This window comes from Myodes glareolus, chromosome 19 (genome assembly GCF_982192425.1).
Source record: "Myodes glareolus chromosome 19, mMyoGla1.1, whole genome shotgun sequence".
Lineage (NCBI taxonomy): Eukaryota > Metazoa > Chordata > Mammalia > Rodentia > Cricetidae > Myodes > Myodes glareolus.
Window position 1 is genome coordinate 42,508,268 of NC_142044.1, and position 138,358 is coordinate 42,646,625.

Here is a 138,358-nt window from a genome sequence, read left to right on the forward strand (position 1 = left end):
AGAGTCTGGCTTGAGAAGCTTGTCTGGGGGCACATGCCTTCCATTCCAGCACTCGGGAGGCTGCCATGATGGCTAGCACATAAGAGGGCTTGCCACCACACTGGACAGCCTGAATTATCTCAGAGACCTGTGTGGTGGAAGAAGAGGACCGACTCTCACAAGCTGTCCTCTGACCTCCGCTTGTCTGCTCTGACAGACGCATGCTCCCCTCTCAGAATAAACAAATAAATGCACATAGACACAGATAAGGGCTTGAGCTCTTCTATGACATGGCTGAGTTCAAATCTTAGCTTTAACACTTTGGAATCACAAGGTGGGATGAGTGTTTCTGGGCCCAGTTTCCTCTCATGCAGGACTGAGGGATTAGGATAATTTTCAATAAGTATGTGAAGTGTTAAGAAGATTAACTGATATAATGTGCACTAAGCCTTTAGATTAGTGTCAATCAGAAACAATCGGTGCTGATGACTGGCTGAGTTAATCATTTTAATTCCTTACCAGTGTGATGTGGGATGCCCCCTGTATGCTGTGAACTTTGGAAGTTGCTTACAATGCACTTCCTGTTTTCTTAGGTAATATTATATCCTTCTGGGGTCTTAGATGGAGTTAAAGACAGATAGTTATAGCTTCCTTAGTTATGATAAAAGACCAAGTTTAATATGAAACTTTAGACTCATAAAGAAGTATTGTAACTGTAATTCTTACTTGATACTTGTTTTATTATATGTAATTTTGCTATGTTAAAGTTAAAACCTTCTGGGGGCTGGAGAGATGGCTCAGCGGTTAAGAGCACTGCCTGCTCTTCCAATGGTCCTGAGTTCAATTCCCAGCAACCACATGGTGGCTCACAGCCATCTGTAATGAGGTCTGGTGCCCTCTTCTCTTCTGCAGGCATACACACAGACAGAATATTGTGTATATATAATAAATAAATAAATATTTTTTTTAAAAAAAAAAAGTTAAAACCTTCTTTTTATTTAGACAGAAAAGGGGAGATGATGTGGGATCCCCTCTGTATGCTATGAATATGTTTTATTACCATTGGTTAATAAGGAAACTGCTTGGGGGCTGGAGAGATGGCTCAGTAGTTAAGAGCTTTGCCTGCTCTTCCAAAGGTCTGAGTTCAATTCCCAGCAACCACATGGTGGCTCACAACCATCTGCAGTGAGATTTGGTGCCCTCTTCTGGCCTACAGGGATACATGCAGGCAGAATACTGTATACATAATAATAATAATAATAATAATAATAATAATAATAATAACTTAAAAGAAGACCCTGACCCTGGACAAGTGACTTCCTAATCCTGCAATCTCTCATTCAGGGCTGGTACTTGGCATACAAAGGTGCAGCTACTAGCTGCTGCCTGCTGCCCATCCTGTCACACCATGCATCATGCACCAGTACCATGTGCTGAGCTGAGTAATATGGTGGCTGACATAACAGTTTGGCTCACACAGTCAGAGAATGCTGCAAGTGCACAGCCACAGACGCTTACAAAGTCAGGTCCAGACCGAGGAAACCTCTACACAGATAGAGTTTGCTTAAAAATGTGCACAGATGCTAGAGAAAAGAAAAGGAAAGAAAAGAAGTATAAAAAGCCATGGAAGATTAGTAGTTTAAAGAATAATAAAGTCTTTAAAGAGAGAGTAAAGTAATTTTTAAAAAGCCACATAAAGATGGGAAATATACAGACTGTCTGGATCCTGTACAGTGTTTAAAAAAAAAAAAGAAACTGCTTTGGCCTATGGCAGGGCATAATATAGCCAGGCTGGAAGAGATATAGAGAGAAAATAGGCAGAGTCAAGGAGACACCATGCAGTTGCTGAAGGAGGAAGATGCCAGAACCTTACTGGTAGTCTATAACCTTGTGGTGACACTCAGATTAATTGAAATGGGTTAATTTAAGATGTAAGAGCTAGCTAGAAATATGGATGAACCATTGGCCAAACAGTGCTGGAATTAATAGTTTCTGTGTGATTATTCGGATCTGGGTGGCCGAGAACAAACGAGCAGTCTCCGTTTACACCAGCGCATCTTGAAGGTTTCCTCCTGTGAGCCTCAAACTGACTTTATGTGAACGAAACATCAGGTTGCCAAGGATGGTAGAGGTAGAGAGGGCTGGAGGCAGGCAGGTGGATGACAAGAGAAACCTGTATCCTCAGCTGTGTCCCTCCCCTTGTGGCTGATCTCCTTTAGGATCCGGGACTACTCTAAAAGGTCCCTAGCTATATATCACTTGTCCCCTGAAGGCCCTTAACACTGACCTGGGATGGATACATCCTAGCTATTTCTGGAAGCATCTGTATCAGTCAGTCATTTGTTACTGTAACAAATACCAAGATAGGCAAGTTATAAAGAGGAAAGGATCCTTTTGGCTCACGGTTTTGAAGGTTCCAGTCCACGAAGCCTGGCCCTGTTGTTTTGGGCCTGTGCCTACATTTCCTGATGGCAGTGTGCAGATAAGACACACCTCTCACCTTATGACCAGAAAGCAAGAATGGGAGAGAATGATGGATGGTCCAGGGACCCTTTTAACACCACTCCCCACAAGGATATACTTCCAGTAACCCAAAGACCAGTAGTACCAAGGTGGAAACCGAACCTCTTCTCCATGGGCTTCTGGAGGGACATTTCAGAGCCAACCCATGGCAGCAGGAAAGGTTGTCACAGGTCACTTGTATTTTAGATGGGTCAGTCTAACTGCTGACAGGAGACAGGTCTGAGGCCTGGGTTCCTGGGGAGCAGCTGGGAAGTCATGCTAATTCAAGGAAATATTGATGGGAGTGAATTCAAATGCTGCCGGCCACGGGGCAGAAGGGAGGCGAAGCAAGAGAGAGAGAGTGTCAGAGGTCAGGTGGAACCAGGTGTGTATGTTGACACGCTGCTGAAGAGCAAGGAGTAGGGTGTCACAGCCACTGTGGGAGCCGGCAGGAGTTGTTTCCAAGAGCAGAGATGCTAAGACGTGAGTGGGTACCAGAATCTGCTGGAGAACTCACTAAAATAGATGCCACTGGGTCCTGAGAGAGAGCACCAGTCACCCGAGCTGCAGTGGGGTCTGTGAGTTTGCATTTCTTTTTAAAAAGGTTTTATTTGTTTGTGTGTGTGGGTGTGTGGGTGTGTGAAAGAGAGAGACAGAGACAGAGACAGAGAAACTGTGTGAGTGTGCCTGCGAGTGTGTGTCTATGCACTTGCAGAGGTCAGCATCAGATTCCTTGGTGCTGGAGTTACATGATGTTGCTCACCAAGCAAGTACTGGGATACAAACTCTGTTCCCAAGGATGACTCAGCAAGCATTCTTAGCCCCTGAGTCACCCCTCAAGCCCCAGAGAATTGATATTACCCGTGCACTCCCAAGTAATCTCCGGCTACACTCAGAAGAAGTAGTAGTTCTAGAAAGGCATAGTTAGGTTTGCCATAGCTTCTGGGTTGGGTTTAGGTAAGACTGCCTGAGGAGGCAGAAGAAAGTATTTAAGGAGAGCTACAAGGAGAGACTGTGAGCCCTTGTGCAGGGCAGAAGTGACCCCCTCTTCTCTGTCATACTCACCCTGCTTGAGAATGCCAGGGGCTAACAGACCATGGATGGTCACATGTCTTACACTTACGGTGTGAGCTCTTCCAGATGAAGACGGTGAAAAGGCGTGCCAGTGTCAGCTGTTCCTAAGAGGAGCAGGTAATGTCAGGTGTGGCAGCCCACACCTGTAAACCTGGTACGAGATAGGCTGAGGAATGAGATCAGGCTACAAAGCAAATTTAAGGCCAGCCTGGGATATGTGAGATTTTTGTCTCTTCTTACCTCCTGCCTATCACCCCTCCCGCATAAGGAAAACAAGAAGGAAAAAGAAAAGGACTGGGGATGTAGCTCAGCTGGGAAAGTGCTTGACTAGAAAGCACAAAGTCCTGGGTTCTGTTCCTAACTCTGCATAAGCCAAGTGTGCCTGCAAGCCCAGCACTGAAGAGGCAGAGACTGGAGTTCAGGACCATCCTCTAGTGCATAGCAAATTCAAGGCCAGCTCAGGCTACATAGAAACCTGTTTTTGTTTTTTAATGAAGGAAAGATTCCAGACACTCAGGGGAGAGGGTGTTATTTAGGGAGAGGGAGTTGGGAGTGGCTAGGAAGCCATAGGGAAACTGGAAACTCTGCAGGGCTTGCCTTAGAAACTGTCCCCACTAAGACGGGTGTGGGGAGGGAGCTATACAGCAGCTTTCAGATGTCATTACTGAGTGCCAGCTACCCAACAGGCAAGGTGTTAATTCCTTGCTTGTGGAACAGGCAGGCAGCAGTCTCTAGAGGGGGCAGGGAGGGAGTGTTTCCTGACCAGGGAGCCTGCTGCTGTGAAATTGTGGTTTTTGGGTTGGAGGTCTGTCCTGGTTTGCTTTCTGTTGCTGTGATATTCTGACCAAAAGCAAGTTGGGGAGGAGAAAGTTGCTTTATTTGGCTTACACTTCTAGGTCATAATCCATCACGGAGGGAAGTCAGGGAAGGGACTCAGAGCAGAAACCACAGAGAAGGACTGTTTTCTGGTTCACTCCCAAGCTCATGCATGGTGAGAGAGTGTTCTTATACAACCTAGGCCCAGGAGAGTAGGGATAGTGTCACCCACAGTAGGCTGGACCTTCTCATATCAACTATCAGTCAAGATAATTCCTCTCAGATATGGACACAGCAATTTGGTCTGGGCAGTTGATGCTCACTCTTCCAAGGTCCATTAAGTTGACATTAAAATCTAACCAGCATAGGGCTATAAAGAAGGAGATACCTTTAACCCAGGAGAAATCCCCCAGCCCAGGAGATACCTCCAACCCAGGAGACAGCTCCAGTCTAGGAGACACCCTCAACCCAGGAGACACCTCAACCAAGGGAAGGTTTACAAAGCTGCCACATAACATCAGATAAAAGCTGGATACAGCAGCTGAGAAGACCCTCACTAGAGGGTCCCGTGTCACCTCCCCCTCCCTTTAGAATGCACCGGCCTTACGTAGCAGTGGCTCCTAGCAGTGTGTTCTCTGTGGTCGGTGAACTGACAAATGTAGACTGTGCATTTAAGTTAGAACCCATGGCTAATCTTTTAGATGGCAGGGTTTCAAACTCTTTTAGATCCCGACTTTCAATCTGGGGGTGGCGGTTCCACCTGCGATCCTTTCCCATGGGAGGCTGAGACAGTAGGATTGCTCCAAGTTCGAGATGAGCCTAGGCTACAGAGTGAGGCCTTGCCTCCACCACTCCCCACTTAAATACATAAAAATACCTTACTTTCAGCTGTTCCTGCAAATTCTGCGTTGGCAGTATTGATCCAGCCTTTTGCACCAGGATGCCATGTCCCACCCCCCACGCTCAGTCCTGCTCCCAACTACAGTTCCGGACCCTGCCTAGGCCTACGAGGAGAGATACCAGGCTGCCTCCCTGTCATGGTGCCCAAGGCTTTGCTTGTCCCTCAGTATCACCTTCCCTTGTACCCCCTGCACCTGCCCAGGGCAAGAACCTTCCGTCTTGAATGGGAACTGTCATTCCTCTGTCCCCCTCAGGGAACCCCTGTCATTGCAACCTTCCAGAAACAAGGACTCATAGCTCTGCCGTCAGCCTATAAGGGAGCCACACTTTTTCTCTCTGTGAATCTGAGGAGCCGTTAATATTGGGGTGGGGGGCAAGATGACGGGGTCACATTTTAGCTAATTATTGTTTGTCCCCAAAATTCCACCAAGTTTATCATGGGTCTACTCTGAAGCTGGGGTGGCCCTTGGTGTGTCTGGTTGTTATGTGGGCCCAGTGTGAAAACACTGATTGGAAGTTTCAGGGAGCCAATGTTCAGTCAGGGCAGGACTGCACACCCCACACTTTCTCTTTAGTGGCCCAGTGCCTTCTGGGGATTGTACCAACCCAGAGCTCCTGCCCCCGCTCTCCATGTATGTCCAGCTTATTCCTGTGATTCTGGAGAGTTTATTTGGATACCTCACTGATATCTGATACCCTGTTGATATCTGTATACTTCCATAATGTCTGGTACTCCATTGATATCTGGTACTCTGTTGATATCTGGTACCTCCTTTATATCTAGGTGCCCTGTTGGTTCTGGTATTCAAATGTGCACATGGCCAGAGCTGGAGAGTCCCTCTGCCTCTCCTCTCTGTCCACTCTTATTCGGATCCTTGAAGTAGTGCTGAGGCAGACGTGACTGGGTAGCAGAGGCAGGGACAGTGGACGACTGCCCTGCTCTCCGTCTATGTTGTAGGGCCAGGCCCAGCCTTGTTTCTACCCACTGCCCCACACTGCATCTTTGCTACTCAGGGGCGCAAGGGTCCCTTGTTCTTTGGCGAGTCTAGTCACTGGCTCCTGGAGCCGCACCTCCCAGGGTTGGGGGACGGGTGTGTCCTTCCAAGATGGATTTCTAACCTTGATGTCTGCTGCAGGCTGCCGTGGAGACAGCTAGGCAAAGCCTTCCCAAAGGGACATTTAAATTGTCAGTTCTTTAATAAAAACACTGAAACAGTACAAAACAAAACAGCATGAGACCTGGGCTTCTAGAAAGATTTCTCACAGGTGTTCTGCAAACATCGCATGTCCTTTCCTCGAGGTGACACCTAGCTTGTCTTCTGAGAAAGATCAGAGATCTTGGCGAAATCCGTTTTCGAAAAGAGCAAACAGACAGAGAATCTTGCCCTGTGTAGTTTCCATGGAGGGGAGGGGTAGAGAGTGAGCATTGCACCCTGTCGCAGGCTCCGCACAGCCCTCCTGGCTGTCCCTAAAGGGACATTCTGGCAAGGTAGTGAGAAGACCGAGTTAGGTCACCTTGCCACTGACCACATTGTAATTATGGACAAAATGCTTTCTTTTCTGGGCTCAGAGCACCGTGGGAAAGATGGCCAGGAGCTCCTATGTGCCACATGACTTGAAGGACTCTCAAGGTTGTATGACAGGGTTAGAGAGATCGTGGTTGATAGTAGCAGACCACACGAAGCAGAGCTCACCTTAAATTGGGGTTTTAGTTCTAGTCTATTTTCAGAAGATGCTGTGTCCCAATGAAACAGAGCTCTAAGCTGCCCTCCCTGGAGGCAATGGTGGGTATTATAGTTCAAACCTATCGTAGACACCGGCGAGCTTCCCTACTTGGATCTGCACACTTGTGTCTTGGGATTGTCCCAGGCCAGGGAATGGAGTGAGTTCCTATTCCTCCCAGCCATCCTTATTCTTTCTTTTTAACCCATCACCAGTCTCCGGCAGATGCCCGTTTCACTGCCTCTGGTCTCGTGGTGTCATGACCACCCTGCCAGTCTTCACCCATTTTTTTTGTGTGAATCCCTAATGGATGGAGGCACATTAGGCATGATTTCTGGGCTACATCCAGAGACGTCAATACACATCAGATCGCCTGCCAGAGAGGTGGGGCCACTTTAAGCACACACAAGGGTAGCAAACGTCTTGAGACTTCAAGTATGGATCGTTCCCAGCGCCATCCGTGTTTTGCCTCCCTCTCAGGTGCCACTAAAGGTGGGGAATCCCTTCACTCTGAGTAATACATGCTGAGTTAGGAAGTTCCTTCATTACACTGTCTCCATAGATGGGGACTTAACACAAATGGAGGCAGCTTCAAGGTCTGCAAGGCATGGCATCTTGTGTAATCTCCGCAGCACAGATGGTCCATCATCAGTGGAGACACCATCACACCTACTACACACAACAGCATCCGGAACTACCAGGGTTTTAGAAATCCTGGACCTCCTGTCCTTCTATTTCCCTTCCTCCCGGCTTCCATAGAAATGCTCTACTGAAGGTCAGGCCATTTTCAGGCTCTGCTAGTCTAGATGAATCCCACAGTTTCTGTTGCAGTGAGCCTCCACAGCCCACACAGTAAAGTTATCTGGGATGCTGGCCCTCGCCATATATCTCAAATCTGGACTGGCTTCATCCCAGAAGCTGAGTTGGTCTAGGGAGGAGTAGGGTCGGGACAAGATGACCAGCTCTGTCTTCATCTTAGCCCTGGTAAATCTCAGGTCCTGTTAACCCTCTCAGCCCGAGGTGGTTGCAGAGAGGATCGGGATGTGACCTGTGTGGAACTGTGTTGGATGCTGTTGATGCTGTTGGTGGTGGTGCTGGAATGGCCAGGGAAGCATGTGGCTCTCAGAACATCATGGGAGAATGCATGTCTGTAGATCAGGGGGACAAGGAGGAGGTGAGGAGTATGACAATATGGACATGAGGAGGGGGGATGGTCTGGAAGTAGGGTGAGAAAGGAGCCATAAAGGATGGTACCTTCTAGCTCTGGCACTGGCAGATGGGGTGTCCCTAGTGAGGAGTGGGTGCTGGATGAGTCCCCAGGAACTAACCACTAGACCGTTCCTTGTTCTTAGCGGAGTCCCTCTGAGGTTCCCTCCTACTCTGTAGCATTCTCCAACTGGGAGGGGCAACCCTCAATCCTGCAGGGACTGGGCTTAGAGTCAATACCTGTTAAGTTCCTGGCCAATGACAAGACTGGAATCTGTGCCACCAGTGAGGGGCTGATGCCAGGGGGTGGGGCTTTTTCTTCAGCTCTCTGGCTGAATAGCAGAAGGCAGGTCTTAGCATTGGTGAGGGGGTGGTCTCTAGGTCTCTGGACAGGTCACAGTGTCACCTGGGTGAGTGATGCTGTCCAGCCTGAGCAGGGAGAGTAAGGCTGGATGGGGGTTGGCTCAGTAGGTGCTGGGATCTTCATAATGGTAGAAATGGTGCTTGGATCTACTGTCCCAGCCCTCCGTTTATAGTTATGAACTTCCCCAACTGCTGCTGGGCTGTCATGTGACTTGGAGATGGCCAATGGAAGCTAAAAGCCGCCAGGGCAGCCTGGGTAGAGTGCTTGCTGCACACACCTGAAGACCTGAGTTCGATCCCAGACTGGGAGGCAAAGACAGCAGGATCTCAGGGGCTCCCTGATTGGCCAGTTTAGTAAACTGGTGAGCTCCAGGTTCAGGGAGACTCTTCTGCAAATGTAAGATAAAGGGCTGGGAGGTGGCTAAGTGAGTAAGATCACCTGCTGCACATACAGAAAGGACTGAATTCTAACCCCCAGACACCACACAAAAATCTGAACCTGGCTGCACACACTATTGTAATCCCCGGTAGGGAGATCTCTGGGACTTGGCGGTGCTGACTTGTCTCTAGGTCCAGTGAGAGACCCTGTCTTAAGGAAACAAAGCAGAGAGTGAGAAGTAGGGAGCCTGACATTTTTCTCTGTCCTCTGCATTCTTGCCCAGTGTACCCCCAAACGCGTGCATGGGCACACATATAATACGCATGTGCAAACACCAATGAGAAAGGAACTAGCTGGGCGATTTTAGGAAGGGGTCTGAAGCAGCGGGAGGCGTGCCCTGTGCTTCTTTCCCTGCCTTCTAGCTGCAGGAATGCAGGTGTGATGGGTGGCACCCGAGCAGCTCTTCTGGCCTGTGAGGAGGCAGCAGAGTGGCTGTTGAGGATGTCCCCAGAAGAAAACCATCTTGGCTCTGATTCCTGACCTCACAATGCCACCTGGCAGCCTGGACGGTCACCTCCGGACCTCTTTTTACAGTTGTGAGAGAAATAAGTCCTGTCTTATTTTAAGCTGCTGTTTCCATCTTTCCTGTGGACGCACACAGCTGAACTGGGACACTGCAGGTGGTGGAAAGGGGTGGGAGGCAGCTTGCGGAGTCTGGGCTGGAGCAGGTCAGTGGTGATGAGATGGAGGAGCGGGTGTGGTACTGATGCAGAGGGACAGTGCCTTGTAGGGAGGAACTGGTACAGAAACCTTGGTACTGCAGCACAGACCTCGGTGGCTCCCTGAAGCTTGAATGATGAGGGATGTTGGAGCCTGTCTTAGCCATGGTTTCTATTGCTCTGAAGGGAACACCATGAACAGAAGCTGATACAGAGGCATGGAGGGGGGATGCTTCCTGGCTTGCTCAGATTGCTTTCCTATAGAATGCAGGGCCACCAGTGCAGGGATGGTACCACCAACAATTGGCTGAGTCCTTCCCCATCAATACTAAGTAAGAAAATGCCCTACAGGCTTGCCTACAGCCTGATCTTATGGAGGATCTTTTTATCCAGTTGAGACTCCCTCCTCTCAGATAACTTTAGCTTGCATCAAGTCAACATAAAACCATTCGCTACAGAGGCACAAACCTAGACTCCAGGGTGCAGAGGAGAGGGGAAGCTGAGTGGGTACAATCTGGTTTGGTCTCCAACAAGGGCATTGCTAAGGTGGACAAGGAGGAAAGTCACAGCTGAGAAGGGACATTGGGGCCAGGAAACCCAAATGCAGGCATCTCGCAGCCCCTGTGAAAATGGGGTCTTTGGATGGGGCTGGCCGCAGGAGCAGATGAACTGTGAGCTGGGCCTGTGAAAGTGGAAGATGCAGGGAAGCTTGTTCCGTGGAACCCCAGGAGGATGCAGAAGAAAACAGGAGTGTAAAGGGCCCAGGAGCAGCACCTGTGGGGACCAGGGCGTGGATGCAGAAACACAGAACACAGAAGTCCCCAGCAAGAAATGTGGGGTGGCTAGGAGGCTACTGTTAGGCCTCTGACATCTGAGAACCTTCTAGATTCTTCCTTACGACACCCTAGGGGAAATATTGGTGTCTCCGGGACAACAGGCCAGGACCCTAAGGGGACTCTACTTCTGCTAGGATGGCCTGTGAATACTGGAGTCCTGCCGGTGGCACGGCATGCCTGGGCCCTGAACTTGAAAGTCCCAAAGCCTGAACATGATGGCCAGCTGATGCCAGCAGGAGTGTCGCAGCTGAGGAGCTGGGGCCGGAGGTTCCTTGAGGCCTGAAGGCCTGGCGACTCCTGTGAGCTTTCAGGTTAAGCTTCCAAGCTTGGACTGTGTGACAAGTGTTCCGAAAGCCCTGGGGATAGAGCGGTGATGTGATCAGATTAGAGCTGAAGAAAGACCATCATGGCTGCCTGTTCTGGCTACTGAATAGGAAACCGAGGCTGGCCAGGGAGCTCCTGTGGCCCCAGGGAAGGGAAGAAAGCTGCCACATTCCCTTGCACCTGGATGGTGCCTAGGGCTTTGGACCCCGCTAGGTCTAGTATGCTGGGCAGCTGCACAGATGAGGATGGAGGTGAGGTTGCCTTACAGATTAGAAATCCCAGCAAGGAAGAGAGGGTTGGGAGATGAAGGAGAGAGGGGGAAATGGAGGAGAAAAAAGAGGCCTGGACAGCACCAGCTAGGCTAGTCAGTGTCACCACCCCAGACCCAGCTACGGGACACTGGGTCGGTCATTCAAAACTGGGTCTGTGGTTTCTGATTTTTGCCAAGGGTTAATTATTTCTTTCAACTTTATATGTGCTTTAAGTTTTCTTAACTGATTCTGTTTATCTGGAGGGAGGAGCTAAGCCCAAGGTTTGCAAGCAGAGCCAGGCACCCTTCCTCTCCCGTCTCCACTAGGACAGTTGGTCATCATGGCTTCCTGAGAAGCTTCCAGGAGTTGTCTATGCTTAGGAAACCTGGCCGCTAGTTTCCCTGTCACTGTGATTATGTTTCTCTCTTCTGCGCAGAAGAACTTCCAGGGGAGTAGGGAAGTGGGGTGAGGGAGAATCGCCAGCCATTTTCTGTGGCTATGACTCAGTTATGACAGAGAACTGAAGTTTGCTGGGCTTACAGCTGTGGACGCTCAAGAGAGTGACAACGGCAGTGGGTAGGGCCTTCCTGCCGCACTGTGGCACATGGCAGGCACCCCATGTCCAGACAGAGCGGTGTGCTGGCCCTCGTTGCTCTTCCACATCAAGTCGCTCCGGCCTTCATGCAGTCACCTCACGACCCCCCCCCCACCCTAATGATGCCTCCACAGACCATCGATGTATGAATTTGGGGGTTGAATCTACGAGTATTTGGGGTGCATTCATACCCCACCAGGGATAACTGGCTTTTACCTCACACCTTCATGTGGGCCCTGGATGCATTCCTGTGTGTCAGTCCTCACCACCTGCCCAGGCAGAAACCGACAAAATACTATTACAGTTTGGGTATGAGGTACCCCTAGAAAGCTCTTGTGCAGAAAGCCTGGTACCCTGATGTTGCTATTAGGAAGGTATAGTAGGAAGGTATAGGATCATGAAGATGCAATCTTTGGGCTATTCCGTGGATGAGTTTACAGCTGGATGTACTACTAGGAGATCCCAAAGCAACTATAGCACTGGCAAGTCTCACCCAAGCATGGATGGTAGCATCCACATAGCTGCTAGGTGGAGTCCCTTCTTCCGCTAACCTTGTACACTTTATAACATGTAGCATCCATGAATCCAATTATAAACCACTGGTTGGTGGGCGGGAGGGGGAGGCTGGACCCCAGGTGAGGGACTGATGACACTCTCCTCCCCTTCTGTGTGTGGGGGTGAATGTCAGCAGCTCTGATCTTGATAATATCTCTTGGTAATCACAGCTTTTTTATTTTTTATTTTTATAAGAAGCAGCAGCTTACTGTATTCCCCCAAGCAGGGCATTAAAACCAGGATGAAGGGGAGAAAGAAATGGTAGGGGAGAGGGCAATGAACTCGTCCCATCCGTGGTCCCATGATACCACATGTAAATAGTCATTCACTTAAGGAGAAATTCATGATTTCTCAACATTAGAAATAAAGCCATGAACTGAATCCCTTCCCCATCTCAACGAGAGAGAAAGAAGGAGAACCTGTGACTTAGAAAAAAAGGTTCTAGAAGGTCCAATTAGCGGCCCATCAACTTGTCAAGCCCCCAAAACCAGGCATCCCTAAATGCTAGCCTGAGTAAAAGGCATCTCAGAAGGCAGAGGGAGGTGGGGAGGGTGTCAATGGGAGATAGGCGCGTAGCAGGAGAGCTAGGACGGGAATCGGCCAGGGGCGCCTAGAGGGATGTGTTTGTGGGCGGTTTGGGTGTTAGAGGGTGTGTGTGTGACCAGAACAGAAAATGATGAGCCTTGGGTAGTATGTGTGAGATTCAGTGGGGGCCAGTGTGGGCAAAGAAGGGCCTACCCCCTCAGGTTCTGTGCATAGCTAGGTCCCTGTGCCTCCGCTACCGTGTGTGTTACCACCACACGCGGTGGCTGCCCCTAGGCGTAGGAGGAGATCTTATCAGAGCTAGGTGTGTGTGGAGTTTCAGGCTACCTCATCACCCCCCATTTCTCCACCTCCCATTGGGCCTTGCCCCTCATCCTCTGTACAGGAAGTGGGCTCGCCCTGGGTTTCAGTCTGTTGTTGGCCTAGCTGCTGTCTGCTACCTAAGCTGCGGAGCAGGAGATGGCCGTGGACCCACTCTCCGGTAGGCCTGCAGGGAGGATACCGCCTCAACTCCATGTTGCAGCCAGGTGATGTCTCTGTGAGGTCCTCTGGGAGCTCAGGGTACCCCGCCACCTCTTGGTGGTCTTCCCTGGGGACATGGGGCTGGGGAGACACTCATCTCTGACTCAGTTCCCCCATAGTTTCTGTCTGAGTTTTGATGTTCAACCTTGTCTTAGGATCCCCTGGGGAAGGAGTAACTTGGCTGTTCTGGTTTCTCCTGTAAGAATAAGCCCCTTCCAATGTCAGTGGCTCCTTCCCAGCCTATACCGTGGGGGGCTGTGAGGGCTTTCCCTGTGCCCCACGTGGTAATGTCTTAGCCAAGAGGGGTAAAGGATGAGCTAGGCTCAGGGGCGACATAGTGTGTGTGGGACAGGTGGGATTCACCGCTGCTTCCTGTGGAGTGGGTCTCAGACTGAGTACTCCTTAGCCGCCTAGGGAGGGAGAGAGGGGAGGGGAATCTTCCCTAGGACCTGGCTGTGAGCCGGCTCTGTTGATCAACAGTGTCTGAGGGCCTTAGGCTGGAGGCCAGAGGTCAGACTCTAGCTTAGATGTGCCTCTTAGTTTACTGAGTAGCTAGAGAAGCCAGGAGTGTCTCCAGACACTGGGACCCATCTCCGATGCTGCCTGAGGTAGGAACTTTCCACTGTTAGCTGTGTTTATAGCACTTCAGGGCCAAGGTGGGTGGCTGAGGAGGGCAGAGCTACCTTTGAAGGTTCCCCCCCTTCCACAGGAGATGCCCTAAGTTGAGCAGCAAAAGGTAAGCAGTGTGTGTGTGTGTGTGTGTGTGTGTGTGTGTGTGTGTGTGTGTGTCTTTGGGGAGGTGGGAAGAAAAGGACATCTGAGGTCAAAGGTCAGCAGGTCAGATAGGCAGTCTCCTGCTTCCCATCCTCCCTCTGCCAAGACTCTGGATCCCACAGACCTGTAGAACCTCAGACTGCCCCAGGCTGAGACTTGTTCCTTCTGTTCTGGGAAACAGCCTGATTTGGGGCCAAGTAGAAAGAGCCATCGTAGGACCTGCTCTTTTGCTGTGAGACCACGCTGTGACATGTGTGGGTTAGTCCGGGACAGGGATCATGACTGTCAGTCACCGCTGACCCTACTCTGTCGCCGTCATCATTGTGACCCAGTTAGAACAGCCTGGGCCTGTGAGATGACAGGGCCTGCTGAGGCCTCAGTGGTGACATATGAGTCAGGGGTGGGAGCGTCTGGTAGCTGTGAAGGGCATGCGTGGGTGAGCCTCAGGGGGAGAGTGCCTGAGACTCCAGGTCTTGAGCTGAGATTGCTCTGCCCGAGGCTGGCCTCACGCTGTGTAGTTTTGAGTGGCTTCCTCAGTCTCCCGGAGACTCCATTTCCTTCTTGTCGAAGAAGGGGGCCACAACCACAACAGCATGGAGCTACCCTGCCCCTAGCCAGACCTTTCTAGAACCTTCTTCCGTATTTTCTTCTGTCTTACACTATCCATGATGGGTGGATATTCCTGTGCTTTGGGCTGGGGAGCGGGCATGAGAGCTTTATCCTAGGCCTGCTGTGCTTTGAGCTCGTTCTTGTGGTCTGGCCCCGACCTGCCTATGCTTTTGCCTCTCTCATCCCACTTCCTCTTGCCCAGGGTTATGTCCCAGGTCTCTTACAGCTTGAGGCTGCTCAGATGTCTGGGCCAAACCTGTGTGACTCCCTCATCAAAGCCTATAGTACTTCAGCTCATGTTGGGAACCTGAGGGACTGTGGGGACCCCTTCTTAGATCCTTCGGGGACCTGTAAGGGCTTCCTTCTGACCCAAGTACCTGCAGGAAGCTGATCTTTTGGGAAAGGGAGGTCCCAAGTAGAACCACAGCTCTGAAGACTTGACTCTGGGAGCCTCGGTCTCCACATCTGTGTAACAAGGACACAGCACATCTGCTGAGCTGCTAGGCAGAGGAGAGTAGCTGGAAGCCCGAAGGCCTTGGCACATGGCCTGGGCAGAGCTCACTGAACATCCCTGGCAAGCACTGCCACCAGGCCATTCAGCATTACTCGCTGCCCTGCAGATCCCTGAACACATGTGGTTCCTTCAGGGCATGACATTTATTGACCACCTTCTGCGCAACAAGCTCACCAATTTGGAGTGGGCATTCTGCCTTGCCAGTCTGGCAACTGTAGTACCAGAGGGCTGGACAGCAACCCAAGGCAGGACATCCCCCCTTCACGGGGGAACTGGGTGAACGCCACAGAACTAGGAGGAAGGGGAATTTGAAATGGACCTTAAAGGGTAGCAGGAGCCTTGGGGACACTGGAGAAAGGGCAACTCCAGAAAGACTCTCAGATGACCAGGCCAGAGAGTGTCCCCAGCTTATGTAGACTGCCAGAACAACCTAGGGCAGGGCTCAGCCTTGCTTTGCAGGCTCCTCTTGGTGGCCCTGTGGCGTCTCCTCCTCTGAGCCCACCCTTCAACTTTCATCCCATTGCTTCGGTTCATTCCATGAAAGGTGAGGGCAGAGCTGTCTGATATGTGAGAAGTACTACATTGGTAACCAGAGGCCCAGGGATGAATAAAATCCAAACGTGCCTTGTCCTTGCGGATTGTCTGTGACTTGTGTGCATGTATGTGAGCCCGTGTGTGCGCGTGTGAGCACGTGTGTGCGCGCGTGTGAGCAGGAGACCAGATGGGTAAACATGGCATTCCCCTTGTTTTCCACTGCACTTTCTACAGTTTTAGTTACCTCCATCAACCGTGGTTGGAAAATATTAAACAGAAAATTCCAGAATGAAGCAATTCATTCATTTTGAATTGATTACTGTTCTAAGTCTTATGCGAAAGCCTTGAGCTCTCCTTCTCTCTCCTGCATGGAGCCTGAGCGATTTCTTTGCCCAGAATATCCGTGATGTAGATGCTTTCCACCCATCTGTCCCCTAGGGGGCTTGATTGTTCAATTCCCTGAGCAGAGCTCTCAGTGCTGTGAGTGCATGGTCACCCCACCTCACCTGGTTACACCGGGTGGGCACCTGCTGGAGGGCACTTTGAGTGGGAAAGAACTCTTCCAAATTGCGCTCAGGAGAGCAGGCGGCTGTCCCTAGGGATCTTTTTGTACCGCTATAACACTGCCACCTATTCCTCATGGTGGGTCTGTAATTTATAGGACAAACATAGCATGCGTAAGGACCGGTTTGGTTCAGGCATCCTTGGAGGTCCCCTCTAGGGGACAGATTTACTTACTACTGTACACAAGCAAACAGACAATGCTGATGCAAAATGGAGCGACTCCTGATTAGGATGGGAAGGAAGGGAGTGAGCTCCTGTGGGTCAGAAGGCCTGGGGCTGGACTGCTCCGGCTCTGGCTGGGTCTCGGAGAGCCAAGCGGGGCGTTGGTCCTGACTTGTTCTCATTTGAATCTCTGGTCTTCTCCACTTAGGGCTTGTGTCCTCAGCTCTGCAGCTTGGATGTGATGGCTGCCACAGCTCTGTCCTGGTGTCTGTCCCTCTACGTCATCCTCTTGCCCTTGGCTACACCTTGGGTGTCTGCAGCAGTGAATGGTGAGGATGCAGCATTTTGATGTCTTTGCTTTCCCTGGTGGGAGGCAGCATCCCAGACTCCTCCTTCAGAGGGAAGAGTCAACGACAGCAGGAGGCAAGGGAGCAAGGATGAGGTGATGGGACCAGAGGGCAGGTGTCCACAGTCTGGTGGCCTTAATAGGCTTCTCCTAGGCACAAGTAGAGGCTGCCGACTGTCCCTGTTTAGCCATTGACAGGCCACAGGTCCCTCTATCTCTGGAGCTCACTCTCCTTTCTTTGAAATGAGTCTGAATTGGGGGGGGGGGTGACAGGAGGCTCAGTGGGTAAAGTGCCTGTCCTGCAAGCATGAGAACTTGAGTCCACATTTACAACACCCACATAAAAACTATTCAGGAGTGGGCTGGCAAGGTAGCTCAGTGGGCAGTGCTTGCCTCACAGACCTGACAATCTGAGTTCAGTCTCCCAGATCCCAGGGTGGAAGGAAACAGCCAATTCCCAAAAGCTGTCATCTGGCCTCTACACACGTGCCATGGCATCCGTGCCATGTACACCTAGGCACAGGTGCACACACACATTATAAGGAAAAAAAAAGCAAGGCGTGGCAGTAAACACTTGCAAATCCCAGTGATGAGGAGGAGACAGGAGGATTCCCGGGGCTGCTCACTAGCCAGTCTAGCTGAATTGTCAAGCCAGGGTTTCAGTGAAAGACCCTATCAAAAACCCAAGGAGGATGGTGCTTTGCGTTCTCTGGTTTCCACATGCATGTGCACGGCACATGCAAGCACACACAGACACAACATGACAAGAGCTAGAATTCCTTTTCTGCTTTTCTGAGTCACCCACCTCCTCGGGCAGGCACAGGGTGCTGGGAGCAAGGTAGCAGACGTGCCCAGAGGCCATGTGTGCCCTGCAGCCAGCCACTCACCCCTCCTTTGCACACAGATTGTCCCAATCTTAAGTGCTTCTACGACTCAAGAGCCAATGTCTCCTGCACGTGGAGCCCAGAAGAGACCTTTCAGGTCACGCACTGCCAAATCCAAGCCAAGTCGAGCAAACGGTGAGTGTGGCCTGTCACAGGGCAGAACCCCAGGGCTGTGGGAGCTCTAAGCTGTAGAATCCTGAGCCTGAGATTCACAGTAGTTAGCATCAGGCTCAGCCACTTGGTCATCTGGGCTCCTGCAAATGGGTGGGATCCAGGCTCTCATGGAAAACTGGAGAGGTCCTGGGCCAGGTAGTTTGGGAACAGTGTGAGCCTTTGATGCCAGGCCATGTCAGAGACAAACAGGGTGGGCACTTGGTGCTTCCTAAGTTTTTTGAGTAATCTGGTAGTTTGGGAGAGCCCTCAGGCAATTGTGGGACCAGGGACCATTGCCTGGGGGTGATGTTGTCCTGTAGGGACAGGGAGTATCTGGCAAGCCACAGGCTTCTTTAGGCTGAATTTAACTGCTTAGAACTTGGGGAACTCTTGGAGTGGGGGTGAGGCCTGAGCTGATTTGTGTTCTTTGGTCACACCGGCTGCTGGGACGCCATGATGGGTGTTGGGGTGGTGAAGCCATGGAAGGTATTCTGGAGGGGAAGAACTCTGGGAGCATGGGGGGCAGCTGGCTCCTCGCCCACTGTGCTGCTGTCCCTAGTTCCTATTCCGGGGCTGAGGATGGTGCTGGGAAAAGGGTCTCTGGGTAGTTCTTTAGTCCTGCCTTGCTTTCTAAGGTGTCTTTTCTGTTTCGCAAGGTCCTGGAACACAACCTGTGATCTATTACCTGTGTGGCAGGCATCCTGGGCCTGCAACCTGATCCTTGGACTCCCAGATGTAAGTAGCATGGGCATTTGTGTGTGTGTGTGTGTGTGTGTGTGTGTGTGTGTGTGTGTGGTCAAGTCCTTTCAGCTGTGAGCTGAGGATTCAGAGTGGTCCTGGACTTCATCATCATCATCCTGGTGATGGAGAGCAGGTTACATGCACTGAGAAGGAAGGATAGGAGGTGGGGTATTGGGTCTGCCACCTTGTTGCCCGTACACAGATGCTTGGTCCCCCCGCTCCCTACTGTGGGTTGGGCCACCCTTCTGTGTCCCGCTAATGATGACAATCATACCAGACTCTGGCTGAGGCCTCAGTGTCTCAGATCTTGGGGAAAGCGGCATGCTAAAGTTGGGCATCTTGGCCATGGCGCTGCCTCACAACAGCTCACTGACTCCGCGCAACTTCAGTGCCTCAGTTTTCCCTCCCATAAAATAGAAAAGAAAATGGAAGCTCCCTCGAAGGGTCATTCTGGTTCAGAGCAGATACTGAGAGTCAGAAATAGATCCCCACAATTTTGTCTTCTTACCAAGGAAGCATCTAAGACTGAGAGATGCGGTGTCTGCTGAAGGTCACCCAGCCACAAGCAACTGAGCTGGGATTGACCCCAGGTCTGTGGGCTCCTGGTGACTTTTCCACATCTCCCTACTACCTCTTGTTGGGCCCAGGTCTAGACCATGTGGATGGAACTTAAAATTTTCCTCAGATCCTTTGAAGAAAGGGGCAAGGCAGGGGCAAGGTAGGGGTGAGGGTCTACCCCAAGGAGCTGAGGCTGTGCTGTTCAGGCTTTGGCAGGTTTCACACATTCTCAGAGGAAGGGGAGGGGAGGACAGCATCCAGCACAGCTGGTGAATCTCCAACTATGCCAACATGGGGGCTTTGCAGGAACCTGCTTTCCAGCCTGGCCCTAGCTGTGTGACCTTTGGCAAGTCCCTAACCCTCTCTGTGTTTCACACTGCTGGGCTAACTTATGGGAATAGTGATAGTATAAATCTGTCAAGGGGTAGTGAGAGGTAATTTATGCAAAGAAGAGGGGACAGAGGTTCCCAGCAGCCTGGCAATACCTTCAGGACAACCGCAGCAAAAATAACCAAGCCGTGCTATTATTAGGTGGGTGAACCGGAACTGATAGCAGCTGTGGGAGACGAAGGCAGAGCCCTCAGTGAAGGGGTTGGAAGCAGTTCCTGGTTGGTTGGTCAGGGAACTCTGATGGCCAAGTTCAAAGTTTGGGTAGGTCAGAGGAGTTAGGCCTCAAGGTTTGGACTGCAAACCACGACCCAGTCCCAGAGCATAGGTCATACCACGGCCTACCTCTGGGCCTTCTCCTGCGCCCTCCTGTCTACACGGGAGTCTGTGGCACGGTCTACTTGGGGGACCACGTCACTTATTTTCTGTGCTCTGGTCATTCTGGGAAGCTGTGGCTGTAATGGCCTCATACGAACCCACTTCCTGCTGTTAAACTGAGTGGTCTGAGCATCCCTTACCTCAGGCCTCTAGAGTAGCATGGGGAGGGACCACTGTGCTCATCAGCAAAATGTGAGCTGAGCAGTAGCTGCCTGGGACACACTCAGTATCTAACCATTTCCTTCTGGAAGAGTCAGGGGTTAAGGCGATTCCGTAGGTCCAGTTCTGCCTTCTCTGAGGATGACTTTTTGGCAGTGTAGCTATTTGCAAACCTCTTGTGATGGGGAACTTCCTCTCAACCCTGGTGGCCTACTTTTGTTTATATCAGGGATTAGTGGATGGTCACGCTTGCTGTGCCAAACCCAGCGGCTGCCTGTGTTTGTAAATAAAGCGTTACCAGAATGTGGGTCCTGATAGCAATTCATTTGCTGTCTCTGTAGTTCTTCTGAGACTATAGCAGAGTTGAGCTGTGACAGGGGTCACGTGGCCTGTGCAACCTGGCTGGCTGTAGACAATATTTGCTGTCCCCCGCCTTAGAAGGCTGGTAGAGGTGAGGTATGTCCTCGCCTAGACATTTTCATGGCCCCTTCTTCTCAATGGCTTCTGGCAGTCACACCTCTCCCGGTCCTCCCTTGTAGTCCCAGCGTCTGACCGCTGTGGACATCCTCAACGTAAACGTGGTGTGCTGGGAAAGAGACCACTGGCGTAGAGTGAAGACCTGCAGCTTCAAGCCCTTTGACAACCGTGAGTACAGAGTCTGGGTTTGCGGGTCCCATCTCTCCTGGTAGTCATCAGCCTCTGAGCCCTTCTCAAACCTGCCCCCACACCTAGCTGAAAAGCTCCCCATCCCAACCCTCTCCTCTTCACCATACCCCACCCCTGCCAGGAAGATCCCCACTCACCCTTCAGCTCCCACCTAGTTGTGAGTCTGTCTCCCTTGCTGGGCTGGGAACTCCCTGAGGGCAGACTCTCTGCTGACCCTGCAGCTCCTCTCTGACCACTCGACTCCAGGCCTGGGCTGGCAGTGCTTGCTGCAGTAGGCAAGGCTCCTTGACTGACTGAGTGATCTTGGAGGCTGCCTCTGGAGAAGAGAAGGGGTAGAGGGGAGATTCATGCAGAATCCAAATCGCAGCCTTGCCTTGACTCAGTCCGGCTGGCAGAGGACATTGAATATGTTGGGCCTTAGTTTTGTTCTCTGTAAAGTGGGAGAACTGAGGTCCTCGTGACAGGAAGGAACGTGAGCTAGGATGCACAAACTGCTCAGCACCTAGGCGTGGGAAAAGACTTGCGTTTTATGGGTAGACAGAATCTCAGAGTTATAGACTTGGAGCAGTTTGGTTCAGGGAAAATGAAGTAAATGTCACACTTAAAATCCACACAGGCTGGGCGTGTGCTAGAACACTTGCCAAGCTTGTGCCAACATACTCTCACTAATATTAATAGACAAATATATTGAATAAATGAATAAATGTGTACATAGAGTGTAACAGAAATGAATCAGTCATGTTTATGATTTATATTTGCATTTAATAAGTATACCTATGGAATACACAGATATAAATTTATATTAAAGGCTATGCAATTAAGTTATATATCTATAATTACTTACATTTATGTTTTATACTATATAAATGTATTCATATGAACACAAATACATCAATAATATAGATACTTGGATAAAATAAAGTACATGATCTGATTCCTGTACAGATCTCAGATCAGTATTCAAGCAGGGCAAAGCTGCTCGCCAATCACTGAACATCTGGTTAGTCATCCTGGAAAGTTCCTCAGGAACCAAAGGCTTATCAGACATCCCAGACCCTGACTCAGGCAACCCAGGAGGGGGTGGGCACAAAAGGAGGAAGATCCCAAATAGATTCACTCTGTCAGGTGTAGGCGGACTAACAAGAGCAGGGTTGCAGAACTGAGGAGAAACAGATGCAGAACAGGAGGAGAAGCAGGTGCAGAGGAAGAGCAGGTGCAGAGGAGGAGGAGGAGCAGGTGCAGAGGAAGAGCAGGTGCAGGGAAGAGCAGGTGCAGAGGAGGATGAGAAGCAGGTGTAGAGGAAGAGCAGGTGCAGGGAAGAGCAGGTGCAGAGGAGGAGGAGAAGCAGGTGTAGAGAAAGAGCAGTGCACGGAAGAGCAGGTGCAGAGGAGGAGGAGAAGCAGGTGTAGAGGAAGAGCAGGTGCAGGGAAGAGCAGGTGCAGAGGAGGAGGAGAAGCAGGTGTAGAGGAAGAGCAGGTGCAGGGAAGAGCAGGTGCAGAGGTGGATGAGAAGCAGGTGCAGAAGAGGAAAGGCAGGTGCAGAGGATCAAAAGCAGGTGCAGAAGAGGAAAAGCAGGTGCAGAGGATTGAAAGCAGGTGCAGAAGAGGAAAAGGAGGTGCAGAGGTTCGAAAGCAGGTGCAGAGGAGGAGCAGGTGCAGAGAAGAAGCAGGTGCAGAGGAGGGACAGCAGGTGCAGAAGAAGATTCAGGGTAGTTGCTGAGGAAGAGTCAGTGCTGGGGATGTTGTGTGGTGCAAACTGGGCTAATGTTCTTGGCCTCTTACTGATTGGTCCATGATATCTGTTCCCTCCTCTCTGTCTGCAGTTCGCCTGCGTGCCCCTCATTCACTCCAAGTCCTGCACATTGAAACCCAGAGATGTAACATAAGCTGGGAGGTCTCCCAGGTCTCTCACTACCTTTATAGTGATTTGGAATTTGAGGCCCGCAAACGTTCCCTGGACCACAGCTGGAAGGTGAGTACATAGCCAATCCCATGCCTCTACGGCACCTTCCTGTTATGGTGTATGCCCTTATCCATTTCTACATGTTGAAGTATGGCTCTTTCACCCTAGTCCTCCTATATTGCTTGGCACTGCCTGCTCCTCCCATACTCTTAGAGCCTGAGGATGCATCTGGGTCAACATCTGTGTAGACCCCAGGGTCAGGCAGCCTGTGAGGCTCTGCAGCTGTTTTCCACATCCCAAATCCAGCACATTCCCTGGTTTCAAGGTGCCAGGGGCAGTGGACTGAGACTCATCATCCACACACTCATTCCCACACTTACCTGGGGACCCCAGGATTCAGGGTCAAAGCAGTTGGGGGAACAGGGAGCCTTTGGGAGGGTCAGGGAGAGGTTGCTTACTTAGCCTCTTGACCTGTTTGATGAGACCAGTGGAGACCTTGCTGAGTGGGTACCCGTCTCTGCTTAGGATGCACCCCTGCTAAGCCTCAAGCAGCGACAACAGTGGATCTGCTTGGAGACACTTACCCCTGGCACCTCATATGAGCTCCAGGTGCGGGTCAGGGCCAATCGAGATGTCCAGGGGACCTGGAGCCCATGGAGCCAGCCCCTGGTTTTCCGGACAAGGCCAGCAGGTACAGTGGGGAGTGTGGGGGGAGCTGGGCAGGGGCCAGGGTGCCCTGGGAGCTGCAGAGGTGGGGGCTGCACTTCCCATAGACTCACCAGGGACAGGGCTACATGCTAGTGGGGGACCCATGAGGGCCCATCCTTCAACATGTCACTTGCTGCATTCAAGAGATATAGAAGCTCTAGGTGTGATTCCCCACGGTAGCCTCAGTGGCTGAGGTAGGAGTCAGGTAGTACAGCCATGAGCTCTGCTGGGAATGCCACCAGGCCATGGCTTTTAAATACAATCTGCCTTTTTTGGACAGGTAGACTTAAGCAGGACTGAGGACCAAGTCCCCAGTGAAAGCAAACCTGGCTAGATACTGTCAGGGTGCAACATGGGGGGTTGGATTTGGGATTCAGGTGACCTCCTGAGGGCCCACCTCTCACCTCCCATTTCTTACACCCTGGACAGATCCCTGGAATCTACCCCTAATGTGGCCCAGACACCTTCTCCTGGGCCTCGGTTGTCTTTTTGGATTCATGGTCTGTGTCTACGTTTTGTTCAAGTGCCGGTACCTGGGCCCATGGTAAGGAAGTTCCTGGCCAGTATTCCCTTCCCAGCCCATCTCTGTGATGCACATCTTTCCAGGGTGGGCTGGGCTGAATCCTGCTTCCTCACACCTGGCCTCTCTGTCCCCTCCCCCAATAGCTAACTTGTCCCTGCGCCCCATCCCCAAGGGTGGAAGCTGCTAGGGGAAGGGGAGGTAGAGAACAGCAGGGAGAACCCCTTGGCCCTCCCTAAAGTCACAGGGGACTCTGAGCATCTTTCCCATTGCTCTTGGTGCCCTGCTATGCATTCCAACCGTGCCACACTCTTTCTAATTGTCCTTAGAGATTCCCCCGCCAAACCAATCATATATCTGGGTTGCCGAGGGCCTCCATTAGAAACTGGGCCAATCAAAAAGTGGCTCCCCTTTCTCTGTAGTGAGGGACTGCGGGCAGGCCTGCTTTTCGCCTCACCCGGCTCCCGCCCGGCTAGCTCAGTCGGTAGAGCATGAGACTCTTAATCTCAGGGTCGTGGGTTCGAGCCCCACGTTGGGCGCCAGATGAAGCTGCAGGGCGATTGGTAAAGAAAAGTCCCCAGACTATCTTGATACAAAATATATAGCTTTAATAAACAGAAGTAAGACTTACAACAGCTTACACCAGAATCCAACCGATCCGTCCAGACACAGGAGCCAGGCGAAAAGAGGGCTAGCGGAGCGTGTTTGCAAGGTTTATAGGCAGGCTTTTGCCTGAGGGTGGCACGCCCCGAAAACAGAATATGATTGGCTGAACTCCCCTATCATTTCTCCAGTTAGATACGCTCATGTTCTGGGCATTGTAGCGAGTAGAACGTGAGGGAGAGTTCGTCTTCCACTCACTGTCTCCCTAAAGCCAGCTGCTGTTCTACAATGCGTGGTGGGCACCACCCTCCATGGGAGTCTCACTAGGAGGCCTCACTCCTGCCTCCCTCTCCAGCCTGTGTGATCTCTCCCACTCAAAGGCCATCTTTTGACTAGTACTCAGTTCCGGGTCCACAGAATGAGCCACCCTGTTAACATTTGGTTCAGGTCTGTCTTGCCAGTGTGCCAGCTCCTAGGGAGTAGAGGCCTTCTCTGCTGCCCTCTCTTGTATCCCCAGTACCCTGTGCAGTGCTCTCCCGTCAACATTGTTGAATAAATGACTGGATGTGGGGGCCCGTCCCCTACTCTCAGGGCTGGGGAGCTGGTGGTAGGACATCATGCCACCCCCTCCTTGTCCTCACCCTTCCCCCCTCTTCCCTGGCCTTGCCCTTCACCCCTCCTTCTCTTTCCTGGCCAGGCTGAAGACTGTTCTCAAGTGCCACATCCCAGACCCCTCTGAGTTCTTCTCCCAGCTGAGCTCCCAGCATGGAGGAGACCTTCAGGTAGGAGCCTGGGGTGCAGGGGTGGGGGGTGTTGATAGGCAGACTAAGGATAGGCTGCAGGGCAGAGATGTGATCAGGTGACAATGGCTTTGCCCTCAGTGAGAGGACACAAGGTGCTGAAGTAAGCAGCTTCTTTCATGGGCATAGCTCTGTCCCTGCTCTGGCATGGGTGCCTTCAAAGCCATGCAGCCTTGACTTGAACTCTGGCTCTGCCATGCCTGGCTGTGTATGGTTGGGTAAGTTATAGATCCTCCCAGTGTCTCAGTTTCCTCACTTGTACAATTGGGAAAAAAAAATTAAGCTTAATGAGTGTACAGCCCGGTGGATGTTGCCAGGCACAGTGTGGGTGCTGGAGAGCTGCAAGGCCTCCCCTTGGCTTCTGTCCCTGTGAGCAGAGTGATTCCTGGCAGGTCCAGGGACATCATGGTGACACAAGTCCTCGGGTCACCTGGAATCACAAAACCTCAGTTTGTTTTCAAAGTGTGGCCCATATAGTAGCAGCCTCACTCCTAGTCTGTCTACTTCAGGCTAGAAGCTTTGAGGAGGAAGGGGTGGACACAGGGTGAGGGGAATCTATTGTTACCCCCTCCAGCCTGACTGGTGTTCCCGTGATTGGGAAGCTTCTGGGGGGCAAAGGGGCCTGGGGAGAATGGGAGGGACTAGGCTGGGCTCTAGTCCTGCTGGCCTGGCCTTGTGTGCCTCATCAGGGCTGAGCAGGGTCCTTCTAGAATCTCTGAGAGACTCCCAGAACTGAGGATGTCTTATTACAGTACTCTTGGTGTGTGTGTGTGTGTGTGTGTGTGTATGTGTGTGCATGAATGTATGTGTGTGTGCGCACACCTGCGTGAGTACGTGCGTGCACATGCATACCTGAGTACTATGGCTGTGTTCATCTAGCATGTGGCCTAGGCTGATGAGTCCAGGAAATCCATCAAGATAGCAAGGCTCCGGGATGCTTCTAGGTCAGGGGTGGGGTGGAGGCTGGATGCCGCTGGACGACGGAAAGCAGAAGGAAGGGAAGGAGAAGGAAGAGTTGAGTTCAGTGGTGGGGTAGGAGGTAGAGCAACCCACTCACTCTCCTCCCTTTCTCGGGCAGAAATGGCTCTCCTCGCCCTTCCCCTCATCCTCCTTCAGCCCCAGTGGCCCTGCACCTGAGATCTCTCCACTGGAGGTGCTGGATGGAGACAGCAAAGCCATGCAGCTGCTCCTGCTGCAGCAGGACACAGCCTCCTCACCCGCGCCCAGCGGCCACTCGCAGGGCAGCTGCTTCACCAACCAAGGCTACTTCTTCTTCCATCTGCCCAATGCCTTGGAGATTGAATCCTGCCAGGTGTACTTCACCTATGACCCCTGCGTGGAGGAGGACATGGAGGACGATGGTCCAGGGCTGCCCCAGGGATCTCCCCTCCCATCTCTGCTTCCTCTGGCTGGGGACGAGGACGACTACTGTGACTTCCCACCCAGGGATGACCTGTTGCTCTTCTCCCCCAGTCGGAGCTCCCCCAACACTGCCTTTGGGGGAGCAGCAGCCCTTGAAGAAAAGCCTCCCCTCTCCGTGCAGGAGGAAGGTACCCCACTACCATCCCCTGACCTGATGGGTTTGCAGGGCCCTCTGGAGCTGGTGCAGGGAGGTGATGGGGAGGGGCTGCCTGCTCATAGCTCAGGAGAGCAAGCCAGTGTCCCCGAAGGTAGCCCTTGTGGGCAAGGTCAGGACAGGGCCCTGGCCTCTGTCTTGCCTCTGAACACTGATGCCTATCTGTCTCTTCAAGAACTACAGGCCCAAGATCCAGCCTACCTGGTATAGCCAGCTGACCAGGATTTGGGATCCAGCTGCCTAGGTCAGGTCAGGCTTGGGGGGAACCAGATGAGAGTTGTCCCTGGTCATCCACACCCCAACACTTACTTAGTTATCCACGTTGACCTCTACTTGCTGCTCTATGGTCCAGCCAGGATCTGAGGTGGAGAGGGCTGGTCAGCTCCGCCTCCCTGTGTAGTCATGAGGTCACTAGCTTCCTGGACCTGCCTTACTCGTTCCTGCTTACAGGGCAGCCAGGACCTGCTTCCCCCAATACAAATGTGTCCATGTTCTTCTCCTATCCTTGAGTTTTCTGTGGCTCCCTACTGTCCTCTGCACCATTTCCTGTCCCAGCTCTGTCCCTTTCAGTGCTGCTGTGGGACAGCTGTCCTCAGGGTGTGATGTGGTTGTCACTGCCTTAGTCAGAGCAGCTGTGTCCACCCAAACTAAGAGCTCCTGATAAGACTGGATACAGCCTCTTGACTGTTGACATTCCCTCACAGAAGGAGGGGATGGGAAGGGCCATCAGACTGTCACCAGAGATCACAGCAACTCTCCTGCACCCCATCCCCAGTTATGGTAATTCTGCCCCTGGTGCCTGTGTTTTTTGGAAGATGCTGGCATTTGCAAGGGAGAAGGTTTGATGTAGCTATGGGGACATCATCACCTATTCCAGGTCTGGATTTTCTGTGATACAGCTGTTTTGGAATCACCTATCCTCCTGTAAGTAAGCCTAGAAGACTCAGTGGTTCACCAAGCTGGCCTTGAGTGGATTTGTGCCTTTGACACCATCTATGGGAGAAGTACATATTTGTTCACGTATCTCCCTCCCTGCAAAAAGCTTCCAGAACACGCACTGTGTGTCAGCACGGTCCTTTGTGGAAACCTCACGAGGATCCCATGGGGTCTCCTGGAGTCCCCCTTTGGCTCACACCTATTCAGGCATTATCTGTTGTGCCTCACTTCGGTGACAAACGTCCCTCATCTTCACCTGTAAGTCCGTGCTTCTAAGGGCGGTGCTGCTTCCTTAAATTTCCCCAGTTCTAACTAGAAGGAGATGATGCGGACAGCTCCTGACCCATCTTCCTTCTTCAGAGCTATTGCCTGACTTCCCAATGATAGGCTCAGTGTGGACACAATTACCATCACAGCAGTGACTTCTGGATCCTTCCATGCTCACATCACCAATTTGCGAGGGAACCTACTGGACTGTGAGCCCCAGGTCCCAGCGGTCCAGGCAAGGATGGCACGCCTGGATATACCACCTCACCTTCAGAGGAGAGCATTGTTCTCTACAGGCAGCTCCTCCAGCGCAGAGCCTCAGTGTCTGTCACTGTCCCAGGGTTGATGGCACCATGGTGATCAGATTCCACCTGCTGAGGGAAGCAGAAACTCAGACCTAGCTAGTGGATGCCCTACCCACAGTGCCTGCCTCATGGTTCCTGCTCACTATGCATTGACTGGCTGGCCAGACCACAGGTTGACAGGCAGCCTGGGCACAGAAAGTCTGTCACAGAGGCTGGGCCTGATCTAACCAATCAGATTATCTCTCAATCAGATGTCCTGGCCCCTAATACAAGGCCCCTAAGCTTAGCAAGAAGAGATGAGCCAATGCAGAAGGTGTTCAGTTCTTATGCAAGAGTTTTCCTGCCTGCCAGGGGTCAGATGTCCTGCTTCTTCTGTGTGAGACTCCACACACCCCCTCCTGCCACAGGATGCTGTGTGTGGCCATCCTCCTGTCTCAGCGATGAATCAGACCTGCACTTGCGCCCACACCATTGACTGCGTATCCCGAGCAAATGTAAACCTTTGGAATTCTCTTGCTTTAGTTCCCACACAGAAAAAGAACTTATTTCCACTGTCTGAAAAGGTCTGGGGAGGATTTGGTTCTTTCTCTTTTCATGATCTGTGTGTGGCATTTTTGCAATGAATTCCTGAGACGTTTTTAAAACACATTCATTTTGTTTGTTTGCTTAAACACATTTATTTAAAGATTTTTTAAATCATATCACTTCTGTGGCTGGAAAAATTTTCTTATAAATAAAAGGCAATTGTAAAAAGCAGGCACCATAAGACTATGTAATGTGTGGATCTGATCTGAGTGTGGAGCCTAGTGGCGAGAACAGCCTTGCTGGTTCCATCCCTGGAGCTGCAAGAGAAAGAGGAAAGGGATGGTATTTGTTTCATTGCTGTTGAAAGTCTGTCATCTCAACCTAGAAGGGTGATGCTGCTGGAAACATAGAGAAATCTTCTCCGTGAACAAAACATGGCTGTTAAGAACATCTTTGTCATTGATAGGAATCAGGTTTCTGTGCACAAATATGCACCAACCTCTCACATCCAGCCTTGGGCAAGTGATCCAATGGATCATGGATAGATCTATCATCCATTGATCTATTTGCCTCTCTCTGTCTCTGTCTCTCTCTGTGTCTTTGTGTGTGTGTGGGTGGGTGGGTGTCTCTTAATAATCACTTTTTAACTATCAGGATTTTTTGCAGTGTCTTGACAAACAATAGTGGACAATCTCTAGCATTCATAAAGCTGCACACGTGGCAGACATTTCTAACTGATTATACTTATACATGACAGACATTGCTAATCGACTGCATCTATATTGATTATACTTATGCATGGCAGACATTGCTAATCAATTGCACCTATATTGATTATACTTATGCATGGCAGACACTGCCAGTCAATTGCACCTATACATGGCAGATATTTCTAATCAATCGCATCTATACAGGGCAGACACTGCTAACCAATTACACCTGTGCATGGCAGGCATTAATCCTTAATTACAGCCTTTCTTCCACCAGAGGCTGCATGCAGCTTTTAGATTCTGCAGGTCTGCTTCTGGGGCAGGCCCAAATGATGAGAGCTGGCACCTAGTGACATGTCTGGGTTACGCTGCATCTCTGTTTCCTTCTACAAAGTGAGCTCATCGCTTTCCCTGGCTGACTCTCTGGGCAGGGAGAGCAGATGCTGAGGTGATGCAGCCCGGAAAGCTGAGAGGGCAATGAAAGAGCAAGGGGCCCAGAAGCCCAGCTGTTCCCATGTCTGGTGAGAGACCCGTGCTGGCTCTGGGTGGAGAAAGGAGCCACCATATGCCAGGTGGAGAAGGAACCGTGAGCCAGTGTCACTGCGTGTCCTAGGGAGATCTTGGGAGAGGGGCCAGGAGGGAGCAGCTGGCAGGGTAGTGCTGGGAAGTGGGTGCCAGAATTCCCAGGGTCATATTTCAGGGCAAAGGCACCAGCTGGAGAGCAGGTACCCCCATCCAGCCTCTGGAGAGCCTCGGGTGCAGAGTGGGGAGCAGGAAGCAGCTGGGAGCAACTTGGGGTTCAAGGAAGGGAAGGAGGGGAGGGGCTTCAGGCCTCTCCTGTGTTCTTGTTAGCCTGGCCTGTACCTTCATTCCCCAGGTCGCATCTCTGATCTAAGCAACTTCCAGAGCCCAAGTTTTCAGGTGAATTATGGTAGAAATAGTTTGTTCAAGTCAAAGACAAAAATCCAGCCCTGCCTTCTTCTTTGTGATGCTCAGCAGAGGAAACCCCAAAAAAGCGAAAGCAAAACCAAAACACCAAAGCGTGTTAGAGGCAGGTATTGTGCCTCAATCCTGAACCTCAGCACAGGGGTCCTGAGGCAGGCGGCTCTCAGGTTTGAAGGTAGCCAGCCTGGTTCATATAGTGAGTTCCAGGTCAGTCTGAACTACAGGACAAGACCCTGTTCCAAAATAAACAAATAAATTTAAATAAACAAATAAATTTGAATGAATAAATAAATTTGATTGGATAAATAGATAGATAAATAAATGCAAACCAGTTAATTCTTTCTACTCCCACCAAAGAAACATTTCGCCTCTCATGGCCTTAAGAAGAGGGCCTTGTTTCCCATTTTGCAGATGAGGAAACCGAGACAAACGAGAACATAACTGATTTCCATTGCCATGTGCTGATCTCTGAGGCTGAAACATTCCTGTACTCAAGCAATCCACTCACAGACTCCTAAAGATCCTTCAGAACCCCATTCAGAATTCCCGTTTCTGGGAGGCCCTGTGAGTTCCTCCTTTGAGTTGAGGCAATTCGTCTGGAGACTCTGCTCTAAGCATTGTGTTGTTGATGTGCTCCAGCCTCGCTTATGTGCCCTGTGGTGCTGATGTGCTCCAGCCTCGCTTATGTGCCCTGTGGTGCTGTTATTGCTTTTTGTTTTCATCCCATTTTACAGATGAGGTCTGAACTCAGAGTGATCTGATGGCTCCCTCCGGGTCACACAGCTAGAATACTGCAGAGAAAGGGTATGAACCGGGGTGATCAGTGACACTGCCACAGGCCCAGATTGTCAACGCTCTTTAAAGCAGGTACCAACGAGTATCTCAGGATATGTGGCAAGAACCTGAGGCAAGAGTGACGGCTTCTGAGACCCAATAGGATGCTGCCACACACTCTGCCACAGTGAGTTAGTGAGCAGGGAGGGTGTCGATGAAACTTAAGTTCACCAGAGACTCTGAGCCTGACCCCATGTCAGCCCTGGGACAGCCCCTCTGCTGACATTTTCCGACCCCAGGGACATGACACACCCGCTGGGGGCCTTGAGAAAGCAAAGCAGGAAGCGGGCCCGCTTGAGACCCGGGGCACAGGGTGCCAGGAGGCACCCTTGATTCCAGGAAACCAGGGTGCTGAGGAGAGAGAGCAGCTGGTGGAGAGGCCAGCTTCTCCACCCCTCTGTGTACCTGGCCTCATGCAATATGTATGCAATAGGTGCTGGCCTCACGTGGGCATGCACATAGGCACGCAGTTGCAGGTGCTGTATCTGGGGCTAGAGTGTCTACAGAGGCCTCAGCCTTGAAGGGGAAGGAGTGACTATGGAGGGTGCAGACAAGTTGTCAACACTCACGAGACTGTCCCCACCCCTGGCTCAAGACCTCATCAAGGAAGCAGACTGCTCAAGCAGGAGGGAAGATGTTGGGGGGCCTTTGAGGGCATTCAACTCAAGCTCAGTGAGACTTGGAAGCACTTGATGGACAGAAATAACAAAGCTGCCCATCTGTGCATTCAACACTCCCTTCTGAAGGCTGGTGATGTGCAAGGCAGATGCAGGATGACAAAGGAAAGGAAGACCGTTGTCATCTACCGCTGCCGCCCTCGATGCCAGGGGCAGGGAGAAAGAATGGTCCCAGCCTTCTGGAGCTGGGTAGCCTGTGCAATGTCCTGGCTCTGCCACCTGCCGGCTGTGACCTTAGATGGATACCAAAGCTTCTCTGTGCTACTGTTTCCTTATCCTGGTGATACCAGGACTGTCAGGAGTATAAACTAATTAGGTGCAATTCATGTGACGTATTTAGAAGATTGCTGGGCATGGGCCATGGGTGGGGAGAGAACTGTGATCAGGTGTTCCGGGGATGGTGAGTGTGGAAGCCCCCAACTCGCTGCTTGCTACTGGGGCTCTGGTCTGCCTTGCAGTCCTTAGGGGCCACAGGGGCTCTGGTGGCCCTCTTTGCCCTTCCTAGGCTCTTACTCCTTTGTATGTCTGCCCCTGGTATCCTGACCATGGGGTTCTTCCTAGGAGGTATGACAAACACTGAAGCAGAGGCCATTGCCTCCTCCTCCCAGGTCTGTCATCTTAGCTGCTACCAGCCTTACTCAGGGTCAGTCTGTCCCTGTCAGGTCTGTCCCCTGGGCCTCTTAGAGTCTCAGTTTTCTTGTCTATGATGTGGAGTGAGGGAGGCAGAAAGGAGATTCTATTTATCTTCTATATTTCTGGTGGCCCGGAAAGCTGGTCTACTGCCTGAGAAGGAGGTGGAGGCACCGCCTTCATCAGCCCTCTCCCTATTTTCTAAAACAGTCCTCCCATATTGCTCCCTGCTCAATATTCCGTGTCCAGGGGAATTAGAGACAATCGCTGTGTTTGGGGGCCCACATGAAGCCAACTTGCCAGGCAGTTATTTATCAGTGGGGTTACTGAGCTCCTGCCGCGAGCGTTTGACCTTTAAGTGGTGAGAGTCAAAGAAGCTGGGCTGCCAGGAGACAATCTTGATAGTGGTCGACTCCAGCGATTGGGTGAGCGTCCCTGCCTGCCGGCTCCAGAGGAAGTCTCCAGGAGCAGAGTCAGCTGACTGGAAAGGAAATTCCCTCACTGTGGTAGTGATGCTTGCGCAGCTGGGACCTCACATGTGGATGCTGATGGAGACTGGGGAGAGGAGACAGCACCAGTAGGGCTCAGCATGATGACAGTGAGGTGCAACAGCCACTGAGAAGGTGCTGGCACTGTTCCGAGGTCTTTCCATCACCGACAGGCTTCGGGTTATTGTGCCGCTTCTGTGGAAAAAACAATTGCGGGAACAGAAGAGGGCGTGCGGCAATAGAAGGTGGGACCTCCTTGGAGATTATGAGTGTTGATGACCTTCACCAGACCTAGAGGAAGGACCCAAGCCTGGGGCTGAAAGGTCTTTAGCATGGCTCTGGCTGCAGATTTTATTTAGTTATTTATTAACACGGTTTCTCTGTGTAGTCCTGAGCATTCAAGAACTCACTGTGTAGACCAGGCTGGTCTCAGACTCAGAGATCCACCTGCCTGTGCCTCCTGAGTGTCGGGATTAAAGGGGCGTGTGCCACTACCGCCCAGGCCTTGGCTGCAGCTTTTAAAGATCAACAAAAAGAAACGTTGACTTTTGAACTCTGATCCCTTGGACATTCTGAACTCTCTGCCTGAGGTCTGTGTACCAAGTTCTGCCAGCAGCCGCCAGAACCAGGAAGAGCTAGGAGGGATACGTTTCTCCCCCCCCCCCACCCCACCCCCCCCGCACCCTAGGTCTGCAGTGGCCCCAGGGGAGACTTCTGGCCTTTAGAACGAAGACAGAACATGTTACTGTTATTCTAAGTCATTCTTCGCAGCCCTATGTCTCAGCTCCATCTTCCCAGATGGTGTCTGGCCCGGGCCCTGGATCCCACTCCTACCTTCACCACAGAGGGTTCTAGAGAGGTTCGGCTCATTCGGGAGTCTTCTCCCTGCCCACTTCAGAGTATGGGGTGTCTAACAGCCCAAAGTACGGATATGTCTGCCAACAGAGTGTACCTATGCAGAAACTGTGAATGAGATCCTATTAGGAAATGTAGGCACATGTAAGTGAAGATGTCACCCGTCATCTGGGTGTGATCCCTTTGCTCTACCCAGAGAGGAATCATGGGTAGGTAAGACGTTCATGGTACTGGCTGTTTTGGGCCCTGGAGTGCTCAAGACTTACAGACTAGACTGATGAACCTAGAGACTTACAGTTGCTGGCCCTGAGTGCGAGGGACCTACGGCTCTAGGCTTTGGGGACTCGACACTCAGGTTTGAGGCGTATTACTCTGGGCGTTAACTGCCCTGGCACTTGGAAGCTATTGTAACCCTTAGACTTCAGCAACACCGAAGGGCAACAGAAAGCAGCAGGTAGCACCCCTTTCTGTTGCTGGTCTCTTACAGGCCACAGGCGCGGGAACCCTCCACCCTGTCAGAATGACGTTATAGCCCGGAGTGCGAGGCTTCTCAGCCATGACAATTGGCCTGCAGTAAGATGTTTTGTTCATACCCTGGGCAGCTCCCTTGAACTTGCCCAACGATCAGGACTTGCAGTTTCTCATCTTCAGCTCTTGACATTCCTCATGGACTCTGTTGCTCTTGTTCCCTGTCATTTCTGCCGCAACCCTTCTCTAGAACGCCTCAGCTCTCCTCTGGGTCTGCTCTTGCCATGGCTGCTGCTTGCTGCGGCTGTCCCTCAGGTACTGCCTTTGTAGCTGCTGTCCCAGTGTCCTCTTCATGTTCCCTGCTGATTCTATTAACTGATAAGGCCCAAAAATAGACTTCCAAAGAAAAGTTACTTATTGGTCTGACTGTTACAAAACCAGGGGCCACACAGAAGGAACAGAGGACTTTCTTGGTACTGATCACAGGCTTTCTGCTGCACCAAAATGTTAGCCCTCTGGACTGGGTGAAAATGGCTGCAGGGTCATCTGGAGTTCACCAAGTCCTGCACAAACTGTTCGGCCCAGTCAGAGTCGAAACAGTGCCTTCTGGGGCTGGCGTTACTCTCCGTTAGCAAGTGGCTGTGACTGCCAGGTAGCTTCCTCAAGGTGTCCAGGAGTGTTTACTTTGCTGGCATGAGGCCAGTCCAGTTGACCGCTTACCTGGTAGTCCTTTGCTCAAGATGGCCAGGGCCTCAGAGAAGTAGTCAACATCTGTCAGTCTTGGAATGAAATGACATTAGTTTACAGGAAACAAAGCCTTGCAAAGGATGCTTACCATGGAATCTTATCAACAGTGTCTTAACAGTAATTCAGTGTTCTCCCTCCTCCGCAGTACCCTAGGGAAATGGGGGCCCCAACGAGACCAACTCTCCTACTTCCTGCGATGTCCTTGAGGGACTGTCCCAGCTTACATCATCCCATCGCAGGAAGACTCCTGATTGAAAATAAAATAAAATAAAATAAAGGTTATCTCAGATCGTCATCCCCCCCCCCTTTTTTTGTTTTTTTGAGATAGGGCTTTTCTGTGGCTTTGGAGTCTGTCCTGGAATTAGCTCTTGTAGACTAGGCTGGCCTCGAACTCACAAAGATCCACCTGCCTCTGCCTCCCAAGTGCTGGGATTAAAGGCGCGTGCCACCACCGCCCTGCTCATCAGTCCTTTTATGGACAGTAATTACAACCTGCTACATACGTGCTCTGCCATCTGTGGCCCCCGGGAGGGGCGCATCCTGACACATTCAGACCTGGGAGGGGAGCCCCTACTGTATGTGGAGGGGGAACCCAACTGTATATAGGCCCTTGGAGAAGACATCCTACTTCACACTGGTCAAAGGATGAGGCACCCTGCACATGGGCCTGGGAAGAGGCATTCTGCTGCATGTGTGTGCTGGGGAGAGGCATCCTGCTGCATGTGTGCGCTGGGGAGGGGTACCCTGTTGCATGTGTGCACTGGGGAGGAGTACCCTACTGCATGTGTGCACTGGGGAGGGACACCCTGTTGCATTGTGCACTGGAGAGGGGCACCCTGTTGTATATGTGCACTGGGGAGGGGCACCCTGTTGTATGTGTGCACTTGTAAGGGGCTGGATACCCATTTAAAAAATTGCACAGCATATGCCCAATCCTGGTTTGTGAAGTCTAGGTGAGTCTGCTGAGGTGTTAAGACAGCACAGGCTCTTGACATTGGGAAAGCGTGCCTTGCAATTGATTCAGGCTGCAGGCCAGTGGGCTGCTGCCTCCTGGAGCCAGAGGAGAATCTACTTTAGGCCTTTCCCCCAAATCCAATAGTTGCCGACCTGTGGTGTCCTTGATGTAGAGATAACATCTGACCTTGTCTCTGCCTTCATTTGCAGTGTGTGTGTGTGTGTGTGTGTGTGTGTGTGTTGTGCATGCGTGCACACACACATGCATATCTGTCTCCAAGCCCCCTTTTCACAAGGACATCAGTCATATTGCGCCTCATAACTTTCTACCCTCAACAGCTCAGCTTTGTCAAGCCTGAGATGGCCACCTGGAGAGGTGACAATACCTTGATAACAGCAGAGGGGGAGACTTGGATTTTAACTAGCCTGACGTCCCAACCTCTGGATTGACATTTGTCACCTGAATAAGCTGGGCATTTCAGTGTCTACATCTGCCCTCAGGTGTACCCCTAGCTTTCAATCCATAGCAGCCCAGCCTCTCTGACTCTAGGACCCAGGAGTCTGAGGGCCAGAAGTGCTGTGGCATACAGATTTCCATGAGCAGTAAGCCTTCATGGCATGTATGTAGAAGTATATGAAAGTATTTCCCTATGTATATAGAAGTATATGAAAGTATGCCCCTATTTTCTCTGCTGTGGGCACAAGCAGAGAGAGCACAGGACAAGGGCCAGACACCTCAGTCATAGATCTAGACTCTGAGATCTTGGGGATCCGAGGCCCTTGCTCTCCTGGGGCCAGCCCCTCCCCTTGACTGAGTGGATCAATACCTGTGGTCACCAGGTGCAGAGGCCACCAATTGTGTAAGATCTTTCTTAGATCTCCCAGCTGCCACCCTCCCTGGGCCAGGGCCCGGGCCACTTGGCATTCGAGAGAACAAGATATGGCATAGAAGAAGGGCTCAGGGTGACTGTGTTCTATTGGTATGTGGATCCTGTTCCCATCCTAAGTTCTTGCCCCTTGGAAGATTTGCAAGATGGAATCTGGAGACTGGGGTGAGAGGAGGGAGAATGAACTGGATTGAGGATGAATGACTCATAGACAGAGTCAAGGGTCGCACCCATAAGTGGGGGCAAGGACCCAGATAGAAACAAGGATCGGGGGACAGTCAGAAGAGCTACCATCCTTTTGAACAATAGCCAGTCGTGCCTCTCCACCCCCACAAGGCTGGGCTTTCACATGCCAGCCATTTTCCTGTTGGGCTGCAATTAATCACAAAGGGTTCATAACTCAGACCCAGGGACCTGCCCTGGTTCCTCTATCACAAAAGGGACCATACATATCCACTGAGCATGCAGCTGGCCTCACAGAGTGGGTGTGTGTTCACACTCTCCACACTTGTTTTACACCCCATAGCTTCCCACGCCACGCCCTCCCACGCCACAGCCTTGCACACCATACACGTCACATACATGTGTGCCTCTATCACACCACATGTGCCTCACAGCCCCCCCTCACACACTGTGGCCATCACACTGTGAACATGCCCACACCCATGTATGCAGAGATCCCCCGTGCTTTACAAAGACACACTCCACACTACAGACACGCCCTTTATGCAGATATTTTTCACATGCTCCCAGACATACATACATCATCTACCCACACATCCATTCCACAATGCACATATATGCCTGGTGTGCACCTGTGCATGCACGTGTGTATACACACACACCCTGGGAACCACATGTCCACAGCACACTGGACCGCAGATACAAATAGAACTCTCTGCAAGAAACCCTGGCTTGTATCATGTGATTTGAGGAAATGTTTGGGTGAGACCCACCCTCTCTGCGGCAGCACTGTTCTGCAGAATTCTTCATGAGTCTCACATGCAGCTTCCATTTCCTAGATGTGCATCAAAATGCAAAGAAGCAGCAGGATTCATTCCTGCGCATTTCATCTAACCCAAGAGAGAATTTCAATCTACAACCATTATTCATGATCAATGAGATAACTGACATTTTTTTTTTTTGCTCACTTGGGATCTGGGAAATCTGGGGTGTATATTACTTATGAGCCTTCTCTCAGTTCATAATGACTTTAGCCATGTCCAAGGACCACAGTGGGCACTGCTTTGGGCAACAGGGCTTCGTAGAATAGATAATTTCTAGGTCAATGGAAGAGAGTGTCAACCTCTCCCCCACCCCCCAACCCCGCCACGCACACCACTTCTCTGTCTCCATAAGGTATGAACCCAGGTCTTTCAGGCTAGTGTAGGATGTGTGAGCCCCTGTTCTCACCTGAATGGGCCTCTGCAATCCCCTAGCAGAATCCGTTCCCACTCATGCTCTTGGGGGACCAGGGGCTGTAACAAGGCAGGAATGTCACCAAGCAACAGGCCCCGGGGGAGAGCTCAGGTCTCTTGCCTCTGCCTGCGCTCTCCAGTACCCATGGGCCAGGGCGGGGCTGGGTAGGCGGGCACTGCTTACCTCCTGCCTCCTGCATGTTTACCTGTGTTCAGTTACATTGTTGCCCTGGACCTGACTGGAGGCCCATGGAGCTTGGGGCCACAGGCCACAGGGGACAAGGGCCAGACACCCAAGCCATGGCTCCAGGCCATTGATCCAGCCTAGGCTGGTCAGTTGGGGGTGGAAAGACCTTGGCCTGGATAAACAGAGGCTTCCAGGCCTGTTTGCAGGCCTTGCATCTGCCTTCCGCTCTTGAAGGTAAGCAGGGGCCTCTGAACAGGGGACCAGGCTCTATGAACAGCTTGGTGAAACATCTCCTCTCAGAGTCAGGCCTGGCTTCCTGGGGCTCTGAGGGGCCTGAGTTGCTCTGAGCTGGATTTGCAGGGTCTCATCGGTCACAGTGAGCTGGAGCAGAGACCACGGGGTGCACCAAGCTGCAACTAGGGGATTGTAGGTGGAATGAACCTACCTGGGTGTAAGGTGTAGGGTGCCAGAGGGCTTCCAGGGCCTGGGTGGCCTGAGATTCAGGTGCCCTGAGACAAGAGAGGCCTAGTTTATGGGACTAGTTGCTTTTTTTCTCATTCCACTTACGGCTTCATACCCTGGGCTTTCCAGAGAACAAGGCAGACCCAGAGCTGTGTAATCTACACACAGGACCCTTGACTCAAGCTGGAGCATATGTGTGTGTGTGTGTGTGTCTCAGTCTCTACGCATCTGTGGGGTGGGTGTGCGTGGATTTATGTGTGTGGCAGGAGTTCCTAACAGTTCCCTCCTGTGGCCCACACTCGAGTCCCTAGCTTCAGCTGTTCACAGCAAGGCTTCCTCCAGGTGCCAACATTTATGTTCCATGTTCCTGGGTCAGAGTCTCAGCTGGGCCCTTCTGCTCAGTCCTAGGGAGTTCATCTCCCGGTACTTCTGATTCCACTAAACAGACCATAAAGCAAGCAGCCAAGGCTACGAGAGGTGGAATGGGGCCTGTGTGTCACTATCCAGCCTGTAGCTGGGGCAAACCTCTCACACTATACTTGAATCCAGGTCTGCCCTGTGCTACCTAGCGGCCCTGCCCCAGTGAACCCAGCCTGCAGAAGGCGGACAAGGATGCTGCACTGTCAGGAGGGTGGGAGCGGGTACAGGGCAGGGGCTGGGTATTTCAGATGCTCTACCAGGGGAGAAGATTGCCCCCCTTCCAGGAGCTGCATGTCATGGGTCAGACAGAGAGCACACCCACCTGGTCCATTGCACTGATGGGGTCACCACTCCTCCATGGGCACTCTGTGAAAGCTTCTAGCAGGAAGTTGCTGTCTCCACTGAGTGTAGAGAGGTTACTTCAGAGTTTGTGGGTCGGGAGGGAGCTCAGAGAAGAGGAACACTGGGAAAGGGGAACTTGCTTGTCAGCAACAAGGATTCACAGGGCTTACAATCCAACTAACGCCATGCCTCAGGTTGGTGACTGGCACTCGGTCCAAAAAGTTTACTATTGTCTTTGTTATTCAAGTTTACAATCAAGAGAAGACCCATGTCAAGATGAAAGAGAGAAAGTGGTGATGAGGTGGGAGATGGGTCAGCCACTGGGGAGCGTGGCGCCTTTAGGGTAGGTGGGAAGGACCTGGGGTCTTACATTCATTCATTGGACAGCAAGTGAAGGCCCACTCCATACCAGGCTCTGCACGGGAGCAGGACGCACAGTGGTGATGGAGAAAGCCTTGTGTTTGTGCAGATGTAGGGCAGACAGAAGACTCATAGGCATAATGGTGGTAGGGCTCCAGAAATGCCATAAAGAAAATGTCCGCAGGGAAAGGGGAAGGAAAGGGGCAGAGGAGATGTATGGGCTATGAGGCAAACTGAAGGAAAAACGTTCCTGGCAGGGGAGGCGGCAAACACAAAGGCCCTGGGGTGGGAGTCAGCAGTCCAGCAAACCGAGTGTCTTCAGTCAAAGGAGAAGGAGCAGAAGAAGACACGCGGGGTCCTTTTGGGACTGTGCTCTAGGTAGCTGGAGCTATGTGTGGCTTGCAAGCTGGGCGCATGGTGATGGTGTCATCTTGGCAGTTGTGTGGGAATTCGCCGATGGAAGTGGTCGTGACTGGCTGTTGTAGTGACAGTGGGTCTGGCAGAAGCAGATGAAATGGCCTATATGAGGTAGAGAGGAGAGAGGAGCTAGGATGAGCCAAGGGGATGCCAGGAAAGGATGGGGAGAGCTGGATGGAGGCCACACTCCTACATCCCAGCACTCGGGGGAATGAGGTGAAGGCTAGCCTGGGCTACACAGCAAGGCTGTGGGTTCTTAGTGTAGTGGGAAGGTAGAGTCACATATTTTTATGATAGGCTGAACCTCAGAACAATGAGAGCCATTGTCTAATAGTAAAAGCAGTAGTGTGGCCCTCCTCATAGTGGGTATAGAAGATGGAACCAGGGGCTCCGTAGTCACTATAAACCCCAACCCCATGCCCAGCAGAGGTTTTGACTCTCTGAGAGCTCTAACAAAATGGAGTGATTCAACCTGTCACCTAATTGAGGGGTTTGAGGCGACTTGGCATCCTTTTTGATTCTAACCCCCCCAGACCCTGCTTCCCATAAGCTGCTCCACTGCGACACCCTAGCACCCATTATTCATTTGAAGGAAACACCCTGACCTGGGCTCCAGAGGTGAACAAGGACAAAGGCTGTCTGGTTTTTGTTGTTGTTGTTTGCTGGTTGCTGGCTAGCTTGTTTAGAACAAGCAAGCCCAGAGTCTGGAACAGGTGATCCTCCTGCCTCAGATTCAGATTCCTGAGGCCTAGGATTGTGGATGCACCCTATCAAGCACACCTCAAGGCTCTGCTTTCTGTTTGTTTTGCTTTTGTGTGTATGAATGTGTGTGTTTCTTTGGGAATGGACACAGTGCATGCATGCTGCAACATTCGTGTGCTAGTTAAAGGAAAAGTCCTCACCTTCTATCTTGTTTGTGCTACCCGGCTCGCAAGCTTCTGAGGGTTCACCTGTCCTACGTCCCATCTTGCTGTTGCAGCTCTGTGACTACCAATGTCCACTATAGCATCCAGTTTTTATCAGGGTTCACCTGTCTCCACGCTGCATCTTGCTGTTGGAACACTGCGATTACAGATGCCCTGCTATTGCATGCAGTTTTTATGTGGGTTCTGGGGATCCGAACTTGGGTCCTCACATTCACCTATTAAGCATTTTATTCAGTGAGCCATCTCCCCAGCCCCAGCTCTTATTTTAAAAGGAGAGATGGAGAGAAACAAGGCCCAAAGCCAGGTATGTTAATTTTAACCAAGGTGGCCCAGGGTGCAAGGAGCTGAGTGACTTAACTCACCAAGGACCCTGAACCCTTGAACCCATTGCAAGACAGTACATAAGAGGGGTTCCCACTCCTTGTGGCCTCACTAGGGTAAGGTCTCATGTCAAGGTCTTGAATGAAGGGTGATGCCCTATGACAAGAGAGAATGAGCATGTTGGGCGGTGGTCGCACACATCTGTAATCCCAGCGCTCGGGAGGCAGAGGCAGGTGGATCTCTGTGAGTTCGAGGCCAGCCTGGTCTACAGAGCAAGGTCTAGGACAAACTCAAAAATTATACAGAGAAACCCTGTCTCAAAAAAACAAAAAGAAACAAAGAAAAGGGGAGAGGGGGAGAACAGGGAGGGAGGGAGGGTGAGCAGGCTTGGATGCCCTGGCACTAGGAGCCATGGGGGGAATTTACAACAGGTGGATGAGGGTAGAGGGTAGGAGACTTTCTGGTGACAATGTGGAGGATGTGACAGAGGAGGGGGCAGGAAGCAGGCAGCCTAGCTAGGAGACTGTTCCAAGAGTTCAGGTGGATCCTTCTACCAACGCATGTTCTGGGAGTGCACTTTGGGGTCACGGTGACATCCATAGGCATCACAAGGAGAGAAAAAAAATATCCCAGTGAACTATAATCCTTGCTGTGGTGTGTGTGTGTGTGTGTGTGTGTGTGTGTGTGTGTGTGTGTGTGTGTGTAGTCAGGGCTGGGAGGGTACTGTCCTTCTGTGTCCAAAGTTTGCAAAGGTAGAGCAACAGAAGGAACTAGGAAGGGTGACTTACCATGGTCATTTGACTATGACTTGATAATTATAGGAGATAGCCAGACTAGGGGGGAAAGTCAGAGACACTCAACTGCTGCTGTGTGATCTTAGCCAGGGGGCTTAGCCTCTCTGAGCCTCAATTTGTTTTCATTTGTGTTAATCCCAGTCATTCTAATACACCAGGAAAATGAGGCTAGGCTAATCCTAGCCTGAGTTATTTCCAAGACACTCGGGGTCTCACCTTCTTTACCTGTCCAATGGGTTCAAAGTCCCAAGAGGCTTACATGGGAAGGGCTGGCTGGAGAAGAACACATGGGGACAGTTGTCTATATCCTGGGCAATCTGTGGATTAAATAAAGTGATATGTAAAATGTCTCCCGGAGGAATGAGATGATCATGAACTTCTGCAGTCTTCCTCAGTCCCAGGAGATTTTTGAGATGAGGAGAGCAAAGGCCCCCGAACCTTGCAGGACAACAGGTCTGGGTGGAGGACAGGGATGGTTCAGAGTGTCTGGGGACCAGGGTGCATACATCGATTGGGGTGTTAGACACCCCAAGGAAGGAAAAACATGCTCCCACACGGAAGAGAAGCCACTGGGAAAGTGGCAGAAGTCTGTATTCATGGTTCCCATCTGTTTGTGGGCCCTTCCTTAGGACCCACAGGGAGTCAAACCATCTAGCCCTGTCACCTGCCTTCTGGCATGTCCCACTGAGGCCACTTCTGTTCCCTGTAATCTGCTCAGCAGTCACTCTCAGTCCCCACTTGCAAAGTCCCTGCCCTTCCGTGCAAAGGGCAGGGGTGCTGCCTTGCTTCTGGGCACCACTGGGTCTCAGCAAAGGCTCCCTTGCAGATGCCAAAATGTTTCCAGCTTCCTTGTTTTACCAGGATGCCCACCGCTGAGGTCCCCCAAGCAGCTGGTGGGCAGGGCGATGGAGGTGATGAAGAGGGAGCTGCTGATCCAGAGGAGATGTTCAAGACCCCCAAAAACACCAAGAGAAAAGCCCGAGACTACGCCCGCTTCGCGCCACTACTGCTGATCTTGGCTGCTTTGGCCTCAGCAGGAGTCATGCTTTGGTATTTCCTAGGTAATGGAAAGTGAGGGCCCGGTTGGAGTGGTACCCTGGGAGGGTCAGGGTGGATGTAGGGAAGACTGTCAGGGCTGTGTGTGTGTACAGTAGGATGGGCCAGGATTCCAGGTTCTGTGCTGCTGTTCTCCTTTAGTTCCTCAAGGTGGGCATTCTGCTGGACCTTTGTGAAGTCCCATGCATTAGTCTGCTCCCTGATTCTTTCAGCTGGGGAGGGCAGACTCTTTAGCACTCAGTTCTTGGGTCGGGGTGTGCGCGCATCCCATTTTTTGCCTACAGCCCTCCAGGATTATCCCTTGGGCTCAAAGCCACGTGCTCTGCTGCAGGAGGCCCAGAGGTACCCACGGGACCTGGTACCAATTAATGCCTCTGCTCATTTGAGCCCCAGGTGCTCCTCTGGGGAGAGGACTACAGCTTCGTCACCTCTTCGTCTCCAGGGCTAAGCATGGAGGACCAAGGGGACCACTAGACAGCACCCGGGCTTGGGAACCTTTTCCTCGTATCTGACTTTGCCTCTTTGGACCTGATATCATGGCCCTCAAGCAGTCCATGGAGCCACAGGAGTATCCGGCCATGCTCTGGGTCCAGAAAACCCTTCTGTCCACACATTCATGGCTTGATGATCCTGAGTGTTGGATGCGGGTGGGAGATAGCTCACCTCCAGCTCTTGGTCATGGAAGGAGGTGGAATGATAAGATTAGTCTGCACCTGTGAAAATGTTTCCCATATGATGTAGAAGACTTGTCTGTCCGTTTATCTGTCCAAGCATCATACAACCGTTCATCCACCTATCCATCCATCCGACATCTACCATCCACCCACCCATCCAACCAACATCCACTCATTAATTTATCCATCCATTAATCTATTCCTCTGCCATCCATTTTGCCCAGCAATCCATCATCATCCAGCAATCCATTGACTCATCCATTTATTCATTCAATCTCCATCCATCTATTTCTCCATTGTCCATCCAACCATCCAACCATCTGTCACCCATTCATCATTCATCTGTCTACCCACCATCCACTCATTCACTTATCCATCAATCCAGCATCTATCCATCCATCTATCCATCAGCAACTCAACCATCTAAATATGCAACCATTCATCTGCCACCTGCCAAGCATTCATCCATAAATCTATTCATTCATCCATAATCCAAACATTCATTCATCTGTCCAGACATCTGCTATCTACCCATCAATCCATCTATCTATTATCTATCCATCCATCCATCCAGTGCCAGGCACAGGGCTTTGTGCTAGGCTCTGGTGATGGCTTCTGTTTTCATGATTCCTCTATGGTGTCAAATACAATTATAACATACCTGTTATGGCCTAGGATGCTAAGGGAGTTCAGAAACCCCAGAAAGGACAGTTCAGCTTATTTGCATGATTAGAGGCTTTCCATTAAACATTTAGATGGAATTCTTTTGCACATATCTACCAGTAAAATTTCAGATCCGTGGACAGGACCTGGGAGGCTAGACTCACTTGGAACAGCTCTAGGGAGACAGATTCACCTAGTCCAGCTCAGCTGAGAGAAAGATGCCATATTGAAGATCCTTACCTTAGGGTTCCTATTGCTGTGACAAAACACCATGGCCAAAAGCAACTTGGGGATGAGAGGGTTAATTTCACCTAACGTTTCCAGGTAGCTCTCCATCACCGGGAATGCAAGGGTAGGAACCTGGAAGCCGGAACTGAAACAGAGGCTATAGAGGAATATTGCTTACTGGGTTGCTCCCCATGGCTGATCAGCCCACTTTCTTATAGCACCCAGGGCCACTGGTGCAGGGGTGGCACCTCTCATAGTAAGCTGGGTCTTCCCATATCAATAATCAATTAAGAAACTGTCCCACAAGCTTCTCCAAGGGTTATTTTAGAACATGCTTGCTTCCTTCCTTCCTTCCTTCCTTCTTTCCTTCCTTTCTTCCTTCCTTCCTTCCTTCCTTCCTTCCTTTCTTCTCTCTCTTTGTCTCTCTCTCTCTTTTCCTGAGACAGAGTTCCTCTGTGTAGCCATGACTGTCCTGGAACTCTCTCTGTAAACTAGACTGGCTTCAAACTCACAGAGATCTGCCTGCCTCCGCCTCCCAAGTGCTGGGATTAAAGGCGTGCGCCACCACCGCCAGGCCAAGAACATTTTCTCAATTGACGCTCCCTCTTTCCAAATGACTCTAGCTTGTGTCAAGTTGTCATAAAACTATCATCACAGTCCCCACGTCAAACAGAGACTGTCTTACAATGACTCATTGGTTCTTCTCAGAGCTGAGTCATCCAGGCAAAGAGCGCTTCACCACCAGCAGGAAGCCAGCACCCCAAATACTGCAGGCCAGAGTGCGGTCTCATTAAGTTACTGGGTAACTAGTTTTCAGGGCTGAAGAGCTAGATACTCACCTGACAATCATCTTTCTAACCCTTCCTCCTGTGCCCCAATGGGGTTCTACCTAGGGTTGAAGACCCAGGGTGCCAGGCAAGAACTCTAGAACCTACCAGAAAATGTCACCCCCTTAAAGTGTTCAAGGTGGAAGAAACCCCTAGGGGAGCTGTTAGGATAACTCCTCCTACCCAGGTCAGCACTGAGTAAGGAGAAAAGTGGGAGGCAGGCCACACCCATCTTGGAGGGACAATGGGCTGGCACAAAGTGGGGCAGATTCTGGATAAAGAGCAGTATAACCGTGTCTGGGAGTAGTGCCCGGCTTTCTGAGGCTCTGTGGGGTCTAATAGCCGAACCCCTTCCTCTCTCAGTTGTCCTACAGTTCCAAATTGACCTCATTCTCTCTTGCTCCCTGAGAAAAAAGCCTCTTAGAAAAGAGGTCTCAAGACACCAGACACCAGCCCTCCTACAATCCTGGGCTCTGCCTCCCACCCTCCCCATCTAAAACCGGATTCCAATCTCATCCATCTTACTCACACACTGGGACCCTTTCATCCCCCGCATCTCCTTGGAACTTTGTCTCTCACTGCAGCATTCCTAGAAGGCGCTAAGTAGTGTGGAGACCACCAGTGAATGTCTGCCCTCATAGACCTGGTGGAGCCAGGCTCTGCTCGACCCCAGCCCCCGCTCGTTCAGTCTCTATCATGGCCCTCCTTGAACCTTGGATCCAGGTGGCCTTTGTTGCATTGGGCCAGGAGCATGCAGTCTTCCTTTGCCATGCCTATGCCCTTGACTTCAGCCTCAGCTCTCACCTGCCCAGCATCCTCTCCCCAGGAAGATTCTCCTTTTTGTCTCCACCTTTGTTTTCTTTGGCATCCTTAGTGGCCGAATGTCCTTTATCCCTGGTGACTTCCACATCTGCTTGTCCTGGCTCAGGTCTGTCCTCACGGTGCCTGCAATCACTGTTGCTATCGCTCCACCTGGGTGTTCAAGGATCCCCTCCAACCCCAACTGTGCAGAACACAGCTCTCCCCAGGGCCTACAATTCCCACTTCCCCATGTCCATGTGCTTGCAGGCATCCCTTTAGTCCATGCAGCCAGTCCCTCGCTCTCCTCATCCCTCTTCCCGTTTCCAGAGTGCCCAACACAGCAGATGCTTAGGATGCACTTTGGGGATCTCTGGATAACTTGGGGATGGGAGTGCAGAGCAGAGAGCTAACAGTGCTGCCTTGGAGGCACAAGGCTCTGGGGACATGTTGAGGGTTGGAGTGACAAGAGACTTTTGGACATGCTTCCTTGGTAACCCATTCCTTTCTGCCCAGGGTACAAGACAGAAGTGACCATTAGCCAGGTGTACTCTGGCAGCCTCCGGGTGCTCAACCGCCATTTCTCCCAGGACCTGGCCCGACGAGAGTCCGGTGCTTTCCGCAGTGAAACTGCCAAAGCCCAGAAGATGGTAAGGAGGGGTGGGAAGGCAGGAGGTGGGGGGGGGGAATGTGGGAGGGTGAGTCCGGTGAGTTTGTCCATCATTTTGCAGAGAGTGCTTACTGGGATAGACCCTGCCCCGGGTATCATGGGAAGGGGCTGTGCTGGAGGTGACATGGTCATGCCCAGAATTCAACTGGCTAGAAAGAAATCTTGATTTTGCCTCTTGCCAGGAGTACAGCAGGGACGTTGAAACTGTGCAGTTCATATTGCCTGGGCTCTGCCCCTCTCGTACAATGCAATGACCATTGGACATTGGACAGTGGGCTACTCGCCCCTTCCACTCTCAGCCAGGCACAGGACTGTATTTCAGGGGGGCAGGTAGAAATGCTGGATGCACCCCTCAGCCATGAGATCGAGGGGACAGCTACAGGGCTCTTCATCCTGTGTCCCAGGTGTACAGGGCTATTGGCAGCGCTTCCATTGCCTTCGGCTCTCCCTCGCTCATGAACAGCAGGCTAGCTGAGCTCCCAGAGTGGGTTGGCTATACCAGAGGTCCCTGGGAGAAGGAGAGAGGACCCAAAAGTGGACTGGGGCTTTTCAGGGCGTGGATGAGACGGTAGCAGGGAGAGGTTGCGGCGTAAGGTGAGGTGTGGTAGGGGACAAGATGAGAGGGCTGTTGCCTGGCTTAACCTTGTGCTTGTGTTGGTGGCAAGCCCTCAGCCAAGGCTTCCATGTCAGGCTGGAAAGAGCACATGACCAGGAAGGGGCTTAGGAAGCCAGCATCCCTGCCACCACGGAGGGTAACCAGGGCCTGTCTCCCTTCTCACAGCTCAAAGAGCTGATTGCCAGCACCCGCCTGGATGCTTACTACAACTCCAGCTCCATCTACTCCTTTGGGTGAGTTGTCCCAGCCTAAATGGGCCCCAGTGAGAGCCTCAGCTCCAAGGGCAAGGAGGGCTGGATCCGACAGGCTTCTGACACAATGCCCTACTCATACTTTTCCTCAAAACTCCAAAATAAAGAAAACAAGAACATGGGGAAACTGAGGCACAGACCGAGACCTTAGCCTCCTGCGTGTGGTTCCCCTTTATGGAACTTGGTCTTTTCTACAGAGGGTGGTGTGTTGTGACGTGGTTCACACCTCACCAGGACTGGGGATGCCTCATGTAGGTGGGCCCAGGTTGGAAGTATTCTTGAGAATACAAGGACCAGGATCCAGTTTAGGACTTGGCTTGCCTGGTCATATCTGGTTCTACCGCTTACCAAACGGTCTATGACCCTCCTGAGACTCGATCTCTCCTCCTATGGGAGAGAATGAGAAGAAAGCCTAGCAGGTGCCCAGTGAGTTTGAGTCTCAGTTGCTCCCTTGAGTGGAGAGCTCTGTAGGGATGAGGCTGTAGGTCCCTTTCACCTCTGTCTGCATAGGGAGGGATCCCTCACCTGCTTCTTCTGGTTTATCCTTGACATCCCCGAGTACCAGCGACTGACCCTGAGCCCTGAGGTTGTGCGTGAGCTCCTGGTGGGTGAGCTGCTGTCCAACAGCTCGACCCTGGCTTCCTATAGGACCGAATATGAGGTGGACCCCGAAAGCCTGGTGATTCTCGGTCAGTACTGGGAGGGGAATCCTGGTGTGGTTAGACCAGCAGGGCTGGGGGAGGCTATCCCCTCCTGGGCGGGGGATACTTAGGTGACCCTGGAGTCAGGACAGAGGGCGGAGGCAGGTGGCATGGGGGGCCTGGCCTTGAACGAGCCTGGCTTGGCTCCTCTTCCCTGTTTTTATTTTCAGCGTTCTGTTTATTTGGCTTTGCCCTTGTTTATTTGTGTGTTCGTTTCCTTTTGACAGAAGCCAGTGTGAACGACATAGCCGTACTGAATTCCATGCTGGGTACGCTGCTGTGTCCTTGCTTTGGCCTCTTTCCTTTTGAATCCGAGGGTTTCTTGTCTGGTCAATTGTTGGGGTCCCGAGGCTTCCACTGTGGGGGCAGGGAGACCTAGGGACACTGGGGGATGTCACAGGGGGGCCTGGGCGAGGGCTCTGAGCAAGGCTGAGGGTGGAGGTCCAGGTAGAGGTGTGCCTGAGTGTGTGTCTTGGATGTGAGAGTGAAGGAAGCTGTAGGTCAGTCATGTGGAAACCTATGCCTGCTGCCTGTCACTCAACTCAGCCTGCTGGCCTCACCCTTTTTCCTACTGAAGATACAAACAGTCTTGCCAATCCATGCTCAGTCCCTCAGTCACTCAGCATTTAAACTGATCTGTCGGAGAGGATAGTTCTGGCTTATTCAAGAACTCTATCTTTATCCTTCTCTCCTCAGTGGGGCTAACCTTCCCTCCTCTCTCTGCCCAATATTACTTTGATTTTCTCCCAGAGGCCCCACTGGCTTCATGCTGAGCCCTGAGAAGCCAGGTGCCAGTCGGAACACCCTGTTGTGCAATGCTAGGAGTACTGTGCACACTATAGTCTATGGACTGACATAGTCTATGGACTGAGCTAGGCTAGTGTACCTTATGACTCTGAATACAAGCCCTCAGTGCTCAGATTCCTCCTAGACTAGCTAGAGCAGGGGTTCTCAACCTGTGGGTCACGACCCCTCTAGGTTACATGGGATTGCACATCAGATATTTACATTACCATTCATAACAGTAGCAACAATTATAATTATGAAGTAGCAGCAAAGATAATGTCATGGTTGGGAGTCACCACAACATGAGGAACCTGTATTAAAAAGTCTCAGCATTACAAAGGTTGAGAACCTGTTTCCACCCAGAGCTGAAGTAGAAGTGAGTGCCTCAACCCCTCTCAGTAAGGAAGATAGCATAAAATCCCAGTTACTCCTGTTCTGAATCCTTTCCTCCTGTCCTGCTGGCCATTCTATCTATCTATCTATCTATCTATCTATCTATCTATCTATCTATCTACCTATCTATCATCTGCCTATCTATCTACCTATCATCTGTCTATCTATCTATCTATCTATCTATCTATCTATCATCTTTCTATCATCTGTCTATCTATCTATCTGTCTGTCTGTCTATCTATCTATCTATCTATCTATCTATCCATCTATCATCTGTCTATCTACCTATCTATAATCTATCTATCTATCTATCTATCTATCTGTCTATCTATCATCTGTCTATCTATCTATCATCTGTCTGTCTATCTATCTGTCTGTCTGTCTATCTATCTATCTATCCATCTATCATCTGTCTATCTACCTATCTATAATCTATCTATCTATCTATCTATCTATCTATCTATCTATCATCAGCCTATGTGTCTATCATCTAGCTATCCATCATATCTATCATCTCCCTATTTGTCACCTACCTTTATCTGTGTATTTATCCTCTCTCTGTGTATCTATCATCTATGTGCATATCTATCTTCTGTCTACGCACATCTATGCATCCATCTGTCATTTGCGACAAGTCAATCCGCAGTGACATGGAACAGTTAGATACAGACTGGCTGCTGTCTTACCAGGCAGTGATGCTCTGACCTTGGAGTGACTTTTCCAGCGAGCCAAGTTCACTTGTGGCTTAGCAGCTTCTTCATTAGCACGCAGCCCTCGAGAGCCTGTCCCCAGAAGTCACAATGAATCTGGGCCAACCCTCACTCCTGCTTGCTAGAGGGGGCTTGGGGACAGGTGAGCAAGCTGCAGTTGCGGTGCGCTCTGCTGTGTGCCGGCTGGTCCTGGAGGGTCTATGAGCTAACAGTGATTTCACACATAAATGATGGGAAAAGGTCTTGTGGAAGCATGTTTTCTTTCTTGTTCTAGAAGCTCCCCCATAGCAGCCCCAATTTTGCCTCTTAACTTGAAAAGCCTTTGACATTTCTATCATCTTTTTCCCGTCTGACCCAGGGCAATGCCCCTCAGGGCTCCTTGGTCCCTCAGGAGTTGCTGAGGACTTTGATCCTCAGCTAGGTGCTGAGCTCATTTCCACAAGTTGTAGGCATATTTACCAATTGAAACTGAAACACTGAGAAGTCATCTATTGAGCCATTGAACATTGAAACTTAAAATTCTATTTATTTATTATACAGTTATTTTAGACAGGGTCTCTCTGCAGAGTTCTGAATGTCCTGCAACTTGCTATGTAGACTGGGCTGCCCTTGAACTTATAGAGCTACACCTGCTTTTGCCTTCTGGGTGCTAGGGTTAAAGGTATTTGCTACTGCACAGGCTTAAATTTTATTTTTAAGAAAAGGATTCCCTATGTAGCACAGACAGACCCCAAAATCTCAGTCCTCCTGCCCTAGTCTTCTGGGTGCCGGGATTTCAGGTATGGGCCACCACACTGGACTTTACTTTTAAAATAACAACGAGCCCATTTATATCAACAAAATGCTTTTATAAGAAGTGGAAGTTTTCCCTAAAACCAATTTGCTTTGAAGAACAGTCTTGGAAGATCTGTCCATTGGTGTCAGTAATGGCTGCTCTGTGGATGTTTGTATTTGGTCTGCTGTGACATCACAGGTCATAGGGCTAAGGTGCTCTCCTGCTATGCTCTCCAGGAGACAGAAGAAACAGGGGTATTAGTGTTACTATGAAAAAAGTCTGACCTTGGCCCCTCAGGACCCAGGGGCGCCACATTGAGAGCTCTGTGTGTGGTCAGGAAAGCTCTTGGCATAACCCTCTTTCTGCTTATTTCCACCTGTGTGGCTTTATCTCTCACCCCAGGAGATGGCTTTTGTAGCTTCACGCAGCTGAGTGGGGTGGCACATGTGCTGATCCCAGAACTCATGAGAATGAGGCGGGGTCACGGACTTTGAGGTTAGCCTGAGCTACAATAGTGAGACCCTGTCAAAATGAAAATAACACCCCAAATAAGCCACCACCCTCCTCTTATCTTCTTTGTGGGGCTCCTTTGAAAGGTCACGGTCAGCAAGGTGTTAATGTCAGCTTGGTCACCCTGGGTGGCCCAGGAGAGACAGTTCTGGGCCTTGGCAGTAACTGCTAGCCATGGCCAGCATCCGGAGCCAGTCCTGTGACATCATCCTCCATGTCAGCATGCAGGCCATGGTCTATGCCATGTCTGCTCTGATGCATTTCTGGTGGTGGAGCTGTGCTTGTTGCTTACGTGGGTACCCAGCAGATCCTCTGTCCTCCAGAGCACAGAGGGCAAAGGGTGGATGAGAACTCGAACCCTCTCTTTTTTTTCAGTGCTGGGACTGAACCCAGTGACCATGCATGCCAGTCACGTGGTCAGAAACCACGCCCAGCCTACTGGAACCTTTCTAGTAGACTGAGTCCTCCATGCCAGGCCCCTGCTTGCACTGTGGCTACCTGGGTGACTGATTCTCTCCGACACACATTTAGGGAGGAGCTCTCATCCCCAAAGGGAGACACACACACACACACACACACACACACACACACACACACACACACAGTATCACAAACTAGGCGCCAGCGCCAGACCCAACAGGCTATGAGGAAAAGAACAGTTTTATGCAGGGGATGGAGGTGGACTGAGCTGGAAGGCAGAGGATGGAGCCAGATAACAGAATCCAGGGAAGAAGGAGGGAGCAGCTCTTGACCCAGCATCCAAAGTCTTCCTAGAGGCCTGGTGTCAGACGTGAGCCCTGGGGAGCTGGGAGTTGGGTCTAGAAGGGACGAACACTTTGGCCAGAGGAGACATGGCTTCTCAGGTCATGAGCAAACACCTACGAGAAGCCAGATAGTGGAGAGGTCTCTCCCTGCTCCAAGCAAATGCCTGGGCAGCCCCTGTGCCAGGAGGTCTGTGCCCCACTGGTGTCTGGGTGGCCAGGGCAGGAGAGGGGGCTGAGTGACAGGTTGTAGCCTCAGACCCTTCCTGGCCTTTGACATGCCATGGAATATGACTGTTTCTGTATGCCAGAACTCAAGAGTCACACCGCTGAGGCATGTCAATTCCAGGGTGATTTTTAGGGACACCCAACTGCCTCCTGCCACCTCAGGTTCACTTCCCAATTCCCCAAACCTGCTGCTGGCAGATCGCCTGGCCTCCTTGCTTCATGAAGCTTAGGGCCAGGCTTCCTGGGTGCTCTGGAGACACAGCTTTGCTGGCTCTGGCGTAGCACCCGAGCTTGTGGATGAAATGAGATTTAAGTAAATTACATTTTCTAAGCGCATTTAATTTATTATACTTAATAAGGAAATGGAACATATTCAATTAGGTTAAATTTAACGGGGGAGGATATCCTGGGGTGTGGGGTCTGTGGGTTGAGATGCAAGGGGAGGTGCGAAGTGACGGTGGCTATGAGGTTGGCTGGGGCTGAGCCTCCAGTGGGGCCAGCTGCGGGGCGACAAGCCACAGAGCTTTCTCCTGTCCCTTTCTCCCCTCACGGCCACAAGATCAGTCACTGTTTTCAGTCACTGCTTACGGCCCTGGCTCCGTGCTGAGTACCCCGGTGTGTGTTGCCCTCAGCCTGTGGCAGCCCTGTGAATGTGGACCACCGGCCTCTCATTGTCCCTCCAGGGGGAATCCATGCCAGACTGTAGAGCCTAACCCTGCTTAACTTTCTATGGCTCCCTAAGGCCACAGGACAGAATAGTGCCGGTCCTGATGTGATTCTGGCTGGCCTCTGTGTCTACCTTGTTCTCTTGCAACACCTGATCCATAATAAGATTCTGCAAAGCTCCCTTCAGGCCTCTCCGCTTGTGTTATGACTCTCCTTGCCATCCATGCACCATGGGCCTGGTCCAAGGTCTGCATCTTCTGTGCTTTTTGTATCTAGCATTCATTCTGCTACACAGGGTTCAGGGAGCTCGTTGAATAAATGAGTGAATGTATGAGTCGGGGGCTGGACAGGGAAGCTACAGGGGAAAGGAAGGTGAGCGCCCAAGCCTGACCCAGCCCCTCCCCTCCCTGCCCTCTACCATGGCTGGAGAAGTCTCCGGGGCCATTCCCAGTCTCTCTTCCTGGCTAAGGGCTCTGTCCCTCTCCACCTCAGGCTGTTACCGCTACAGCTACGTGAAGCCAGGCCAGGTCCTCCGGTTGAGGGGGCCTGACCAGCAGGCCTCTAGCTGCCTGTGGCACCTGCAGGGGCCTGAGGACCTCATGCTCAAAGTGCGGCTCGAGTGGACCCAGGTGGATTGCAGAGACCGGGTGGCCATGTATGATGCAGCCGGGCCCTTGGAGAAGAGACTCATCACTTCGTAAGTCCATGAAAGGCTGAGGGAGACCCGGGGTCAAAGGTCACACTCTGTATGCTGGGATCAGGTGCTGGAGCCTCAGGCCCATACGGCTGCTGTGGGGGGCAGTGGAAGAGGAGGCTAGAAGGGTGTGTGCCAAGCAGTGGTCCCTTCTCAGAGTTTGTTTCCCTATCCGAATGTAACTAAGTAGTTGTAGTAGGTGATCCAGAAGGTCCACTCTGGGAAGACACATGACTTATGAGAACATTCTAGAATCTGGCAGCAGCCTGGTATTTCAGTCACCACTCTGCTGCACTCTAGCCATGTGCCTTAAGACAGGGATTTTGCCCTTTTGAACTTCAGTTTTTCCGATCTGTAAAATGGGTGTATACCATTGCTCACCATTTGGCATGAGTGTGAGACCCCACATCTCACCGTTTGTGCCAGGTAGAGAATATCCAAGAAATGTGAGCATTGTGACCCTCTCCTCCAGGGTGGGCAGAGGACTCTTCAGGAAGTGGGCAGGCAGTGCTGAGTTGTGCCGTTGTTTGCTGAGGACTTACTTTATGCCGGGGGGACAAGGTGGTGTCATTCCTGTGTCTCTTGGTCTATCAGGGTCTATGGGTGCAGCCGCCAGGAACCGGTGATGGAGGTGCTGGCATCAGGCTCCATCATGGCAGTGGTGTGGAAGAAAGGCCTGCACAGCTACTATGACCCCTTCATGCTCTCGGTGAAGTCTGTGGCCTTCCAGGGTGAGGCTTGTGAAGGACAGAGCGGGGTATGGACATGGGCCCTAGTCTCTGCTGCCATGCCTTGTACCTTTCCTGTTGGCAATGGGATGGGTGCGGAGGTCTTCACTCTCCTCTCCTCTTCTTTCCTACCTTGCTCCCCCTCCCCCTTTCTCCTTTACACTCCTCCCAAGGCCAACTTTATTTTTAGCAAGTTTGAGAACACAGGGACTGGGCCCTGGCAGACCCAGCAAAGGTGTCCTGGCAGGGCACCCCCAGGAGTTCTCCTTGGCTCTTCCGTAGCCTCATCCGTCCTCTTTTGGACACTCTTCTCCTGTCCCACACCACCCTGTCCCCTGGCTGTCCTCTGGGTTAGCAGAGCTAAACTTGAGGAGCCTATCTAAGCTAGGACTGGGCCTCTTTAGGGTCCCTTGCTGTTTTTAGCTGCGGTTATTTCCCTGCTGTGTCTGACTGTTTCTTCTCATGCTCCTGGACCCTGCAGGGTCTAACAGCTGATGTTTTCTTTGGGTTCCCAGATACTACAGTCTATTGGAAAACCAAGGAAGTGTTTGGGACTATTAGCCCCAGGGAGAAGTGACCAGAGAACCCAAGGTTCTAACTCCTGAGTCCCTATTTATGTGACTCAGCCAGCCCTTCCTCCTCTTGTCTAAATTTCAAATGTGTGTGTATGTGTATGTATACGTATGTGTGTGTATGTGTGTTTGTGGTCTGTTTGTATGTGTGTGTATGTGTGTTTGTGGTCTGTATTTGTGTGTGTGTGTGTGTGTGTATGTGTATGGGTGTGTGGTCTGTGTGCATGCATGTGTGTGGTCTGTGTGCATGCATGTGTGTGGTCTGTGTGGTGTGCGTGTGGTCTGTGTGTATATATGTGTGGTGTGCATGAGTCTGTGTGATATTTGTGTGTGGTCTGCGTGTATATATGTATGGTGTGTGTGTGACTGTGTCTATGTGATATGTGTGTGTGGTCTGCGTGTATATATGTATGGTGTGTGTGTGACTGTGTCTATGTGATATGTGTGTGTGGTCTGTGTGTATAGATGTGTGGTGTGTGTGTGTGTGTGTGTGTGTGTGTCTGTGTGTGTGGTGCTGGGATGGACCCTAGAGCCAGGACACATTTTAAGCAAATGCTCTAGCGTGGAGTTATGCCCTCAGCCTCTCCAAGCCTCTTTGCAGAGGAGCAGCCTTCCTTCCACAGCTGCACTGGGAGGCCTGCTGTGAGCATATTGCTTATGCTGTGAAGCTGTTAAGTGCAGTGCCCTCTACAGCTGCACCGTGAGGCCTGCTGTGAGCATATTGCTTATGCTGTGAAGCTGTTAAGTGCACTGCCCAGGTCACTTGGCAAGATCAACCTGACCAGCAGATAGAATGCGCTATGTCCATTACACCTGCTCACCACCGGGTGGGCGCTCTTCTCCCCATTTTGTAGATGAGGAAACTGAGGCACACTTACATAGTCATGCTTGGCTCCAGGCTTTGCTGTTAGAGGCAGTGGGGTGCAGTGAGGTCCTGTGGGAGGGCCACAGAACCCAGCCTGATACTTGTTCTTGGACCCAGATTGCAAGGTGAACCTGACACTGGAGGACCGGCTGGATCTTCAGGGCTTCCTCCACACACCCTATTACCCCAGCTACTACTCACCCAGAACCCACTGCTCTTGGCATCTCACGGTGAGTTCCACCCCACCGGGAGCCGGCCGTCTATCCGGAGCCATCCACTGGGCTTCAGCACCTGGGATGGGAGGTGGTGACATTCTGTCCTGCCCCAGGGCTCACAGGCTAAGTACAAAGCCTGCTGGGATGGTGGTGGTGGTAGCGTGTTTATCTGAGGGGATCGGTGCCCCAGCTTGGCCATACCCTATGATAAACGTGATGACCTGCCCTTCTTTCCCAGGTACCCTCTCTGGACTACGGCTTGGCGCTCTGGTTTGATGCTTATGCACTGAGGAGGCAGAAATACAACCTGTTGTGTACCCAAGGCCAGTGGGTGATCCAGAACAGGAGGTAACCTTCCCCCTCCCCCTCCCTCACAGGGACCTCAAGTCCCCATACCCCTGCCCGGCCTGGGAGATAGGAGAGTGAGCAGAGGCTGAGGCTGGGCAAACCTACCATTCTGACTGTCCCCACTGTCCTGACCACCCCTACTCCAGCCCAGCTTCTCTAGGTGCCCTGCAGGCCTCAGACAGGTGTCTTATACAGCGATCCCAGTTAGAGTCGATATAGACCTGCCAACTGTAGGGAAGGGGTGCAGGGCGCCTGAGAGCACACAGAGGCACTGCCAGCCTTTCCCCCATTCCCTACATCCAGAGGACCCCATCGTCTTTGGTGTTCTTGGCTTTCACGGGGACAGCAGTTCTCTGGGTGGCCCTGGGCACTTGTGTTTCTTGCATTGTTCACCTGTTCCCTGATTCTACCCTTGGCTTCCTTGCAAGGAAATTTCAAGCTAAGAACATCCTCTTGAAAGCTTACAGGGAACAGAAGGAGCTGAGATGGGAGGTGGGGGGGGGTTGGAATTGGCCAGGAGGGTGAGGTCCCCCAGGACCAGCAACCGAGGACACTGCTAGGCCCTGTTTGCCTGGTGGTTGCTCTTATTCTAGACAGAGTAGCAATGCTTGCTTTTTCCAATTCCTCAGGACAGTGACAGAAAGGAGGTTAAGATGCCCAGGCTTGATGTGGGCCCACGCTGTTGGGGTGACAGGCTCCCTGAGACATAAGCCTGTGATGTCTAGGGAACAGAGATGTCTCCCACCACCTGGAGGAGGGTGCTGTCATGGCTTCCCTTCTCTTTCACAGAGCTCCCTCAGCCACTGCCCACACTGAGAGTAGCTGGTCTCTTGCTTGCTTGTCAGAGCCTAGGTAACCCTGGCATTGGAGTTCCGTGACAGTAGGCGCTCTGTTTTCAGTCACAGCCCCTGAGTCATGTCTCTATCCTTGAGAGTCCAGAAGGAGAGGGGACAGCCTTGGGCTTGTCACCCCCTTGCACCCTGTGCCCCTGGCTATCCTATTAGTCGAGGCTGGTCCTGTGCCAAGTGCTGTGAACCCTGGAGCTCAGTGCTCAACATAAGCACCGGTTTCACTGGGGTCACCCAGATGGGTCACAGTAAGGCCACTCCCAATGGTCACCAGCTCCAGGTAGGAAGACTGGTCCTCAAAGCCTGGCTCCTGTGCTTCCTTCTTGGGCAAGACCTACCTCTCCCTGCCTCAGGATCTCATCTCGGTATGCTGAGGCTTGGATGGGCTCTGAGGATGCAGTGCTCACCTAGCATACAGCAATCCCTGGGCTCCACCCCAGTAGTCTCCAATAACAATCATTAAAAAAAACAAAAACAAAGGGCCTGCAAGTAGGCTCAGTGGGTAAGGGTGCCTGCAGCCCAGCCTCCTGGGTTCAATCAGAACCAACATGGTAGAAGAAAAGACCCGACTCCCGAAAGTTGTTCTTTGGCCTCCACAGACCTGCTGTGGCAAATGGGAGTACCTTTCTACAAAACAGAACCAAACAAACCAAAGGGCGTGAGGTAGACCCCTTCTGCTAAAGACTAAATACGATGGTAGATGAAGAACACACCAACCATGATTGTCAGCTGGCCCTTACTCTGTGCCAGGCAGGCCTGAAACGGGGGGTATGCGCATCCCACAGTCTAGCAATGATGTCATGCTAAGATCATGTCTCTACCTGTTTTCTGTGACTATAACCAAATCCCCAAGGCAGGGTGGTTTATGAAGAATAGAGGTTTGCTCGGCTCATGGTTACGAGGGTTGAAGTCTAAGAACATGGCAGCTGAATCTGTTTGGCTTTCTGCTGAGTCATGCCATGGCAGATGGGGTTATGTGATGAGGCAGGGCTGAACTGCCTTGCATGACAGCATCACTCTTGAGACCGCCCGCCAGTGCTTCTTATTCCTTCATCTGTTAATTCGTGAGTAGATTAATGCATTCATTAAGGAAAGCCCCTGACCCTGTCACTTTCCAAAATGTCCTTCCTCCAGACCGGGTTTCCAGCTGTAAACTTTTGGCTGAGTCATCTGCCAAAAGCCCCTGTGGCCTGTGACATCATCACTGAGCCCACGCAGCTGGGGCCCCTGGGGCATGACTGCCAGCTGTATCTGTCCATGTGTGCGTGCACACCTGCAGGAGTGCTCACTCTGGTGTGATGTGTCCCTACAAAGGCTCCAAGCAGCCTAGGATGTGCTCTCTCTCAGGAGAGCCATTCCTAGCCAGGGCACCCGCCTGTTGGTGGGACAGGAGGCCGTCTCTGCTGCTCTCACCAGTTTCTCTGAGAATGGCTGGAAAAGTCCCACCTCATCTCAGCCCCTCACTCGGGATGAAGGGTCCCCCCAGTGGAGATCGATCTCCTGGTCCTAGGTCATGCCTGGTGGAAGGCAAGGCATCATGGGAGCAACACAATGGAGGCCTGGGGTCCTGGTCTCTGGTTACTGTGGGCTGATAATGATATGTCATTGCTGGGAAATTCTCTGAAGAGTGTGTCTTGGAAAATCTGCTGTGTGGGTAGCTGGGGCCTGAGATGTGGATGAGGGGAGAGGGAGACCAGGTCATTTGGCCCAGTCATTGAGGGGTACAGTTGAAAGGCGACTGAGCCTCTGCCCCAGGTGCCAAGGGGGTCTTCCCACTGGCTGGTCACCCTTGGCCCCCAACCCATCCACCGTTTTCTCCCAGCTCTTCCTTATGCCCTGGCAGGATCCTCCAGTGGCCTGTAGGTGGTGGAGATTTTTGTCCTTGTAAGATCCGGCTGCTGGCTGCTGGGTTTCGCAGAACCTCCTTGTTGGGTGCTACCGCAGTGACAGCTTCCCCCCTTCCAGGAACCTGCCCTTACTTCCTCTCCTGTGACGTCACTCTCCTGTGACCTGCCTGACCCTTTCTGCTAGCTTCCAGCCAGGAGATAAGGCCCATGGTAGACCCCTGTGGCTTGGCCTGGCTCTAGGTGGCCCTTCTGCCTCCCTAAGGCCCTGTGGCCAGTGTCATGTGCTGTCACCTGTGTCGGGTGCCACTTTTCCCGAAAACCATTTTTCCAGATCTTCTTGGAAATACCTGCAAAGAGGTAGGGGCAGGGGATGGCTGTCACCTGATTACAGTGCCGCCACTGCTCCCAAAGTCACACAGCTTGTCAGGTGACAAAGTTACATCAGACTGAGCTCTGCAGTGCTAGTCAAATGTCCTGGCCACCAGAGAGCCAGCCACTGTGCCTTCCTCAGTGCTGTCTCTCTGCCTTCCTTCCTTCAGCTTGGCCCTTGTCCTTAGAAGAAGGCATGTGCCATGTGAGGTTCGGCCCCTCATCCCTCCTTTCCTCTTCCCCATGCTTCTGCCTATCTACCCAGCATCTCTCCAACCCCTCTGTGGGGAGCTGCTGATACGTCAGATTGACAGGGTACTCGCCGAGCATCTGGCTAAGCCCCAAGGGAAAGACTCTCCCCAAATTCAGAGGGGTGAGACAGCAAGGCAGGCCACACAGGGCCTCAGCACCTTCTGACCCTTACACTTAGCTGTCCAGGTGACAGGGCCTGGTGGGCAAGAGGAATGCAGGGCCGGAATCTCAGAGGGCCATGCCTGAATCTTAAATTTGTTCAGGGGTGCTCCAAGTCACCCTGTCAACTTCCTGGGGCCCTGTCTAAGTATAGCAGCCCTTAATAACTATGTTATCATAACTAAAACACAAGTTTATACAAATAACCCCCTCAAGACACAGTGGGGTTTCCCTTAGCCTGGGTCTGGGCTTGCTCCAGGACGCCCCCTAGTGGTACTCATCTTGTTAAGAGCTCCTGGCCTCTGGCTCTTCGTCTTTAGTCTCCTTGACACAGGCCAGCAACCTTGCTGAAGCAGGTTAAATGCCTGAGTCAGGAGTTAAACCTGAGAAGTTCAGAAATGTGTGCTTCATCAGTTCCCTCTTCGTTGCTCATAGAAATCTGTGATCGGAAATACTTAAGCGGAAAATTCAGAAGTAAACCTGTTTCATTAGTTACCGCTCTCTTTCAGAGCCTAACTTACAAAGAGAGACTTAATTTTGACGTGTGTATAGGGAGAGCACAGTACAGGTCGTGGGCACTGCCTGGAATTTCTGGTGTTCATGGGGATCTGAATGTCTCCCCCATATATCGGGGAAACTACAGCGATTCCTTTAAAATGTGTGCTTTAATGTAAATAAGGTTTTTGAAAAATCACATTTCCCAAACGCACAGCCCACTTCCTGGAGTTGTCCTCTGAAGATAACAATATAGGATTCTATCTTTCGTCCGCAAGAACCGATGTTTCCTTAGCTTGTAAAAGGGGGGGGGGGGGGCAGTGGCACAAAGGGCCAAGCTTGCTCCGAGCGCCCCCTGGTGGTGATCCTTTCTGTGATGAAGCAGCTCTGTTCTGAGATTCTCAAAATACTCCTTCTCAAGACCCCTTAATTTGCCTTGAAATGATGAAGCACCCCAACATTTAGTGACACAAATGTAGAATCTCCAGATCTTTTGAAGATTTAATAACTGGTTTAATAGTCCAGAACTGGCACCCTCACACCCCTATCTGACATCAGTTATGGGGTACCAATCACCTGTCTGGAGAATTCTGCTTGGTGAGGCAAGAGAATGAGAGAGGAAGGGTTAAGCAGCCTTAGAGCGATGCCGTTTAGGATGCCTTTTAGGCCCCCTGAGGTCTCTGGACTGCACTCTGAGAACTATGAACGGCTGTGAGGCCATACATGCACCTGAAGCCAGGAACCTGATGGTGAAGGTCAGGGGTCTGGGGGGCTTGGTCTCCAGAGCGCCTCCTGCAGGGAGCTGGGTTGGAGGCACTTTCTTGTTCTACCTTGAACTGCTCCTCAGTCATCTGTCTGTGGCCTAAGGAGGCCTGCCTGCCTGGTCAGTGGGTTGGTCAACTGTCTGTAAATAAGAAGGCCGAGTCTCTGTGTTTGGTGGGGAGGTGAGGGACAGCAGTCTACAGAGAGTTGGCCAGCCCACTGACCAGGCAGGCCCTCCGCCTCTGCAGAAGCCTTTTGTAGACCCCAAAGTCGGCAGGAATGATTGTTTTCCTTATGGAACAAGGAAAGAAAGTGAGACTCGGAGGTCACCTACTTGCTAGATTCTCAGAGCTTCTGGGTGACCGGGGCTAGAATCTGGACTGAATTTTATCCCACAGGCAATGGGGAGGAGCCACTGCAGGTCTTTGAGCAGGGATGTGACATGAACAAGCTCCTTTCGAGACGATGACTCTAGGACCAGGCAGGCAGTCAGCAGAGGAAAATCAAAACAGAGGGGGTGTGGGTGGGGCCGATGCTTCCAGCTGCCTGGTCCTCATCCTGTCTGTGCATAGGGACCCCAGCTGTTCCTTCTCTTGGCTGGGAAACCAGTCCATGTGTCTGAGCCACCCCTGGTCACTCCTAGGCTGTGTGGCTTCCGCACCCTCCAGCCATATGCGGAGAGGATCCCCATGGTGGCCTCAGCTGGTGTCACCATCAACTTCACCTCCCAGATCTCCCTTACCGGCCCTGGTGTGCAAGTGTACTACAGTTTGTACAACCAGTCAGACCGTGAGTATGGCAGGGGGAGAGGGAGGGGGCTATCCTGCCCCTTTGCTGTCCCCAGATGTGCACAAACAGTGCTGTGTGTGTGTGTGTGTGTGTGTGTTCGCACGCCCGCATGTAAGAGTGCACATTGGGCAGACAGTTCCATGTATTTCTTTGTGTGTGTCATCTGGATGTGGTTTTGCATGGACCATGGACACGGCCCTGGAGCAGGTGTATAGGTACCTATCAGGTGTGTAAGGACATAGATTCATATACTTCATGCCATGTGTCCTAATGGTACCCTTCTGCTTCCGTGGCCTCGCATGGGTCTCCAGCCTGCCCTGGAGAGTTCCTCTGCTCCGTGAATGGACTGTGTGTCCCTGCATGTGATGGGATCAAGGACTGCCCCAACGGCCTGGATGAGAGAAACTGTGGTGAGTAGTCTGCCACCGTCACTCCGCTCTCCTCCCTCCCCGCACTGATTTAACTCTACCCCTTGAGTCCCCCTTATGAGCATCCAAGAACCCAGGGTTCTTTTACTGTGTCAGGACGGCAAGGAGGCAGCATGGGAAAGTAGCCTTCTTGGAGCCACCCCCTGAGGCAGTGTCTGGGACAAGCTGTGACCCTCAGCTCAGATTTCTCCCTGCATCACAGACAAATAGGCCAGTTATCTGTCCTAGCTAGTCTTCTGAAAAATAACCAAGACAGGGAGGGCAGGACCAGGTAGGGATGGTTTTGGGGCTGGGACTGACAGGGAATGGGATCCAGGGTAGGAATCCTATATCCTTCTCCTTGAATGAGGCTCTCATTCCTCCAGCCTTAGGTAGGAATTGGTGGTCTCCAGACTAGGGCTTTCAGGAACAGTTGTGAGAAATGCCAGCCTCTGGCCCCTAGACCCACTGCCCAGGCATCGGAGCGCTATGGCATCTGGGCTGTCATACTCTGCATTTGCCTTGTGTTCTCAGTCTGGGAGGAGAGAATCAGAGGAAGACATTTTGTATTTGATCCTGAATGTCTGGGGACCTCAGAAACATCATTCATATCTGTCCCCACCAATGAAATGGGGCTTGCCAGCATTGCTACCAGAAGGATTTGTAATGGCGGACACGATACGGGGAGCATCTGCTGCCACTGTAAAGCCCCAGTCTGGTCCTCTGTGCCCACAGTCTGCAGAGCCATGTTCCAGTGCCGAGAGGACAGCACATGCATCTCACTGCCTCGAGTGTGCGACCGGCAGCCTGACTGTCTCAACGGCAGTGATGAAGAGCAGTGCCAAGAAGGTAGGAGGACCCTGCCCAGGTCTCCAAGGAGATCAAAGGGAGGTCACAGCAACACCTTCTAATACAAAGATCTGTCTTCCTGTTCAAATACCATCAACCCACTGTACCTATGTCAGCATGATCAGCTGTCCGCTCAGAGGTCTGTCTATCCATCCATCCACTCATCCATCCATCCATCCACCCATCCATCCATCCATCCACCCATCCATCCATCCATCCATCCACCCATCAATCCATTCACCCATGCATTACTCATCCGTCCATTCACCCATCTATCCATCCATCCATCAATCCATTCACCCAACTATCCAACATCCATTCAGTCATCCACTCACCCATTATCCACCTATAATATCCATCCATCCATCCATCCATCCATCCATCCATCCATCCATCCATCCATCCACCCTTCCATCTTTGCTTCTGAATCACCCTTTCCATCCACTATTTCACATAGTTGCATGCTCATCCATCGATCTACTGACATGGCAACCATCTCTCTGTATACACACTATCTCTCTAGGAGACCGTTTCCTCCACTAGTCAGCCAGTCTGCTAGCCACCTGGTCATCCATCCACCCACCATCCAACTGACAAACCAACCAGCACTAGCAGGCTACCAAGTGATGGGTCAGGTGCAGTGAGGGGGCAGAAATAAGATAACAGTGATGTGGTACCTGCCCTTCAATGCCCTTACCTCTTAGTAAGAGGATGTGACAGGTGACCAAAAGTCTTTGGGACACCACGTGTGGTAGTGTGGGAAGGATGGGGGCATGGGAGCATCTTAGATGTAAGCTTTCAGCTGGGCCCTGCAGAGAGATGGAACTTGAACAGGCTGGAGGGAAGGAAGCAAGGACAGGCACAGAGCAGGTGGTGTTGGATGTCTATGACAACAGAGCAGAAGGGAGTCTTCGACTGCTGGGGAAACGTGGCCTTGCTCTTGGGTCTCTAGTGTGATAGGAAAAGCATGATTTTGCTTTTAGGGGCATTATGGGAGTGTGAGGTCAAGCAGCTCTAGTCTGAGAGGGAACACAGCCTCACTATCAATGGGACCAGGCTGCATGAGGGTGGGAGGAGACCCTAGAGAAGACCTGGGGAACCCTTTGGTGTGACTGAGGCCCCTCCCTAGTCTCCTGGCCTCTCCTGGTGCCATTTTTTTCCGGGTCTCACTTTGGAAGGCTCCCTCGGGGCTCAGAGACCCACCTTCGGTGGCCTGCCTGGTCCCCTCCATCCCAGGAGTGCCCTGTGGGACATTCACCTTCCAGTGTGAGGACCGGAGCTGTGTGAAGAAGCCCAACCCAGAGTGTGATGGACAGCTGGACTGCAGTGACGGCTCAGACGAGCGACATTGCGGTGAGCCTGCCCGCTGCAGCTGCGCATGAAGACCAGGCCTTGGGGAGGGGGCAGGGATCCTCGTGGGGACCTGGGAGGGGAGTGGCACCATCACCTCTTCCTGGGCACATCTCCCCTTTCCCCCACTTTCCTTTGTTTTCTGTTTCCCTTCTCACTAGCCTTTCTTCCTCCCCCTCCTCCTTCTCTGTCCACCCCTGGCCCTCTCCCACCCCTAGACTGTGGCCTCCAGGGCCCCTCCAGCCGCATTGTGGGCGGGTCCGTGTCTTCTGAGGGTGAGTGGCCATGGCAGGCCAGCCTCCAGATTCGGGGTCGACACATCTGTGGGGGTGCTCTCATCGCTGACCGCTGGGTCTTAACGGCAGCCCACTGTTTCCAGGAGGACAGGTGAAGGGACAACACAGGGCCTGGAGGTGGGTGGAGGGAAGGTCACGGGAGGTACAGTGTGTGCAGACCGTATGCAGACAGAGCAAAGGATAGAGAAGATCCCCCTGGCTGCCACGACATGTCAGATCTGGTCCGGCACGGCCCAACATGCTGTGTGTCGCTAGGCTTGTTGTTCAACCTTCCTGTGCTCTCCTCTGGCTTTAAGTTGATGCCACAATCATCTACTCATTCTAGTGACCCAACAACTGTGCTTCTCCTACGTGTCAGGGGCTGCGCTGGACATTAGGGAGGTCGTAGAGGAGACAACTGCCCAAGCTGTCACAAGCCATAGCCCCTACCATAATTTGAACTGTGACGGGGGTGCTGGGTGGAACCAGGGAAATTCTCAGGGACATCTCACTGGCCCCCAAACCTCTTTCCCTGGTGAGCGGAACCCCTTCTAGTCCTTACCAGATTTGAGCCCCAAACCCCTCAAGTCCCTAGAACAGAAGACAACTCTCTTGTCTCCTCCATTGGCATCTGGGGACCTTTTTGGCTTCCCCAGGCACACTCTGCCCTGTCCACCTGCTCTGCTTACCTCTCTGCCACTGACCCCGTCACCCACTTCCAGTCGGCAAAGTGGGCTACAAACAGGGAAACACTGGCCCAGGCTGGCACTGGACTTTTCTTATGTGTCTCGTAGAATCTCCTAAGAATATGGAAGTGGAGAATGTTCCCATTTTGCAGATGGTAGGGCTGAGGCCTAGAGAAGGTCAGGCATCACTAGGGAGAGATAAGGCTGAGGGTGGAGCCCAGGCGGGAGAACCCAGGCATGTATTCAGTCAGCACTGTACACCAGCCAGGGGTTTGAGAGAAGGAAGACAGAGGGAGGCAGGGTCCCCAACTCCAGGGGGAAAGCTGGCTGCTGCCAACTGGGTCTCTGGACAGGAGACAAAGCAACTGGGCTATGATGCCTTCCCCTGCCTCCCACCCAGCATGGCCTCCCCGAGGCTATGGACTGTGTTTCTGGGCAAGATGCGGCAGAACTCACGCTGGCCAGGCGAGGTGTCCTTCAAGGTGAGCCGCCTGTTCCTGCACCCGTATCATGAGGAGGACAGCCATGACTACGATGTGGCCCTGCTGCAGCTGGACCACCCTGTGGTGTACTCAGCCACCGTGCGCCCCGTCTGCCTGCCTGCACGCTCTCACTTCTTCGAGCCAGGACAGCACTGCTGGATCACGGGCTGGGGAGCCATGCGAGAGGGCGGTGAGCAGGGGCAGGCGGCGGGATCTGGGATGTCGGGTGCAGGCTTGGAGGAGGGCTGTCAGGGTCCCATCTCCAGGCCCTCCAACGTTGGGATCAATGGAACTGGATTTTATAAGTTAAAATCTGTAATATGGCCCGTGGGTTTCTCCTTTGCCTTGGAAGGTACTGAAGAACTTAAGCAGGGGGCATAGGGGATGGGCAGGGATGCCCCAAGTTGGCTGTATGAACCTTGGGGTGGAGGGTGGGGTCAGATGGGGCTCTTAATTATTAGACTGGATTGAAGAGAAAAATGTCATATAAGCCACTCAGTTGTGGGGGGGCATTATGGCTCCATTTTCTTGATGAGAAAACTGAGGCTGGGTCCTTAGTTACTGAAAGCCACCCAGTCAAGGGATCTGAAACAGGGACCCAGACCTAGGACTGCCCTCTCTCTAGAGCTCAGAGTTTTCTGCTTCTGCTGCTAGAAAGGGTCTTCTCCCATCCCGGCCTTAATGGACAGAAGCTGCCATCTTTAGAGGCTTCCCCCTCCCCTCCCGTTCTGCAAACACAGGCTTGGCAGGCCTAACTGCAGAGTCGACTGCAACCTTGGCTGCTGGTGATTTACCACCCGGAAGGAGGGGCAGGTGTGGTGTGGTGCTGGGGATTGAACAAGAGCCTCCCGTGTGCCAAGACAACTGCTTCACCACCCAGCTGCACCCCGGCCTCTGCGGAGATAGCTTAAACAGGGGGACGCTGAGACTCAGAGAGGGGACTTGGCAAAGATGACAGAGACAAAGCCAGGAGTCCTCGCTTGACTGCTCACACACGAGCACCTACTATGTGTTGAGCATTGAAGCAGACACGGGGCAGGAAGACGAGACCATTCTTATGGTGTGAGCTACCACAGACAGGAACAGGAAATAGCCTGGAGGAGGCACCTGCCCGGCATGGCTCAGAAGGCATTAGGAAGAGGGGTCTACACTGAGCCTGGACCGACTGAGCTGTTCCTGGCAACCAGGTGTTTGTGGTGTCAGCGAGAAAGGCCTGAGGATGTTAGCTGCTCCCAGCCGGAGGGGAGGCAGGTGTGGCTAAAGGAGGGCCTAGGAGCAGGTGTCCCTTGAAGGCCGCCACGGGATTCAGGAGGAGCCTCCCTACCTACATCTTAGAATCAAAAGGGCTTCAAAACCCCGGGGTCAGGCCCAGCACTGGACTGGTGGGTTACTATCCCATAGTTCTCCGGGACAAGATCTGGGATGGACAGCAAGGGCCACTAAGGAGTTAAGAGTTCAATGAGGGGCTCGTACATATATTTGATAGCATTCCCCTGGGGCCACAGTAGAACAGAGGGAGTCTGCCCGAGCCTGGATGCCCTTGCGAGGAAGGAAGAAGTCATGTTCTAACAGGCTTTTCAGGGGGCAGAGGTGAGGGCTTGGTCATCACAAGCCATGCAGAGGAGCCAGGAGTGACAGTGGGAAGGGCTCCCGAGAGGTCAGGTCAGCCGCAGCGGGAGCAGATTCCTAGCCCCTTTCATTTGCTCCCGCCCTCCCTGCAGGTCCCAGTAGCAGCACCCTGCAGAAGGTGGACGTGCAGCTGGTCCCTCAAGACTTGTGCAGTGAAGCCTATCGCTACCAGGTGACCCCACGCATGCTCTGTGCTGGCTACCGCAAGGGCAAGAAGGATGCCTGCCAGGTAACGACCTGCGGGTTCTGGGCCGAGGGGAAGATGACTGTACCCACTTTACAGAGGAGGAGCCTGAGGCCTTCAGAGAGCAAGGGGGCTGCCCATGGTTGCACAGGCCCATAGCAGACCCTTGGGGTGATGTCCTGAGACCTTGGGCCTGGGTCATACAGGGAAGGACTGAAGGGGGGATCCCTGAGGCGGTCATGTCTCTCCACTCCTCTTTCAGGGTGATTCTGGAGGCCCACTGGTTTGCAGGGAGCCCAGTGGCCGCTGGTTCCTGGCAGGGCTGGTGAGCTGGGGCCTGGGCTGTGGCAGACCCAACTTCTTTGGCGTCTACACCCGTGTCACACGTGTGATCAACTGGATTCAGCAGGTGATGACCTGAGGAGCTGGTCTTCAGAGCTGGACCCGCCTCCAGCCCAAGTTCAGGGCACCCACCCAGCCAGGGCACAAGTATTCTGGGAGGCGTGTTCCCCCAGGCCTACCCCAGTGACAGCACAGGGAAGGCATGCCAGCTGGGGGTCGGGATTTCGCCTGAGGTCCAGGGGTCAGCCTCGGTTGGCTTCACCTCTAGCCCTTTCTCGTTCTAGCTGTTCCCCCTCTTTCCTCCTTCTACCATTGTTTTGGGGTGGGGTCTGGTGTCAGTGATGCTGGCTCCCAGTCTGTAGGAAAGTAAGATTCCTTCCCTACTTGGAGGGCACTGACTCAGAGAGCAGATGCCAGCCTGTGAGGCCCCCGTGTACTGTGGATGGGTGGGAAGAAGGTGCCTCTATCAAGCAGCAGCCCGCGGAGCCCTTGAGACTGCCAAGTGGGCCACACTATAAGCCAAACACCATGGGGCAGCCCCAGCTGCAGGTGCCTGCTGCAGCTCGGTCTGCTCCGGGGCCCTCCCTGCCATTCCCTGGAGGACCTCCATCTGTTCGGAAAATAAAGCACTTGACCAAGCCCCGATGATGCTCTCTGAGTGGCCCCACACGTCTTATGGCTGAAACTGGATCAGATCTACTGCTGGATCAACCCTTTGTGACGAGTCCAGAGGCCACACTGCAGAGAAGAGTGTGTGTGTGTGTGTGTGTGTGTGTGTGTGTGTGTAACTCAAAGGCAAAGGACAAAGGGTATATAGCCCCAGATATCGGGGCACACAAGGAACAGCAAGCTGGATACGGCCAGAACAGAGGAGAAAATGGGGAGCACTGCAGGGGGGGGGGCTGCAGGGAGGTGAGACCCGAGAATGAGCGGAGGATTTGACCCGGGGGCTATGGGAGCCACGGCAGGCTGGAAAGCGGAGTTGCTTCACATCTTACAAGCAGCACCCACACCATGTTGGGGGAGCTGGAGGCAGATGACTGGCGATGAAATCCAGGGAGAGAACAGAGATGGCTGGAACAAGCCATGGAGGTGAGCTGGAAGACTTAGGACACAGGGGCGCCCCCTGGAGGCAGTGACAAGTGGCACGTGCACAGAGCTCTGGAACTGACAGGCATGAAGGCAAAGGGTCAACCAGGAAGCTGCGGGAGACACTGGGTCCTGCTAGGAAGGGACGGGGCCAGGCAGATAACAAGGGCCTCTGGCACCTGTGTGTAAGGCACAAAAGGGTCATATGGCAGTCCCCCCAATTCCTAGCCCTAGGGGGTTAAAATAGGGGTCCCACCTATTCTCTATTAAAATTAAAACAGGTGGGGAAGGAGGACCCCATCTTTCAACAAAGCTCTAGCTGGCTCCTGAAGAGCTGGCAGGAAAAGTGGGCTCACCTTTAGGAACTGCACATCCTCAGGGCTGAGGTGATGTTTTCCGAGCTGTGAGCTGACAGGAGGGTGCCCTGGCCCCTAACCTTAGTGCACCACTGCCAGGTTAGGGACAGTCAGAAGCTGGCGGCCCAGCTTCACAAAGGGAGTATGATGCCTGAGGTAAGAGGGTGAGGTGATCCGGCAGGAAGTAGAGGGGTGGCCCAGGGCCTAGGCTGCTGGTTGAGCAGGGAGCCTCAACTCTGACTCCTGAGTACAGGACTTCGTCAAACACTTGGGAAAGAGACAACAGTAGGGGGTTTCAGGAAAAGTGGGTCTACCACACCTGAGCTTAAGCCCTGTCCCAAAAGTGGCCTAGAGAAAGAGGGAGGCAGCCAGGCCGGCTTGTTTGTTCAGGTTTATTTCAGGGTGAGTGGGACACAGCTGACAGATGTGTGCCCATCCCAAGGGGTCAAGACACGTAGGGGCAGCTCAGCCCCTTTCACACCTGCCCCCTCCCCCACCACAAGTTCCTGGGCAGCCTCAAAGACTCGCCAGCGCACTCTGCTGCCAAAGGCATGGTGGCACGGGGGAGGGGCAGCCAAGGTGATGCCAAGTCTGCAGCTTCCTTCCTGCTTGGCTAAGTCCTCGCATTGTCCCCCACCAGTATCTGAAGCCATAACGTCCCACTTGGGGGTTAGGCCAGAGTCCCTCCCCCCAGAAGGAAACCACTGCAGCTCCAGACACTTAGGGCTTAGGAACCCCATTCCTCCCCGGTCCTCACAACACCCCTGTGAGGTAGGTGGGAGGAGGAGGGGTGCCATGGAGGCTGCAGGAGGTGCTATGACTGGGCTGGGAGAGAGTGTATCTGCCATGCAGCAAGGGGACCCAGGCAAGGGGACAAAAGGACCTGGGAGATATGGGTGGGCAGTGCCACACTTTGGCCATGGGCAGGTGACTCTGCCTGGAGACCCCAGGGCCCACCTCAAGCCTTCCAAGGTCCCAGAGGGCCCCAGGCCTGGGCCTGAAGGCAGGATTGGGTCCCAGCCCGGCAGGTGCAGGCAGCAGTGACAAGGGAGAGGGCAAGTCTTCCTCCTCGGGCCGGGGGCCCACCCCGTGGTACAAAAATAAAGGATTTCAGATCGGAACCCCAAGTCCCTGGAGGTGATCTGGGGGCTCACATCCGGGTGCCTCTGGCTTGTAATAGCTAGAAAATAAGAGAGGAGAGGGACAGAAGGAAGCGGAGAAGGGGGTCAGAAAATCAGGGTGGGGGGTGAGGATAGGGTGATGCCAGGACAGGAAAGTTGAGGAGAGTGGGGGAGGGAGGGAGAGAGGGAGAGAGAAAGGCAAGTGAGTCCCAGGCTGGCTCTGGAGGAGGGGCGGGGCTGAGGCCCAAAGGAGGCGGAGTCAGGGCCGAGGAGGGGAGAAACTGCCAGTCTTGGGCTGGTGGTGGCAGCCTGGTGAGGGGACAGGGATAGGAGAGGCAGATCACTGTTTTCCCAGGCAAAAGGGGGCCACCGGAAGCAGCTGTTCGCCCCATCTTAGACTCCAACTATGGCCCAAAGAGAGGCAGTGACTTGCCCAAGGTCACACAGGGAGATCAGCTTGACTGGGGGCTGTGGTCACCCAGTTAGAGATCAGGTCTTTTCTTGCCACGCTCCAATCCTTGGCAGGCTCTTGCCAGCTCATCAGTCAAGGGACACCACATGTGGCTTGGCCACCCACTCCACAGAACTAGGGGACACAGTACCCACATGCAGTGCTGCACGAGCTTCTAGACATGCGTGATGGGGCAGAGGCGCACGGCTAGTCCTCCCCTCCCCGGGCCTGGCTCCAGTGCTGACTGACTATAGACAGGCAGATACAAGAGTCTCCACCTCTGGACTTTTTCAGCTCTCAGGACCTCACCCCAAGCCCAGATAAGTTGAGAGACTTTGGTGGGTGGAGAGAATCAGTCAAAAGCTGGGCTCAAGTCCAAGGACAAGATATGAGCACCCTCCTTGCTTCCGCCCCTCCCTCCAGCTCTGCCAGGCTACAAACCAGGGGCGGCAGCTCTGGGGGCGGGCGCGGGGCCGAGGAGCTCTCACAGCAAGCTCAGGCTTGGGTCTGGGAGGGTGCGGACAGGGACCTGCAAGGAGGAAACGTGAGGAGGCAAGCGGGAAGAGTGGGGCCTGTGGCCAAGGCCAGCCTCAGAGGTGCCCTGCTGGGTTGGAGGACAGAGAGCAGATGCGGCTACGCCCCTCCTCCCCAGGCCAGGAGGCAGAAGGGGCCGAAAGGGGCACAGGAGGCGGCAGGCAGGATGCTTGGGGATGCAGGGCCAGGGGGCCCGGGGAGAGGGCACGGGAGACTGGGACTAGGGCAGCCCCAGGGTGGAGACGGGAGCAGGCGGAGAGGAAACCTGGGCAGGGGCAGAGAGGGAAGAGGCAGGGTGCAGATGAGATCCAGGAGGAAGAGGAGGTGGATGAAGATGAAGCAGGACCTCCAGCAGGAAGCGGAGGAGGAGGAGGCGGTGGTGGGAGGGAGAAAAGGTTAGCGGGATCCTGAGATGACAGGGCTGCAAGAGAAAGTGAGAGAGGGATGGTTATGGGCGAGGCGCCAGGCGCTGAGCTAACCCTGGTGGCCCGCCCCCGCAGTTCCCGGCGGCAGCTGCTCCAGCAGGGAGAGGGCGGGAGGCCCGGGCTGTCATTAGCAATCGTCCTCTTGGGGGCGGGCTGCACCTTTCTCCTGGGCATCCGCCTCCACCTGCACCTGGGCCACCTCCACCTCCTCCACCTCCTGCCGCCGCTGCTCCTCCAGCTGCTCGTCCGTGCTCTGCGCACCCGCCACCGATCAGGGAAGAGAGAGTGGAGACACTGACGAGGGGGCAAGGCTGCGGGCGGCTGTCCGCAGGGACCCCCGACCTCAGGACAGAGGGGCAGGTGGGATGAAAGGGACCTCTGAGAGAAGAGGGCTTCAGCCAAAGCAGCTGGTGCGTCTTCCCTAGCCCAGAGGGGATGCTCAGAGACCAGCCAGGCTGCTGTTAGGGAGCCCAGCTATGGGGAAGGCTGGAAGAGGAGCCACTGGGCTCCTGGGAAGGCCTTACTTTGGGAGGATGGATCCAGAGCAGGAAGCCAAGGTTGTCCCAGGGCAGTCACCAGCCAGATCTAGATGCCAGCAACAGTGCCTGGCAGCCTGGGCCAGGTTGGTGACACAGGGAGGCAGAGCAGTAGGGCACCCTGCACTCTTAGAGGAGGGAGCCAGCCACAGGCATGGGGGTGGTGGCGGTAAGGGATCACAGCAGGGCTGGGTGGTGACACACAGGAAGCCAGAGTGCCTAAGACTCCTGCACATGGGCACAGCGTCCACCTTCCCAACCTAGATCATGCCTATGGTGTGGGCCCTACTGCAGGCCCAAGGGTACTGGACCCTACTCAGCTCTTCCCCACAGGCTGGCTGCCAACTTGGGAGATTGCTGCCTAGGCCAGAACCCACAGGGCTCCTGACACCAGGCTGCCCAAAAGGCCTGGGAAGGGTAGGGCTGTGGGACTTCCCCATCCTGACCTAGGCTGACACTAGACAGTTGCTAGTTGCTAGTCCCTGGGAAATAATCCAGCAGCTGGGAAGCCAGGAGTTCCGGTGTGGAATCTCCAGAGCACATACAAGCCACCTCTCCCTTCACAGAAAATACAGCAAAGATGTGAGAAGAGAGACAGAGCAGTGCACCACACCTGGGCCCCTCGCTCGGCGCTCTGCCTCAGGCTCCAACACCTTACCATGTGGCCTCATGAATAAGAGGCGTCAAGCCCGCCGCCCTGTCTGTGCCCTGCAACGGTGCTACCTGACTGCTCCCCAGCCTGGGCCAAGGGTGTGAGCTGACTGGACTGTAGTGGCATGGGATGGATGGCATTGGCTGTGACCATGACCATGAGCGTTATGTGGGTGCAGCAGGAGGGAGGACGGAACAGCGGAATGGGGGAGAGGTGCTGTCTGCGCACAGGGCAGGGACTCACCTTGGTCTTACGGCTAGACTCGGAACTTAGGCCGTGTGGGGAGCTATGGAGTTCCTTAGACACCACACACAGGAACTCGGCCTGGTCCTCGCTGCCGTAGTTGTAGGAGGAACCGATGTTCACCAGCTGGAGGAAGGGTAGGACTCATTACCCTCCTTGCCAGCAGAGGGCAAGAGAGATGGCAGTCTACTGAAGGACCCACACTAGCAAGTGGCAGGCCAGGGACCCAGCCCAGGAGCCCTCCATAGCCTCCCTGGGGTCTTACAGATTTGTTCACACCATTTCTAGGTTTTCTGAGACAGGGCTTGACTTCCTGCCTCCATTTTGAGTGTAGATGTGGCTCTCCTAATAGGTAGGGCACTGGTGCCGATGGAGTCAGTCCTATCCAAAGCTAGAACCTTTCCTGACGGCTTCTTCTCAGCTTCACAAAGGCCTTGGGAAGGGGATACCATGAGCTCACATCATGGGAGAGGCTGGGAGAGGAGCTGGCTTGCTCAAGGAGGAGGAGTGACAGAGGGCAGGGCTGGAAGAGAGGGGGCCCTCCCGTCCTAGCTGGCAGGTTGATTTTCCTCACAATGGCTATCCTGGAATCCTAGCCTTCTGCTTCAGTTTCTCTGTGGGAAGAGGCTGGTGGGCTAGGTGCATAGGGACTAGCTCATCTCTTCTCTTGTTCTCAGGGCAGATTGAACCTTGAGTTCGGGGTGTGTGTGTGTGTGTGGGGGTGCTATGGCTCTAGAAACCCAAGAGGCAGAGTCTGTCCACGTGGCTGATAACAGGCTACTCCTGTGGTGAGCCACATATGGCCTGGAGGCACGTACCTTGGGAAGCCACCACCTGGGGCTTCCAGGAAAGAGAATCACTGTGCACAGCTGTCATGAGCCCTGGAGGTCAGGCCCAGGGTATGGCACGGATTCCATTCGACTCTGTGGTTCTGACCTCCTATACCTGAGCTGCCCCTGAGGACCAGAGACCAGCTGCTGTGCAGAACCCCAGCAACTAGAATGCCCAGTGACAAGTGTCCCTTGCCTCCTTCTCAGTCCGCCTGTGCCCAGCAGTCACTTTTCTAGTCTTGCTTAGTTCCATTCAAGAAGACTCTGGGTTTGGGCAGGGGTAGGGACTGGAGGCTGAGACTGCAGAAAGGGCAAAGCTTAGGGTGTCCCTTGTACCCAGCCCACCTGCTCGAAGCGCCAGCCATCAGACATGGTGGAAACCATCTGTGTGAGCTCCTCCTCCTGGCACTGCAGGACACGGTACACATGCTTGGGTGGCACCTGTGGGTCAAAGGGTCACATGGAGGGCACCTCTAAGGGCACCAGGCACCCAGCTGCTTCTTCCCACACTGTATAATCCTAGATGGAGGGCAGGAAAGATAGACAGGGAGGAGGGAGCCGTGATCTGAATACCTGTGTGCCTGATGCTTCCCTTGCAGGACTCTTCCTTCTGAGACCCTTAGGCATTTTGGAATTTTATACTGAGGCTCTCAGAGAGGTTCAGTTACTTGCCCAGGGTCACCAGCTGAGGGGTGGGAGAGCCATGTGTGGAATATGGGCGAAACGAGAGGGAATCTGGGAAGGATTTGGGGAGACTGGGTTACCAGCCAAGTCAGGCCCTCACCTCTTTAGCCCCTGTGGTTGGGAGGTGATGTCTCATCCTGTCCCCCAGAGACCTGGGGTCTGAGCTCTGAAATGCCAGCCCCAACAGCTCATGGGTACCTACAGGGGACGCCTGACTCCATGAGGTAGACATTTACTCATCCTGTATGGCCTTGGGTGGGGTTGGGTGGGTGATTGTACTGTTACTGGCATCCGCTGTGAGCAAAGGTAGCTAGGCAACTTTGAGCATCTCTACTTTCCACGGAGGAAAACAAAGAAGGGCATGATAACCTTTGGCCACACACAGCAGGAGCCAAGTCAGGGGCAGAACCCTAGCAGTATATATCCAGGATGGGGCTTGTCAAACAGTCTGGAAGGCCTCCCTCTCCCCTTCACCACCCCCCATTTTCCCACCACGGGTCCTGGTTCCTCTCTCCAAACCTGGGTCACTGTGTAGTCTTTCTCCTCCATCCTGTCTTTGATGATTCGGATCAGGGGCCCGATGTTGTAGAACTCAGCTTCCTCCAGGACCCCTAGAACACAGAGCAGCTGGTCACCTCTACTGTCTCCATGCTCCATTCTCCTGTCCCCAGACCAACTTCCTGCTCTGGTCACACTCCTAGAGTCTAGGAATTTAGGGGTCAAGAAAGAGGGAACATTTCAGATCGAGGGATTTGCTCGATTGGGAGAGTGACTGACTAGCATGTACAAAGCCCAGGTTTGATCCCCAGCACTGCACAAACCATGAGTGGTGGTGAACACTTGTAATCCTAGCACTTGGGAGGTAGAGGCACGAGGATGAGAAGTTCAAAGATATCCTTCGTTACTTAATGTGTTTGAGCCAGCCTGGGTTATATGAGACCTGGTTCAATCCAAACAAAACATTTTTGTTCCTTGGTCCCCACATAAGAAGCTGAGATGCCACTCTTCAGTCAGCCCCGTCTCCTGTGCTGCAGTGAGCATGTGATCCAGGACTACCTGATGGCCCTGAACGTTTTGGGCATCAAGAGAGAAGGCTTGCTGGGACTGTGTCCTAGAATACTACAGCGAGGGCCTAGGCCACCCACTGTGTGTCCTCATTCATCAAACACATGCGAAGTACCAGGCCTGTTGCATTATGATACGTGTCAGAACTAGAAGTGAACACTTTCCTTATGTCCACTGAACAACCGGCGAAACTGAGGCTGAGAGAAAAACAGCTTGTCCAAGGTCACGGGGCCTGTAAGCCACAGAGTCAAGGCAAGCTCCACTTTCAGAGCCCTGAACCCCTCGATAGAAGTAAATTTTGGGGCACTCCCAGCTACCACCCGTTACTGCTGATAAAGCTTTTATGGATTCATCAGAGGTTCCGGGACATGAGGGACGCAGGTATCACTGTCTGTGTGCTATAGACTGACCTTCAAGAGTAAGTCAGTCATCCCTCCTTCCACTCAGTGAAGTGCAAAGAGCTCTCAGGAGTCTGGACTACAGGAAGTCCCTGCAAAATGTGGGCTCCTGGGCTCTCTGGGGACAGGGACCATCACAGACTGTTATATCCTCTCAATCCTGAACCTCTGAAACCTAACTGCCACGTGATGGAGGGACTCTGGCTGGGAGGTGAGGGGTCATGATGACGGAAATCCAAGGAAATGAGTGCTCTCTGAATGGTGGCTGACGGCCAATGAATCCCTCTGCCTGCGGAGAGCACACAGTGGGCAGCTGGCAGCAGGGGGAAGGGTCAGGCCTCTAGGCTAACACACTGACCCTGAATCCCAGCCTATAAAGTGGAAGGGGTCAGCGGCTGTTGTCACAGTCCCCGAGCCTCTGGGACTTCCTTACAGCAGCTGGAACTGGACCAGAGGTCATTCTGATCTCTATTGGTGTTTAGCCCATACTTGCCCGAAGGGACAGTCAGCAATGACCACTGTCTGAGTGACAGAAATCTCCCAGGCCTGGGCTGAGAGAAACCATGACAGGCATACAACCCTAAGCTATGTACCCCAGGCTGTGAGACACTCTTGTCTACCTTGCCACTGCCTAGTGTGGTAGGTGCAACTACCTCCAGACTCTGTAGACCCAGAGAGGTTAACTAACATTTCCACTGCCACACAGCAAGCTCCCTCCTGAAATCCATCTCTTTTATATACTCCGCCATGTGAAGTTGTGAGAACAGCAGAGCTTTGAATGGCTAGAACCTGTAAACAGGTGTTGGCTGTGATGCAGCTGAAGCGTGAGCCTCCCAGAGGGACCTGCTCCTGAGCCCAGGCCCCACACACGTGATCTCTTCCCCTCGGACTGCTAGGCAGCTAGCTGGAGGCTGGGCAGAGCGAGCTACCTACAGTGAGTTCTGAGTATGATCTCCCTGTCCATTGGGGAGATCTTCAGACCACTGTACCCCGTTGGGGTCATCCAGAGAAGATCACTGCCTAGAGCAAGAGCTGTGTAAAACACCCACAGATTCACAGGGCCCATCTGCAGTACCAACACCACTCTTTTGAATGTGGGTCATGATGCCCATTTTGTAGGCACTAGTGGAGACCCAGAGAAGACGGACATGTCCAAGCTGGTCTGGCCCGATCCAGAGCGACACTCAAGTGTACAAGGGAGAGCCTGTTTGAGGATGACTGCAGTCCCTGCCCCTGGCCTATTCTCTACACTGCTTCTAAGTCAGTTGGGCCAGGATATGAACCTCCACAGGCCTGGGAAGGGCAAAAGTCCTACCAGGAACAGCACCCCAACTTCCCCACCAGCCACTGGGCTGCAGAAGCATCCAGCTTTGGGAACTCCACCCAATGGCTGATGGCAAGACCCTGCTTGGGAGACACAGAATAAGGCAAAGGCGGCCCCAACACTTCTCCCATCCAGCCTGGAGCATCACAGGTCACATCAGGCCTTCCTGAAGGCTTGGGAGCAAGGTCATTCCCAAAGTCAGCAGAAACCTCGGGGCCTCACTGGCTCCCTGGATCCTCTTCCATTTCCACATCACTTCCCCAACAGCACTCAGTGACAGCTTGGGTCTGTCAGATTGGCAGAGACCTGGAGAACGGGACCCCACTGCAGGACAGGCAGAAAATAATGGGGGAAAGTAGATGCTACCCTGACTACAAGAATGATTTTTACGCCTCCCCACCCGAAGGCTCTGCCTGGCTCCAGAGAGCCCCAGACCAGCACAAGGAACCAACTCACCCTCCTCAGCCATGTCCTTGTCCAGCACCAGTTTGCCATGCCTGAGGAAGTTCAGTATGGGCCCGAAGTAGGTGGGGTCTCGGTCAATGAGGTAGGCCCCGGTCTCATCCTGTGGAGATGACCATAGAAGTGAGAGGGTTGTAAGCTGCCCCAAGCCCAGTCCCACACATAAGCTCAACTCACCAAAGGCTGGAAAAGGACTGCAGGGAGAGAGGAAGGGGGATGAGATGGAAGAACAAGGTGCTGGGTTCCAACCCTGTCTTTTCTAGACTGTGTGACCTTGAGTCAGTCATTTGGGCTCTCGAGGCATCTCTTCTCTCCCCCATAATCAGTGGCTAAAGCGTGAGCATAGAGTTCTGAGTTTACTTCCGAGTAAACCCTAGCTCAGCACAGGACTCAGTAAATTTCCCTCTTGGGAAAGTTTTCTTCTTGAAGGCTGTCCCCCTGAGCTAACCCCACTATCCACCAGATGCTTGAAGTTTCCCAAGAAGCTGCTCTCTGATTGGACACTAGCAGCCCGCAGGGAGGCAGAGCTGGCATCAGTACGACCCATCAAGAAGCAGGGGACTCACCCAAGGACACAGAGAGCGTCACAGAATGGGGGCCAGGGGACTTTCACAAGCCAACTTCAGAGGCCTTGCACACGAGGAGGCCGAAATCAGAACAGGGAAGTCCGTCCTACCCCCATTCCTCCCAGGTCATTGGGGAGTTGGCAGGAGAACAGGGTGAGCCCACAAGTGGTATCTGGTAGGCCAGGGTTCTTCCCCACATTAAGCCCAGCTCCAAGACAACCTAGGCCTCCTCCATCCAGCTCCCTGCACCCCTCAGCTACCCACACCCCAAGGGCGGGGGTAAGCAGCCGCATCAACTCCTAACGCTGGAGTCTGCCAGAGCAGCGCGGCAGGCCAGGCTTGTCGGTCCCCCAGCACCGCCCCACAGCAAGGGAGCGTCCCGAATCCAGGACAGCGCTCCAAGGCTCCAAATGGCTGTGGCCTGTGCTGTCCCGTTGCCACGGCAATGGGCACAGCTATCCCTCTTGGCTCCGCTTCCTCCCCGTCCTCCTGCCCGGGCTTCCCGCCTCGGGATCCTATGAAAGCTACACCGCCCAGGCCGAGAGCGAGGGACATGCAGGCCGGATAGCCCCCGAGCGCGGAACCCAGACGCCACCCTCCTCGGGCTCACCCGGTCCGACTGCAGCTCTTCGCCTTGGCACAGGCGGCTGAGGAAGGACTTCTGCTCCCGGCACAGTGTCTGGCGGGTGGTCAGGAACACCGTGCCCCCGACATTCAGCCGCACCCACTTGCCCCAGCCGCCCCCGGCGCGGCTGCCCGCCCCCGCCGGTGGCGCTGCCTCCCCGGCCTCCATCCTCATCGCCAGCCGCGGTGTCTGCTGCCTCCCCTCCGCTGGCTGCGGGCGGGTACCAGGCGCGGGGAATGCCGGGAGCTGTAGTCTGGAGTCAGGGCTGGGATGCGCTGCGCCTGTTCTGGTGCGGCTCGGACAGCAGATCCCGCCCCACATTACCTTTCTTGGCGCCTGGACACTTGGACTCTCTCTTTGGTCAGATTGCTTGGTTTGCAGAAAGCTAGGACCCTGGGAAAACAGTGAAATTGGCTATTCCCCACGTTTGTTCTTTGTGCGTGAGCCCCAGCTCAGGAATGCCTGACCTGAGAAGAACTTTCTGCCTCCAGAGATTCCTATATTTACCTATACCTACTTTTTAGTAGATGTGGGTGCATGTGTGCGCACGCGCGTGTGCGTATGCGCGTGCATGTGCTTCTAGGGATGGAACCCAGGGTCTCTGACATGCTAAACCACACCAGCAATACTTCTTTTTCTTCAGTATGTGGACCACAGGGATGACAATGAATCACCTCTTCCTCCTAAACTCTTTGAGGACATGTAGTTGGATTTAGAGCTATCTGGACATTTCTGTGTGCCAGAAATCTGTGTGAACATATATATTAGTCATTTAAGCTCCCGGCAGCCCTGCCAGGTTGGCACCACCGAAACCGTGGTACAGATGGGCTACAGAAGTAAAGGGACAGTGGTGCATTGCCATAGCAGAGTCTGTTTCCTCCGCACTTCCCAGGGCTGGCAAGGATCAATCCAGGCCTCCCACATTAAGCCCAAGCCTCCTCATCCATCTTCCTGCACCACTCAGCTGCCCTCGCCCCGGGGGCAAGTCGAAGCAGCCGCATCAACTCCTTTCCCAGTTGCAGACAGCCTGGACAGCAGGGATGAGGGAGATGAGGGGGGATATAAAGACAGCCCTGGTTTGTAGGGCTTGTGGGGCTGGTCACAACGATCACTAGTCTGCAGGGATGGAGGGGGTGAGGGGTGGATCAGGTGGGACCAAGGACAGAGCTAAGTCAGGAGGGGCACTGGCTTCCCCCATACCACCTGTTTCGGTAAATATGATAGAACTGAAGCTTGGTGGTGAGGCACCTGGTAGCCTGCACAGGTCTGTTTGCAAGATGGGGGAAACCGAAGCTGGGTGGTGGTGGTGTCACACGCCTTTAATCCCAGCACTCGGGAAGCAGAGGTGGGTGGATCTCTGTGAGTTCGAGGCCAGCCTGGTCTACAAGAGCTAGCTCCAGGACAGGCACCAAAAACTACAGAGAAACCCTATCTTGAAACAGACAAACAAACAAACAAAAAGATGGGGGAAGAGAAGTTGTGGAATACCCCCTCCACAGCTGCCTCTCCCAATCTTTGAGGAGTGTGGGCTGTGCCACAGGACTGAAGAGACACCAAGGCTCTTAGCAAAGGAGGAAAGGCCTACGGGTGGGGGTTTGGGTTGCTCACTCTGGCATTGGTGTTCCAGAGGATTCCTGGGATGGGAAGCGGGAAATGGAGGGAAGCTGTTGTAGCGACACTGTCTCCTGCTGTTCCCCTCTCCTCATTGCTCCCGAGGACGAGGACGGGTGTCCCTTTCAGGACAATACAGCAGGTACCCAAAGTACCAAACACTGGACATGACCCAGGGAACGGCCAAGTTTCACTTTCTGTTGCTGTGATACAACATCCTGCCAAAAGCCAGCTCAGGAGGAAAATTGGCTCACAATTCCAGGACACAGCCCTTTGCTGTAGGGAAACCAAGGAGGCAGGACTTGATGCAGCTCGGCGCATCCACAGTGAAGGGCAGAGACAGAATGAGCACATACATGCGCAACTCACTTTCTCTACTCTTACACAGACCAAGACCCAAATCCAGGGAATGGTGCCATCCAGAGCGGGCTAGGTCTTCCCGCATCATTGAATGAAATCAAGACAGTCTCCTACAGACATGCCCGCAGGCCAACCTGATTTAGGCATTTCTTTATTAACCCTCTTCACAGGTGATTCTAGACGGCTTCAGGTTGACAGCTAAAACTCACTGTCCCTGGGGAGGTGAATGGAACAAACTCTTTGTAAGGATGGGAGCAGGTCCTCCTCCAGTCAGGGTCCTTTTATAGGTACCTGACCATAGACACCAAAAACATTCAGTAAAGACAAGTTCATCATCCACTGTGTTCTCAAGACCACGCTCCAGGCATTCTGTCACAATGGTGATGACAGCAGTCACCAAAGCAGCAGGTACTGTTGGCTGGGGGCTTGTCCTGGTTCAGGTGGTAGCCACATATGGGTTGTCATCATTCTGGGACTCTAAGACACAGATCCTCCTTCCCCATGCCTATCTTACAGGAGGTAAAATGAGGCTCAGAGACTGTGGGATCTTCTCAGTCCATGTTGGAAGGGGCTGTAGAGTGCAGAGCCAGCCTCAGAGTTTAGTCTCACCAACTCAGAAGCCATTCCACCCTTCCAGCCCCCATGGATCCTATGGCAACCCTACAGTGGCAGTTTTAAGGCCACAGGTGAAGAGACCACAGTCCACACAGTTGGTCCAAGCAGACCAACCTGAGCCCAGCACAGGTCTGGGCATTGTCCCTGTTTGTCTCCAATCCTGGAGGTATCAGACAAAGGCTGGGTTAGTACCTTGAGGCCCAATAAAGAGGAAGGCTGGCCTCCAATTTTCTCTCTTTCAGAGTCCCTATCTCTTTGGACACAGAACCCCTTAAACAGACACCTAAATTCTCCCCCTGTGTCAATGCTTTCTTACTGGGACAAAATTATCCAAGTAAAATAAAAGAAGCAAGAGTTACTGTTTTGTTCATAGTTTCCACAGTTTACTAACTTTTTAGGGTCATGGGGAGCAGTGAAGTACTGGGGATTGAATGTAGGGTCTGCTTGCCTCATGGCAGTAAAGAAGAAGGAGGGAGGGGAGAGAGAGAGAGAGAGAGAGAGAGAGAGAGAGAGAGAAACACTCCAGAAACGAGGGATTACTATTCCAAGGCATGCCCCACAGTGACCGACTTCCTCTAGCTAGGCCCTACCTCTGATGCGCGCCCTCAGCTAGGAATTCATCAGTGGGTGAATCCATTGATAAAGCTAGTGGCTTCATATTGCTGATCATCCTCCAAAGTGCCACCGACTGAGGACTAAGTCTTCACATAAGAACTGGGTGGGGGCACTTTATATCCAAACCACAACCCAACTGAAGTGACACCCTCGCCAATGAGGGTCACAGCCAGAACCAGGTAGCAAGATCCAAGGCCCCTGGACAGCCAACAGTTGCCACTGCATTCCATCCCACGTCTGTCTGGACTTCTGTCTGGCCTGTTTCGGGTGGGAAAGCAAGGTGTACTAGGAGGGCCTTCACCGGATCCTAAGTGGAAAGGCCCTTAGCCCTTCTCCACAAATGACTCTCATGTGTCACTGGGTTCGCTGAGCACCTACTGTGCGCCAAGATTGAAAGCTGGAGATGAAGAAGTCAGAGGTGGCCCCTGGTGGTCTTCCAGGAGGGATTGCTTGGCAGGTGGATTTAAGAGGGTTATTAGATGAAACCCTGTATCCAGGCAGCCTAACTGTAATCCTGCATTGTCATTTCTCTGTGGTTTATTTGCTTGGGGTCTTTTGCATGCTTATCTCAACCTTCCCTAGAAGATACTGGGGAGACACCAAACATTCTAAACAAACTGTCTAAAACACTTTCCAGGATGGTGGCTAAAGTCTAAACTTAACCTTGCTGGCTGGTTCCACTGCCCGCTGAGGGCCCATCTGATGCTTTTCCATGGGTCCTGAATTAGCCGGAAAGTGAGGCAGACAAGAGTGGAGGCTCAGTGGCTCAGACTCCCAGACAAGGATGCCAACCAGCAGCCCAGCTTTGTGGCTCAGCAGCTGGATGGCCTTGGAAAAGTTCCATGCCCTCTCAACCTTATTTCCCACCCCATGCCCTCTCTCAACCTTATTTCCCACCTGTGAAATGAGAGTAACCGTGCTGACTTTGCACAGTGGCCTGTGAGGAAGCAGTCGGCCAGCCTGCAAGGCCTAGAGGTGCGTGCCCTCCGTGCCACCTACACAGAGGCCAGAGAGTACTGGCTTTTGTGAAGCCAGCCAGCTATTCTGTCAAGACTGGTGCTTGAGCCAAAGACTGCCTCACTAGCCAAGGATGAACTAACTAGTCTACCAACCACTCCCTGCTGAGAAGGGAAGAGAGGTCACCCCTAAATGCTCCAGGGCAGAGTGGCTGCTGTCGCAGGCTAAGCCTCTTGGCCTAAAGTGATCCTTAAGTCATTCTGTGTTAGGGACTCAGCATATCCTCTGGGCTCTCATCTGAGCACACCGTGGGTGGCCCTGTTTTGAATCTTCTCCTTGAGCAGCACCTAGCATCTGAGAGGCTTCTGTCATCTCTGCCGGCAGTTCTATGACGAGGATGTCACTCATTCCACCCTCCTCACCTCCAAGAACAGAATGTCAGAATAGCGCGATTAGCTTTAAGTCCTTGTTTGGTTCCTCACGTCAATTCCACCCCTGCCTGAGGGGCGGGCTCTGCTGCTTATCCTTGTATGGGCGCTGCCTGGAAGTCAACACCTGGTTAGGTCACCTGAGGAGACGATGGGATGCAGTGGGTCAGAGAGCACACATCTGGCCACAGGAACTGCTTCTACTGAGCAGTAGGCTTCATGTTCTTACCTAGGATGTCCTAGAATTTTAGTAGATGCTCACCAAGCCTGTCTCACGGGGGGGTGGGGGGGGTTGGTGGTGTGTGGGTTGGTTTCAGAGAAAACCCAGGGTGAGGGCACATCTGTAATCCTATTACTTGGGAGGTGAGGGCAGGAGGGCTTTTGAGACCGTCTCAAAGATAAATGGATGTCTCAAAAACAAATTAATTAGCCAGATGAGTTCTCCACCCTCCCCTTGAGTTCACAGGAAAGGCCCATAACTGTCTTCCACTCAATGGGGTGCCTTCTCAACTCACTTGTGTTGTGAAAAGACAGTCTGAGGCCAGGCACAGTGGCACAAGCCTTTAATCTCAGCACTCAGGAGGCAGAGACAGAAGGTGAGTTCAAGGCCATCCTGGTCTACCCGACGAGTTCCTGGAGGAAGAGGTGCCTGTTCACGTTTTGCAGAGACATATCTGGAACCACCTGGGCCTGGTTCTGGAAGCTGCTCCATTCAGTCAGCAGGGGGCGCTCGTCAGACTCCTCCTCTGTAGCCTGCCCTACGGCTTGGTTCCCTGGTGAGGTTGGGTTTTCAAAAGCTTGGCTCCTAGAACGAGGCTACGTCTTGCGGCTTGTTATTAGTCTATTCTCAACGTCACACTGTGTATCACCGCCGGGCCCCAGCACTGGCCACCCCAGCCAGGAACACGGTGAGTGACCCCTTTAATCCCAGTCTAGCTGGAAGCTGCAGCTGTCTGCTGTCCTGGAAGGACCCAGAGGGAAGGTCCGGTTCTTTCCTGCTCCCGCCCCTGCCTCCCCTTACCTTCGCAACTCGCCTGTGACACCGTCTACAGAGTCAATTCCTGTTGTCAGTTGAGGATACAAGCAGTAGAAAGGAAGTGAGAGGCTTCCCTACCCCCGGAGTCCTTCTTCTGGGGGGACTTTCTTGTAACCAGAACTTGTGACTCGAGCTGGCTGGGTTTTTTTTTTTTTTTTTTTTTTTTTTTTTTCTGGTGCTCGTGGTGGGCGTTCTTTGGAGCCCTCACTGCTGGGAATGGTTCAGAGTGCAAGGCCCTTCCCGGGCAGTGCCTTCTCTGATCCTTGAATGCTGCTCTGGGAGCAAGGCTGTAATAGAGTCTGGGGGATTCACCCAATGCCTAGCCCTAGTATAAAGCTCCCCTGGAGCGTCCATCTCGCTATCATTTCTTAGTTAGCCCCAGGAAAACCTGTGGACAGTATGCACCCTGCTCAGCGCATTTTCCGACTTATCTGGTCTGCCTGCTTTTCCAAACCTCACCAAACCCCATCTTTGAGTCTGCTGTGACCCAGGACACAGGGCTCTGCAGAGGTCTGCAGGGAGCCCCTTCACTCAGAGAGGGAAGGCTCTCAAGTGCACCAGGCCACAGTGGCGGCCTGGGAAGCCTGTCTGTCCTCTAGCTGTTCTGGGGCTTTTTCTGTCTCTGCTGGACTTCCAAGACGAATCCTTAACCACTTCCCTTGGGATAACAGCTTTAGGTGGTCTTTGTACTTTGTTTTCAGAATGTGAGTCCAGTTATCAGCCCCAGTGGAGACAGAATCAGAAAAGCTGATAAAACCAACAACAACAAAACAAGACAAAAACAAAAAGATTCTATCTTCAGGTTTAAAGAAATGTCACACAATTACACCTCCCTCAATTCAAAATGTCAATACTTCATTCCCTTTGTTTCTCATCTCCCCCTCCTTCCCTAACCTTTTTTTTTTTTTCTTTATAAACTGCAGTCAATGGTTTCTCCCTCCTAAACTCAGCAAAGGTTTCTAACAGCAGGGCATTCCCCTGTGACCACAGTGTGGGATTAGTATAAGACCCAGAGGAGGTGGGAGTGGGGCTAAGCCTGAAACACTCCTGGAACTTGTCTACAGACTTCCGTCTAAAGTCCTTTCTAACCAAAGAAAATATATGCAAAGCAAAACAACAAGATTTGTATTCAAACCACCTTGTGCTTGGTTGGTCAGCTCCTTGCTGCTGCCCCTGCCCCTGCTCCTGCCCTTACCCCTATTGTGTAGCCCATAGCCCAGACTGTCCTCGAACTCAAGATCCTCTTGCCTCAGCCTCTGGATGCTGGAGTTTCAGGGCTTTGCCACCACACCCAGCCTCTCAGCTCTCTGCCAGCCTGCAGCAGTTTCTCTGCCTTCTGTTCTTGAAGCCTCTAAGTGATCTGCGTAGCATGCTCTCCACTGTGGCTCTGCCCCGTCCTCTCTCACAGGGAGGTTTGCCTTGTGTGTTGTCGGCTGGAGTCTCGCAGATGGGTGCTGGGTTCTTCTGGTCACCCCATCTTGGAGAAGCGGGGAATGCAGGTTTCAGCTGTGCAGTCACGGCTCCTTTTGGAATGAATCATCTGTTGAGGAGACGGGGCGGTAGGGAAGACATGTTGATTCTCTTCTCCTCCAGCTAATTTATCTCATCATGAACTTCACTGTTCACTGATTATTCTTGTGTGAAATAATCAATGGTGGTGATGGCCAAGCTCTGATTTTGTAATCGCATCACTGCTTCTGTGTTCGGTGGTGTCTGTGTATTGAACAGCCTCCCTCTGCTTCCTTAATTAATACCAACACAGACTATTAGAGCCCTTAGTTTATAGGTTAAAATATGCTACTAGTGCTATGATTTTTATATTCAAACTATCTAAGATTTGATTAATGGGAACCTCTTCATGGCTTCTCTATCTTTTTCTAAAAATAATATTTTGACTGGGTTCCACCTCAAGCACAGCATAAACTACTAGGCATGGTGCATGACTGTAGTCCTAGCATTTGGGAGATAAAGGCAGGAAGACAAGAAGTTCAAAGTTATACTCAGCTGTATTGAGAGTTTGAGGACAGCCTGGGCTATGTGCAACTCTCTCTGATGAACAAGAACATTCACCATCCCCACCATCCCCCCATCCCCACCATCCCCACCATCCCCCCATCCCCACCATCTCCACCATCCCCACCATCCCCCATCCCCCCATCCCCACCATCCCCCATCCCACCATCCCCACCATCCCCCATCCCACCATCCCTACCATCCCCACCATCCCCACCATCCCACCATCCCACCATCCCACCATCCCCACCATCCCCACCATCCCCCCATCCCCCACCCCCCCCATTCCCCCATCCCACCATCCCTACCATCCCCACCATCCCCACCATCCCCACCATCCCCCATCCCCTCATCCCCACCATCCCCCCATCCCCACCATCCCCACCATTCCCCCCATCCCCACCATCCCCATCATCCCCACCATCCCCACCACCCCCACCATCCCCCATCCCCACCATCCCCCATCCCCCCATCCCCACCATCCCCACCATCCCACCATCCCCACCATCCCCACCATTCCACCATCCCACCATCCCTACCATCCCCACCATCCCCACCATCCCCCATCCCCCCATCCCCACCATCCCCACCATTCCCCCCATCTCCACCATCCCCATCATCCCCACCATCCCCCCATCCCCCATCCCACCATCCCCCATCCCCCCATCCCCACCATCCCCACCATCCCCCATCCCCACCATCCCCACCATCCCCACCATCCCCACCATCCCTCATCCCACCATCCCCACCATCCCCCATCCCACCATCCCCACCATCCCCACCATCCCCACCATCCCCACCATCCCCACCATCCCCCATCCCCCCATCCCCATCATCCCCCATCCCACCATCCCCACCATCCCCCCCATCCCCCCATCCCCCATCCCCTATCCCACCATCCCACCATCCCCACCATCCCCACCATCCCACCATCCCCACCATCCCCACCATCCCACCATCCCACCATCCCCACCATTCCACCATCCCACCATCCCACCATCCCCACCATCCCCACCATCCCCACCATCCCCACCATCCCCCATCCCCACCATCCCCCATCCCACCATCCCACCATCCCCACCATCCCCACCATCCCCCATCCCACCATCCCACCATCCCCACCATCCCACCATCCCCACCATCCCCACCATCCCACCATCCCACCATCCCACCATCCCACCATCCCCACCATCCCACCAACTTCACCATCCCTATTTTTCCCACTATCACCATCATCTTTAGCACTTAGCACTGTCTGTCACAAAACTCGTTCACCTTGTAAATCTAGAACTTGGCATCCTTAAGTAACACCCCACCCCCATGCTTTGGACCCATCTCCATCACACCAGTTTGAAGTGTGTGTCAGTGAAAGGGACCTTTGTTAAGCACATGCAGGGTCCTTAGCTCCATCCTCAGTGCATTAAATAAACTCACAATCACCACTGCTGCCACCAAGAAAATAATGAACGCATAAATGCTCACATGATCTTTCCCTGCTCCAGTAGCAACCAGGTCCTTTTTGTGGATTCTGAGTCAAAGTGCATGCCTGGACACTTGGTAGGTTCATACCCCTGAGGTCATTGCTCCCATGGGCTCTTAGGGAATAGTAAGCTAGTTAGGAAGTAGACAAGTGTATCTAGTCTCACGTGGCTGAACACACACACACACACGCATGCACACACACACACGCATGCACACACGCACACACACACGCACGCATACACACAAATGCACATGGGCAAGCACAAATGTTTCTCTCTCCTTCTGCTCAGAAGCCTGAGGTCATTGACATTTCTAACTCTGACCAAAATGGTGAGTTTATTCTCCCTCTGCTGTCTCATTTTCCTCTTTCTAGCAAAGAAGATATTGGTTCTCAGGTTTCTGAGTTTGCTCACTTTGTCTTTTGTTCTTACAGCCAAATACCATATTCAAGTATTGCCAGGATGGGCTGATGGCTGAGAGAGCCGAGAGCTCATTCCCCTTTGGTTGGAGTGATTGTCTCTGTCTGAGTGACAGCTGCGTCAGCGTGCTGCTGATGGTGCTCTGTTCTGTCTCCGTCGTCGCTGTTGATGGATTGATTGGGGTGATGTTTGCTTGGTTTCATTTTGGATGTCAAAAAGCTACAAGCGGGAAACAGAAAGTGCCATCCCCAGTGCTCCATCTAGCCTGCTGTTTCTGCACATCCCCCTGGTGGCCAACCCCGTTCCTTTCCGAATTGTACTTTGGCATGACATTTTACAGGAATGAACAGGTCCACGTTCTGTCCATACTCCTGTTTTTTTATTCAATAGGCTCTACGACGGGTAGGTAGTTTGTAGTATATGTGCTCTTTTGTATTTTGCTGTTTCCACTTAACAATTTGTCTTGGACTTCATTTAAAGTTTTGATGGGCTTTGTTCTTCTCTTTTCTTTAAAAATTGTTTACTGTTATTATTTGTTATAATTATTTGTGTGTGTGTGTGTGTGTGTGTGTGTGTGTGTGTCTGTCTGTCTGTCTGTCTGTCTGTCTGTCTGTCTGCCTGCCTGTCTCAGGTTATCAGGCTTATGCAGCAAATTCTTTTACCCGATGAACCATCTCACTAGTCTGTCTTCCTTCCTTCCTTCCTTCCTTCCTTCCTTCCTTCCTTCCTTCCTTCCTTCCTTCCTTCTTTCCTTCCTGTCTGTCTTGGGACTAGAGAGACAGTTCAGCACTTACGATCACTTAGTGTCCTACCAGAGGACCCCAGTTCATTTTCCAACCCAGCCCCACTGGATCCAACATCCTCTTCTGGCCTCCAAGGGCATCTGCATACATGTGGCATATACACGAATACACATTAATTAAATTTTTAAATCTTAAACAACTAAGTAAAACAAAGTCTTGCTATATATCCCAGGCTAGCTTCAGACTTTCAGTCTTCACGCCTCAGCCTCCTAAGTGCTGGGGCTACAGAGTTTGCCCCCAAGTCCACCACACCCACCATGCCCACCATGCCCACCGTACCCTAAAACTGGTTAATAAAACTATTGTTACTGAAATTAAGGTTTTTCTCTCCCTTATATTCTCTATTGCTTGAGTGTCTGTAGAATATCAATTTGCATGCGTTAATTTTATATAGTATCAAGTTATTGTTCAGGTAACTCATTCTCAATTCTCTGTGGTATTTCAAGAATACAATTATTACTTGAAAAGAAGATACAAGGATAGCTTTCCTTCTGTCGGCCAACTTTTTCGTGGTTTGTCCTGGGCTGGCTGAGTCTCACTATCCTCCTGCTTCAGTCATCAGACATTCCAGGCGTGTACCACCGTGCTTGACCAGGAATTAGCCTATTAGAGGTTGGCTATTTGATTAGGAGAGAGAGGTCAAGTCACTCATGTGATCAGGGAACGGGGACGGGGCCTCTGGAGAATGTGCTCTGAGATCCTTCACCAAATACTCTTCTGGAGTAAGGGACACAGACCGGAGAATTCATGCTTGGCGCTGTCATCCTGTGGGAAGATGGAGGCCTCTCTGGCCTGAAGCTGGCCTGCAGCCCCTCTGTTCCCTGAGTCCAGTCTTAGATGCCCTTCAGTGCTTGGTCTCCAGGGTGTGTCTGTGTGGACCCCCTTCCCAGCGGGCAATACACTTCTTAGGGCTGTCCTCCTCTGCGTCTCCAGTTCTTGGGAGTCAGGGGAGGCTTCTGGGAATGTGCACTGGAATTCATAGTCATAGTTGAGGCAGATGGGGCTACTTAGTGATGGCCGTGGGGACAGAGGTAGGACTCTGCAGGTCCTCTGCTGCTGGGACATCGGTAAGGGAGGGAGAATTTCAGAGAAGTCATTGCGAGGTCTGAGCCATAGGTGACTCGGGGTGGTGGCTGTGCACTGTGACGGAGATGACAGGTGGAGGGAGACGCAGAGGAGGGGCCCTGTAGGCTGTGGGTAGCTGAAGGCCACAGGGATCTAAGCCGTAGCCTTGAATGAAGGCCTGGACCCACCCATTAGTAGGCAGGGAGGAGAGTAAAGGCTGAGAAACCTGCTCAGTTGCAGTCAGCGGGACCAATCAGCGTTCCTAGGTCCCGGTGCTGACAGGTCCTAACAGGTCCTAACAGTTTGGACCCTTTGATTTGGGGAGTAATCAGCCTCTGAAGGCAGCACCATGCACCAAAAATATCAAACAAAGTGTTGGGGGTTGTGGTGCATCTCACCCCAGTCAGGGAAATGTGTCGAAGATATATTTCTTTCCATTTATTTATTTGTTTATTTAATCATTCATTCATTGATTGATTCATTTTTTTGTTTATTCATTTTTATTTATTGACTTATTTATTGAGACAAAGTTTCTCTGTACAGTCCTGGCTATCCTGGAACTCACTCTGTAGACCAGGCTGACCTTGAACTCAGAGATCTACTTGCCTCTGCCTCCCAAGTGCTGGGATTAAAGGTGTTCACCACCACTGCTGGCTGAAGATCTTTATGCTTAAAATGGTGATGCTTCCAGGTACCTTGAGAGCTTGCTCCTTTCCCCTGGTAACTCCACCTTCCCCTGTGCTCGCTGGCTATGGGGATTCCAGTGGGTGTCAAGGCCCCCCTGTGTCTGGAAGGACTCTTGCTTCCATTGTTCAGAAGAAAGTCTGAGGTCCAGGAGGAGAGGTCTTGGGCAGGGCCAACTCCACGGGGCCAGGCCTGCAGCACCGTCCTGATTCACAACACCACCCTCAGGTTGATGGGTGCTTTGGACTATGACCCTTAGCAGCAGTGGTCCAGAGAAATGGAACATTCTGATGCAGCTGGTTAGTTAGGGCTGGGAATGGCTTCAGTGTGGTGGGGGTGCTCTGCAAATATTTGTCATACTAGTAGACAAAACTCTGGTCATTGTTGGCTTTGCAATTTCCTTCCTGGATCCTCTCAGAGTAGGGGGAGGAAGGGCAGGGCATATGCAAACTGATGCAGGCCCTGTAGAAAGCAGTCAGTTATTCTGGCGTGCAGCCTAGTGGGAGGCCCTGGGTCATCGCTGGAAACCCTGGCTGAGCTCAGCTTTCCTCAGAATCTGTTTCAATCACCATGGACTTTCCCAGGGCAGAAAAGCCTCAGCTGGGTCAGCCATTGTTTCTTTGCTGCTCTAGGTTTGAAAGCTCTTGAAGCAAGGATATAATTCTTATAGTCGTTATTTTCTCTCTACTAATGTTGGAGAAAACTTAACATGCCTAACTGCTAAAAGTACTCTAAAAATAACAATATTGGGGCTTGCAAGATGGCTCACAGGATAAAAGTGCTTGCGGGCAAGTCAGGTGACCTGAGTTCCATCCCAGGGATCCACGTGATGGAAGAAACCAAAAGAGTTCCAAAAGTTGTCCTTTGAGCTCAAGAGCGCTCTCTCTCTCTCTCTCTCTCTCTCTCTCTCCTCTCTCTCTCTCATACACACACACACACACACACAGAGAGAGAGAGAGAGAGAGAGAGAGAGAGAGAGAGAGAGAATGTAAAAAGGGAAAAATATAAGTAAATATACAAAACACTAGTGCTTGGTGTTTACTGTGTCTAGCACCAAGTCGCTGAATCGCTTCTGCAGATTACACCGGTTCAGCCCTCCTGTTACTAAGGAAGGCTTAAGCAGCTCCTCTGTAGGAACTGAGTCAGGAGGGCAGGCAGCAGGCCCACGTCTCTCCTAGAACTGAGAAAGCAAGGCTTGCCTGAGCCGGGCAGGAAGGGAATTTGAGGGGGGCTTCACATCAGTTGAGGGGCTGGGGGGTGTCTCTGCCTATGCTGCTCCCGACTGCTGCTGTTAAATGGCCTTTGCTTGTGGGGCAGGGGCAGTGCTTTCTCAGAGTGTAGGCATCAACTGGCATCCAGTGGGCAGAGGCCAAACTGCTGCCGAGTGTCCCGTAGGCACAGGGTGCTCTCACAGCAGGGTGGTCCAGCCTGAGGTGGTGGTGTTGTAGGTTGAGAAGTCTTAGATAAACCAAGACTGCCCCGGCTCGGGCTTAGATTCCTGTTTGACTCTCTTCTGCAGCAAATTGGCTTCCTGCTTCATAGAACAGGGGACAGGGCTCCAGGGGGCGGGGCTTCCTACTGCGCTCTTGCTGGTGGTAGCTAGAGGCCCTGCTACTACTGACTTCTCCCTGTCTTGTGGAGTTGAAGGGAGAGGGAATTCAGAGTCAGGGTGCCTGGCCTGAGTCCCAGTTCTGCTGGAAGCACATGGTTATGTACAGCCTTATTCCAGTTTATTCCCAGAAGATAAAACACAATACTACTTCCAAGGTTCTAGTAACAACCAACACGGTGCTTGCTGTACTGTGCCTCTGGGAGAGCATTCAAGGAAAGACGTGGGCATGTGGGCGGAACAAGTCTGTGTCTTGTATCAGCAGTACAATGAATGAGGCCCTGGGTTCAATTCCATGCACTGCCAGAAGGGGGCAGAAAAGTCAGGGAAGGGTAACCCAGGTCTGGACAGATCAAAGGGAGTTTCCTAGGTACCCATGTTCAACTCTGCCAGAGGATAAATACAAACAGTAGCACATGGAACCCCTATTCTGGGACAATGGTAAGGCTGGTTCCCTGAAACAGGAAGGCTCGAAGCCCTTAGTCCACCCATAGCAAGAGTCGGTGCGTGTGTGTGTGTGTTTGTGTGCGCGTGCACCATAGCATCCTCTTGGAGGTCAGAGGACCATATATATGTGAACATGCCATAGCACCTGCGTGGAGGTCAGAGGACTCTGTGTGTGGCGCATGCGTACACGCGCATGCGCACATGGCACAGTACGTGCGGAGGTCAAAGGATCCCTTTCAGGAACTGTTCCTCTCCTTTCACCTTGTGAGTCCCAGGGATTAAACTCAGGTATCATGAGATTTTGTGGCAAACCTTTATCCTCTGAGTCATCTCACTGGCTCCATTAAGACATTTTTTATTACATTAAAAACTTGATTTCATGCCATGAGTTCAGAGAACAGTTTTGAGTGAAAGTTCACAGAGTTTGCCGCCCGATTCTCCTCCTAGACTCAGCTCCTTCTCAGAATACTCTGGCAAGGTTGGAACAGCTTCCTAAGCTGTGGGCCCATCTTTCTCCTTAAAGGACCTGTGTTGTTCACTTGTGTGTAGAAGGCTCCTTGCGGGACCCCAGACAAGTCACAGCTAACTTTACCCGATATCCAGAGGCAGGGCTGTGGAGACAGGTCAACCAGCGCAGTGCTGACAGACTGCATTCAGCCCTCAGAACCCATGTAAAACAAGCCAGGTGTGGTGGTGTGTGCTCGCCACAGTGCTGTGCGCTTGCCACACCAGCACTGCAGGGATAGAGGCAAGCAAATCCCTGGCCAGCCAGGCTAGCCTACTTGGTGAGTTCTTGACCAACGAGAAACCCTGTCTCGAGAAACAAGGCGGACGGTGTTTGAGGAACAGCAGAGAATGTCCTCTGATCTCAACACACATGCACATGCCCACACGTGCAAATAAAATGCAAATGAAGAGCCCAGAAGACAGAGGGGGACTCCAGGATTACAGGTAGGTGACAGTTTGTCTTTGCATCTGGGAACAGGGTCTCTGGGGCCCTAGCATCACTTAAAGGCAACAATGGTTCCTCCAGAACAAGAGGAACAAAAACAAGCTATGCTTGGCGTTCAGGAATCCCCTGCTCCTCACGAAACTGAGACATTCTCATAGCCACAACGGTTTTGTGCTTGGCGTTTTATTTTTCAACAGTGAGATAAGCTGAGGAGGGGCCCAGCTTAGCACCCTGCAGGCTGTTCTACTGTCTGGCCTCCCTCCCTCCCCTCTTACTACCTTCTGCCTTGCTACTTCCAACTGGGTGCCTATGAGTCATTGGAATTCCTGGTCTCTTGGATGTCACCCCAAACACCTTCTGAGTTGTCCGAGGAAGGACTCTTGGCAAAGCAGAGTTGGAGCCACCAGGCTGGCACCAGGATGGTCACCTGAGCTGTATCGTGTCCTGCCTGACTTCACTGGGTCTTCCCTTGGCCCTCGGAGATGATATGCTCAGGGTTGGCGCGCATGTACCACTCTACCCAGGAGCCATCATAGACAGGCACATCAGGTTTGCCACACAGGAAGGCCCCCAGGGCAATATGGCAGGCTGTGACACCGGAGCCACATGTGGCTACCAAGGGCTTGGACAGGTCTACATTCTTCTCCTGGAACAGGCGTCGGATCTCCTCTGGGCTCTTTTCTAGTCCCTCCTTGGTCAGGAATTCAGTGAACGGGATGTTTACTGAGCCGGGGATATGGCCAGGTTCAATGCCTGCACAGAGGAACGCATGGAAGGGCAGTAAGAATGATGTCTAGTGTGGCTGGCATTTGTGGTATCAAGCCTCCCACCACAGCAGAATGTCAAATGTGTCTCCAATGTCTGATCTTATCCCAACCACCAGTGCTAGGTACCCGCACTACACAGACGGCCAAGCTAAGTAACATCCAAAGTTGATACACTCAGTTGATACACTCAGCTATTTGCTGGCGAGAGTTTGACTCCTGGAACTAGACTCCTCCAGAACCGCTGCAGAAGACCCTGGGCTTCCTGACTGTGAACCTTGGGGGCAGCAGAGCAATACACATGACCTCTGTCCAGTTATGGCCTGGGGCACCTGGGGGCCTAGAGGCAGTGTACAGGGCAGACAGGCAATAGCCAGATAATTGCTAGCATGACAAAAATGCCCTCGGGCTATAGCATACAAATAGCAATAGCCATCAAAACAGCTGCTGACATGGCTGAACGCTTGCTTTGTGCAGGACAGTGCCTGGACTCCCTACCCCCACCCCCCGCCCAGCAGCATCTTTTCCTTTAGTGCCACCCAAAGTCTATAGAAAAGAAATAAATGTCACCCTCACCCTAGGAGAATAGGGCACACAGAGTAGCATGCTCTAGCTAGCAGTGGGTGGAGGGTGATGCCCACCCCGGGGCCTGTGCCTAGGAAAGGTGGAGACCTCAGTGCCAAGGAAAGGTGGAGCCTTCTCCCAGGATGAGTTGACATCATCTGCCTAGGGGGTCCAACAGTGGGACTGAGAGCACGGAAGGCAGGGAGAATCCAGAAATCCTGGAATAGTCACAAAACATCATGGCCAACAAAGCTCGGACAACAGAGAGGAATGCCTCAGTGTTCATGGAAGAAGACTTTTTTTTTGGGCTCTGGTCTGTCCATAGGGGAAATCAGATTTCATTCTTAGAAGAATTCAGTCTTGATGCTGGGGATGTGGCTCAGCTAATAGAGGGGTTGCCTAGCATGCATGAAGACTTGGATTTTATACTCTGCACCTCAAAACCCAGTTCTAGTGATGCTTGCCCATCATCCCAGCACTTGGGGAGTGAAGGCAGAAGGACCAGAGATTTAAGGTCATTCTAAGTTATGCAGCAAGCCAACCTGGGCTACATGAGATTGTTTAAAAAAAAAAAAAAAAGCAGTCTGATGACTCCAGCGAAGTCAGAGAAGTGTGGATTAAATAGGAGTGTCACTTTACCCCTGGCTCTGAAGTCCCAAGAGCTCCAATGTGCATTTTGTCTCTGTCTTTCTTTCAGTCAGAAGTTACCAATGTTCCATTTTCACAGGAGGGCTGAGACCCCCACTAAAATGGAACCTCACAGCCGGACCATCTGGATTCTGAAACGAGGCTGTGAGAAACTTCTGCCTTGGTTTCCCTGTATAGGGTACAGGTCTTTGCAAACTGCTGGTCCACATGGGTCTCTATCCTCAGAGGAGAGCGGGAGATGGCACTCCCGAGCTTCGAGAAGATTCGGTAAGCCGGTCATACTCAATGAAGTGGGCCTCCTAAAAATCATGCCATGCAGCCTTTCCCAAAGTCTTGTGAGGAGCAAGCTACTGAGTCAGGATGTTACAGATAAGTCAAGTCAGGGCTTCCTCAAACCTTCAGCTTTACCCAGCAAAACATGCACCCTGCCTTGCTGGACTGAGGAGCAAATTGCAGGTGTACTTCCCTAGGTCTGGGGCTACGGAGTAGAAATGGGGATGCTTTAAATACAGGCTAACCAGCCTTCCTGCCTGGCATCTGGGCCATGTTAACTAGCCTGCTAGGTTCTCAGCACGCCCTCCCATCCCCAGGGAGTAATTGTGATGGTGGGGCACCCTAAACACCCCTGAAGGAGCCTGAGCCGAGAGGTACATGCTGATGACACCACTCTCCACCTCGTGAGTGCAATGTGAACACCTGAGCTGGGTCATTTAGGTATGCTTGCTCTTTTACACCATGACATCACCATTATGGTCCCTCCTACTTACTGCTCTCATCATACACATTCAAAGACCACCATCCAGAGGAGCTGGGTAACCTGCCAGGTTCTACACAGAAAGTATCAGCAGAGACAGGGCTCTGAACCCAAGCCTGTACCAGCAGCTGCCTTGTGCTGCTCTTCCCCTGGGATTGAGTTTGGTGGCACCCTCACTTAGGCCAGCCCATGGGAAATTGCTGTCTGAGTAGGTTTAAAACGGGTGGGGTACATCCACAGTCTCCGAGGGTTGGAGCACAGTACAGCAGTATTGTTCTGCAGGACTCTAAGTGACAGGAGCCTCTGAAGTCACCAAACACCTCTGGGACATGGACTCAGGGCTAGGTATTGATTGTCATGCTGCACTGTGAGCTGGGCACTTAAAAAGTACAGTGGAGAGGGCATAGGAGAGCTTCTAGGGCCATGGTTGGCTCCCGCACCCTAGCAGGCTGGGGAGAAATGGTGGGGAAATCGCTGACTGCTCGCTCCGGTTAAGTTATTTAAGGAGTCTGAATTCAGAGGGGCTCTTTCCTGAGACTCTGGCAAGGCAGCCAACCATTCCCTCACCTGCACAATGGCAGTACATGCATTGCTCCATAGTTGCAGGAGAACTGGTGCCTGGACCCCCAGATTACCAAATCATATGAAATGGCATCCTGTCACGTAATCTACACACACCTGCCTAACATTTAAAACATCTCTAGGTTCTCTCCCACCCCTAAGTTTTGAAATAGGGTCTCACTCTGTAGTCCAGGCTGATCTGGAAATCACTATGTAGCCCAGGCTGGCCTCAAACTCATGATCCACCTGCCTCAGCCTCCACATGTTGGGATTACAGCCAAGAGCCACTGCCCCCATCTCTAGATTACTTCAATATCCATTTTATCTTAGCATTTGTAAATGCTATGTAGCTACACTGTGTCATACAGTAACAATGACAGGGAAAGGAACAGCACACTCTCAGTACAGACAAAAGAAAATTTGTTGTCTGAGGTTGTTTAAACCCAGGGATGTCTAACCTTTAATCCCAGCATTCAGGAGGCAGAAGCAGGCAGATTGTAGTGAGTTCAAGGCCAGCCTGGTCTACAAAGTGAGTTCCAGGACAGCTAGAACTGTTACACAGAGAAACCCTGTTTCGAAAAACAAAAGCAAAAAAGAAAAAAAGGGGAGGGGGACGACAAAGGGACATGGTGTCCACAGGTACCTATCTCCTCAGAGTTTTAAGAGGCTCACACCAGCATGGCTATAGCCCTGTCTGCTTTGTGGGGTCCCTTCCCACATCACATAGGGCTTTTCCTGGAGAAGTCCATGTCATAGGCTTAGCCCTCTCCTGAGGCACTAACCATTCAATTTGGGCGACACAACTTCTTCCCCTCTCAGAATCTCTTAGCAACCCTAGTGGCAGTTGGAGACATCCTGCACCCCCATCAACTCATGAGCTGCAGTCCAGACCTTGTCAGGACCAAGCTTGGGTCCTTCCTAAACTAGGTGGGGGCTTCTTCTTACTAGTTTGCGGTGGCCACCCACAAGCATGCCATGCAGTTATTTGGGCTGTCACTCTCATACGGGATTCTCAAGGTGGTCAGCTTTTGCTCAAAGTTCCAAAACTGTGAGGTAATGTGGCCCCCACTATAAGAAAGAAGCAAGAGGCTCAGGGTGAGCACCCAGCAACCAACCCTTCTTTGTTGGTTTCCCACTTTGTACGCTTTGAAAGACCAGCACAAGGCTAGGCAGTGTAGGGTCGCACATCAGTCTGTCCCCACGCCCTGCTCCGCCGGTTCCCCCAGAGTGTTACCTTCTCGGGGTTCTGGCTCGGTGCCCCGGAACCGGCCAGCTGCGCGGGCGTCCACCACCTGGAAGCGCCGGGCCTCCAGGTTCTCCAGGATGTCCTCATGAGTCTTGATGAAGGAGGGATCTAGTTGTGCGCGGAACTCCGCGGGCTCTGGGTGACTCTTGCCAGAGCTGATTGGCAGGTTCTGGCTCAGCCAGTGGCGGAAGCCGCCGTCCAGCAGCGACACGGAGCGGTGGCCAAAGGCGCGGAACATCCACCAGACCCGCGGAGCAGAGTAGAGGCCCTGGTCGCTGCCATCGTAGATCACGACGTGCGTGGTGGCACCCACGCCCAGGCTTCCCGCGTACTCTGCGAAGTGCGCGGCGCTAGGCAGCATGTGATCGTACGGCGACGTGTGGTCGCTGCAATGATCGATGTCAAAGAAGGCGGCGCCGGGGATGTGGCGCTCCTCGAACTCAAGTCGTGCGTTGCGGCCCAGCTTGGGCAGGTACCAGGATGCGTCCAGTAACTTCAGCGACTGCGAGGCGCGCGGGGACTTCAGAGCCTCCGCCACCCACTGAGCAGACACGAACGCTCGGAAAAGCTGCGGGGCGGCCATGGCCTCCGAGATGCTCGAATTGTGGGCCTGCAAGACAGGGGAGATAACAGAATCGAGAGACTGGCCTGCTGTCAGGGGCATGTGTGCTAATCGGTGGAGGTGGAGCCTCAGCACAGGCAGAGCAGAGTCCAGGAATGCAGAAAGGCCTGGGTTGAAGTCAGGATTAGGCTTTATCACGCAGGGACTACCCTGCCAAGCCTTTAATAACACACAGCTCCAAATGACGTTATGACCATGGGGCTCCAGGGGAAGGTGATGTGTGCCCCTCACCTCTATTCCTAGCCCAGTATTCAGGGTGGGTAGGGTAGGGCCAGGGGAAGGTCCAATTGGCCTTTAAATAAATCTAACAAGAGCGAAGTTTCAGCCCTCCTCTAAGATGTAGCCCAGCTTCACAGCCAATCAAATTCACTCATTCCTTGAGCGGTGTTAGGAGTCCAATAGGAACAATAACCAGAACTCACCCTTAGCCCAGTGCCATTTAATCCGCAGATATTACAACACTTGGCACAGCAGCCTCTCTCCAAACTGTTGAAGGATCAGTGTTAGGAATTCCGGTACTGTCACCTGTTTTCCTGAAAGCCACTGAGGCTCCCAGCTGTGCTCTGCGTCACCTGCCGTGGCAGCTCTACCTCTGTAATACCAGTACTCAGGAGACTGAGGTAGGAGGACCAGAGTTCAGGGCCAACCTAATCTACATAGTAAGTTCCAGACCAACCTGGGCTACTCAGCAAGACTATTGCAAAAAGCAGAACAAAAAAGTAAAAGACAAACAGCAGAAATCAGTGCACTCATGGGGGCAGGGGAGGTGGGTTTAGATCGCCAGCCGAGGCCCCATGCTAGGGACATTGAGGACCCTTTACTTTGGCAGGCCCCAGAGCAGCTGAAACAGCGATACAAGTGAGGGATTCTGGAGTTTAGTGTGAGCTGTGAGCACCAGGGAGGGTCTCCACCTCAGCCTCGCTGGGAGAGAGAGGACAGGACTTCCTGGAGGAAGAGAGACACATTTTGACTTAGGGATCGGCATTAGGAGGTAGACATAGACTCCCGCTAAGGACCGATCCCAGTGTTTGGGATGCAACTAGATACGTTAGTAGGGGTGCAGGAGGGTGTGTGCAGAGGGCAAGGAGGCCAAGGCTGGTAGAACGACCCCCCTGTGAACTACAACCGCTCCCTTACCCCCATCATTCTTGGGAATTTTCCTCCCCAACTCTGGTTTGGAAGTCAGAGAGCCCTCCAATGTAGGCACAAATGCCTACAGGCTGTTCGTGTGCATGTTCCTGGGTCATGTGTCTTCTACTGGAGCTTCAAAGCTGTGTGTGTATGTGTGTGCTGTGTAGGGAAGAGGACATTCTCAGAGGTCGGATGGGTTCGCAGGCAACAGTCATTTTATTTTATTTCATTTTTGAGATGGGGTCTTTCGATGGCCTGGGACTCACCTTGGCTGGCTGGTCACGGAGTCCCAGGGCTCTACCTGTCTCACCTTCCCCAGTGCTGGGATTTCAGGCATGCAACATGCCTTGTGCAAGGCAAACACTTAACGGACCGGAGCTATCTTCCCAGCACTGCGCCTGCCCCCTCCAGGGTCTCACTCTGTATCCTTAACTATCCTGGAACTCGAAATCATCCCCCTCCTGCCTCGGTTTCCAGAGAAGGGAAATTGCAAGCATATGCCACCATTCCGGACTCCAAAACCCACCTCTTGATGAGATTTGAAAATGAGTATAGAAGCTGGACAGTGGTGGCACATGCCTTTAATCCCAGCACTCAGGAGGCAGAGGCAGGCGGATCTTTGTGAGTTCAAGGCCAGCCTGGTCTACAAAGTGAGTTCCAGGACAGCCAAGGGTACACAGAGAAACCCTATCTCAAAAACAAAACAGAAAAATATAGAAGGGCCACCATTATACCCTATACACAGTTTCTTTGATTGATCATTTAGGGCAGTGGAGTGGCAACCCGCTATTTCTTCCTTTTTACTCTCATAAGTGGCTTTGGAATCTACAGCTGCAGATTCTTAAACCTTCCAGGGATTGGGACTTTAGAGGTCTGAGGTCATATGACCCTGCCTCCCTGTTTGGTTGACAATTCTCACAAAGGATCCCAGGTGGCAGAAAAGAGGGTCAGAGATGTTAGGCTAATGGGTGTTCCTGAGGGGCAGAAATCAGAGGGACTAGGTTCCTTTGTGCTGGGTGGGCCAGAATTCCCACAAAGGACTGCCCCAAGCCATCCTAGGGTTAGTGTGAACCTATATAACGCACCCATGAAGGGGACTCAGACAATCTAAAGTGAAGGGTCCATTTTTCCCATTTCTTATGTACAAGGAGCTTTTAGTGGTCTTTTTCATTCATCCACACTTGTCCTACAATCCCCTCTAATTCTGGGGTTAAAGGCATGCACCACCCAGTTTCTATGACAAACTAGTATGGCTACTGGGATTAAAGGTGTGTGTTATTTCAGCCTGGTCTGTAAGGTTGGCCAGTGTGGCTGTTTGACTCTCTGAACTTCAGGCAAGCTTTATTTATTAAAATAAAAATTTGCTACTGCACTAGTGCATCTCCCCACCAGGACCCTCCTGGCACATTCTCTTCTCCACTGTCAAGCTCAAGGCTCAGGGGACGCTGGGAAAATGCTCAGCAGTTTTTCAATATTTGCAACACACACTGTGACAGTATTTCAGGGCAGGATCAGTGTTCAAAAAAGGGGGGGGAGTCCAAGAAAAAGCATTCAAGAGGAACGGAATAGCCTATTGAAGTGTTGTCCAGCCATTTTGCAAGAGCCACGCTCTGTTTCCAGATATTTTGCCAATTGGCATTTATATAAATTTATAACGAAGTGGTAAAAATTGAAGCCCAAGGCAATTAATAAAAAAGCATAAAACTTCAAGGACAAGCAGATAAACCAAGGTAGCTCCCACCACTGTGGGCTTCAAGTCTGAACTTAGTCACACCAGGCGACCTGGCACCTCCTGAATCTACCTGTTTCTCCTGTTGGGAGAAGTTTCAGCCCGGTCCCGCAGGATCGTTAAGGCCGTGCCACCACAGGCGGGGCCAGTAAAAGTTTAATTTCATTCGACTGTGTTCTGCTACTTTCTCCTCTTAGGGGACAATGGATCTTCTCACCACAGCCCCTCTGAATGGTTTTGTTGGTTCTCTCGAACGTTCCTACTTTCTCAGGACGACCCAGGTCATCTCATCCCAAACCCCAGCCAGCCACTGCTACCCACTGACTCTTACCCCACCCCAATTTACAGGTGGTCACAAGCAGCCGTGGATAGTCCCCCATTTAGGCAAATTAGTGGCGCCCTGGGAACTCTTCTCTCAGAGACTGTGTCCCCTCCTCCACTCCCGCATGGTACCACGCTATGCACTCCCGAAAAGCACCCTCCCTCATAGAAAAGCATATAGGACGCGTTGGGCAGCAGACACCAGGGTCCGAGCTCCCGAGTTTCCAACTCCGCCATATCACCCCCTCCCCGCGCCCTCAGAGGTCCCCCCTCCTTCCGCCACCAACCTGCGACCAGCCAAAGGGAGGAGACTTGGGCACGGCCCACTGCCTTGGCCACTCCGAGCCGCTGCTGGCTGCACCTTCCATTCCCCAGACTGCAGGGGATGCACGCGCCATGCAGCCGGGTTGTGCATTGCCCAGTGTCACCCAGAGCCTCCAGTAGTCACTATGGCTGTGAAAAGTGTTACAACAGGAGGGTCAAGCAGAGTTCCCGTGCGAAGGCACAGAGGCTGCTCGAAGTCCCAACTGTCTGCACGATAAGTCTCCCCCTCGTGGGAGCAGCGTAATGGTTCGGGCCACTTGGGGACACTCCCGGCTCCGGGTTTGAACCTGCCAGCTTCTATGGAGCGCAAGGCCGAATTTCCGTGCAGCTTCCAGGGCCAGTGAATGCAGCGGGCTGCCCAGGATGGGGCCGCAGGCTGGGCCACTTATGGCCCAGGGGAGGAGGGTCCTGGTGGAGAAAGCAGGGCAGGGTGCTTGGGACCTCTTCACCGGACTTAAGCATTTTAGAAGCCAGAGAACTCAGGCTGTTGTGAACGGAAACAGAATGACTGACGAGCGGTCAATTCGCCCTGGAGAAGGGACTCGAAGCCCAAGGGCCACCTTCCCTACCTAGTACCTGTGTTCTCCCGATTCTTGCAGACAGGGTCCTGAGCCAACACCTCCTAACAGCTGTTGCCATAAGAGCGCTCAGAAGCTCTTGGCCACGCCCACCAGCTCTCCTTGGGACCGGACTGGGAGGGCTCTGGGGCCGTGGGAGAGGCGGAGCAGGCTTTTCCTAGGGAATGTGCAACCCTATCCCACAAACGCCCCAGTCTAGCTCTGGGTGTAGTTACCATTGCACGCTGGGAAAGTGTTGTGGGGACAACAGCTCCGCCTCCCGGGCTCCGCCCACCGCACTCAGTTCTCTCTAGCCTCTTTCCCAGTTCCCACCCGCGCCAGGTGACACACAGAGCTGACATTATGGTTCATCAAGTGCTCTACCGGGCGCTGGTCTCCACCAAGTGGCTGGCTGAGTCCATTCGGTCTGGCAGCCTGGGGCCCGGCCTTCGGGTGTTGGACGCGTCATGGTATTCTCCCGGGACCCGCCAGGCCCGCAAAGAGTACCAAGAACGCCACGTGCCTGGGGCATCCTTCTTTGATATAGAAGAATGCCGGGACACGGCTTCGCCTTATGAGATGATGCTGCCCAGTGAGGCCCACTTTGGGGACTACGTGGGAAGGCTGGGAATCAGCAACGACACACACGTGGTGGTGTACGATGGAGACGACCTGGGCACCTTCTATGCACCCAGAGTATGGTGGATGTTCCGTGTGTTTGGCCACCGCACGGTATCAGTGCTCAATGGTGGTTTCCGGAACTGGCTGAAGGAGGGTCACCCGGTGACATCTGAGCCCTCACGGCCAGAGCCAGCTGTTTTCAAAGCCACACTGGACCGCTCCCTGCTCAAGACCTATGAGCAGGTCCTGGAGAACCTCCAGTCTAAAAGGTTCCAGTTGGTGGACTCTCGGGCCCAAGGACGGTACCTGGGTACAGAACCGGAGCCCGATATAGTAGGTAGGTGTCCCTGTGGCCTTTGGGGAGGATTCTCAACAAGAGGATGGGGAATCAGAATAGCTGGGACCCTCAACCCCTCCATGCAAAATGGAAGGGGACAGCCAACCTTGAAGGCTTTTGCAGCTCTGCTATGTGAGAGCCCAGTGTGCCCATAGCCGCGTGCTAACAAGCTACCTGCATCAGTAGAGGTGACTGGTGGCCTGTCCATTCATGTCCACTTCTAGGAACCAACTCTCCCTCATACACCCCATGTACCAAAGGACAGCCTACCCACAGCAAACATTTGCAGGACGGTACAGAAGTCTACAAATACATGCACACCCTCTTGATCTCAGAAACCCTTTCAAACACCAACAGGAACCTTCCCCGAGCTCTTCTGGGACCCTGACTAATGTTTTGAAAGCAGCTTTGTTAATACCTCAACAAACAGCTGCAGCCCATCTGTGGAGCTGTTACAGAGCTCCTAGTGTGTGCCAGGGATTTTGTTATGGTGAAATACCCCTAACTTGGGCGGGAAGACGAGCTGCCAGGATATTGCTACTTGGTCAGTTAAATGGCAGAGCCGGGATTTGAATCCAGTACTAATTTGTTTTAAACCAGGGCTCTAAACCCAGACATAAACCCATTCGGTCCCACCACCACTCCGTAGGGTTCAAGGAAGCCTCTTGTGCCAGGTATTCCCAGAGAGACAGCCCTTGGATCCCCCTTTTGTGTGTGTGTATGGGGGCGGGGAGTGCTGAAGGAGTCTGCACAGCCCAGAAGTCCGAAAAAGCCTCAGAAAAGGAAATGCTGCTTTCTAGAGGCTTCTAGGCATAGGCAACTGCCAGGTCTTGCTTTTCTCGAGCACAGGACAGGTAGGTAGCCAGCAAGCAACCTCTTTTCTTGTTTTCTTAGTCCTGCAGGGCATGACTTAACTTGGGGTAACATTTTGCCTAACTTGTTGCAAAATGTCTCTTCCTTTCTGCCAGCTGAAGTCTGCAACACTGTTTTTACAATCTTAATACTAAACCGTCACCCCACTGGACAGAGAGAGCTGAGGCACACAGGCAGGAGCAGGTCAAGGCCACACATCCAGTTGTGGCCAGAGCTCCTCAGTCCTGCTCTCTCTAGGCCTTTGATATCCCTGCCTGCTTTGCTCTGGGGGAAAAAGGTCGGGAGAGAAAGATTCACGCTCATTCAATACTTTTCCGAGACCCCTGGACATGGAATGCCTGCAGCCCCCTCAGTCTTGACTCACAGAACTTTTTTTTTTCTTGGAACTTATGCTGGGGGAAGGGAGAAGCTGGCTGAGGAGCTTTCCCAGCAGGCTGAAAAGCAAACTGAGGAATGAGTGCCACAGGACCCAAATGTAACGTTCCCACTGTTTTATAGATGAGGAAACTGAGGCTTGGAGAGTGGAGATGGCCTGCTTGAACTCTACAGTGCCTCTGTTCTCTGTCACTTCTTATCTCTTCTGATTGCCCTGGAGTGCCAGGGAGCCTGGGTTCTCATTCCAACTCGGACTCGGGCGCTGTGATGTGGAGGGTACTCAGCCCGGCTTGACCTTGCATTTCCCAATCATAAACAAACAGAGTCCCCAGCCCTGCCACATGCACATGCCTTTTGTTTCACGTGACAAGCTGGTGAAGGGGCTCTTTGGAGGGGAAGGCACTGAGCAAAGTCCAGGGTCAGCTAGACAAGAAGAGAATGGGCCACTTGCCCCATTCTGTTAGAGGGTTTGCTGGACACAAGTGTACACTGCCAAGGTCATGGTCTGCTGCTTGGGATAGGTTCAGCGAGTTTCCCGTGGGTTCAGAAGTCCAGGTATATAACATGGGTGAGGTGGGGGAGCCTTGACTCTGAGTGTTCCCGAAGGGAGTGAAACAAAACAAGTCTTCAGAGGCCTCATGGCTACATCCTGTCCTCTGGGGCCAATCACCTTGCCTTTGGGCCTTTACAGGCTTCCCAGTGTCCTGAGTAAGGGTGCAGAATAAAATGATATTCCGGTGCAGCTGTGTGTAACCACCTGAGAGGAAAAGAGTCCCCACCAAGGGACACTAGCACATGCGGACAGAAGTGACCTACGTTCCTCAGTCCCCAGGCTGGGCACCCAGAGTAAGCAGAAAGAATCATAGAGAAGAGAAGGACTTTAGAATTCAGGGGTCTCTGGAGGCCTTGCCAGTAAGAGGCTGTCTCCCCGCATCTGCAGTTTTCCTCATCTATAAAATGGGAATGCCATCTTGGGGCCTGGTTTGCTCATTTCGCCGTTGCTCAGCCTGCCTACTTGTGAACCTGCTTGATTTCCTTTTTGTCCCATCTTCCTGGGAGTAGGTGCAGGTATGGGTATGGATGAGGAGGGGGAGGTGTTGGGCCACACTAAGCATTTTGATTTGCAGTCTCCCTGATGCAGTCACTTCTGGTATCCTCAGTAGCCTTGCTGAGGGCCTGGCCCCACTCCACTCAGGGTTACAGGCACCAAAGGGAGGCTTGCCTACGGCTGTTGTGGAGGGTGGGGTGAGCCTGAGCAAACATAAGGGGGGTGGGGAGAGCGAAGAAAGGTCCAAACAGGTTTTCCTGGCCTTTAACAACCATGCCTATCTGTGGCCTATGGGATCTTAATGTGCCTACTGACTTCAGTCTCCTCAGCCAAAGTTGGAACACAAATTCCTAGACTTCTAGGTCATTGAGGAACACAAACGTTATCATAGTAATTCCCCTGCCTCAGTCTTCTTTTCCAGGGGAGTTCAGAGTGACTAAAAAACAGGCTTTGGAGTCCTACTTGACTTCATGTGGCCTCTGCTGTGTGTCCCTGGGGAAGTTACTGCCTCTTTCTGAACCTTTGACTCTCATTAGAGCTAGGAGGAAAGTCTCTTCAGTTTTGTGAGGAATGAGGGAGATAGAGTTCTCTAGAGAACCCGCTTTTGGGGTGCTGGTTGCCAGAAGCTGCCTGAACAGTGGCAGGTCTGCTGTGGGGAGGGGAGGCCACAAACGTGCCACTGAACAGGGGTGGGAGATGACAGGCGGCCTGCTTCTCACTGCAAGCAGTGTTCCAGAGTTCTCTGGCCCCACCCGTGAGTTCCCTGGACTGTGGCTTCTGTGCCTTTAAAGTCCCCAGGCAGAGGCTGGAGAGAGGGCTTAGTTCTTGCCTTGGGAGTGTAAGGACCTGGGTTAGATCCCCTGAGCCCACCTTGGTGACTCTGTTTGACCTAGCACTGGGGAGGCAGAGACAGACAGATCTCTGCAGCTCACTTCATCTTGCCTCGCTGAAACAGTAAATTCCAGGGGGATGGGCCAATGGGGAACATGGGCCATGGGTGGTCCTCTCACCTCCATGCACAGTTCATAGGGATGCACTGCTTAAGCTGCCCCCCCCCTAAAAAATAAAAAGAACAGAACAAAACAACAATAAAAACCCAAATGAGTACTGAGCCTTTCTGGCAGAGGTAGCCACTGCTACCTCCTCAGGCTGGAGCCAAGGCTTCCCAGCATCCCTGGCTTCATTCTTACCCAGACAAGACCCCTTTATAGACTCGAGAAAACAATAAAGTTGGCATGTCACGGACAAGAAGAAAACAGCACTCAGAGGCCTGAGAGCAAATAATCTTGCTCCCCAATGACTGTGGGAAAGTACTGTAACCTAACCCTTGATGTCCATAGGCCAGCTGCTCCTCACTGACAGGGTTACACATGGCTGGTTTCAGGTCACAGCGGGAAGACATCTCGAGAGGTCACTGCCCTTTGCGAGCAGGGACGTGTTCAGTCAGAGGACTGCTTGGGCTAGTGATTCTAGAATCTTCTTTGGGGTGAGAGGATTCCCACATTGCTTCATTGACCAACATGTACCCACTGTGCTCTGGAGTTCACTGGAGCCTTTTACATCCAGGAGGGAAACTGAGGCCCAGGGAGCAAGCCTTCCTGTATGTCTAATGCTGCTCAGTACTGGGATGTGACTTGGTCATAGCAATCAAAGCCCTGTCCTCCACTTCCCACCCATGCTGTCTCTGTCTTGCCCCATGGTCCAAGTTTAAAGGTGGTGGGGATTTGGGGAACCTGAAGAGATGGAGGCAGTTCTAGCATGGGCCTTACTCTCAGTGTTGTCTGTGGTGGTGGTGGGGGTGCAGGGTACACAGGGAAGAGAGAAATGGCCGGGCATGCAGGGACTGATAAGGCATGGGTCCTTTGGGTGCTAACAGCCAGTGACCCATCTTTGTTTGCAAGAGCGCCTTCCCCTTTTATTGGTTTGGTGTTTTGCAAACAAGGTCTCACTTTATAGTCCAGACTGATCTGTAACTCACTATATAGACCAGGCTAGCTTCAAACCACTGATCCTCCTGCCTCAGCTTCCAGCATGCAGTGATTGCAGATGTGTGTTACCGTGCATACCCACCACTCATGCTGGTTGTGTTCTAGAACAGACCTGGCCCGCCCCTCCTCTGCCCTGCTCTCTCTTAAGCTTCTGAGGTGTGTGGAGGAGATGGCACAACCCCTACACCTAGGAGAGGCACAGCACTGGCAGCCACAGCACGGGGGCAGGCATCATTAGGGTTCAATACTGGCCTTTTTGTTTGTTTTCCGAAATAGGGTTTCTCTGTGTAACAGTGCTGGCTGTCCTGGAACTTACTCTGTAGACCAGGTTGGTCTCAAACATACAGAGATCCCCCTGACTCTGCCTCTGTCTCCCGAGTGCTGAGATTAAAGGTGTGCACCACCACACCCGGCTTAATATTTGTCTTTGTTCATTTATCCTCACCCAGGGGCATTCACTCCCTAGAGAGAAACTGAGGTGCAGAGAGGAGACAGTACTGACTTAATGTCACCAGAGTAGTACGTGGTAGAGCTAGGATCTGAGCGCGTGTCTGGTACCAGGTCCCGTCTCTTTTCACAACTACCTGCCTCACAGCAACACCAAGACTGGGCTGTGGCCCTTAGCCTGCCTATTTTTCTTTGTGTCTTTGGCCGAGTCATTTTATGTCAACACATCTCAGTGTTTCCACCTGTAAAATAGCTTTACAGGCCAATTTATTTACTGACTCACAAAGCTAGTCAGCTTCCGTACTCCTGCAAACTGTTGCCCAGGAGGACCAGACAGTTTCCCACCACCACGTCCTTGGCAGCCAGCACAGTGTGTAGCTTCTATGTAAATTCATCCCTCCTGCTCTACCTAGTAATCGCAGGAGACAGATGTGTACTACTGAGCCCATTTCACAGGTGAGAAAACCTGAGGTGTAGAGAAGAGAGGCAATTCGCATATGTTAGAGGAAAAGTGAGAAGGAGGGCCTGCGGTGCCTGAGGACGTAGGGCCTGCAATGCATGTGGATGCAGGGCCTATGATGCATGCGGATGTAGGGCCTGTGGTGCATGCGGATGTAGGGCCTGCGGTACATGCGGATGTAGGGCCTGCGATGCATGTGCATGTAGGGCCTGTGGTGCGTGCGGATGTAGGGCCTGCGGTGCATGCGGAGGTAGGGCCTGTGGTGCATGCAGATGCCCTCTCACGCAGAGATGGCTTGGGACAGCCATCAAGATAGGTCACGGGGCAGGGTCTGCAGTCCTGGCTCTTACAACTTGAATGTTGAAAATAGGCAGAACAGGCAAGAAACTGAGTTGCTAAGAGAGCAAAGACATCATTTTTATCGGTGTGGCCCCAGGTCTCCTACTTCCCATTCCCATGCCTCTCCTAACTCGGGTCTTCTATTTCTATTCAAGGACTGGGTTCTGGTCACATCCGTGGCTCAGTCAACATGCCCTTCATGAACTTCCTGACTAAAGACGGCTTTGAGAAGAGCCCAGAGGAACTGCGTGCCATCTTCCAGGACAAAAAAGTTGACCTCTCCCAGCCCCTCATCGCCACGTGTCGCAAGGGGGTCACAGCGTGCCATATTGCCCTGGCTGCCTATCTTTGCGGCAAGCCTGACGTGGCTGTTTATGATGGTTCCTGGTCAGAGTGGTTCCGCAGGGCACCCCCGGAGACCCGTGTGTCCCAGGGGAAGAGTGGGAAGGCCTGAGTGTGCGCAGCCTCCTTTTCTGCACACCAAATTCAGCTAGTCCCCTTCAGTGAGGCCAGTATGACCTGCCCTGGGCTCACACCTCTTAGGCAATGGAGATTGACAGGGTTTTAGAATTGCTGTGAGTGCCTTCCTCCCCTCACACTGGAATAAAGTGCCTTTTCTCAGAAGTGTGTCTGCTCCCTGGCCCTGGGTTCCACCCGCTCCGTTGACCTTCAGTCAAGACGGCCGTGCAGAGGACACTGTTGCCGGGCTTGGTCTTGGCCAAAGTAACTGGTTGCCCTCTCTTGTGTTGCATGGCAGACTTTTCCTAAGAAGACATTACACACACACACACACACACACACACACACACACACACATCTATTCATTCCAAAAAGGGAACCCACGACATACCAAAGTAACAATTGCACCAATGTCCAACTTGGACAAGTTTTTATTTGGGTTACTCACAGGAGTGTGGGTGAGGGGTTACTAAGAAAGGGATAACTCAGAAGCAGCTGCATCACCAAATCTCACCCCAACATGGATGACAACTCACAGGAGCTGCGGCCCTGGGGCTCTCTCTGCACAGCTTGCAGACAGCTCCACAGGCTGAGAAAGTCTGCAGCGCTGCTGCTGCGGGTGCCCTCCCCCAGCACTTCTGCCTCTTTGTTATATTGCTGGAGAGAAGACTCAGGAGTCTTTTCAAGTTTTTGTTATTCCAAACTTGTGTTTTCTATTTACCTCTGGAGAAACCCCCCCCCCCCCACACACACACACCACTCTTGGAGTAAATGTTTCAATTCTGAGGAGATTGTCACATAACACTTGGGGATGTTCTGTCATAGAGGATGCTGGTACCTATCTGAGGGAACATGCAAAGGAGGATGAGGAATACAGAGAGAGATGAAGCCAAGACTGGCACAGTACCAAGCCCTCTCTGTAGGCCCCACTCCCTGAGAGTGAGGATGGAGAGAAATTAGCCTTCCAGAGACTGCAAAGACACGCCACAGACTTGCCCACCTGCTCCGAATTGAGCAAAAGCAAAATAGCCATGGTCTTGACTCCCTTGTTGGTCCCTAATAGGCCCTCTGGGGATGGTGGAAGGGTGGGGGACAGCTCCATTGAGCAGCTCTGCAAGCCTGGCAAGTGGTAGTAGGAAGTCACTATAGGTAGTTTCCTGAAGACACAGAAAGATCATTGCTGACAAATCTTGAGTTTTCCAAAACCTAACTCTGAGGTTGCTAGGTGAAATCTAGGTCCCATCGACTGGAGAGCTGGCTCTTTCCTGTCCATCCCTTCAGAGTGAAAGAGGGGTCCTGGAGAGTCAGGACCATGCTTGTTGGGGAGGAAGCCCACCCTAGTGCTAGGGCAAGAAGTGCCCAAGAGCAATAGGGGAGGAGCTCTGAGGCTGCAGGCTAAGCCTCATCTCTGTCACCTTTCCCCTTCCCAGGCCAGTTCCCCATCTCAGAACTTGGATGGACCCAGGCATCCTCGGGGATGAAGGACAAGTGACCCTCTCCTGCTCCTCCCACCCCAACTGCTCCATCAGTGCAGTATTAAAGCAGCTGTCATGAGTGTTGGAAGTGAGCAGGTGTCCTGCATCAGGCCCCGAAGGCGTCTGGGAAGGGAGGCGGCTTTGAAGGGACAGCTAATATGAAGGGCTTGGGGCCGTGTGCTCATCTGGGCCATGGGTGGGGAGCATGGGCAGAGTGGAAGGGAAGAGCTTTGCAGGTCAAGAGGACTACTTCCGTTTCTACTTCTGGAAGGCTCTGATCAGAGAGGTGACATCATCTGGTTTACCAGGACCTGTAGCTATGGAGGTGAGGGAAACCTCTAAGGATATCTGACTCACAGAGTTCAATGAGGTTTTCTGTGGTGTCTGCCTTCCTGTCCTGTGAGACCCTCTTCCTCGTGTGTGTGTGTGTGTGTGTGTGTGTGTGTGTGTCTGTGTGTGACTTGTTTATAGCCAACAGAACAGGGCAAAGTGAATAAGAAGTTCCCCCCGGGACCACACAGAACAAGGCTGATGTCTATTTTCCTCACTGGCTGTGATAAAACGGTGTGGGGATGCACACAGTGAGGGGCTGAGAACACCAACAGGACCCTGTGCCTCTCTATCCAGCAGAGCACAAAGCAGTGTCCCACCATCAGCCATGTGTACCTGCATCATTGTGTCCAAGGGAACCTCAGGATGAGCCCCACTAGCTCTGGCCAGCCTTACTGAGAGCCTGGGTGGCTGTTCTTAGACCTGCTACTCCAGCAACCTGGGCCAGAAAAGCAAAATAAACTGAGAGGCTTGTGGGTGGGCCGGCTCTGTCTGGATCTGCAGGATCCCTAGAGACCCACCTGAAGTGGCAGGTACCTGTTATCCGGACACTGAAGCCTGAGGGTAAGACTGTCATGAGTTTGAGACCAGCCTGGGCCTCATAACTGAAAGAAAAACATCATTTAATAAGTAGCAGGCTCCTAGGATCCCAGATTTTGCTAGGTGTCCCTGTCTCCCAGGGAGATCACTTAGTAGGGCCCACCTCCTCTGCACCTGCAGGCGGGCAGAGCTCGTGTCCACAGCCATGGTTCTGCCTCCACGTTGCTATGTAGAAGTCTCTTTCTTGATCTCATCTGCAGCCAGCCCTGAAGTTAAAGGCAGAGAGGACTCTCCTTGTCACACCCGTGTTTTAATTTTGTTCCCCGGTTCCCCACATCCAGCTCAGGTGTCAAGAATCCCTCACTTGGAACCACACGTATTTGGGATCCTGAACACCTTCACCGCTCTCACATTCTGTCTCTTCTAAACCAGTGAGCCCCTGTGCATACTGCAAGATCCAGATCAAATGGCCCTCCTTCCTAGACAGACCTGGTCACACTGTCTACCATTTCCTTGCTCATTGTAGTTGGTCTGAGCCCTTTGAATTTGGCCTTGGTGGCCCAGTGGACATTTCTGAGAGGATGTGTCAGGAGGTAACACACTTGGTCTTGGTCCCTCAACTGTAGTAGGGTGAACTTCTCAGCCTCTGAGGTAACAAAGGCCAGTGTACAGTGTCACCATGGCAACTCCAATGAACAGCTTGGAAGTCTGCTCCTTAGTAACCCACTGGTCCTCTGGGGTATCAGTGTTACTCTGTCTGACCCTCTGGAGTGGTTCACCTGGGGAGGTGAGGCAGAGGGACCTGTGAGGTATCTGGGGCTCCACCACCACCTGGAGTTTCATTTTCCTTCTCACCACTCAGACCTGCTTGTGAGTGCCAGGTGCCCCGGCTGCAGCTGCACGCATCTTCTCCCCCTCCTTGGTCAGTGCCTCTCAGGACCTTCCTCTCCAGGTCAGTTACTGGTTATGACCCCACCTTCTGTGTCAGCCAGCAAAGTCTGCTCTGACTGCTTGTACTTCTAGGGCAAGGGGTAGCTGGGGGGAGGGCATGTTGGATTGTGATTGCGGCTGGGGGACCAGCTACGATCGGAAAGCTAATCCAAAAGCACAAACTTGAACTTCACTTGACTTTAAGATGGATCACCAGGCCTATTGCATATTAAGACACTCCCTTTCCTATTTAGCCCCGCCCCTGATCCTACTTCTTCTCTGACCCTCATCTTCTCCTTCATGACAGAGAGTAAGCTCACAGGGACTCTGAGCATCTCTGCAGGTCCTTCTGAAGACACACCAATCTTCTGGCTCTGGGAGTGTGTCTTACTCAATGTTCTGTTGCTGTGAAGAGACACCATAACCATGGCAACTCTTAGAAAGAAACCATTGGCCTGGCTTAGTTCAGAGGCTTAGTCCATTGTCATCATATCGGGAAGCATGGTGGCACACAGGCAGAAGTGTGCTGGAGAGGAGCTGAGAGTTCTACATCCGGATCCACAGGCAGCAGGGAGAGAGAGAGAAAAAAAAAAACCGGGACTGGCTTGAGCTTCTGAAATCCCCAAACCCACTCCAGTGACACACTTCCTCCAACAAGGCCACACCACCTAATCTCTGTCTAGTAGAGCCACTCCTTGATGACCACGAATTCAAATATATGAGTCTTAGTGGCCATTCCTACTCAAACCACCACATTCCACTCCCTGGCCCCCAGAAGCTTATAGTCATAGCATGATGGAAAACTGCATTCAGTCCAGCTTCCAAAGTCCCCATAGACTATCACAGCCTCAACACAGTTTAAAAGTTCCATGTCTCTTTGGAGACTCACGGCACTCTCTTAACTGTAACTCTCGTAAAAATCAAAATAAAAAAAGCAAATCACGTACTTCATACATACAATGGCACAGAATACACATTACCCTTCCAGAAGGAAGGAAAGGGAGCATAGTGAGGAAACACTGGACCAAAGCAAGAACAAAAACCACCTGGGCAAACTCCAAATTCTGCATCTCCATGTCTGATGTCAAAACGCTCTTCAGATCTCCAATTGCCTTCAGCTTTGTGGATTGCAACACACTTCTCGCTCTTGGGCTGTTTCCACTCCCTGTCAGCAGCTCTTCTTGGCATGTGTCCCACAGCTCCGGCATCTCCAACATCTCGGAGTCTCCAAGGCAATCCAGGCTTCACCTACACCACTTCAAGCTACGACCTCTCTGGGCCTCCACGCAGGGACACCCCTGACACACGTCTGGCCTCAGTGGCTTTCCTTAGCCATAGATGGAGATTCGCTAACCCCTTTCTTGTATCCTTGACTCTAAAGCCAGCACCACACGTCCAAAGCTGGAAAGCTGCTTGCTGGGGCTGGGTCAGAGTCGGCTTGTTCTATTACATCAATATCACCTTTCTGGTTTTGGTGGTTTCCTTCACTGTCTAACCTTGGCTGTCCTAGAACTCATTCTGTAGACCAGGCTGGCCTTGAACTCAGAGATCTGCCTGCCTCTACTTCCTGAATGTTGAAATGAAAGGCGTGTGTCACCATGCCCATCCCTAAATTTATTTTCGCAAGTTGGAAGCTTAGCTGGGTGGATTCTGGCCCTGAGGTCACCACTCTCTCCGTTACATTCAACATCAGATTTTTCTTTAATCTGTTTATCTCTTCAAACACAGGACTTAGTTTTATTCCAATTCCTGGTGCCCCTTTTCTCCCCAGTTTGTACATTTTCTATTTTACCTTACTCAACTTGCTTCTTTTCACTGTAGATCTATTTAAGATTGGCCCCTCATAACCATGACCCATGGTCAAAACTAGGCCGTTTTGAAATCTCTGCCAGCACCATTAATCTCAAAATTCTTCAATTAAGCCTCAGGCAGACTTTTCAGACAAGGGCAATAAGCAGCCACAGTCTTTGCCAAAATATCACAAGAACAATCTCAGGTCATTGACTAACACTCTGAAGCTGTCATAATCTGCATTGCTTTTGCTCAGTGCCACTGCCTTGCGTGCCTCTATAGTATGGCCCGTTAAGCCCTACTTAAAGCATTCAACTGCTTTTCCAGTCCAAACTTCCAAAGTCCACATTCCATCAGCAAGCAGCAAGGTCAGGTCTGACACAGCAACACCCCACTCCCTGGTACCTACTTCTATCATAATCACTGCTCTATTGCTTTGAAGAGACACCATGACCATGGTAACTCTTATAAAGGAGAGCATTTAACTGGGGACTGGTTTACAGTTAAGAGGTTTTAGTGCATTGTCCTCACGACAGGAAGCATGGCAGCAGAGAGGCAGGCATGGTGCTTCAGAGTAGCTGAGAGTTCTTTATCTGGAGCTGCAGGCAGGTCAAAGAGAGAGAGAGAGAGAGGAAGAAAGAGAGAGAGAGAAAGAGAGAGAGAGAGAGAGAGAGAGAGAGAAATAGAGAGAGAGAGAGAGAGAGGAGGGAGAATGAGATTGGGCCTGACTTGGGTTTCTGAAACCCCAAAGCCCACCCCAGTGACACACTTTCCACAACAAGGCCACACCTATTTCTTCCAACAAGGCCATGCCTCCTAATCTCTATCAAATAGAGCCACTCCCTAATGACCAAACATTCCAATATACTATTGGAATATATAGGAATATATATTCCTATTCAAACCACACCAGAGTGCTAGTATGAATTGCAGCAGTCAGCTCTTGCTGTGTAACAAATCACCCCAGCATTTAGCGGTTTTCAGTGCTGGTGTTTACAGCCTCACAGTGGATTGGGTATATGGACAGAGTTGTGGTGGGTCCTGTCTCAGTTTCTCTTCCAGGCTGCAGTCATGGTGTGGGCGGAGACTTTGGTCTTTTTTAAGGCCTCTCACAGAGAAGAACGAGCTCTCCATAAGGTGTTGGGCAGAGGCTAGCTCACCTCTCTACATGATGCCTATAGAAATGCACATAGAATATGGTCATTGGCCTTCAACAGAGCCCGGAAAGCAAGACAGCCTGAGAGCGCATCTGAACAAAGGCAGAAGCCCATCCTGTCTGTCACAACATGAGGTGACATTCCTCACTCTCACCCCAGTCTGCTGACTTGACCAAATAAGGCCCTATGTGCCTCACAGGGCATGAACAACACTGGGAAGCAGTTTCCCTGGGAGCCTTCCAGCTGGTCCCCAGAGACACGTGTCCCTCTCACAGGAATCGCACATGCACCCCCTTGAGATCTCTGTCAGCTCACCTGATGAGGGGAGATGGCAGAGAACTAGAGAATGGGTGAATTCGGCTCAGGCGTGGGTGGGGCTTTGGTGGGGCTCCTCACAGAGTGAACCACCAGGGATCTTCCTGAAGTTGCCAGCTGCCAGGAAGTCCCAGGTACAGGGAATCCTGCAGGCATTCCTGTTCAGGAATGAGGATGGAGGAGACACACAATGTTTGGGTCCCCAGCGGTGCTGAGCCCCACAGACAAGCATTGGATGGCCCTTGAACAGGCTTCAAGGCAGGAAACAGCTCTTCACTCAATGTCCTGTACTGTGAACTCATGTCCAGGCTGAGCGATGTCTTAAAATTGTGGTCCATGGTGTCCGCTTATTCCATACACTCTGCACTCTGTCCACGCCCAGCTGACAGCGCTTTGCTGACAGTTTGGAACCTCACAGAACAGCCTGTGAGTCACTCTGGACAGAGGTCGTGTCTTGTTTATCTGAGGAAGCTTCCTGAATCGCCTCTATGAGGTGTTGCCTTCATTCCCGTACAGTGGTTCTCAACCTTCCTAATGCTGCGACCTTTAATACAACTCCCCATGTTGTGGGGACCCAAACCATAAAATTACTTTGCTGTTACTTCATAACTGTAGTTTTGCTACTATTATGACTCATGAGGTAAGCATCTGATATGCAGGATGGTCTTAGGCGACCTCTGTGAAAGGGTCATTTGGCCCCCAAAGGGGTCATGACCCACAGATTGAGAACCACTGTTAAAAGAGTCCTCCGTGTGGCTGAAAAATGTTCTGGTTTCCTTATCTTCCCACGATGTTAACAGGTTGTACACCCCACTGCTGGCCTTCTCCTGAGTAATCAGATCCTTTTTTTATGTGTAGGCACATGTGTGCATGTTCATGTGAGTATGTGCACAAGTGTGTGTGTGTGTGTGTGTGCGCACGCGTGCACACATATCTATGCATGGATGTTTAGAGACCAGAGGTCAGCCTCAAGGAGTCTTTCCTCAGGAGCCACCCACCTTTTTTTTTTTTCCCCTTCTTTTTTTAATCTGGCTGGTATCTCACCAAGGAGTCTAGGCTGCCTGACCAGAGATCCTCAAGGCTCTTCCTATCTTCACCCCCCCAACTCCGGGCTTGCAGCCATGTGCCACCACGCCTGGTATTTTACACGGATGCTGGCCATGAACTCAGGCCCTCAGGCTTGCAACAAGCATGTTATCAACTGCACTGGCTCCCTACTCCCCAGAACCATTTCTTTGTTTTAAAATTGTTTTATTGAGCTATATATTTTTCTCCCCTCCCCTCCCTTCCTTTCCCCTCCTCTTCTATCTTCTCCCATGGTCCCCATGCTTCCAATTTACTCAGGAGATCTTATCTTTTTCTATTTCCTATGTAGATTAGATCCATGTATGTCTTTCTTAGGGTTTTCTTTGTTGTCTAGGTTCTCTGAGATTGTGAATTGTAGGCTGGTATTCTTTGCTTCTAAAAGCCACTTACGAGTGAGTATATATGATATTTGTCTTTCTGTGTCTGGGTTATCTCACTCAATATGATGTTTTCTAGATCCATCCATTTGCCTGCAAATTTCAAGATGTCATTATTTTTTTTCTGCTGTGCAGTACTCCATTGTATAAATGCACCATATTTTCCTTATCCATTCTTTGATCGAGGGGCATTTAGGTTGTTTCCAGACTCTGGCTATGACAAACAAAGCTGTTATGAACATAGTTGAGGACATGTCCTTGTGGTACGATTGAGCATCCTTTGGGTATATACCCAAAAGTGGTATTACTGGGTCTTGAGGAAGGTTGTTTCCTAATGTTCCTAGAAATCACCATACTGACATCCAAAGGGGCTGTACCAGTTTGCACTCCCACCAGCAATGCATAGTGTTTCCTTTATCTCACAACCTCTCCAGCATAAGTTGTCATCAGTGTTTTTGATCTTGGCCATTCTCACAGATGTAAGATGGAATCTCAGAGTAGTTTTTATTTGCATTTCTCTGATGGCTAAGGATGTTGAGCATTTCCTTTAGTGTTGTTCAGCCATTTTAGATTCCTCTGTTGAGAGTTCTCTCCTTAGGTCTGTATCCCATTTTTTATTGGGTTATTTGTTCTTTAGATGATCAATTTCTTAAGTTCTTTGTATATTTTGAAGATCAGCCCCCTGTCCAATGTGGGGTTAGTGAAGATCTTTTCCCATTCTGTAGGCTGCCATTTTGTTGACCATGTCATTTGTTTTACAGAAGCTTCTCAGTTTCAGGAGGTCCCATTTGTTAATTGTTTCTGTCAGTGTCTGGGTTACTGGGGTTCTGTTTAGGAAGTGGTCTCCTGTGCCAATGTGCAGAATCACATCTTTTGGCATGTGGAAAGGATACTTTCATTGTATCTTATTTATTGTGTACCCCCTCACACACACACATGCGTGTCGTCTATGTGCACTAAGGTGCACATGTAGAAGTAAGAGGACAACTTGTGGGAGTCAGTTCACTTCTCCCATCATGTGGCTTCCAGGGATTGTACTTAGGCCATCACGTTTGTTGGCAAGCACCTTTACCTGTTAAGCCATCTTGCTTGCCCAAGTCTGAGAACTTTCAAAGCCTGGAAGCTGGGCTCCCTAGTGTTTAATGGTCGTTCCCTACATAGAGAAGGAAGGATGAAGCTGTTCCAAGTCCAGGCGTGGCTGGTTTGTCTGTCACATCCCTCAGTTTGCGGCTTTGCCGCCTTCCTTTCCTGTCACCCCAAGCAACAGTGCCCAGGTTTCTGCTACTGTATATCAAGGGATTTCCTCCTCTAAATCCTGCTGGTGGTACCTCCGTGCCCAGTGTGCCCCTGACAGCAGCATCCACTTCTTGATTCCTGCTCATCTGGGACTTAAGGCAATGAAGGGTTTTCCGACCACATATCCCAACCTCCTCAAGGTAGCAGAGGTAAACTCATTGCTTGATTCAGAACACCCCCCCCCCCACCAATAATATTCTTATTTGTTTGCCCTGGCAACACCTTAATTTGGTATCAAAATGTGTGTTGGTGCGATATTGCCACCATCACATAAAGGTAGTACAGTGGCTTCAAATTTTCAAAAGTCCCAGGGTTTTTGATTGTTTGTTTGTTTTAATCTGTTTGTTTGTTGCTTAAGTTTTCAGAGGTATCAAGTTATGGTTCCACAGTTTTTATGGCTACAAAGACTCGAATTAGGATGGTTCCATGTGGAAAAATTTGTGTCCAACATATGTGTTGAGGAGAAAGAATGTGGGCTTATTGAGTGACCTGGAAGAAGTCAGACATGGAATGTATTGAGAAGCATCTTTCAGGGAAGAGGATGGTGCTGGCATGAGATCCAGTTCCTGCCGGCAATCAGAAAGCTCTACCCAGAAGCCCAAGTCATGCACCTGAAGCAGGGACTCCTCCTCAGGGATGGCGTCCTCTTGTCTGAGGAAAGAGTATTCCAGTCAACCAATTTCCTGGCTACTTCTTGGAATCAGTTCAGGACATTAATTTAGAGCATAGGTCTGAAAAGGGAGAGAATACGGCACGGGCGTCTGCACAGGGGGCCAGGTGGAAGAGGGTTCACTTTTGAGTTGAGATCTTCCGGGGACAGGGCTCACTTGGTTCTTTGAGGACACTGGGGGCTGTGGCCTGTGCTTCTCAGGAACTGCTGGCCAGAGACTGCTGCAGTCCCCTCCACATGGCTTCTGCATGGGTCGGTTTCATGCATGGTGAGTCAGAGCGAGTCAGCTGAAGGAAGTCAGGAAGAATAAGGCAAATGTCATGGATCTAAGCCAGGATTCGTCACGTCATTTTGATCAAGAAACAAGCCACTAGGTCCAGTCTGTACTCGAGGACTGGCCAGCCTGTGAACCTAGGGGGAGTCATATCAGAAAAGGCACAATTATCAAATGTTAATTTTTATTTTGTGGTGCAGAGGATTGACTTAGGGCCTCATGCATTCTAAGCCTTGACCCCACGAAATTTAGTCAAAATTAGTAGGGAGTTTTGACTAAGAATTTTCAAGGGAATAAAATTGATCTGGTTCCTACCTGATTTGAGGTTACCAGCAAAAGCAAATCATCTTGCTGGTTAACAGTTATACACACACACACACACACACTCTCTCTCTCTCTCTCTCTCTGATTCAGCCCTCGGAGATCCCTTTGATGGTTAATTTTAGAATCACCTGGGCAGAGAATCTTACTGAGAGGTTCTTTAGCTCAGATTGGCCCGTGGGCATATCTGTAGGAGATTGTTTTGATGACAGTCACTGATGTGGGAGGACACAACCCACTGTCGGCGCCACCATTCCCCAGGCTTGGGTCCTGGGCTATATAACAGTGGAGAAAGTGAGCCAGCCAAGTAGTAAGCTCACAAGCATTCCATTCTCTCTGCTCTTGACTGTGGGTGGGATGTCAGTAGCTGTTTTAAGTTCCTGCCACCGCAACTCTTTCCTGCTAGGATAGACTGTACCTGGCATTGTGGGCTAAAAGAAACCCTCTTTCCCCAGTTGCTTTTGTCAGGGTGTCTTATCACAGCGACGGAGATGAAGCCAGCACATCGTCCAGCTCTCGCTTGCTGCTTCTATTCTGTCCTTCCCTGAGTTTAAAGAAGTTATCAGGCCAGGCTTCATTACTGACATTACTACATTTGTAGAAACATGGGGGACCACTCCATATGTGCTCAAAATAAGGGAATATAGGGGCTGAAGGGATGGCTCAGCGGTTAAGAGCATTGCCTGCTCTTCCGAAGGTCTTGAGTTCAAATCCCAGCAACCACATGGTGGCTCACAACCATCTGTAATAAGGTCTGGTGCCCTCTTCTGGTCTGAAGGCATACAGATAAACAGAATATTATATACATAATAAATTAATATTAAAAAATAAGGGAATATTAAAAAGAAAAAAGATTACAGGACTGATAGTCTTGGGTCCAAGATCTCCTAGTGGACTTCCCTCTCCTTCAGTGAATAACCAATGGATAAAATGAACTTGGGGTGAGGCTCAACCAGGAATTCATGAGTCCCTGGGTTTCATGCTCCCCTCACTCCAAGCTGCCTGTTTTAAGCTATGTTATGCAGAGACCATGTAGAAGGAACAGAGGCAACTCAGGAGCACAGATCCTTCACCTTAATCATCCGTGAAGAATCATGTGATAGTTTTAAGTAAATGGCAGAGGGGGGATTGAGGCAGTGGTCCCACAGCCAGGGCCTCCTGGAGCTGGTGGAAGAGAGGAGGAAGATGTGGGAGGAGATCAGGAGAGAGTAAGAGAATCCCAGCGAGACGGTTATGTGAGAAAGACCACAGAAGCCCAGGTGGTGGCCCTGGCTAGCCGGAGCATCTGGTGACTGACTGGTAGGTGGTTCTGGGGCCTGGGCTGAGCTGGATGCTGAAGCAGCAAGGACAGTTGCTGCATGGGGAGCCTGGTCAGGGCTGCCTGGACCTCTGAGGCCTCTCTGATCAGTTCTCAGCTGTCATCCTTTATGGAAAATGTCACCTGAAACCACTCAGCATGTGCTGCTTTGTCTACAGGGCCAAGCTCAGAAATTGCGTGTCCCAGAGCCAGAGTCCATGGAGCTGGGCCACCAGCCAGGTAAGATAGGAACACTACTGGCAAAGACAGGTTTCTTTGGGTAGAGGGTTGGAGGACTCAATTTCTCATCTTCTTTAGTCTTGCTGAGGTCTCCAGATGGAATGGCCTAACTGACTCAGGACACTCTAAGACCAGAAGAAAAGTAGAGGGAAGAGCTCTTCCCTCTGAGCCTCCAGCAGCCAGGCCTGGAAACTGACATCATGTGATCCAGGTCTCCAGTTTCTTGGGGTTAAGATGGGGTTGCTGAAGAGCTTGGTAGCTACTCTTGCGCATCTGAAGTATAGAATTGTTGAGAATATTGGTCAGGGTTGGGGTGACGTCAGGCCTGACTGAGCCCAGCATAGAATAATGTGTGGGCTGGAGTTGGTGGCAGAGAGGATTTCCATCTATGCTCTGGGTACTGGGGACAAAGATGCCAGCCTGGAAGGGGAAAGGAGTCTTATATAGGTGTTGCAGAGCCAGGTCAGTTCTGGGAAGGCTCCCCCAGGGTAGCCAGAGATGGCAATTACATGGGGTGGGGGTGAGGTGGGAAGAGCACTGGGAACTTCAGTTGCCTCAAGCTTCCCAGTGGCCCCAGTCATTCCGGTAGATTTTTAAATCTTTGGGTTCTGGGCCTTTCCTGGGGCAGTCTGACTCCAGAGTCTGTATTTTCAGTGAGCGTGATGGGTATTTTGATAAAAAGGCCAGAGTTAGTAGTAAACAAAGCTGGGCTTACTTTCTCTGTCCACCTGATAATGATCAGAGGTGCAACGAGATTTTAGAAAGGTCAGATGTAGATATCTATCAATCATCCATCCATCCATCCATCCATCCATCCATCCATCCATCCATCCTTCCCATCTGTCTTAGTTAGGATTTCTTAATGCTGTGAAGAGACAACATGATCATGGCAACTTTTTTTAAAAAAAAATTTTATTTTATGTACATTGGTGTGTGAGGCTTTCAGATCCCTTGTAACTGGAGTTATAGACAGTTTGAGGTACGTGTGGGAGTACTGGGGATTGAACCTGGATCCTCCATGAGAACAGCCAGTGCTTTTAACTGCTGCACTGTCTTTCCAGTCCCTAGAGATCGATTGATTGATTGATTGATTGAATACTCTGTCTGCATGTACACCTTTATGCTGGAAGAGGAAATCAAATCCCTCTATAAATGGCTGTGAGCCACCATGTGGGTGCTGGGGATTGAACTCAAGATGTCTGGAAGAGTACCCAGTGCTCTTAACTGCTGAGCCATTTCTCCAGCCCCACGGCAACTCTTATAAAGGAAAACATTTAATTGGTATAGTATACAGTTTCAGAGGTTTAGTTCATTATCATCATGGCAAGACATGGCAGCATGCAGGCAGACATGGTGCTGGAGAAAGACCAGAGAGTTCTACATATTGATCCTTAGGCAACAGAGAGTGAATTATGTCTCTGGGTGTAGCTTGAGCATAGGACACCTCAAAGTCAACCTCCACAGAAACACACTCCCTCCAATAAGGCTGTACTGACTTCAACAAAACCACTCCTAATAATAGTGTCACGCCCTATGAGTTTATAGGGGCTGATTACATGCAAAGTATCACACTATCCCATCCACCCACCCACCCATCCATCCACCCATCCATCCACCCATTCCATCCCATCCATCATTCATCCATTCATTCATCCATTCATTCATCCATTCATTCATCCAATCATCCCATCCATTCAACCATCGAACCCATCCATCCATCCATCCATCCATCCATCCATCCATACATCCATCCCATCCATTCAAATATTCTGCTCTAGAGCTCAGAAACTTGATGGCTCTTTTTCCACTTGCCTTTCCAGAGCCTGGTTCACTGCCAGACACATAGAAGGAAGGCACACAGTGGACTAAAGGACTTCTGCTGAGTTCAGGAACACAGGACACAGCCAGGCCTGAAGTGCTACTAACCCTGAAGGGTGGCAGAAGACTAGCTAGGTTGTTATTGTTACTTCATAATGGCTCAGCAGATGAGGCAACCGGGAGGGCAGGCTGGAGACATAGCATCCCCTAACCTTGGGTCGGGAAGGGGTGTGGGTGGGGTTCACTCCTGCACTGGCTTTGTCTTCCTAGGGTCAGGTGAAGCTTCAGCTGACCAGGCAGGTGCTGTGTCTCTGTGTATCACGCTGTGTGTTCCGTCTTGACTCCTACTCTGGCAGCCTTGGTTGTCCCCAGAGGCCCCACTGCCTGGCTGCCGGCTGCTTTGGGCAGAACCCAGAAGGGGGATGGGAAGGCCATCTGGTTCCAGGAGACAGTTTCTCCTTTTTCTGCCTTTTGTGGGCAATAAAGGGGCGGGGACAAAGAGTGGAGCAAGAAAGGCAGGAGGAAGCTGGAAGGAACGGGGAGAGGGTGCCCAGTTTTCCCTGCGCCCTCTCCCTGGGGGAGAAGAGGGGTTCTCAACAGGGCAAGAAAGTCACAGCAGTGACATCTGATGTTTGCACCAGCCTGTCCTAAAAGCCTGACTGGTGACCGCCAAACAGTAGGGTAGCAGCCAGGGTGTGTGAAGTAGGAAGGACCGTGCCCTCCCTCTCTGTGGAGTGGACTGGGTCCCTGCGGTGCGGAGAGGCTTTTTAAACAGTCAGTTAGAGTGCAGCGTGAAGTCAGATTTCATTTATACACAAAAGCCAAACAAGCTGTCTGTTGCAGGCTTGGAAGACTCTTCAGGAACACTTAGGGGGAAGCTACCCAAACATTTCCAGCTGGCTCCTGCAGCTGAGGATGGGGCAGGCTGGGAGGGGCATGAGGACTTACACACAGCAGGTGCCCCGGCAGACACACCGCCATATCACTTAGAGAGAACATTTCTGGTTAGCCCCATTCAGGGCCATCTGCTGTCACACGGTTTGCAGTGGGAATGAGAGGAGACGGGCTCTTGGACTGGACGAGGTGCTGGTGTTTCCTGTGGTCTGACACTACAGCCAGTCACTTGTCTTCTCCCTTGCTAAAGGGCTCTAATGCTCTGGGCACCTTGGGGTATCGTGCAAGGCCTGAGACTGGCCCACTCCATGGACTTCATCTGGGAGATCCCCTCCCCTTATCTAGGAGGATAAAGGCATCGTGGAACTCATGGTGAGGTAGAAAGGAAAAGCCCAGGGCTGCGAGGATGGACTGTGGACAGTGTAAGGTGTTGAGCAGAGAACTGGCCCGACAAGCTTGGAAGTGTTTGTGGGTGCATGTGCATGCATGCATGCGTGAGTGCACGCGCGCACGCGCGCACACACGCGCACACACACACACACACACACACACACATTGAAGAAAGGGTCTGATTTGACTTTCAAGAAAGGGAATTGGCGGGTGGTAGAGAGATGGCTCAGCAGTTGAGAGCCATAGCTACTCATCCAGAAGACCCAGGTTTGAGTCCCAGTGTTTGGGACTCCAGTACCTGAGAACCCAACAATCTCTTCAGGCCTCTGTGGGCATATGGTACATAAACACACATGTACATGCAGGCAGAACGCCTGTGTGCATAAAAATAAAGGTTAAAAACTTCAAAAAAAAAAAAAAAAAGAGGGGAGAGTGCCTCAACATGGAGTGGGCCAGTCTGGGTGAGGCTGAGAGATGGGGTGCCTGGGGTGTGCAGGGAGGGCAGCAGCAGTCCCTTATCTGAGCCAGGGATGACAGGAGTGGAGGTCCACGGGGAGAGGCTAGCAGTGTTTCTGGCATCAGGAGTTTTGAAGTGATACAAGCAGGAATAAGAGAGGGAGCCATTAGTGTCCCCGAGATCCTGGTAGGTGGCTAGGATGGAAGGCAGAGAGGGGGTTGGGGAGCAAAGACCAGGGCTTGGACCCCATTCTGCCACTTCATGGTCCTGAAATTTGGCCAAGCCAAGAGTCACCTCTGCCACTCCCATGCCTATCAGATTCATATAATGGTTTCTTGGGGGTTCACAGTGGGAAAGGGAACTTTCCAAAGTGAGCCAGGGGACACCAAGGCCCAGAGGAGCTGGATCCCTTGTTTAAAGGCCGTGCTGTTAGGCCTATTTAAGGCTGGACAGGCCTGGGTCACAGCCCCTACGGTCATAGCTCTATGGGGACAACCCTGTCGAGTGGAGGTCTGTTCGCTGACCTTTCTCTGTCTCCCTCCTCTCCCTTTTCTCACCTTGCCTTGGGATCCTTTGCTTTCTCTGCTCCATGCCCTTGTCTCCCTCTGGCTCCCTGGCTTTTGTCTGCTTTCCTTCGGCCGACCCCTCTGTTACCTTTCCTGCTTCGGCTTCTCACACCTGTGCCTGCCTGTCTCTCCGGCCACTCTTCCCACCTGCCCAGGTACAGCCACTTTGACAAAGACCCACCTGAACAACAAGGAGGGTCAGCAGGACATGGACTCCTGGAGAGTTGCCCATAGCAACTTGGATGGCTCCACATTCAAGCACCAGCCAAGGCTCTCCCAGAGCCCTCGAGGCAGTGCCCTGGGCCAGGGCCACCTGGAGGTCCCACCTCCACCACCAACTCCTACCAGCAGGACTTCTCTGGCCATGGGCTCACAGCCCAAGGACCTGAAGAAGGGGGCATCTAGATCCAACTCGAGAGAATCCAGGGGGACCCCAGAGCGGACAGTGTCCCTGAGCCAGAAGGACAGCGCCATTCCCGAAAACATCCGCCACAAGTTTGGGAGCAAGGTGGTGGACCATCTGATCTCTGAGGAACAGGTGACAGAGCAGGGACGCGGGAGACTGATGGTGGGAGAGGGTTGTGTGGAGACTTAGTGAGTTCAGATTCCATTCCTGGAACCGGTCCCTATACTGTTAGGAAGTGGCGTTTACTGAGACCTGCTACGCATTAGGCGCCGTGCCGTCTCAAGCCATTGTGCGTGACGACTCTGAGGCAAAAGGTATTACCTCCATTTCACATGAAGTCCAAGGCAAGAGGAGCTAAACAACAAGTCAGCCACATCTACCCAGTCACGTGGGATGAGGATTGAGAGCCAGATCTAGAACCCTGGCTACTACCAACTTTGCAATTACAAGTCTGTTGTTTGCATTAGACATTTTCAATTTGAACACATCTCCTGAGGAGGCCAACGTGCGTGTGTAGACTACACTTACTGGGTATCAGGGATCCAGGTTTGGACTATGGCTCTATTTCTGTGACTCTATTTCCTCAGTGGCTCTATTTCCGCAGGCCAGGTGACTCTCATTAAATTGCTTTCTGTCTCTGGCCTTCAGGTACTAGATCTGCAAAATGAAGCACCCAAACTGTTCAGGCTGATGAATCCATGGCAGGCATACTACAAGTCTAGCCCTGTTTATGGCAGGCACGACTAATCAATCCTGGCACTCTTTCCCACCTGCTCTATTATTCTAGACAGCCATTACTTATCAATTGGAAATTGAGACTAGATTCACCTGCCATTTTTAGTCAAGGGATAAGCTCCCCTCCTTTGTTCGTATTCTGAGTCCTATTTTAAGGCCACCATTTAAATGACTGCAGTCTGTGGTCAGGAGGGCAGAAGTTATTGCTTCCTTTTAAACAGAGGGTAGCTGGGACCAGGAGAGGCAATGTGTGTGATCCGCTTAGAGCCACAAAGCCAGGAGATCCATGCAATAAAAGACACGGGGTCAGGGCCCTCCCGGGTTTGCTCTCAATTGTCATTTCAAGGTACAACTTCACCCATCAGACACTCTGGGGGTGGGTCACAGCCTTAAATGTCCCTCTCTACTTGGAGGGACTTGTTCCATTGGAGATGGCTGTGTTCACTCTTGGCCTTGAGAAGACACCATTTCTGTTTAGCCACCATTTGCCTGTCTGCTGCAGCTTCCAGAACACAGGTCCCCGGTGCCACGAAAGTGTCAGACATCTGAGCTGAAAGCTACTTTCAGACTCTCAGGTTTGCCTTCTACCCATGTTTTACAAGCAGAGAAACCGAGGCCCAGAGAGGTTCCGAGACCTGCCGAAGTCAACAGCTGCTCTGTGTGAGAACGGGCTCATAGTCAGATTTTCTGACCCATACATAGGCCCAGACTTATCCCTTTAGGCCTCAGTTTCTTTCTTGATGTGAGGAAGAAGTTGGTCTCAGTGTAAACTAAGAAGTTTGACTTGTAGGATGCCTCGATAGTAAGCCGCAAGCTGTGTAAACTGGGGGAGTCTGGCCTTTTAAAGTCCTGTTTCTTCATTTCTAAAATGGCGGGGACAGGCTTATCCTCTGAGACCCTCTTCCTGATGGTGTACACAGTAAGAGCTCAATACGCATAGAATCACTGAAGACTGGGAGGAGGAAATGGATGGGGAGGTGCAAAGCTTGCTCTGGGGGATTAAGCCTGCAGTGGGGAAGGCAGGGTAGGAGGGAGCAGGCATGTCCTTACTATCCCATCATTTCTCTCTTCCCTTTGCCTCCTCCTTCAGGCTCAAAAGGCCATTGGTGAACTCTTTGAGGGCCAGAAGAGGTCAAGCTCATGGCCCAGCAGGACCCAGAGCCCTGCACAAATCTCCTCCATCTTCGCAGACTACTATGACCTGGGCTACCACATGCGGTCCAACTTGTTTCAAGGTCAGATTATAAAGGCCAGGGTGGGACCGTGAGCATGTGTGGTCCAGAGAACATTGGGCGCAGAAGGCCTTTGGGGTGTCCACCCTATCTGGACCTTAAGGCCCCAATGCATAGCCCCACAGACACTCAGTTTAGAAGCACCCAAGGCATCCTTCATGCTGGCATGCCCTACAGGAATGCCAGGACCAGCTAGACCCTGCAGGTGTGTCTTCACTGTGCAGGGGATGCAGCCCACTTGGCAGTGAGGCCCCCACACTGGACACCTCTGGTTCCCTAGACTACAAGGGGGAGTCCCAGGCACCCCTGACCTGACACCTTTGGTGACAGTGACAATATCAGTTTTCTTGAGTTCAAAGGTCAGTTGGCCACTCCCTAGCTGGGGATGACTATGAGCGAGGAGCCCTCCCTTTGTAACGGGGTTGATAACCAGTGTGGCCTTTATTGCCGTGGGCAGAATTCCAGTACAGGGGTTGGGGTGAGAGGCCATTCATTTATCTTCCCTGGAACCTAGGGGTGGCATCATCTGGAGGAAAGGACAGGTGAATTGGAGGGGTGCCATTTCTAGAAGGATAATTTGGCCTGTCTAATCCTGTTTGGCTCGGGGGCGCCATGAACTTCATGTCATGGCTGGGCTTGCAGCCAAGTGCTCAAGATCTGTCGTGGTGAAGAGAAGTGGAACTCACAAGGACGGTTCCTAGGGCTAAGAGGATTCCCCAGGCTTTCCTCGATGGCTGAGATGGGGTACACAGTGAGCATGCAGGGGCTTCTCACTACATCCTTTCTGCTCAGCTTTCCTTTTGAAAGGGTCCACTTTCAAAGGTCCTCCTCCCTCCCACTGTCTCCAGTGCTCCTAGGGTCTGGTAGGCCTCTTTCCCCTGGCTTGGGTCCCTGTCACCCGAGGAACCAGACACACATTGGAAGCCTCTCTGCGTTTTTCTTTGAGCTTGAGGAAGAGGTGGTGCTGGGGGAGGAAGGCTAGATCAGATCAAATTGCCCTCTCTTGTGGAGCCCGGAATTCTACCTTTTCTCATTGACACTGGTCACCAAAACGTTCTTACCTACAACGTTATAAAATGTGAACATAAGTATGAAAGAGTACTATTCTTAAGAGTCTGTGTTCCCCTCACCCAGCCTAGGCAGAGGAAGTGTGCCAAGGGTGAGCAGGAACCAGCTCCTGCCAGCTCGCAAAGCTAGGCTCACAACAAAGGGGCCATTGTTGGGCTTTCCTGAAGTGACTGGCATATCAATGGTATCTTACAACTAGGTGGGAGTAGCCTGTACTGGGAGATGGGCACCAGAATGAGGGCTTTGACCCGCAGCACTCTAAGCATGTGACCGCCAGTGTCCGTGTCAAGGCCCCACCATGGGGATTCACCTTGGCATTTGTGGATGGGCGTGGTGAGGTGTGCTGTATAGGGGCAGGGTAGAGAAGCCAGACAGGAAGGAGTCTGGGTCATGGATATTATTCTTTTCCAAGGTAGAGTAGGAGACCAAGTTAGTACGGGAGGCAGAGGAATGGGCTTGCTCGACTTGAATGAAGGATTGCTCCAGCACCGTGTGGAGGAGGACACGGGGAGCTGTGGGACCAGGCAGGGCAGACACAGGGACAGCAGTGAGGAAGGACTGTAAACATCCAGGAGAGGGAGCCACAATGGTGGCCTGGTATGCTTGACAGCCTTTTGTTATTGTAACAGGAATGCCCAAGATAATCAGCTTTTTTTTTTTAAACTTTATTTAACTTTATTTCATGCGCATTGGTATAATGATGTCAGATTCTCTTGAATCTGGAGCTACAGACAGTTGTGATCTGCCATGTGGGTGCTGGGAATTGAACCCGGGTCCTCTGGAGGAGCAGTCAGTGCTCTTAACCACTGAGCCATCTCACCAGCCCCGATAATCAGCTTATTCAAAGGTTAACGAAGTGTGGTGATACACGTCCATAAACCCAGCACTCAGGAGGCAGAGGCGGGGGGGGGGGGGGATTATTGTGAGTTTGAGGACAGCCTAGACTACCTAGTGAGTTCCAGGTTAGCCTTGGTGACAAGAATAAAACCCTTAAACCAAAAACAGAGGCGATCTTTCTCATGGCTCATGTCTTCGGAGGTCACCTAGGCTACCATCAGTTGGCTTTTTGTCCTTTTGGGGCTGTGGGGAGGCACAATAGCATGGCAGGGTGTGTGTGATGGAGCACAGCTCTTCGCCTCATGACTGACAAGTGAAAACCAAGGGAAAAAAAGGCAGGTCCCATTATCCCATTGGAGATCCTCCTCCTCCCCTCCCCAGTGACCTGAAGTCTTCCAGTAGGCCCTTCCTTGGTTTCTGTCATTAGTGCCAAACTGGGCATTAAGCGTTCGACACTGGCCTTTGGAAGATATTTCAGGTCCAGTCTCTGGGCTGGTGCACTGCACATCTGGATGGCACTGTGTGCCATGTGGCAGAACAGGAGGGCTCAGGTCACACAGCCCCAGGCACAGGAGCCTGGGCATTTGTGTAGGGGTGGAGTAATAGATCAGGCAGAGCAGGCTAAGGAATGGACTTGGGTGTGAGAGCAGGATTAGGGCTGATTTCAAAGCAGTTTACCTGAGCAGCCTGAAGAAAGCTGCTTGGCTGTGGAGATGGAGCCTTCTTGCAGGAGCGAAAGGGAGCACAGGCTATGCTGAGTCATGGACCTAATCCTTTCTGCTTTCTCAGGCTTGCTTTAAGCCCTTAATCCACTTCAAATCCACTTCTGTGGGCGGTGAGAAGGATTCCTTTCTAATTCCTTGTGTGAAGTATTTATCTCCTCAAGAGTCCCATCTTCTCCGAACCTCCCCACCACCACCACGTGTCTGCCCTCACGTTTCCACATGCAAAAGGCTCTGGTGTAGTAGAATTTTCTTTACTCTATGGGGGGAGGGGTACTCAGCTCCCAAATAAATACATGGAGACTTATTCTCACTTATCGATGCCCGACCTTAGCTTGGTTTAGTTTTAGCCAGCTTTTCTTACATTATCCTGCCTGCCTTTTGCTTCTAGGCTTTTACCTTTCTTTATTCTATATACTTTTCTTTCCTTCTTACTTTGTGGCTGGTTGCGTGGCTGTCCCCCACCCCCGCATCATTCTCCATTTCTCCTCCTCCCTCTTCTATCTAGTCTGTCTAGCATCCCTGCCTATTTCTCTTCTCTGCCTAGCTATTGGCTGTTGAACTCCTTATTAGATCAATCAGGTGTTTTAGACAGGCATAGCAACCCCGCTTACAGAGTTAAACAAATGCAACATAAAAAAAAACGCAACACATCTTTGCATCATGAAATAAATATCCCATGGCATAAACAAATGTAGCACATCTTCACCTAATATTCCACAACACTCTCTTTCTCCTATCTGGCCATCCATTTAGTATGCCACTGTGGTCACTGAAGTATTGTAAGGTAGCTGGGAACACACACCTTCTTGCCCCCAGCACGGCCACTAAAGTACTGGGTATAGGGGAATGTGTTACAGTAGTGGTATTGGGAAGCCAGGATACTTACAGCCGCAATCGGGCAGTTCTGGAGGGTTTCTAGGCCCTTCATTGTAAGGATTGTGAGGATCAATTAGACAATTTCCAGGAAAACCCTCTTTGGGTTTTTGATTGGAGCACATTGACTTGGTGAATCAATTCAGGGGCAATTGTCAGTGTGGTACTAATTTATTTTCCAATTTAACAATGTGCTAAACAGTTCCTTCCATTTGAATCTTTCTTCAGTATTTTGTAATTTAGGGTAAAAAAAATCTCATTTTGCCACTTATCACAAATAGATTTCTTTTTCTTTGTTTTTGTTCTGAGTGAGAATCTCCCTATGTAGCCCAGGCTGGCCCTGAACTCAGGGTGACCCTCCTAAGCCCAGCTTCTCAAGTGCTTGGGGCATAAATTACCATCCCTATTGTAGAAGATAACTATTTAAAAATGGTATTTCCTAGGGCTGGGGATGTAGCCAAGTGGCAAAGTATTTGCTCAGCATGTTTGAGGCCCTAGGTTCAGTCTTCAGAATTACTTTTGCTATGCAGTGGCCTATATGACAGCCATTTATTCATCTGCCTATTTATCTATTTGTGGTGCCGGGGTTCAAACCCAGCTAGGTAAATACTGTGCCACTGATCTATATTGCCAGCCCAGTCATTTCTTTTGTATATTAACCATACCTAAAAGCTCCATGTATTAAAAATTAAAGATTATTTGAGATCTTTTTGAATTATAATTATAGTTGAATGGCCACACATATCCATAAATACATCAATATATTGTGTCTATCTTCTTATCTATCATTTATGTGAATATAAATTTTGTTACTGGAGGCTCCATGCATACTGGAGAAGTACTCAAGCCGAGCCTTCTTTTTCCTTGGAGACAAGGCCCTGCCAAATTACTCAAACTGGACTGAAGTCCACTCTAGTCCAGGTGGGCCTTGGGCTTATGATCCTTCTATTCCAGTTTCCCGGGTAGCTGGGATTACCAGTCTGTGGTACCGGGCCTAGCGTACTTGTAAGGGAATTTTGAAGATGCGTTTTTATTGGGTTTAGGAATAAAAGAAGTCCCTCATTCCTAGCTTGATTTTCCTGCCTCCATTCTGAATAGATCCTGAGTTTGTTAACTAGCTGCGCTGCTGACTTTTAGATGAGCCCCTGGATCCTTTTCTCATTCGTTTATAAATGGAGTAAATCACACAAACTGGTTTTTCTCATGTTAAACCAGGTTTGTTTTCTTGCAAGCTTCTGCCGACGACGAGAGACACTGGCTCAAAACAATAAGGTGGACAGTGATAGAGGGAGGGCAGCCAAGATGGCCTCCAACAACATGCAAACACGTGCATACATACACAGATATGCAGACACACTAGTGTACACACATACACACCACACACACACACACACACACATACACACACACACACACATACACACACACACACACACACACACACACACACACACACACACACACCCTCCCAGGGTGAACTGGAATTGTGTAGCTACCACATATGGAGGTTCCAGAGCAGGGGAAAGTACCAGAGTCTGGGTTTGGCTTTAGCTTGGACTGGCAAGTACTAAAGCCCCCAGGGCCAGGATTCATGAAGAGGAGGGGAGCAGGCCCCCGAAAGTCCTACAGTCTTTGACTTTGCTGCTGTGGGCTGAAGTGTGGCAGGGGTTTGAAACCAAACACAGTGGTGAGTCTTGCTGTCACCCTGTGTCCTCACCCCTGCTGTCACCTCATGCCCCGGCCCTGGTGTCTGATGTTTGAAGATGCTCTTGGTGCTTCTTCTGTTGGTGCCTGTGTACCCACCCTCTGCAAGCCTGGGAGTCTTGGGGTTGCACGCCTCTCTACTGCCTGTGGTTACTTCATAGAAGCATGGGGTTCTCTGCACTGGAGACAGAGCTGGCCCTCGTGGCTCTGACCCATCTCAGTCTGAAGATTTTTATTCTGTTACAGCCATCCTCCAGACTCTGAGGCAATGCACGAGCTCCCAAAGCAAACCCTAATCTAGTTAGATTTATTCTGAGAGGTGAGAAGCAGGTTTTGTCTCTGCCTTGGGGAATCTAAAAAGCCAAAGCAATCCTTTCAAACGATGCTAGCCGCCATATCCCCCCAAATCTGGCCATTTTATAGCCTCACCTAGGGCCTTCCTTCAAGTTCTATTCAGAGACTTTCATGTTGCTGCTTTGATCCCCGGTTGCCACCAGGACTGAGGGCTTTGATCAAACCTCTAACTCACTGTTACGTAAGCCTTGCCAACTGGAAACCCCAAGCCTGCAAGTTTGCTTTCCAGAGTGATTTCTAGCTTGGTGGCATCGTCCTCAGAGAATGCGGCCTTTAGGAACTTTGCAGGTCTGTGGCTGTTTGCCTAATAGGAGAGGCCTGTTAATGATTCTCCATAAATCCTGTCATTCTCTAGTAATACTCTCTGCTTGATCTATTAATTAGTGAAAGGCGAACCTCTAAATCCTTCCTGGTGGTAGCAGGCTCATCAGTTTCTCTCTTGGTTTTGCTATGTCCATTCAGATACTCGCAATGAAGCAAGCGTAGGATCATGATGCTAACTCACATAGTTATTTATATAAATTTTTAAAAGCTTTTATTTTTAATGTGTGTATATATGAAGGGGTAGGGGACTCACACGCATACTGTGTCATGCCTGTAGAGGTCAGAGGACAATCTGCAAGAGTCTGATCTCTGCTTTCACCAGATGAGTGCCAGGGATTGAATTCGGTCAGGTCACGGACTTGGCAGCAAGCACCTCTACCTGCCGAGCTATAGTGCCAGCCCCTGTTATTTTTATTTCTCCTACTGCTGTTGACTTACGGGCTGTTTTGTCTGATACGGGTGTAGCCGGGGCAGCTTGTGCTCAGCTGACATTTTGTCTGACGTATCTTTTTCTAGCTTTTTCTATTTATCCTCTCCTTGTGTCTTTTTTTAAATGTATGCTTTAAATAATACAGGTCTGGGAATTATTTACTCTGGCAATCTGTTCTCCATAACCAGTGAGTGAAGTCAGTTTTTATTTCTGTTGCTGATGAATTTGGGTCGATCCATGCTTTCTTTGTGTTTTCTATTTGTGTCTTTCTTTCTTTCTTTCTTTCTTTCTTTCTTTCTTCCTTTCTTTCTTTCTTTCTTTCCTTCCTTCCTTCCTTCCTTCCTTCCTTCTTTCTTTCTTTCTTTCTTTCTTTTTTAAATTTAATTTGCACGAGCTTTCTTCTTATTCTTCCCAGTCAGATTTTTTTTTCTCTTTTGGTGTTCTTTTCCACAGCTCTTCTTCATTTTCTAGTTATTTTTGACATTTGTAGGTGCATCACAGACAGGTCCTCATGGGAAGGCGCGAGGGGTCCTCTGCCTTCTCGGGCCGAGGGAAGGCTGCTGTTACTCTCCCGCCTCTCTCCGTGCAATGCCTGCCTGTTTTAAAGTCAAAAGGTTGAGCTGCCCTGGCCGGGCTCTTTAACTTTGCGGCTGTGTGACTTTGAACACTCTGCCTCAACCTGTGCCCCAGCGGCGAGCAGGTGACGATCGATCCATCGATCTATTGTCTCAGCTGCTTCCTAGGAGGGCTGATTCAGTAAGGGGGGGTTCCCGGGAGGGAACAGTTTGGAATTATCCTTAGCTCCTTGGATATCTTCACTCGCAGCTGGTTGGGGGTGTGGCTCAGTGTGGAACTCTGACCTAGTGTGGTAGGTGTTGCTTTGGACGGTCACACTGATTGGACTGAGGTCTAGTAAGCCGGCCTCTGGGTGTGTCTGGAAGGCAGTTTCCAGAAATATCAACAAGTGTGTGTCAGGGTGTGGGTGGAGGGTGGAGGGGTGTGGGTGTAGGGTGTAGGAATGTGGGTGGAGGGGTGTGGGTGTAGTGGAAGGGTGTGTGTATAGGATGGAGCAGTGTGTATATAGGGTGGAGGGGTGTGGGTGGAGGGTGGAGGGATGTGGGGGTAGGATGAAAGTCTAACCAGGATGTGGGTGGCACCTTCCTTGTTTCCTGGCTACCATGATGTGAGCTCCCCTCCTCCCAAACCCTTGAACTGAAACCTCTAGAATCATGGGCTAAAATACCCCTTAGCTTCCTTCAGTTCTTTGGCTCAGGCATTTACCACAGTGACCAGAAACTGGTTGACACTGTGACTCGTGCCAGAGATGTGAGCTCCTTGCTGTGACTAAACCTGAGCATGGGATTCTGAGACTAGCTTGTGGGAGGAATCTGGAAAGTCTAGAGTTTTGAGCTAGAGAAATCCCGGAGAGCTACAGGCTCAACTAAAGGGTGATTCTCGGCAGAGCTGAGGAACCCACACCATCATTGATCACGTAAACAGTGGACTATTCTGGTGTGTTCAGATGGGAACAAGGATTCTCCCGGGAACTGGGCTAAAGGCCATTCATGCTAGAGCCTGACAAGGTGTCTACTTTTATCCCTGTCCTGAGACTCTGTGGGAAGCTGAGTTTAAAGGTGGGCTTAAATGGGCTGGAAAGATGAG

At 51.8% G+C, this 138,358-nt stretch overlaps 6 protein-coding genes and 1 long non-coding RNA gene across 17 annotated transcripts in view; 4 read left to right on the forward strand and 3 right to left on the reverse strand.

Moving 5' to 3' along the window:
• Window positions 1-13,055: 13,055 nt before the first annotated feature.
• Il2rb (interleukin 2 receptor subunit beta) lies at window positions 13,056-29,098 on the forward strand. 2 transcript variants are annotated; one of them, XM_048454850.3, is made up of 10 exons: window positions 13,056-13,291; window positions 16,652-16,772; window positions 17,694-17,808; window positions 18,483-18,561; window positions 20,589-20,694; window positions 22,538-22,686; window positions 23,143-23,308; window positions 23,755-23,869; window positions 25,146-25,230; window positions 26,327-29,098. In XM_048454850.3, exons 2-10 carry the CDS (start codon window positions 16,685-16,687, stop codon window positions 27,032-27,034), a joined length of 1,611 nt encoding a protein of 536 aa, XP_048310807.3. In that variant the 5' UTR covers window positions 13,056-13,291; window positions 16,652-16,684; the 3' UTR covers window positions 27,035-29,098. The 2 variants fall into 2 exon arrangements, with proteins under 2 accessions (XP_048310807.3, XP_048310809.3); XM_048454852.3 differs by having other exon boundaries at window positions 13,105-13,245.
• LOC125413443 (uncharacterized) lies at window positions 29,042-38,603 on the reverse strand. 2 transcript variants are annotated; one of them, XR_015735639.1, is made up of 3 exons: window positions 38,466-38,603; window positions 35,300-35,458; window positions 29,042-29,174 (listed from the first exon to the last, which is right to left on the reverse strand). It is a non-coding gene; the product is annotated as an uncharacterized LOC125413443 (long non-coding RNA). The 2 variants fall into 2 exon arrangements; XR_007235950.3 differs by lacking the exon at window positions 29,042-29,174 and adding an exon at window positions 32,758-33,336.
• Window positions 38,604-38,691: 88 nt separating this feature from the next.
• Tmprss6 (transmembrane serine protease 6) lies at window positions 38,692-69,798 on the forward strand. Of its 3 annotated transcripts, none has more exons than XM_087899013.1 (18): window positions 38,692-38,891; window positions 43,561-43,760; window positions 47,462-47,595; window positions 48,397-48,464; window positions 48,993-49,171; window positions 49,411-49,452; window positions 54,505-54,709; window positions 55,301-55,437; window positions 56,989-57,101; window positions 57,325-57,434; window positions 62,810-62,955; window positions 63,267-63,365; window positions 64,098-64,211; window positions 65,448-65,564; window positions 65,780-65,948; window positions 66,923-67,194; window positions 68,726-68,862; window positions 69,080-69,798. In XM_087899013.1, exons 2-18 carry the CDS (start codon window positions 43,562-43,564, stop codon window positions 69,236-69,238), a joined length of 2,400 nt encoding a protein of 799 aa, XP_087755139.1. In that variant the 5' UTR covers window positions 38,692-38,891; window position 43,561; the 3' UTR covers window positions 69,239-69,798. The 3 variants fall into 3 exon arrangements, with proteins under 3 accessions (XP_087755139.1, XP_087755140.1, XP_087755138.1); XM_087899014.1 differs by lacking the exon at window positions 38,692-38,891 and adding an exon at window positions 63,567-63,636 and having other exon boundaries at window positions 43,526-43,760; window positions 64,094-64,211; window positions 65,477-65,564; XM_087899012.1 differs by lacking the exon at window positions 38,692-38,891 and having other exon boundaries at window positions 43,526-43,760.
• A 1,184-nt stretch (window positions 69,799-70,982) lies between these two features.
• On the reverse strand, window positions 70,983-80,856 carry Kctd17 (potassium channel tetramerization domain containing 17). Of its 3 annotated transcripts, XM_085678355.2 has the most exons (9): window positions 80,506-80,856; window positions 79,324-79,432; window positions 76,600-76,691; window positions 75,742-75,837; window positions 74,567-74,692; window positions 73,295-73,388; window positions 72,976-73,131; window positions 72,618-72,705; window positions 70,983-71,784 (listed from the first exon to the last, which is right to left on the reverse strand). In XM_085678355.2, exons 1-9 carry the CDS (start codon window positions 80,839-80,841, stop codon window positions 71,715-71,717), a joined length of 1,167 nt encoding a protein of 388 aa, XP_085534481.2. In that variant the 5' UTR covers window positions 80,842-80,856; the 3' UTR covers window positions 70,983-71,714. The 3 variants fall into 3 exon arrangements, with proteins under 3 accessions (XP_085534481.2, XP_048310812.3, XP_048310817.3); XM_048454855.3 differs by having other exon boundaries at window positions 70,983-73,131; XM_048454860.3 differs by lacking the exons at window positions 72,618-72,705; window positions 72,976-73,131; window positions 73,295-73,388.
• Window positions 80,857-95,783: 14,927 nt separating this feature from the next.
• On the reverse strand, window positions 95,784-104,998 carry Mpst (mercaptopyruvate sulfurtransferase). 3 transcript variants are annotated; one of them, XM_087899015.1, is made up of 4 exons: window positions 104,857-104,984; window positions 104,244-104,409; window positions 100,142-100,763; window positions 95,784-96,369 (listed from the first exon to the last, which is right to left on the reverse strand). In XM_087899015.1, exons 2-4 carry the CDS (start codon window positions 104,352-104,354, stop codon window positions 96,071-96,073), a joined length of 1,032 nt encoding a protein of 343 aa, XP_087755141.1. In that variant the 5' UTR covers window positions 104,355-104,409; window positions 104,857-104,984; the 3' UTR covers window positions 95,784-96,070. The 3 variants fall into 3 exon arrangements, with proteins under 3 accessions (XP_087755141.1, XP_087755142.1, XP_048310821.1); XM_087899016.1 differs by lacking the exon at window positions 104,244-104,409 and having other exon boundaries at window positions 104,857-104,998; XM_048454864.3 differs by lacking the exons at window positions 104,244-104,409; window positions 104,857-104,984 and adding an exon at window positions 101,007-101,126.
• Window positions 104,999-105,062: 64 nt separating this feature from the next.
• Window positions 105,063-111,949, forward strand: Tst (thiosulfate sulfurtransferase). The gene is made up of 2 exons (XM_085678353.2): window positions 105,063-105,795; window positions 111,481-111,949. The coding sequence occupies exons 1-2, from the start codon at window positions 105,201-105,203 to the stop codon at window positions 111,777-111,779; spliced, it is 894 nt and encodes a 297-aa protein (XP_085534479.2). The 5' UTR covers window positions 105,063-105,200; the 3' UTR covers window positions 111,780-111,949.
• Window positions 111,950-114,858: 2,909 nt separating this feature from the next.
• The window catches only part of Cimip4 (ciliary microtubule inner protein 4), a 24,362-nt gene continuing 862 nt past the window's right edge, over window positions 114,859-138,358 (forward strand). The window contains exons 1-5 of one of the 3 annotated variants that reach the window (XM_087899018.1): window positions 114,882-114,916; window positions 114,992-115,081; window positions 123,823-123,883; window positions 128,164-128,546; window positions 130,240-130,384. In XM_087899018.1, coding sequence (XP_087755144.1) covers window positions 123,862-123,883; window positions 128,164-128,546; window positions 130,240-130,384 — 550 coding nt within the window. In that variant the 5' untranslated portion in view covers window positions 114,882-114,916; window positions 114,992-115,081; window positions 123,823-123,861. Of the gene's footprint in view, window positions 115,082-123,822; window positions 123,884-125,939; window positions 126,002-128,163; window positions 128,547-130,239; window positions 130,385-138,358 lie in introns of those variants that run through there. The other 2 variants (XM_087899017.1, XM_048454867.3) reach the window with 2 other exon arrangements.

What these genes read in the sequence shown, in the direction of transcription:
- Tmprss6 (XM_087899014.1), top strand. Translation starts at nt 43,526, where the DNA reads ATGCCAAAATGTTTCCAGCTTCCTTGTTTTACCAGGATGCCCACCGCT. An exon ending in CTTCTGAAAAATAACCAAGA is followed by an intron (nt 63,637 to 64,093) that starts CAGGGAGGGCAG and finishes TCCTCTGTGCCC; the next exon opens with ACAGTCTGCAGAGCCATGTT. An exon ending in CTCAGACGAGCGACATTGCG is followed by an intron (nt 65,565 to 65,779) that starts GTGAGCCTGCCC and finishes TCCCACCCCTAG; the next exon opens with ACTGTGGCCTCCAGGGCCCC.
- Il2rb (XM_048454850.3), top strand. Translation starts at nt 16,685, where the DNA reads ATGGCTGCCACAGCTCTGTCCTGGTGTCTGTCCCTCTACGTCATCCTC. An exon ending in TGATCCTTGGACTCCCAGAT is followed by an intron (nt 18,562 to 20,588) that starts GTAAGTAGCATG and finishes CCTCCCTTGTAG; the next exon opens with TCCCAGCGTCTGACCGCTGT. An exon ending in TGCCGGTACCTGGGCCCATG is followed by an intron (nt 23,870 to 25,145) that starts GTAAGGAAGTTC and finishes TTTCCTGGCCAG; the next exon opens with GCTGAAGACTGTTCTCAAGT.
- Mpst (XM_087899015.1), bottom strand. Translation starts at nt 104,354, where the DNA reads ATGGCGCGTGCATCCCCTGCAGTCTGGGGAATGGAAGGTGCAGCCAGC. An exon ending in CTCCCTTTGGCTGGTCGCAG is followed by an intron (nt 100,764 to 104,243) that starts GTTGGTGGCGGA and finishes CCTGTCTTGCAG; the next exon opens with GCCCACAATTCGAGCATCTC. An exon ending in CGAGCCAGAACCCCGAGAAG is followed by an intron (nt 96,370 to 100,141) that starts GTAACACTCTGG and finishes TCCTCTGTGCAG; the next exon opens with GCATTGAACCTGGCCATATC.
- Kctd17 (XM_048454855.3), bottom strand. Translation starts at nt 80,841, where the DNA reads ATGTGGGGCGGGATCTGCTGTCCGAGCCGCACCAGAACAGGCGCAGCG. An exon ending in AAGAGCTGCAGTCGGACCGG is followed by an intron (nt 79,433 to 80,505) that starts GTGAGCCCGAGG and finishes TCATCTCCACAG; the next exon opens with GATGAGACCGGGGCCTACCT. An exon ending in GGCGGATGCCCAGGAGAAAG is followed by an intron (nt 73,132 to 73,294) that starts GTGCAGCCCGCC and finishes TTTCTCTTGCAG; the next exon opens with CCCTGTCATCTCAGGATCCC.
- Tst (XM_085678353.2), top strand. Translation starts at nt 105,201, where the DNA reads ATGGTTCATCAAGTGCTCTACCGGGCGCTGGTCTCCACCAAGTGGCTG. An exon ending in ACCGGAGCCCGATATAGTAG is followed by an intron (nt 105,796 to 111,480) that starts GTAGGTGTCCCT and finishes TTTCTATTCAAG; the next exon opens with GACTGGGTTCTGGTCACATC.